We start from the raw sequence: 136,968 nt of genomic DNA, 5'->3' as shown, positions 1-136,968 counted from the left end.
CATGGCAACGCAGGATCCTTAACCCACTGAGCGAGGCCAGGGTTCGAACCGGAAACATCGTGGTTCCTAGTCAGATTCATTTCCACTGCGCCACAAAGGGAACTCCTAAAAAAAAAGTCTTATAAAATAATTGTTTGTTTGTTTGTTTTTTAGGGCCCTACCTGTGGCATAGGGAAGTTCCCAGGCTAGGAGGTGAACTGGAGCTACAGCTGCCAGCCTATGCCACAAGCCATAGCAAGGTGGGATCCATAGCAACACCAGATCCTTTAACCCACTGAGCGAGTCCAGGGATTGAACCTGCATTCTCATGGATACGAGTCAGGTTCGTTACTACTGAGCCACAACGGGAACTCCCTATAGAAGAATATTAAATGGTAGAGGAAAAATGTCTGTTAAATATTAAATTAAAATGGAGGTTAAAAATAACTGAATTTTATCAATTTTTGGATACATACTGTTTTTCACATTTTAAACATATCTGAAATAGGGTCCATCAAAAACCAGTTTTGAAGTTCCCACTGTGGCTCAGTGGGTTAAAAACCCAACATAGTGTCCGTGAGGATATGGATTCAATCCCTGGCCTCATTCACTGGGTTAAAGATCTTGCACTGCTGCAGGCTGCAGTGTAGGTTGCAGATGCAGCTCGGATCTGGCATTGCTGTGGCTGTGGTAGAGCTCTGATTCGACCTCTAGCCTGGAAACTTCCATATGCCACAGGTGCTGCTGTGAAAAGGACAAAAATTTTTTATGTGTGCAACAGAAGACATTTTAGGGCAGTTTCTTCTATGGCACAAAAACGTTCAGCAGCATCTCTTGGAGCAATGGGATGCAGGTTTGGTCCCCAGCCTGGCACAGTGGGTTAAGGATCTGGCATTGCTGCAGCTGTGGTATAGGTCGAATTTGACCTCTGGCCTGGGAACTTCCATAAGCCATGGGAGCGGCCAAAAAAAAAAAAAAAGAAGAAGAAAAAAAGACATTTTAAGCAAATGAGAAGGCAAGCCCCTGAGTGGGAGAAAACTTTTGCAACACATATATCCAAAATGGAGACTCGAAATGCATGTTTAACTCCTACAAATCACAAATTGGCAGACAATCCAATGGAAAACATAAGCAATAAACTTAAAACAGGCACTTTACAAAAGAGAATATTCAAATGGACAATAAGTATATGAAAAGGAACGTAATCTCATTAGTCTCTAGGGAAATGCAATTTATTAGTTTAACACACTGACCAACTGCACCACAGAGACCACGGGAAATGCAATTTCAAACCACCACGAGAACCATGATACACCCACAAGAATGACTAAAACTGAAAAGGATGACAATGCCAACTGTTAGCAAAGATGTAGAGAAACTGAAGCTCTCCTACATTGCTGGAAAAATATAAATTAGACACTTGGGAAACTGGCAGTGTCTGTTAAAGCTGAATGCTTAAGCATTCAGACTATGACTGGTAACTCTCTCCTAAGTGTCATCCAGCAGAATTCATACCTTTTTCATGTGCAGCAGGAGACAAGTGCTAATACGTCACAGAAGCATCACTAATGACAGCCCCAAACTGGAAACAACCAAGATGCCATCAATAGTAGAATGGATACATAAATTCTGGCAGATTAGTAGACTTTTATATAGCAATGGAATTACTAAATTACAACTACAGGTGAAGAAATGGATGAATTTCACAAACACAATGTTGAGACATGTTATGATAAACAGCAGAACATACTGTATGATTCCATTTACAGGAAAAACAAAAATAGGCAAAACTAGACTGTTTTAGTGGAAGTTAGGATAGCAGTTACTTTGGGGGAAGTTGGGAAAGATGGTGCCTTGGAGGTAGTTGGAAGAGGGTTTGGGGGTCTTGGTGATATTATGTTTCCTGATCTGTGTAGTGTTTGGGTTAATATTCATAAGTTGTACACAAATGATTTGTATACTTTCTGTATATGCACTGTAAAAAGAAGCAAAAAAGAAAGAATTTAATTTCTTTCTTCCTTTTTCCCCCCTGATTTTCTTTTTTCTTTCTTTCTTTTTTTGCTTTTTTTAGGGCTGCACCTGAGCTCATGCCAGATCCTTAATCCACTGATAGAGGCCAGGGATTGAAACTGGATCCTCATGGATACTATTCAGATTAGCTTCCACTGCACCACAACAGGAACTCCTGGGAGGAATATTTTAATAACTTTTTCAGATATTAGGCCTATTCTCTTTTTTTCCCATTACCATTCAATTTTTTAAATTAAATTTAATTTTTATTTTCTATCGGAGTATAGTTGATCTACAGTGTTGTGTTAGTTTCAGGCTACATCAAGGTAATTCAGTTATATAAATGCACATATCCATTCTTATTCGTAGGTTATGAATTATTTATTTATATTCTTATAGGTTATTACAAAACATTGAGTATAGTTTCCTGGGCTTGTTGGTTATCTATTTTATATACAGTAGTGTTTATGTTAAACCCAAACTCCAAATTCCTAATTTATCCCCACCCTTAACCCCTCACCTTCCCCCTTTGGTCACCCTAAGTTTGTTTTCTATGTCTGTGAGTCTGTTTCTGCTCTGTAAATACATTCATTTGTGTCTTTTTTTTTTTTTGGCTTTTTGGCTTTTCAGGGCCGCACCCAGGGCATATGGAGGTTCCCAGGCTAGGGGTCTAATCAGAGCTGTTGCTGCCGGCCTACAGCCACGACGGGAACTCCTCATTTGTGTCATTTTTAAAGATTCCATGTATAAGTGACACCATATATCTGAAAGACTGCTAAAATTTTTAAAGATTGACAGTACCAAAAGCATAGAGTGAATTAGAAGAAAACGGTTTTTTATTAGTACAATTGAATTAAAGCTGTTTACAGCTCTTCTTTCCCACAGGAGTTAAGCATGAATTTCATGAATTTAAAAAGCATAAGAGATGAGAAAAACAAGCACAGGCAGCACACAGGGTTAGATGAGCCAGTAGGAGTCTGTGGAATTTGAGATTCCACTGCAGCAGGAAGGGAACCAGACTTGAAGGGCTCTTTTTTTTTTTTTTTTTTTAATTAAGACATTTGCTTTGTTTTGAACAAGAAAGTGGCAAGTGGGGAGTTCCCATTGTGGCACGGCAGAAACGAATCTGACTAGTATCTGTGAGGGTGCGTGTTCAATCCCTGGCCTCATGCTATGAGCTGTGGTGTAGGCTGGCAGCTGCAGCTCTGATTCAGCCCCTACCCTGGGAACTTCCATATGCCTCGGGTGCGGCCCTAAAAAGCAAAAAATTAATTAATTAATTAATTAATTTTAAAAAATAAATAAATTTTAAAACAATGGCAAGTGACATAAGCAACTGAGAGTGTGTCCCTAATAGGAGAGAGAGCTCTTCCTCCTCCCCCTCCTCATTCCAAAGTATAATTTTGGGGAGAAAAAAGTGTCCTAAATCTAATTAGTTGTGTTACCTACTGTTGCACCTCTAGTTTGTTTTCCTGCACTAAGCAATTCTGCAGGACTGAATGTCCTACAGTTTAACTCCATTCTAACTCGGTTGGCATGGAGATTGCATTAAATCCCACAGGTTAAGGGCTCAGTCCCACGGGACTGATGCTGGTTGCAAATCTGGGACAATTGCACCTCCTCACCAGCTAAAGATTGGGGATTTACATGATTTACATGAGCCCTTCCTCAGGTCCCCTAATATGTGAGAACAGCTCACAAAACTCAGAAAATATTGATTTACAATTTATTATGAAGAAGATATAAAGACCACAGATGAACAGCCAGATGAAGAGGTATATAGTGAGGGAGTTCCCATTGTGGCTCAGCAGAAACAAATCCGACTAGGAACCATGAGGTTACAAGTTCGATCCCTGACCTTGCTTAGTGGGTTAAGGATCCAGCGTTGCCGTGAGCTGTGGTGTAGGTCAAAGATGCAGCTCAGATCTGGCATTGCTGTGGCTGTGGCATAGGCCGGCAGCTATAACTCTGATTTGACCCCTAGCCGGGAACCTCCATATGCCGCAGGAGCGGCCCTAAAAAAGACAAAAAGATAAAAAGAAAATAAAGAGGTATATAGTTAGGACAGGAGCTTCTGTCCCTGTGGTACTGGGATGGTAGAAAAGGATTACCTAGGGGTAACAGAAGGCCATTCCTGTCACTCAGGAAATTCCAAGGATGTTAGGAGCTCTGTGCCAGGAACTGGGGACAAAGACCAAATATATTCCTATCACACAATTTACTTATAAGGCAGGCAACCTGGCTTAAAGTCTAAAAATCATGTCCAGGAGTTCCTGTCATTTCGAGGAGGAAATGAACCCGACTAGGATCCATGAGGATGTGAGTTCGATCCCTGGCCTCGGTCAGAGGGTTAAGGATCTGGCATTGCTGTGAGCTGTGGTGTAGGTTGCAGATGAGGCTTGGATCTGATGTTGATGTGGCTGTGGCGCAGACTGGCAGCTGTAGCTCCAATTCAACACCTAACCTGGGAACCTCCATATGCTGTGGGTACAGCCCTGAGAAGAAAAAAAAAAAAATCATGTCCAGATAAAACATCTAAGCTGTTATGTGTTGGGAGATAAAACTTTTATTCTGGTTAAAACAGAACATGTGTCTGAACCACTGATCTTGACTGACTAGAGCAAAGGACTATGATTCATCCACATTTCCACAGTTCTTTCCATGTAGAAATCAGTTTTATAGCTCCTTTCATTAAAAAATATTCTGATCAGGAGTTCCTGCTGTGGCTCATTGGGTTAATAACACTACATAATGTCTGTGAGGATGCAGGTTCGACCCCTGGCCTCACTCAGTATGTTAAGGATCCAGCTCTCTAGCTGGCAGCTGCAGCTCTGATTCAACCCTTAGCCTGAGAACTTCCATATACTATAGGAGCAGTCTTAAAATAATAAAAAAAATAAAAATAAAGAAGAATCCGACTGCAATGGCTCTGTTGGCTGCAGAGGCACAGGTTCGATCCCCAGCCCAGCAGTGGCGCAGGTCACAACTGTGGCTCAGGAACTTCCATATGGTGCAAGTTAGGCCATTTAAAAAAAAAAATTCTAATTACATAATCTTACAGAAGAGACAATCTAGCTTCAAGTCTACAATGCAAAAGCAAAGTGAAAATGATGTTTCTGCTCAGTTATCATATTTAGGATATTTACAAGGAGTGTGTTAGGTCCCAGGGAGGACCGTGCTCTTGGTGTCAAAAGTTTCAGGTACTGTCCTTGACGTGGAAATGGTCAGCTAGCCAGTTGTAGACTGTCCAAGCCAGTTATCCCACAAACGTCCACAGAGCTATCATGTAGTTCTTTTTTTTTTTTGGCCATGCCTGAGGTTTGTGCAAGTTCCCGATCCAGGAATCGAACCTGTGCCAAACCAGAGAGCCGGGCCACTGCAGTGACAATGCCGGATCCTTAACCCACTGGGCCACCACGGAACTCCACCTAGTTCTTTTCATTCAATGTGAAAGTGATAAACTCCTGCAGGAAGAGTTGCCCCATTTCCTTTCTCCATGAAAATCTGAATCCACAAGTCCTCTATCTCTTTCATCAGCATATCCAGTGCCATCCATGATGTGGCAAACTTTACCTCCTGGTACCAATGCTCACTGCAAAACATCTTAAACTTTTCTTCATAATTTGGTAATTTATCTTTGCATATGTTTGTTATGTCCATCCAGGAGTACTTTCTCCTTACAAATCTTTTCTAATTCTAGATCATCTGTCAGCTTCCAGTAAAGGACTCCAGCCCAGTGCAGCTGCTCCATGCAGACTGGGAAGCTGGGCACCAGGCCACAGGGCCACCTCAGGTCATCCTGGGACTCATCCATGTACCAGGTCTGCACCATGGTCTGGGCCTTGACTGGGGGTGGAGAGGCGGGGGTACATCTGGCCGTGGTGGGCATCAAAAGCACCAGGGGCTCCCTGACCTGTATGGGCTGAGCCGCACTGAGAGGCCCTGGTGGCCTTTCGGTGGGAGGCATCCCAGCATGGGCCACTGCCAAACCTCGGGTTCGGGTTCCCAGTCTCTAAAACTGACCCAGGGTATACATTTACTGTAACAAAATGCACAAGTGATACTTTCTCAAAGGTTAATTGCAATGTGGAATCTGAAACAACACCAATGTGCCTTTCCTACTCTGTTACATTCAACCCTTTACAATCGAATCCATTCTTCAATAGATCTTTTACCCACATGTAACTTTTTCAGTATCAGGCATTGGCCATTTGGAAAATACCGACTCATTGAGTTACACAGATCTTTCAAAAGTTGACACATTTCGTTATACCATATGAAAAAAAAATCACGTTTGGTAATACCATTCATCTCATTAGAAATGTCATCAAGAATTGGGAAACTCTCAAGTTCACAGTATACACAAGATTTCAAAAATTTTAGTTTTCCCTTGAAATCTAGTTTTTTTATCTATTTATTTTTATTTTTTATTTTTTTGCTTTTGAGGGCCACACCCGCAACATATAGATGTGCCCAAGCTAGGAGTCGAATCAGAACTACGGCCTCTGGTCTACACCACATCCACAGCAACACCAGATCCGAGCCGAGTCTGGGACCTACACCACGGCTCACAGCAACACGGGATTCTTAACCCACTGAGTGAGGCCAGGGATTGAACCCACAACCTCATGATTCCTAGTTGGATTCGTTTCCCCTGCACCACGATGGGAACTCCTGAAAGCTTGATTTTTTTTTTTAATTATTCATTTATTTTTTGGCCAAACCTGAAACATGTGGAAGTTCCTGGGCCAGGGGGTGAATGTGCGCTGTAATTGCCACCCGCGCCACAGCTGGGGCAACACCAGATCCTTAAACCACAGAGCCACAAGGGAACTTCCGAAAGCTCAAATTTTAAAAATCTTTGGTGAAAAGTACGGCCAATCATTTCCTTGAAGTGGCTGGCTCATTTCATTCATTTTTGAGAAAAAGTCTGCCAAATATCTGAGTCTGAGTGACTTCTCTATCTGTTATTCTTACCAGTTAAAATGATGTTCTACGAGGAAAGCAGATGCTTCAGCTCACAACTCAGAAAAAGCCTTCCGGTTTTTTCTAAGTGCTTTTGCAGGTGACAATCCTCTTATGTGGGTCGGCAGCACAAGTGCTTTGTATGTACTTCTGTCTTTATTCTATAGGATATCACAAAGAGGCATATCCAAGAATTAAGTTTTCATCAAATTACTAATTTTTACTGCTTTATTAAGGAGATCTTATTCACAGATTTTTTTCTTTTTTTTTTTTTTAGGGTCACAGGTGTAGCATATGGAAGTTCCAAGGCCAGGGGTTGAATCCGAGAGCTAAAGATGCTGGCCTACACCACAGCCACAGCAATGCCAGATTTGAGCCTGGTCTGCAACCTACAATACAGCTCAAGGCAACAATGGATCCTTAACCCACTGAACAAGGCCAGGGATTGAAGGGCATCCACGTAGATACTAGTTAGTTTTCTTTCAGCTGAGCCCTCGTGGGAACTCCTTTAAATTTTTCTTTCTTCTTTTTTTTTTAGATAGTGTGTGGTGGTGAGCAATAAAAGCACTACTAGAATCATTTGGTGCCTCTGCCATGATTTAGGGGAAGATGCCGGCAGATTTCCTCAGGATTGCTTTTGCACCAATTGGGCAAATGGTAAAACAGCTGAGACAGGCAAGTGACTTCTTAGCATGATCATGAAAATAATTTAGATCTCGTGGTTCCCCCTTCCCTTCTCCAGGGTCCACACATCACACTTTGTGAACCACCTAACTTTATATTCATTAAGCTCTTATCTTTCGTCCTCCTGTGTCCCCAGGAACAGCCCAGCAGCCTCCCTCTTCCGGGCAGAGGGGCGTGGCTGGCGCGGGCACCGAAGCCTACCCTTGGGGCCTCACCCCTCTTTCCCTTACCTCACTTCCTCTTTCCCTCTCCCAGCCCCTTTAACCCTTCGCTTTCCCCACAGATGGAAGCAATACCAGGGGAAAAGCCTCAATGTCAAGGACGCCCCCGGAGTGAACTGTGGTAAGACACAGGACACTGCACAGCCCCTAAACTACTGTGACAATTTGTTAAAACAAAAACCTGTCCATCTGTCTATATATATCTACCTTGATCTTTCTCTGGTTACAAAAGTAATAGATGCTTATTACATATTATTACATAAATAGTGAAATCCCACAGAATGGTACAAGTAGAAATTGAGTGTCCCCCTCCCATATACCCTTTGGTTTCTGTGCCTTTAATTTTCCATACATATGTATGTATGTTAAGATAGGGTACTTCTGGAGTTCCCTTTGTGGTTCAGCGATTACGAACCCAACTAGTATCCATGAGGATGAGGGCCTCACTCAGTGTGTTAAGGATCCCATGATGCCAGCAGTTGCAGCTCCAATTAAACCCCTAACCTGGGAACTTCCATATGCTGCAGGTGCAGCCCTAAAACAAAAGCAACAACGACAACAACAAAAATAGGGTATTTCTCTACAACTTTCCATTTTCACTTAATATATCACAATACCTTGTTCTCTATCAGCAAATAGTTACCTCGTTCTTAATACAACTGATAACAGACATATAGGTTTTTCCTAATTTTTCGCTGTTATAAACAGGGCTGCAGTGAACACCTTGCACTGCAAATTGTGTCTGCACAATTTGCTAAATATTTCTGTGGTGCCAGTCTCTCAAAGTGGAATTGCTGGATGAAAGGGTATGCGCACTTTGTAATAGGATGGATACTACCAAACTGCCCTCTAAAGATTAATAACCAACACTCCACCCAGCCATATCCACTGTTTTTCTTTTTGGTTTTGTTTGTTTGTTTGCTTGCCTTTAAGGGCTGCACTTGCAGCATATGGAAGTTCCCAGCCAAGAGGTCGAATAGGAGCTACAGCTGCCAGCCACAGACACAGCTGCAGCCACAGCAACGTGGGATCTGAGCCACGTCTGCGACCTACACTGCAGCTCATGGCAACGCCAGATCCTTTATCTACTATCGAGGCCAGGGATCCAACCTTCATCCTCATGGATACTAGTAGGATTTGTTTCCACTGCACCACAACTTGAACTCCCATGTCCACTGTATTTTGAAATGATCTTTGCATCATTTGCATCTCTATCTTCTGGACACCCCCACTGGATTTAGGTCCTCTCAGGAATAGAGTATGGCTTTCTGTCCATGGTCGGGTCACAGCGGCCATGTCAGAAACTCAGTAAATTGGTGCGGAGTGGATTCGAATGAACGGATAATAGTACCACCACCCCTGGGTTTCTTCTATGTGTGCCACGCTCCATTCTAAGCATTTTATTTGCATGAATTTATTTAAAGCCTAATAATGCTAGGAGTAAGTATTATTATTATCCTCACTTGCAGTTGAAGATACTGAGGCTCAGAGAAGTGACTTGCCCTAGCAATGAGACAATCATAACAAAGATCTTCCACAAACCGGGAGAAAATTTTATGCTCTGGGAATCTTGCCAACATGGTAATGTTGCCTCTGGTTCTTTTATTTATTTTTTATATTTTATTATTTTTTTAGGGTCACATCTGCAGCATATGGACGTTCTCAAACTAGGGGTCAAATTGGAGCTACAGCAGCCAGCCTATACCACAGCCACAACAACGTGGGATCCGAGCTGCGTCTGCGACCTACACCACAGCTCATGGTGACATTGGATCCCTGACACTAAGCGAGGCCAGGGATCGAACCCACATCCTCATGGATACCAGTGGGATTCGTTTCTGATGAGCCAAAGCGGGAACCCCAATTCTGGTTCTTCTAATGCCCTTTCAGTCATTCCCCCTTCCTCCAACTTCGGCTCTCTAGTTAAATCAGGAATTTTGATGATTATCTTTGGCATCCGGAGAGAAAATTTCACATTAAATATTGTTTTAAAATCTTTCAAATTTGGGACTTCCCATTGCAGTTAAAGACAACAAACAAACTTTCAAATTTGGAGTTCCTGCTGTGGCACAGTGGTTAATGATCTGGCATTGCCAGTTCAATGCACTGTCACCCACTCAGTGGGGTGAGGATCCAGCACTGCCACAGCTGTAGTGTAGGTCACAGATATGGCTCAGATTCCGTCTTGGCCGGGAAAGTTCCAAGAGTGGCTGGAAAAAAAAAAAATCTTTCAAATTTGATGGAGTTCCCTCCTAGTGCAGTGGGTTAAGGATATGGCCTTGTCCCTGCAGCAGCGTGGGGTTGCTGCTGTGGCTCAGGTTTGATCTCTGGCCCAGGTGCAGCAAAAGAAAAAACAATCTTTCAGATTTGTTTCTGGACCTTGTCTGTTATTGCTTGCAGATTTATTTTACAAAGTTAAAATCAGAGTAGTATTTTATATTTTTTCATTAGGAAGGGGGTCTGTTTACCTTTCGTGATGATTCAAGCGTAAATGAATACTGTGTCCTCCCCTTTACCCGCGCACCCAGTTCAGGCCCAGAAGGTGGGTTTGTACTTGGCCATCACAGATGAGTGGGGTCTGGCTCTAGGGAGTGGGGAGAATCCACTTGATGGAAGAAGGGATGTTGCAACTGCTCAGAGGGGAGGACTAGTCAGGGTTCTTGCAGAGGGAACAGTAGGAGAGGTTGGGGAGGTGGGGAGGTCAAGGCCATAAGATGTTATGAGCTATTCTGATTTTATCATATAAGGCAGTGGAGGTGTGGCGTGACTGCTCGGGGCTGTGCTTCAGGGTGTGGGTGCTGGAAGTGGTGGGGAAGGCTGACAAGGGAAGGCAGCACAGACTCTTGGCTGGGAAATTAGTGTAGAGATGACCATAAATAGCTCTGCCAGCAACACCTCCCCCACCACCCTCCCATTTTTCTGATTTCTAATAATGGCATCACCATTCTCCCAACCCCAGGGATGGAAGTCTGAGTCACTCGGACTCCTTCCCCATCCAGCCAGCCTGCAATTCCCGTAGATGTAACCTCTACCTCATCTCTGCCGTCTCTCTCCTCCTTGACGGTCCTGCCAGGACCCTGGGTCAGGCCTGTCTCTGGTTCGGGAACCTTGGCCTGGCTTCCCAGCCCTGATCCCTCACTTCCTGACACCACCTCACTGCTGTGCCGGGTGTTACCAGGTGTTACTCCCTGCCTGCAAATGTAGCAGGAAACTAACGCCCTGACTGTCCACCTGGGTACAGTACAAGGCCTCCTCTGCCTGGCCAGTCTCCTCCCACATCGTAAAGATCTGTAAGAGCACACGCGATGGATGTTCCTGCCCTAAGCTCACCAGGTCTCCCCCATCAGAGGTGATTTTTCTCTTTGCCAGATGCCTAATATGTCATCTAAACTCCCCTTGGGGCATTTTCCTCTTGTGTTTGGTTTGTGGTGATTTGTGGCTCCTGGAGGACAGAGACGGAGTGATAGGTATTTTCCTAATTTCTCCACAGGGAACTTGCACTTGACCTAGACCCAAGAATTGAGGTTTGATTAAAAATGTGCAAGGGGAGTTCCCGTCGTGGCGCAGTGGTTAACGAATCCGACTAGGAACCATGAGGTTGCGGGTTCGGTCCCTGCCCTTGCTCAGTGGGTTAATGATCCGGCGTTGCCGTGAGCTGTGGTGTAGGTTGCAGACGCGGCTCGGATCCTGCGTTGCTGTGGCTCTGGCGTAGGCCGGTGGCTACAGCTCTGATTCAACCCCTAGCCTGGGAACCTCCATATAACGCGGGAGCGGCCCAAGAAATACCACCACCACCACCACCAACAACAACAACAACAAAAAATGTGCAAGGGTGGGGAGTTCCCATCGTGGCTCAGTGGTTAACGAATCCAACTAGGAACCATGAGGTTGCGGGTTCGATCCCTGGCCTTGCTTGTGGGTTAAGGATCCAGCGTTGCTGTGAGCTGTGGTGCAGGTTGCAGACGCGGCTCGGATCCCGAGTTACTGTGGCTGTGGTGTAGGACAGCGGCTACAGCTCTGATTCAACCCCTAGCCTGGGAACCTCCATATGCCGCAGGAGCGGCCCTAGAAAAGACAAAAAAATAAAAAATAAACAAAATAAAAATATGCAAGGGTAGGAGTTGCCAGTTCTGCTGACCCCAAACTGGACAATCTAAGCACCTTTCCTTTTTTTTTTCCAATTTTTTAATCTCTATGATATTGATTTCCTCTTTGATCTTTATGATTTCCTTCCTTTTGCCGACTTTAGCTTGTTTGTTCTTTTTTTTTTTTTTTAAATATGGAACGCTTCATAAATTTGCCTGTCATCCTTGCACAGAGGCCATGCTAATCTACTCTGTATCGTTCCAATTTTAGTATATGTGCTGCCGAAGGGAGCACAGCTTGTTTGTTCTTCTATTTGTAGTTCTTTAGGTGGTAAGTTAGAATGTTGATTTGAAGTTTTTCTTCCTTTTTTGAAGAAGGCCTATATTGCTATGAACTTCCCTCTTAAGAAATGCTTTTGCATCCCATAGATTTTTTTCATGGCTGTGTTTTTATTGTTTTTTGTCTCAAGGTATTTGTGTGTGTGTGTGTGTGTGTGTGTGTGTGTGTGTGTCTTTTTCTAGGGCTGCACCTGTGGCATATGGAGGTTCCCAAGCTAGGGGGTCAATTCAGATCTGTAGCTGCTGATCTATACCACAGTCACAGCAACTCAGGATCCAAGCTGTGTCTGCAGCCTACACCACAGCTAACGGCAACACCAGATCCTTAACCCACTGGGATCCAACCTGCGTCTTGATGGATACTAGTCGGATTTGTTAACCGCTGAGCCACAATGGGAACTCCCACCTTTCCTTTAAACATCATCTTTCTCTGAACTGACTTTCAGGGCCGTAGTTACCACCATGAAGAATTCTAAACAGGAGCTCCCTTCATGGTTCATTGGTTAACAAACCTGACTAGAATCCATGAGGATGTAGGTTCGATCCCTGGCCTTGCTCAGTGGGTTGAAGATCCAGCACTACTGTGAGCTGTGGTTAGGTCACAGATGAGGCTTGGATCTGGCATTGCTGTGGCTATGCTGTAGGCCAGCAGCTGTAGCTCAGACTCGACCCCAAGTGTGAGAAACTTCATATGTTGCAAGTGCAGCCCTAAAAAGACAAAAGACAAAAGACAACAACAACAAACAAAAATTCCAAACAGGGAGTTCGCTTTGTGCTCAGTGGAAATGAATCCAACCAGTATCCATGAGGATGCGGTTTTGATCCCTGGCCTCACTCTGTTGGTTAAGGATCCTGCATTGCTGTGGCTGTGGTGTAGGTCAGCAGCTGCAGTTCCGATTCAGCACCCAGCCTGGGAACTTTCATATGCTGCGGGTGCAGCCCTAAAAGGAAAAAGAATTCCAAACAAGTGCACTGGTTTCTCTTCTCTTGAAAAGAGCGATGGACTGTGCATCAGGTATATGGGTATGAGAGTTCTGCTGCTTCTCAACTGTGTGACTCTGAGCAAGTGTCTTAACCTGTCTGAGCTAATGGAGCTCACACCAACTGCCTCACCAAAAATATAGTGTATGGGGAAGGCTAGCAAGGAGCTGGAGCCCTGGGAGGCAGTCAGTGAGAGCAGTTTTATCTGAAGATTTTGCCTTGCCCGTCCTGGTCTCCTGCTGTGCTTGCAAAGGACACATGCGCTCCCACTCTGATCTCTCTGCAGGTAAGGGCCAGATTCTGGAACACACTGAGGCTTTAGGATTGCCTCTCGCCAGGCTTCTGACACCCTGGTTCACCTTAGAGAGGAACAGATGAGCCCCTGGGGTGGAGAGCAATTTCTCTCCTTCTTTTTTTTTTTTCCTTTTTACGGCTGCACCTGCAGCTTATACATGTTCCTAGGCCAGGGGTTGAGTTAGAGCTGCAGCCGCAGGCCTACTTCACAGCCACAGCAACACTGGATCTGAACTGCATCTGCAAACTACGCCTCAGCTTGCGGCAACTCCAGATCCTTAACCTGCTGAGCGAGGCCAGGGGCAGAACCCACATCTTCTCAGAGACTACGTTGCATCCTTAACCTGCTAAGTGAGCCACAATGGGAAGTCTGACAGCAACTTCTTTACGACTGTTTCAGAAGTGGCAGTATAGGGAGTATGTATAGGACATACATAACAGAATCTGATTGTTTGCGCTAGAAGGATCCTCAGAGGTTATTCTCCCAGTTTACAGGTGTAGACACTGAGGCCCTGGTACCTGATAATACCAGGATGGCATGAAAGCCAAATACCAGAGGCTTCCATGGTCTCCACTTGTGTTTTGAGCAAGAGAAATGGGAACAGAATGAAAGGGATAATGGGTTATTCTAGGACACACTGGCTCAAGGTCAGGCCTTTGACTGAGGCCTCAGACTTTGGAGGGCTCCAAAACAGCCGTCTCTTGGACCTAGTCTACCAGATCTCCGGGCCAAAGCAGTAGCTCTGCCTGGTTGAGACAGAGAGAAGGAAGCTTTGAAGTCAGTAACTCAAGGTCACTTGTCTGGCCTGGCTCCATCTGGCAATGTTGACTCTGAGGCAGTGAAGAGGAGAGCTAGGAACACAGGACAGAAAGAGGTGGCTAGTATTTGAGTGAGCTGGTGTGGCTGGCAAAGTGTGTGTGTGTTGGGGGCAGGGGCTAGGGTCAGAGTTTTACTAAATAAAACCCAGCCCAGCTGGTATGTCTCATTTCAAGAAAATGGGTGAAGAGAGAAAGACTTTGGTTGTTTATGGCAAAACCAATCAGTACTGTCTTTTGCATGAAAGCAGACAAAAATGGAACTGTTTGCTTTAGTTTATTCAGCCCAGGCTGCCAGAGTACTGTCTGATAAGCATCAGTGGTTGTCCTTGAGCACCGGGTGTGACCCAAGCCTTTACCATTATTTCACCCAAGCCTCTTGGCAGCCCTGTTACTGTTAAAGCTCCCGTTTTGGAGGGGAGGAAACAGGCTCTGGCTATGCTGAATGACTTCGAGGACTACCAGCTTGACATTTTGGGGAGAAGTAGTAGTTTTTCAACTCTTGACTAGGGTCAGTTTACATAACACATGGAAGGGACAGGAGAATCTGAGACCGAATCTGAGGAGACCCGAGGTGCCCAAGGCCTTAGTTTAGGAACGCGGAACGCACCCTGCTTAATGCGCCTTGGAGTTTCAGCCCAGCCCACGCGAAGGATGCAGGAGCTTGCTCGATTTGCCTTTTTGGGTTTAAGCTGATGTGTCAGCAAGTGACACCCTGGTTTAAATAGGGCATCCTGGAGAGAAGTGTTTTCCTCCCTAACGGCTTCCCTAATCCTCCAGCTCCCACTGCCGCTCGAAGGTCCCGGCGGGTTTTACACCCGTCTCTTTCCAGTCGAGCTGAGCTAGCTTCCCGCGTCGCTCAGGGAAGCGCGGGCTAGGCGCGGGGGCGGGGTCCGGGCTGAGGCAGGGCCGGAGGAGGAGTTCTGCCCGGCATGGCCCCGCCTCTTCCCGAAGAGGTCCAATAGGGTGGTGGGCCCCGGAAGCCCCGCCCCGGCCCGGCCCGGCCCGGCCCGCGCGACCCGCGCCTGGCAGGCCTCGGCAGCCCGCCACCAGCCAGCCGGGAGCAGCGGCCGGCGCTCGGATCTCGCTCGCCCCGGTTCGTCCGCCCGCGCGCGCCTGCCAGCCAGCCAGCCTGCCCGCCCGCCCGCCCGCCTGTCTGCTTGGGATGGCTGGTTACCTGCGAGTCGTACGCTCGCTCTGCCGAGCCTCCGGCTCCGGGCCGGCCTGGGCGCCGGCAACCTTGACAGCCCCCAACTTGCAAGAGCAGCCGCGGCGCCACTGTGAGTGCCACGAGGAGGGTCCGGGCGGGGTGCGCGCCCGGCACCGCGACGTGGCGGCCTTCCGGGCGGGGACCAGCGAGCGCCACCTGGGACGCTCGCGGGCCGGGTACGGCAGGACAGGGCACAAAAGAGCCGGCGGACGGAGATGTGCTTCCCTGCCCCTCCTTCCAGGCCGTGCCAGGCGCAGGGGTGGGGACTTGAACGAAGGGGGCAACTGGTGGCCCGGGCGATACCAGCCCTGCTATCCCGCGCCCCTAAAAATTCCTGTAGGAGGTGCTGGGGGGTGTCGGGGCTCGGAGGGTATCCTGCCGGTTCTGCGCCCCTGGAGGGAGACAAAGCAACCGAGTGGGGGCCGGAGCGCCCGGCCCGCTTCCCCCGCGAGAGGGAGGGTCGCGCGCGGTCCCTGCTCAGACAAAGGAGGGGAGAGAAGGGGCATCCACTTCCCTTCCTTCTCAGCCAGGCACTTAGTAATCCCTCCTCGATGTCAGGCCCTCGTCTGCTATTTTTGGAGCCTTTTACGTGACAGCTGGAGGAGTGTCCTTTTAATTTTCCCCTTTTGTTTGGACGCCCCCCCCTTCTCCTTCAACGCACTTGAAGCTCCATCCTGGGGCCTCTCCTTGGCTTGACCTGCCTCTTCTCGCTAGCCAGCTCCTGCGGCGCCTGTGCTGCTGCGGAGCCCTGGCGGCCGAGCCAAAATGTCACCTTCCCAATCTTTCGTCACAGCTTCTGTGGTACTCTTAGTCCTCTGCTTGGAGAGAAGACGGCAGGCTTAGTGAGCAGGTCATAATAGGCAGGACTTAGCCTGAACTTCCATTACCAAGGCAGGGCTACGCGGTTTGGCAGGTGGGCATCGATCTGCGCCCTGGCTCTCCATCGCTGGCTACAAAAGACCAGGAACAATGTGGATCCTTTAGGTCTAATGACCGTTGTCATGGAAACCCCTATCCTGTCCTGGCCAGCAACCCCTTGGAGTGATGAAGAGGGAATGGTGTGCAGGCAGTTTGGTCTTACTGCTAGAAGTAGGTAATCTTTAACCTAGTGTGGGAGCAGCTGACAGGAGCTGGGAGGGGAGGGGAGGGGGGAGAGAAGAGCTCAGGCCCTGGCACCCCTGCTTCCCCTTTCAAGGAGAAAGGGGGCATTTCTGCTTTTATACTTATGGGACTTGTCTCTAAGGGGTCAGCCTGGCAAGTCCAAGGTTCCAAGTGTCCCCAGGCCTCAAACAAAATTTCCCATATGGCAGCACCTTCAGCAAAATATGGTGGAAATTAGCTACATTTTCCCAATTCTCCTTTTTTCTGCATGGATGGTGAAAAAAGAAACCAAAACCTCCATACGAATAAGAAAACAAAGCCCCTTTGGGGGCCTGAATTTTAGTACCAGATAAAAGAGCAGTCAGTTGCAGGTTCTAGAAGCCTCCCACCCCTAAGTGGGATTGGTTACTAATGAACTGCTTGGTTTTTGAGTTGGACGTGCAACTGTGCAATTGTGACCTCTGCTAGCTTGTTACTTGGCAACAGTGCTAGAGACAGAATACTTGGCATTTCCCTTGAAGACAAGGAAAGAATACACTTTGGCTAAAATACTCTTATGTTTTTGCTACTGGGTCATTCCCACCATGTTTTGAAACTCCTAGGCCTCCAGCAACTGCTGATGGTGGTTCTGATAAGTCAGTCTGGGGAGGTGTGGTGGGCTTGTCCCAGCTGCTCAGTGGAAGAATTACTTACCTATCTTTCCTTTGCTCAACTCCTAGCCTGGAAACTTCTTAATTTTCTCATCCTGTCCCTTAACTTTTTAGATCTTGGTGACTTGTCTGCACTCTTAGATTCCAGAGGAAATTATTTAATTGTTCAGAATTTTGCAGACCCACCGGTAGAGTTCTTGTGTATTCCCCACTGAGCCTTATTTTAGCCACATCAGATAAGACCACAGCTATCCCATCAGAGAGCTGTGTTGGGTGGTCGTGTTTAGGCCCAGTGATAGATTTTGAGGAAGAGTCTGGAAAAGCCTGGGGCCTGCCTGCCCCTCAGATCCTCTGTGTGAGGTTAAGGCCTCTTTCATGATTCCAGGATGAGGTGCAGAAAATTGCTCTCTGATTATGGGAAGCCAGCCTCTGTTGCCTGCCCTGGGGTTTACACTTCTGTAAACTCTTGTCTAAAAGGTTGGCAGATTATAAATATTAACACATGATAAATTGTGAGCTCTTCCAGGACAGAGAGGAAGATGCCACCCATGGACATTGGTGATGGTCTGGTACATTTTTTTTTTTTGTCTTTTTGTCTTTTCTAGGGCCACACCCGAGGCATATGGAGGTTCCCAGGCTAGGGGTCTAATTGGAGCTGTAGCCACTGGCCTACACCAGAGCCACAGCAACACGGGATCCGAGCCGTGTCTGAGACCTGCACCACAGCTCACAGCAACGCCAGATCCTTAACCCACTGAGCAAGGCCAGGGATCGAACCTGCAACCTCATGGTTCCTAGTCAGATTTGTTAACCACTGAGCCACCACAGAACTCCATCTGGTGCAATTTGATGGTGAGAACTCACTGCCCTCTGTGTGGAAATGCATCCCAGGATGGGGGAGGGGAGGGAGCATTTTTCCTCCAGAGGGAAGGTTAGGGCAGGGCAGCCCTTACCACAGACTGAAGCAACTGAAACTTGACATTCATTTATGGACTTCAAATATTAGGGACACTCAGAGGACACAAATATTTTGCTTCTATTATGTACTAGGTACATTCCAAGTTCTGAACTAGAGCTGGGAATAAAAGCCAAAGATTTATGCCCTTATGGAGCTTAAAGTATAATGTAGGATCCTGCTGAATAGCATAGAGAACTATAGTCACTTGTGATGAAACACGATGGAGGATAATCTGAAAAAAAGAATGTGTATATAGATATACACATGTAGGACTGGGTCACTTTGCTATACAGCAGAAATTGACAGAACATCGTAAATCAATTATAATAAAAAAATTAAAAAAAATCTAATGTAGAGATGGATGGTGAACAAGGTAGAAGTTGGCCATGTGACATGGTGACAAGAGCTGAGGAGAACCAAGTAAGCAAGCAAGATGTGGGTGACACTGGGTCGGGCGGCTAGAAAAGATCTCACTGAATGAAGTATTGCGGGAGTGAAGGACACAGGCCACTTAGTGTTCAGAAGAAGAAGGAACTGCAAGTGCCCAGGTCACAGTGGAAGAGGGCCCCTTGCTTGTGGCGGAAGCAGAAGATAAGGGGTGCATGAGGCTGGCCCAGTGCACCATGGCGAGTGATGAGAAATGAGGTCAGGAAGTGGAGGCCATGGTGGGCTTGCAGGCCATTTTTGAGGATTTTGATCTGGACTCTGAGTGAAAGAGGAGGCTTTGTAGGGTTTTGACAGGAGTGCTGATTTACATTGTAGCAGGAGCATTCTGGCTTCACGCACCTGGTAGCAAGCCATAGTCAGAATCTGGCAAGAGAGAATGGTGGCTTGGACTTGGGTAGTGGTACTGGAGTAGCTGGATCCTGGATGGTTTTTTTTTTTTTTTGTATTTTTGCTTTTTAGGGCCATACTTGCAGCATAGGGCAGTGTGGACGTTCCTAGGCTAGGGGTCAAGTTGGAGCTGCAGCTGCTGGCCTACACCACAGCCACAGCACTGTGGGATCCAGGCTGTGTCTGCAGCCCACGCTGCAGCTCATGGAAGTGCCAGATCCTTAACCCACTGAGGCCAGAGATGGAACCTGAGTCCTCACGGATGCTAGTTGAGTTCATTATCACTGAGCCACAACGGGGACTCCCCTGGATGCATCTTGAAGGAAGAGCCAATGGGATCTTTTGATGGTTTGGATGTAGGTGTGAGAGAAAAGGAGTGAAGGCTGGCACCAAAAAAACCCACAAACAAAACAAAACAAAAAACTAGAGTCTCCAGAATTGCTGCCTTGCCTTCACCCAACATGAGCTCCCAGGAGTTGGGGGCTTCCCCCACGTTCTGCTGGGCTGTGCTGGCCTGGCAGCCTCTGCTGAGAGCAGCCTGGGTAGAAATGTGGTGAACGCAATTAACTCCAGTGGCTGGCCTGGGAGGGACCTCTAGACTGGAAGCTACATCTACTCCCTTGAGTGGCAAGTAGATCCTGAAACCTGAAATGGCTTTTGAAATCCTTACTTAGTGCTCCTGCTGGGGGTTGGCCTAATGGGCCTCTTGTGACTGGTGTAATTCCATCCCACTCTCTGGCTAAGGGGATAGTGTTTGTGCAGCATGTCACCTGGAGCTTTCATGGTAGCTGTCCCACAGAAGCCTTCAGGGAGGCCCAGCCACTGTTCCTTGGATTTCAGGTCGCCTGTCACCACTTATCTCCCAGACAGGGGCAGGTGATGGGAGTGTCTTCATGGTACTGGCTGAACAGCAGACAAGGTCGCACACTCCAGTGCCTTGGGACTCTCTGGAGGGCATCTGGAGGGCATATTGCAGCCTGGAATGGAGGCCACTGTCCTTGCTATGAGCAAGCTGTGGCTCAGTGTGGCCAAAGTGACCGGTTCTTCAAGAGGGGCTGGGATTTTTTTTTTTTAGGAGCCACAACCGTGGCATGTGGAGGTTCCCAGGCTGGGGGTCAAATTGGAGCTGCAGCTGCCAGTCTACACCACAGCCACAGCCACACGGGATCCAAGCTGCATTTGTGACCTACACCACAGCTCACAGCAATGCTGGATTCTTAACTCACTGAGCAAGGCCAGGGATCAAACCCAGGTCCTTATGGTTACTAGTGGGTTCATTACCTCTGAGCCACAATGGGAACTCTGGGGCTGGATTTTTATGTAAAACTTTGTTTGTTTGTTTTTTGGACTGATTTAAATTAAAACATCAAAAAAAATTTTTTAGGAGTTCCCTCAGTGGCTCAGTGGGTTAGAGGATTCGACATTGTCACTGCCATGGCCCTGGTTGCTGCTGTGACATGAGTTCCATCCCTGGCCTGGAAACTTCAGAATGTCACAATGTGACCAAAAGAAATTTTTTTTTAATTTCTTATTTTTGATCGTGGTAAAAAATGCATAACAAAATTTCCCTCTTACCCGTTTTTATGTGTGCAGTTCAGCAGCTGTTAATTAATCACATTGTTGTTCAACAATCTCAGCAACTTTTTCAGGGTGTGAAACTGAAACTCTGTACCCTTTAAGCACCTCCCCCTCCCCCCAGCCCCTGGCAACCACAAATCTACTTTCTGTTTCTATAATTTTGACTACTGCAGGTGCTTACTTCACAGAAGTAGAAGCATACAGTATTTGTCCTTTTATGACTGGCTTCTTTCACTTAGCATGACATCCTCAAGGTTCATCTGTGTTGTGGCATGTGTCAGCATTGCCTTCCTTTTTTTTGTTTTGTTTTGTTTTTGTTTTTGCCTTTTCTAGGGCTACTCCCGAGGCATATGGAGATTCCCAGGCTAGGGGTCTAATCAGAGCTGAAGCCACTGGCCTACGCCAGAGCCACAGCAACGCGGGATCCAAGCCATGTCTGCAACCTACACCACAGCTCACAGCAATGCCAGATCCTTAACCCACTGAGCAAGGCCAGGGATCGAACCTGCAACCTCATGGTTTCTAGTCAGATTCTTTAACCACTATGCCACGTCGGGAACTCCTCATTGCCTTCCTTTTTAAGGCTGAATAACATTCCACTGTCTGTATATACCACATTTGAAAAATATTCAAGTTAAAACTTACCTCTGGGGAGTTCCTATCGTGGCACAGTGGAAACGAATCCAACTAGGAACCATGAGGTTTCGGGTTCGATCTCTGGCCTTGCTCAGTGGGTTAAGGATCTGGTGTTGCTGTGAGCTGTGGTGTAGGCCGGCAGCTTTAGCTCTGATTAGACTCCTAGCCTGGGAACCTCCATATACCACGGATGCGGCCCTCAAAAGACAAAAGACAAAAAAAAAAAACAAACTTACTTTCTGAGTAACGTTTAATAGTTGTAGAAAGCTTAGGCAAAATAGTTACTAAATCCTTACATATTCAATACCAGTTCTAATATGAGTTACTTTTCAAAAATGTTAATCACAGCTGGATTTAAGAGCATTTGGGAGAGGGTTCCCTGGTGGATCAGCAGGTTAAGGATCTAACATTGTCACTGCTGGGGCTCCGGTTACTGCTGTAGTTTGGGTTCAATCCCTGACTCTGAAACTTCTGCATGCCTCAGGTGTGCTTCCCCCTACCCTCAAAAAAAAAGCATTTGGGAAATATGGTGATGTTGTTTATATGCACATACCACATCCTAAGTCTACTGTAATCCAAAGGGAATTTGCCTTTGTGGAATTTGAAACAAAAGAACAAGTGGCCAAAGCTATTGGGTCTAAATCCATCACTAAAACATAGAAGCACTTCCCTTTTTAGTTTCAAAGCAAGTACATCTGTGTTTAGGTTGTGGGGAGCCTATTTTGGGAAAAACTTGGAATCATGAACATTAACTGTTGGGAAGAAAATTTTCCTTGCCCTTCCTGGATTCATTTCCAACAGTCGTATTCTCTTGGAGGTTCAGGTCACGTTTTGTTTCTCTCTGCATCTGTTGATGGACATTTGGGTTGCTTCCACCTCTTGGCTGCTATGAATAATTCTTTTATGAGCGGGAATGTACTATTATCTCTTGGAGACTCTGCTTTTTATTTGGGGGAACTTCCACAGCATTTGGAAGTTCCTGGGCCAGAGATCAAACCCATGGTGCAGTAGCAACCCAAGCCACTGCAGTGACAATGCTGGATCCTTAACCCTTAGGATTAAGGCTGAGCCATAAGGGAACTCCTTGAGATCCTGCTTTTAATTATTTTGGACATAGATCGAGAAGCAGGATTGCTGGATTATATGGTAATCCTATTTTTAACTTTTCGAGAAACTGCCATACTGTTTTCCATAGTGACGCCACCATTTTATATTCTCAGCAGCAAATTGCAGTTCTCATTTCTTTACATCTTTGCCAACACTTGTTACTTTATGGGTTTTTTTCCTTTTTTCCTTTTTTTTTTTTTTCCTTTTTAGGCCACACCCGGGGCATATGGAAGTTCCTAGGCTAGGAGTCGAATCAGAGCTGCAGCTAATGGTCTACGCCACAGCCACAGCAATGTGGGATCCAAGCCGCATCTAGGACCTACACCTTGGCTCACGACAACACCAGATCTTTAACCCACGAGCAAGGCCAGGGATCGAACCCACATCCTCATGGATACTAGTCAGATTCATTTCTGCTGCGCCACAACGGGGACTCCCTGCACTCCTCTTTGATAGTAGTGTTCCTCGCCCTCCCTGAAACCTGTAGGTTTTTCTTCCATACTCAGTCTTTGAGGACAGGCACTGCTGTGTTTAGGTGTTTTAGGAAGGAGTGCTTAGCACCTGGTTGTAAATAAGTGGGCCCTGTGGTTTTTGAGAGTTTGACACCTGTGTGCACAGCTGGAAGGGCTGCCTGCTGTGGTCTTGACATTGGTCTCCCATGGAGGAGGTGTGTCCACAGCCATAGGATGCTGTGCCTGAAGCTCAGAGCTTGAGGGGAGCCCAGGCTGAGGCTGAAACCTTTAGGACCAGCCCCAGATGAATCTCTCCTTAGGGATCCTGATTTTTTAATGACGCCCCATACAAGAGAAAAAAATTTGATTAGCTCCCATCAGGTTAACTCTTTGAAGATGCTGCTAAAAACTAAGCTACCTCTGGTGCAGCCCAGTAGACTTTCTCCAGGTCTTAAAGCCCTTTCCAATCAAGCTTTCCATGAGAAGAGCTGAAGGAATTTAGTAGCTTGGGTCTAAAGTAACCCTTGCATCTTGGGAAGAGTGCTGGAGCAATGCCAACTCTGTCCACCTTGTTCCCTGGGGAATTAAATATTTTGAGTCTGTGTTTGCTTTTTGCTTCCCCAAGGGCGTCCAGAGGCTGCACTTGAGCCAAGGCCCTCGGATCTGCCCTGACACCGACACAAGCCATGCTCCTTGGGCTTCATTTTTCTTCCTTTTCAGATTAGGAAAAAAATCTGTTTGCACATCTTTAGAAAGTGAGTCATTTTGCTGCACATAATCACCTTTTTCTTAGTGGGTCAGGATGTCGAGAGTCATGGCTGTGGTGTGTTTCGTGGAACAGTGATGTGTTTGAGGTCTGTTAGGCTTTGGTTACTTTTTTTTTTTTTTTTTAATGGCCACATTCACGGCGTATGGAAGTTCCTGGGCCTGGGATTGAATCAGAGCTGTGGCAATGCCAGATCCTTTAACCCACCACACCAGGCTGGGGATCAAAACCCGACCTCTGCAGTGACCTACATCCCTGCAGTCAGATTCTTTTTTTTTTTTTTCAGTCTTTTTACCTTTTCTGGGGCTGCTCCCGAGCTGTAGCTGCCAGCCTACGCCAGAGCCACAGCAACACGGGATCCGGGCCGCGTCTGCAACCTACACCACAGCTCACGGCAATGCCGGATCCTTAACCCACTGAGCAAGGCCAGGGATCGAACCTCATGGTTCCTAGTCGAATTCGTTAACCACTGCACCACAACGGGAACTCCCTGCAGTCAGATTCTTAACCCACCAGGCCGCATCGTAACCTCCCAGCTTTGGTCACTTTTGTTTTCAATGAGCCTAGGGAGCCATGCTTTGTCTTTTCCTAGGTCTCCTTTTCATAAGCATCTATCCCTTGCTGTCAGCCTAGCAGATGACACCTGGTGTTTTCAAGTGAAAATCCTTGTCCCCTCTTCTGATTTGCTGTCTAATCCTTCGTGAGATTGAAGACCCATAACTTCATCTGTAAGGACTGTGTGTAACCTAAGAGTGAGTGGATGGGCCCTAAGTCAGGGCTGAGGAGGCCCCCTTTGGGGACAGGGCCCTTTTTTCAGCGGTTCTGTTCCCATCTGAGGTTCAGCTGTGGGTGAGACTTCCTGATGCCTGAACCCGAGTTGAAGGTTTTACGGGGATCTTGCCTGCTCTCTCTGTAATTGCTGCTTCTTGCCAGGCTGTGGTGGCCTCAGCTGCTGCAGGTTTAGGTTCAACAAGCCTTACTCACAGCAGCCTGCACTGATGGATTGGATGGGCCATTTTCTTGAGTGTTCTTTGGAGTTCACTTCCCAGACCGTTGGTTTTTCTCATGAGTCAGACTTTCCTTGAAGAGCCTATGCGGCTCCAGTCTCCTCTTCCACCACCTCCCTGGGCCTGGATCAGCCGCTAGTGCTGTCCTTTGACGCATCTTTGGCAGACTAAGCCAGAGTGGACCAGGGCTTCTGGGTTCTATTCCCAGGTGCCCATGGAGGAAGGCATGAATCTTCCTGGTTCTGCTGTATTCAAGCTGTGTGAGTTTTTTTTTTCTCTCTTTTTTTTTTCTTTTGTCTTTTTGCCTTTTCTAGGGCTGCACCCGTGGCATATGGAGGTTCCCAGGCTAGGGGTCTAATCGGAGCTGTAGCCACCGGCCTACACCAGAGCCACAGCAATGTGGGATCCGAGCCTCGTCTGCGACCTACACCACAGCTCATGGCAACACTGGATCCTTAACCCACTGAGCAAGGCCAGGAATTGAACCCACTACCTCATGGTTCCTAGTTGGATTCGTTAACAACTGAGCCACTACAGGAACTCCTTTTTTTTCCTTTTATAAAGGGCCTCACCTGCAGCATATGGAGGTTCCCAGATTAGGGGTTGAATTGCAGCTGTAGCTGCTGGCCTACACCACAGCCACAACAACTGGGGATCCAAGTCTCATCTGCCACCTACACCACAGCTCATGGCAATGCGGGATTCTTAACTCACTGAACGAGGCCAGGGATTGAACCCACATCCTCATGGATACTAGTTGGGTTCATTTCCGCTGAGCCACAATGGGAACTCCTGAGCTGTGTGAGCTTTGGCAGTGACCTGATAACCTCTCTGAGCCTCTGTTAGAGATAATGGCACTCCCTTGCTGAGAGGTTTGGAGGATTAACTGTGAGGGTGTGATGTACCTTCAGGCACACGGGGGGTGCTCCATACAGTTTTCCTCCTCCTTGCAAGTTAGTCAGGCTCCCTGGTTGCAAGCAACAGAGTCAGCGATGGGCTACCTTTGAGAGGAAGTTGTTGCAAGGACATGGGAGAGCTTGCAAAATGGCAGGGACTGGACTAGAGGGGATTCGGGGCTGCCGCAGGGAACTGGGTGTCAGCAGCCTGTAGGCACCCTCTCCTGGATGCGCTGCTTGAGAAGGCGGCCCCAGCTGGCATTCATTCTATATTGGTCTCCCCTTCCATCTGTACCAGGGGAGAAAATCTGACTGGCCAGGCTGGCATCTGGCCAGTCCTAGCTGGCCATCCTCAGTGGGGGCTCCTGGTTCCCCCCGAGCGTTCTTGGAGCTGCTCCTGCAGGAGGGGGCGTGAATGCTGGCCGCTGGGCCCTGGCTGACCACTCCTCCCTCCACGGTGAAGGGTGGGGCTGGCTGGGGAGGAGAAGGGTTCCCCCACCAACCTCCCCAGAGGTGTGATGTGCTCATGTGTGCCTGGTTCTAGATGCTGACCAGAGGATCAAGGTGGCGAAGCCGGTGGTGGAGATGGACGGTGATGAGATGACCCGAATCATCTGGCAGTTCATCAAGGAGAAGGTAGTTCCCTTCTGAAATGGGCGGCCTTTCACGTGGCCAGCCAGGCTCAGAGTTCAATCCCAGCCCAGGTTTCTTGGGCCCCACTTCAGGTCACCCTGGTGGGCAGGAGTTGTCCTGTTTCTCTCCTTCTGTCTTCCCTTCTGTCATGTCTAGATCACTCATGGCTTCTAGGGCATCGGGCAGGGGACTGCCCTAAGCTGTCTTTGTCTTCTGCCAGTGCCAGAGCTTTCATGTTTTAATTATTTATTGGAGCAGAGAAAGGTTTTTTTGCAGGGCCAGCAGGAAGATGAATAGCTCGTTCCCTGCTTCCCCAAATTCTGAACTCCTCAATGGTTTCAGGGAGGTTTTGTTGTTGTTGTTGTTGTTGTTTTTTTTTTAATTTTTCCCACGCCCATGGCACGTGGAAGTTCCTGGGCCAGGGATCAAACCCTTGCCATAGCAGTGATAATGCCAGGTCCTTAACCTGCTAAGCCACCAGGCAACTCCATCGGGGAATTTTTTGTTTGTTTGTTTGTTTAAGGGCCACAAATATAACATAGGAATTTCCAAGGCTAGGGGTTGAATTGGAACTGCAGCTGCTTTAATTGCTGCCCTACATATTCTTGATTGCTCGAGCTTTGTTTCTGCTTTCCCAAATTAGTAACTGTTTGAAAATGCCATTTGCTATTCAGGAAAGTCTAGGAGGCTGAAGCCTTTATCCTGCAAATAAGAAACTGGGACCAGGAAGGTATTTGTACCTGGGAGGGTCCCCCTGGGTCCTGCTCGGTTTCAGCTAGAAGGAGCAAAATGTCCCTTTATACTTCAGAGCTGACTAATTCAATCATTTTACTAGCAAAAGTTCAGACCATATATCAGCTCATTTCTTCGATTTAAACCATTTACCAAAAGCCCAGCCACCTGTGTTTCCCTGGGCCCAGACCCTCAAGGTTCTGACTAGGAAATGCCCTCGTGACCTGTTAGACACCAAATCTTAAGTGAAAACCAGCAAAACCAGAATAAAATTTTTAGGATCATTGCATAAACAATGCGATCTGAATCTCAGGTGAACTCACTGGAACACCTGAGGAACATTAAGAAGCCAGTGGGATCAGTGGACCCAAGCTGGTCCCATGCACCAGTTCTGAGTAGACTCCAGGGGTACTCTGGTGGGTGTCTTTGATATTCTGCCAGCTAAGCCCTGCATGTTGATGAACAATTAATCAGTTGAGGGAGTTCCCTTCATGGCTCAGAGGTTAACAGCCCAACTAGGATCCATGAGGAAGGATGCCGGTTCGCTCAGTGGGTTAAGGATCTGGCGTTGCTGTGAGCTCTGGTGTAGGTTGCAGGGTCAGCTCAGATCCTGCGTTGCTGTGGTGTAGGCCGGCAGTTGTAGCTCCGATTAGTTCCCTAACCTGGGAACTTCCATATGCTGCAGGTAGGGCCCTAAAAAAAAAAAAAAAAAAAAAAAAAAAAATCAATGGAGAGAGTTCCCTGGTGGCCCTCCAGCAGGTTAAGAATCTGGTGTTGTCACTGTTATGGCTGTGGTTACCGCTTTGCATCCCTGGCCCAGGAACTTTTGCATGCTGCAGGCATAGCCAGAAAAAAAAAATCAGTTGCTCTAAGAAAGAAATGGAAATTTTTATTTGAGCCAGATTTAAGGATTATAACCTGGAAGAGCATGTCACAAAGCTTTGAGAACTGTTTCTGCCTGCATGTTTTATAAAATGTGTGCACAGAATTCCCATTGTGGCTCAGCGGGAACAAACCCGACTAGTGTCCGGTTCAATTCCTGGCTCAGTGGGTTAAGGATCTGGCATTGCTGTGAGTTGTAGTGTAGGTTGCAGACGCAGCTCGGATCCCATGTTGCTGTGACTGTGGTCTAGGTCAGCAACTGTAGACCCCTAGCCTGATTGGACCCCTAGCCTGGGAACTTCCATATGCCACACATGCGACCCTTAAACAAAAGCAAAAAAGAAAAATGTGTGCAGATTCCAAGCCGATTCTGCATGTCGTCTTGATCTCCTACATTCTGATGTGCTTCCTTGAGGGAGTGAAAGGAGGACAGGGCTGGCGTGCGGGGTGAGGACACAGCCTGCAGCTGAGCACACCACCAGCTTTCCCGAATAGTGCAGGGGTGTCACTGGGAGTCGTAGCTTGGTGTGTGTTGGAGGACATGTCTGAGCCACCATGGCTGATGGTTCCCAGGGTGGCTGCTTGGCTTCGCCAATCCACTGTGGTCTGGGTCTGCTCGGGAGGACACACTGTCACACGCAAAGTCCCCCGCGTCAGGTGTACGTCTGCATGATGGAGGTGGAGTCTTGCCATTTCTGAATGGGAGAAAGGAGGGAACCCGCTGTATCAAGAACTCTAGATGGCCTTGGACTTGGGGTTCAGCTGAATTGATGGGGGCTCGTGGTCCATGCTAGGGGTTGAGCCCTCTGAGAGCCTGTAGCCAGGTCTGCTGGCTTCTCTCCAGAGCCCCGACCTCCTGCCAGCTTTGGCCAGCCCTCTGCTGGCCTTTCCTCTTCCCCCTCCTGATGGGTGACCTCTGCCACGCCCCCACATGCCCCTGAGTCAGAGTCATCTAGGCTGATGCTATGCCCCTGCCATCTGTCTCTAGCTCATCCTGCCCCACGTGGATGTCCAGCTCAAGTATTTTGACCTGGGGCTCCCAAACCGGGACCAGACCAACGATCAGGTCACCATCGACTCCGCCTTGGCCACCCAGAAGTACAGCGTGGCTGTCAAGTGTGCCACCATCACCCCCGATGAGGCCCGTGTGGAAGGTGCGAGTGTGTGGGTGGCTGGGGCAGTGGGGGCTATGACGTGAATTCTGCCTGTGAATGCCCAGCAAACAGCAGAGCCTCGGAGCTTCCTATGGAGGAGGCTAGGGGGCGGTGGAGGGGCTGGCCTAGGTCCCCCAGTTAGGGTGTGGCCAAGCTGGGACCAGAGTCTCTGTCTCCTGCTCCCAGGCTGGTGGTGTTCCTGCCGATCTGTGTGGCTCTGGCCAGTGTGGGTGTCACCAGTCACATTGAGGAGGAGAAGGAGGAAGCCGATGCTGACCTGTCACAATAAGGACAGCCTGCCCCTCTGGCCTGCTGGATTGTTCTGCTGGCAGGTTTATAGAGACTCTGGGGCCACCTTTGTCCAGGGCCTTGTTGTGTGTCAGGCCCTATCCTGCAGGGCCTCACAATGTCTCTTGCCACTGTCTTGGCACTGAAGGTCTGCCCACTGTTCCTGTGGCCATGGCGGGGGAGGGGGGGCGCCTCTCAGAGAGGTACCCCCCCACTAGGCCTGGACTGGCTGCTGATCTGGTCTCATTCTGGGGCCTGCTCTTCAGGGTTTCATGGAATGACACCAGTGTGTGGGTAAAGGGTCTGGATTTGGAAAATTTAAGAAAGGGTGATTTAGAAAGTGCAGAGTCTCCCCACTTCCTGCAGTATGAGGGGCTGAAAGAAGCCTTCAAGACACATCTCCAGGGAGTTCCCGTTGTGGCGCAGCAGAAACGAATCCGGCTAGTAACCATGAGCATGTGGGTTTGATCCCTGGCCTTGCTCAGTGGGTTAAGGATCTGGCATTGCTGTGAGCTGTGGTGGAGGTTGCAGATGTGGCATGGATCCCATGTTGCTGTGGCTGTGGTGTAGGCCGGCAACTGTAGCTCTGATTCAACTTCTAGCTTGGGAACCTACACATGCCAAGGGTATGGCCCTAAAAAGCAAAAGAAAAAAAAAAAAGAGAGAGAGAGACACTTCTCCAAACTCTCCAGGCCTCCTTCTGTCATGCAGGTTTTCCTGACTTTAGGGGTAGAATCATTTTAGTTCTAAACTCTTCCAGCTGGTTTTCTTTAATTTCTCCAGAACCCTGGGATATGTATATATATATTCCCACCTATGGACAAGGAAGTAGAGGGTCACAGTCTTAATAATTTGGGTGAACCCGGTGGTTAGTGACAGTACTGGGGCCAGAACCAGAGTGTCTGAAGTAAGACAGGGTTCATCGGATGGAGCTGTGTCAGTATTAATAACTGCTGAGCGTTTACGTGCCAGTCACTGTTCTAGGCATTTTATCCATACATTCATTTAGTTCTCACAGCAACCCAAAAGGCCAGGTGTTTGAACAACAGCTTCATTTTGGGGGGGCTACACCCATGGCATGCATAAATTCCCAGGCCAGGGATGGAACCCATGCCACAGCACTGACCCGAGCCACTGCAGTGACAATGCCAGACCCTTAACTCTCTGAGCCACAAGAGAACTCCCAGCAACAATTTCATTTTACAGCTCAAGTTCAGCCTCTTGCCTAAGGCTCACAGTCAAGAGGTGGCAGAACTGGCACCTTGAAGCCAAGAGATCTGATTCCGGAAGCCACACGTATATTCTAGACCCTGTGTTTCCCCCTTAATGATTGTGAGGACCCCATCTGGCTGTGTTCTTGCTTGGGGTTCACATGCTGCTGGAAGGGGGCTGCAGTGGGGCTGCTTCATCTCTGTCCTCCTAGAGTTCAAACTGAAGAAGATGTGGAAGAGTCCCAATGGAACCATCCGGAATATCCTCGGGGGGACTGTTTTCCGGGAGCCCATCATCTGCAAGAACATCCCACGCCTTGTGCCTGGCTGGACCAAGCCCATCACCATTGGCAGGCACGCCCACGGCGACCAGGTGGGCCACGGTGGCCATGGGGCTCCAAGGGCCTGGGCCCCCGTCTGGAGCCCTTGGACTGAGCCGCCCTCCTGTCTCTGCAGTACAAGGCCACAGACTTTGTGGTTGACCGGGCGGGCACGTTCAAGATTGTCTTCACCCCGAAGGACGGCAGCAGTGCCAAGCAGTGGGAAGTGTACAACTTCCCCGCAGGCGGCGTGGGCATGGGCATGTACAACACGGATGAGGTGAGCAGCGGCTCCCGCGCGCCCTCCCTGTGCCTGTCTCTCTGTGTGCTCCTCTCTGGGCTGGTGGTGCTGGCTCTTCCTGCTTGGGTGGCCTGAAGAAGGTCTGCGGCCTGAGAGCAAATGCATCTTAGATCTGTTCAGAGGCCCCTGGGCATGGTCCCATTCCTGCTAGGCCAGTTGCACCTGCTCCCCCATGTCCCTGTTCCCGTTCTCAGGTGCACCTTTTTTGGGTCTTTAAGGCCGCACAAGTGCCATAAGGAAGTTCCCAGGGTAGGGGTTGAATCGGAGCTGCAGCTGCCGGCCTACACCACAGCCACAGCAGCATGGGATCCAAGCTGCCTCTGCAAACTATACCTCAGCTCATGGCAACGCCAGATCCTTAACCCACTGAGCAAGGCCAGGAATCAAACCTGTGTCCTCATGCATATTAGTTGGGTTTGTTACCTCTGAGTCATAATGGGGAACTCCTCGAGTGCACCTTTGGGGGCGTGTTCCTTGTCAGAACTCTTGGCTCACAGCAAACTGGGTAAGCACTTCTTCCCCTCCCAGCCTCCAGCTCTGGGCCTGTCTTTCCTCTGTGGTTGGCCTCATTCTCATTCTCATTCTCATGAAGAAACGGCCACCCGTGGCTCCAGGCTTATCCCGGCCGGCCCGTCTGGCTACCCTATCAGAAAAGAGCCTTTTTTGGAGTTTCTGTTGTGGAGTTCCCGTTGTGGAGCAGTGGAAACGAATCTGCCTAGCATCCAATAGGACTCAGGTTTGATCCCTGGCCTCACTCAGTGGGTCAGGGATCTGGCGTTGCGGTGAGCTGTGGTGTAGGTCATAGACACAGCTCAGATCCTGAGTTGCTTAGCTGTGGTGTAGGCTGGAAGCTGTAGCTCCAATTCACCCCCTAGCCTGGGGAACTTCCATATGCTGCAGGCGCAGCCCTAAAAAGCAAAAAAAGAAAAAAAAGCCTTTTTGCTCCTGGTTCCAGCAAAGGTATAGGCCTGGGTCACATGGGCATCTCTGAGCCAATCACGGGCCCCAGGGAGGAAGGGCTCTGATTGGATAATTGCCGGATGCACCATCAACTCTGGAGACAGGATGGTGGGCAGACAGCATCAGTCCTGCCCCAGCCATACGGTCTAAGCACTGGAGAGGGTGGTAGCTTTCCAAAGCAAAGCTGGGGGGCTGCTTCCTCCCAGGCTGGGGCAGCAGAAACAGCAGATGCTCACTTCAGAGGGGGCAAGTTAAGCCTGGCTGCCTGGGAGGGCTATGTGGAGGGATGATGTGCTGTTCTCGGGGCCTGGGACTGCCCTGGGGGACCACGCCAGGCACTGCTCTCTCCCTGCAGTCCATCTCAGGGTTCGCACACAGCTGCTTCCAGTACGCCATCCAGAAGAAGTGGCCGCTCTACATGAGCACCAAGAATACCATTCTGAAAGCCTACGACGGGCGCTTCAAAGACATCTTCCAGGAGATCTTTGAGAAGTAACGTCCTCTCCCTTTCCTACTTCCCAGGGCCCTTGGCTATACCCCCAGCTCTTACCCACCCAGGGAGGTGGCTGTCCCAGGGCCTCTGTCTCAGCTTGGAGGCTCAGGGAGGGATCCCCAACCTGTCAGCCTCCTGCCTTCTCCCCACAACAGGCCCTTTTGCTCCCAGGCACTATAAGACCGATTTCGACAAGTATAAGATCTGGTATGAGCACCGGCTCATTGATGACATGGTGGCTCAGGTCCTCAAGTCTTCGGGTGGCTTCGTGTGGGCCTGCAAGAACTACGATGGAGACGTGCAGTCGGACATCCTGGCCCAGGGTATGCTGGCAGCACCTGCTCCCCACGGGGGTGGACCGTTGGTCTTCCCTCCGTGGGGGGATTTTCAGAACCTTTTGGGAGAAAGCATCTCTAGTGTAGCAGCAGGACTGGGGCCGGCCTGGTCATTGCAGGGTCCCCTGTGGACAGCAGGGACCAGGGGCTCCCTGTTGTCTGAATGAGGAAGGATGATAAGTTAGGTTTGGACTGGGGTATTAGTAAGGCTGCCCTTCCAGACTAAGGAAGACCGAGAAATTCAGGTCCTGAAGGTGTGTCAGCCCCGAGGCTGTTCCCGTCTATGAAGAGGCCAAGTGACTCTGTTTGATTCCAGGTTTGGACTAGGTTTGGCTCCAGTAGAAAAAGGGGATTGAGCACAACCTGATGCTCTTTCAATTACAGAGAATTTGTTTTGCACCATAAATCTTTTGGATGTAGGAGAATATTAAAGATGATGGCCAACCTTTCCCAGGGCCTCGAGCATCCTGAGAGATGAGTTGGGTTGTAGCAGAAAGTCTGCTTGAAGCTCCTGGGGAAGGACCAAAAGGAATAGTCCAGTTGTGTTGGGAACCAGCGCAGGTGAGATGGTGGCAGGAGGCCACATGTGAAGTGCAGCGAGTGGAGGAGAAGCCAGGTTCTGGGAGGTGGGGCAAGGCTGGCTCCTGGTAAGGCGAAAGTGAGGCCCACCCCAGGTTGTAATAAAAAGGCAGGGGGTCTCAGTGCTTTGTAAAAACCTTTGGCTTTATTTTGAAAAGTTTGGTGTGATCCTCTCACTAGAATAATTCCCATCTAGAATGGAAGGATGAAAATCCCTAGCAGGAGTTTCCATTGTGGCTCAGTGGGTTACAAACTTGACTACGATCCATGAGGATGCCGGTTCAATCCCTGGCCTCGCTCAGAGGGTTAAGGATCTGGTGTTGCTGTGAGCTGTGGCATAGGTCGCAGGCGAGGCTCTGATCCTGCATTGCTGTGGCCTTGGCGTAGGCTGGCAGCTGTAGCTCTGATTTGACCCCTAGCCTGGGAACTTCCCTATGCCGTGGGTGTGGCCCTAAAAAGCAAAAGCAAAAAAAAAAAAAGAAAAAAAATCCCTAGCAGCCAAGAGAAAGGATGAGAGGTACCCTTAAGCGTATGAGGGTTGCTGAATATCAGGTCCCAGCTGAAAATGGAGAAGAGATTCCTACCTCCTCTGCCCCAACAGCAAAAATCCCCCCCTTTTTTTGGCCCTGCCTGTGGCATGCAGAAGTTCCCAGGTCAGGGATCAAACCTGAGCCACAGCAGTGACAACACTGGATTCTTAACCACTAGGCCACCAGGGAACTCTGGCAATAAATTCTTAGACAAATGATTTTTCCTCTAGGAGTTCCTGTTGTGACAGTGTAGAAACAAACCCATGAGGATGTGGGTTTGATCCCTGGCCTCGACCAGTGGGTTAAGGATCTGGCATTGCCATGAGCTGTGGTGGAGGTCACAGACGTGGCTCGGATCCATTGTGGCTGTGGCTGTGGCGTAGGCTGGTGACTACGGCTGCAGCTCTGATGCAGATGGATGCTAACAGGCTGAGGCTGAGCACCTGAGGTCCCCCCTGCCCTGTGCTGGGCTCTGGAGACCTGGGACAAGGGGAAACAAGCCTGAAAGATCCTCCTTCCTCTGAGTTAGAGCTGGAGGTGGGTGGAGACATAAGCTGAGAAGCAGCTGCAACAGCAGGCGGGTAGGAGGGTTCAACCCAGTGGCCTGAGGAGAGACGCTGGCACTGAGAAGGCGCTGTGCCTATTTCCAGGCTTTGGCTCCCTTGGCCTGATGACGTCTGTGCTGGTCTGCCCGGATGGCAAGACCATCGAAGCTGAGGCTGCTCATGGGACAGTCACTCGCCACTATAGGGAGCACCAGAAGGTGAGTGTGAGGACCGTGGCCTTGTGCCCGGCTACCCTGGGGGCCGGAGCCCACTGGGCCTAGGGCTGGGAGCATGGGTCTGGCCCTGTCAGTCCAGAGGTGGGCAACCGACTGGGTCCAGGTGGCTTTTGTTTTCTTTTTTGTCTTTTTAGGGCCACATCCAAGGCAAATGGAAGTTCCCAGCCTAGGGTTTGAATCACAGCCGCCAACCTATGCCACAGCCACTGCAATAGCAACACCAGATCCGAGCTGCATCTGTGACCTATGCCTGTCTTGTAGCAACACTGTCCTTAACTCACTGAGTGAGGCCAGGGATCGAACTTACATACTCAGGGATACTAGTCAGGTTCTTAACTTGCTGAGCTACAGTGGGAACTCCAGATGGCCCTTCTGTTGGCTGGTTGGCTCTTGATCCCTTTGTGACCCTTGCCCCCAGGGCCGGCCTACCAGCACCAACCCCATCGCCAGCATCTTTGCCTGGACGCGTGGCCTGGAGCACCGGGGGAAGTTGGACGGAAACCAAGACCTGATCAGGTGAGTGCAGAGGGAGGGCCTGACCGGGCTGTGGGCCCTGGCTTTGCAGAGCGGGGGGCTCTCTCACTCCGCCTCTTCCCCTGCAGGTTTGCCCAGACTCTGGAGAAGGTGTGCGTTGAGACAGTAGAGAGCGGAGCCATGACCAAGGACCTGGCGGGCTGTATCCATGGCCTCAGCAAGTGGGTGGCATGGGGTCCTGGGCAGGGCTGGCCTTCTAGGACCTCGGGGTTGGATGGAAAGAAGTCCAGGGCCCCTGTTAGAGGCCTCCTCCTGAGTCCACCTGGCTACCCGGGGCAGGACAGGTCCATGGCCCTGAGGGATGGCTTGGGCCACCTTCCCTGCACTGGGCACAGCGAGTGGGTCCATGGCCCTGAGGCTAGCCGCCCAGAACCTTGCATCCCCTGCCACACCCATCTCCCGGCTTCTCCCAGGAAAGCTTGTACCTAGTTGCTCGTTCACCTGGAAAAGCAAAGACAGGCTGTTTGCTGTTGCCCTTTGACACTGGCTGTGGGTGGCCTCTGGCCTGTCACCTGGGCATTGCCCAGGAGGGCTGCTTGCTGTCTGGACGGCCATGCTCAGGCTCTGCCCTCACAAGTGCTGCTTTCTCTGCAGTGTGAAGCTGAACGAGCACTTCCTGAACACCTCGGACTTCCTGGACACCATCAAAAGCAACCTGGACAGAGCTCTGGGCCGGCAGTAGCGGGGCGGGAGCACTGTGGGCTGCCCTGGTGGCCGGGCCGGAGCCCAGCGGGTGGCCACAGGTGCCCGCCTCCCTCCAGCGCCACTTGGCGAGGGTGAGCCTCTCAGCCCCTCTTAGGAGGCCTCTCCAGGGGCTATTTTTTTATAAGCAAGATGTTTTTAAAGTATCTGTGTGTTTCCCCTCATGGTGACATGAGGCAGGAACAGAGTGTTTTACCTCAGCCAGTGCGTGGTTCTGCGTACTGTAATTTATATTGTCCTCGGAACACATGGTGCCATGTTTAGCTACTAAAAAGCTCTTCACAAAGCGGTCTGCTGTGTCTGTCCAGGTAGGAAAGGAGGCAGAGGCCCTCAGAGGACTGGTGGATTCCATGAGGGGGGCAGGCGGGGGTGCCTCTGTGCAGTTGGGGGGGCCACGCAGCCGGAGGGGGGACTGGCTAGCAGGCCTGTGGGTTCCCTGGAATGTCCTGGTTTCTAGCCTCTTCTCCCCCCCCTTTTTTTTTTCCTCTTCTCCCTTTTGAGACTTCTGTCACTTCCCGATAGATTCCAGGTATATTTTTATTTATTTTTTTCTTTGTTGCGTTCACCCTTCTGAACATCGCTGGACTGCTTTATTTGCCCATTTCTTGGCTCTCAAAACAGGCCCCGCACAGTAGCTAGCCCCCGTTCCTTACGGCCGCCTTGGGGCTCAGGCCTGGGAGTGTGTGGGGTCCCAGTGCGGTCCAGGCCAGAGGCTTGCAAACTTGGGTTTCTCTTCACCATTCTTTAGCAAAACTAGAAAAGGAGTTGCCATCGTGGCTCAGTGGTTAACGAATCCGACTAGTATCCATGAGGTTTTGGGTTCAATCCCTGGCCTTGTTCAGTGGTTAAGGATCCGGTGTTGCCGTGAGCTGTGGTGTAGGTCGCAGACATGGCTTGGATCTGGCATGGCTGTGGTGTAGGCCGGCAGCCATGGCTCAGATTCGACCCCTAGCCTGGGAAACTCCATATGCTGCAGGTGCAGCCCTGAAAAGAAAAACACACACACAAAAAAACCCTAGAAAAACTTCATTAAGTTTCTGTAAAGCTAAACAGATCCATTTTAAGGGCTATCTTCCATGCAAGGGTTATATTCTACTTTGGAAGCATCTTGACTTGAACCCCAAGGCCATTTCCCAAATTTGGGTGGGCTCTCATGGCTCCTGAAACCCCAGAGTTGGGATCTTGGTAGCTTTGAGATGGTGTCTGGCTGCCTACCTCCACTGGCAGCTGTCTTCTGCTCTGAGACCACTGTTGCTCAGGAATTGCTCAGCTCCCAGGGTCGTAGGGAGAAAAGCTGGCCTGCTGGCTCTGCTGGGCCCCGCTGCCGATGGGAAGCTCAAGGTTTCCCATTCCTCCTTCCTCATCAGTAGCAAAGGGCTGGTAGCTCCTTGGAAGGCACAGCCCCTGAAGCCCAGCCGGGCATAGTGAGCTGGCTTCTGTCCGGTTGGTAGGGAAGCGGCTTTTCTCTGCAAGTGGTAGAAGCTCTGGGGCCCTGGCCTGCGTCTGTTTCTCTTGGGCTCAGAGCTCCACAGGTGGCCCTTCTAGTGCAGAGGAGGGACCCTGGAGAGCGAAGCCTTGTAGGGAGTTCCTTTTGGGGCTGGGGTGAGGGCCAGTTCCCCAAGAACTACAGAAAGAAGCACTCGCAGTCACCTCACTAAAGAATATTCATTTATTTATAATTATTGCTAAGTAAACTCTTTTAAACGGGAACATAGAACACAGTAGGGCTTTGCACAAGTGGAATTTCTAAACAGTTGGTTTGTATACACCTCAAAATAAGTTAGAATGGAATTTCATCCAGGAGTTTCCAAGTCACCCGAGAGGCCGCATGCCTCTTCTGAAAAGGCTGGGGTGGGGGGTGGCGGGGTGAGGACGGGACCCTCGCCGAGACCACCCCCAGCTCGCGTGGTGAGTTGTGCTGCTTCATCCTCTCAGCCTGGCCCAGGGCCGGGGCACGTTCAAGTATCAAACCTCGCGGAGGGCTGGTGCTGATGGCGGGGCTCGGGGAAGAGGGGAGCCCCACCCTGGGGCCAGACCTTCTCCTGTGGGTGTCCAAGACCAAGGCCACTGCGCTGGCAGGAAGAGGAGAGGGAGGAGGAGGTACGGGGTTCTTTTTGGTACCAGGGGAGAAAGACGTCGTGGGAAGAGGTAGTTTGCGGGGATGATGCTTCTGCTCAGCAGGAGAAAATATCTTCTACAGTGACGGGGTCACTGCCACCTGAGGGTCATCGTGCGGGCACCTGGGAGGCTGGAGCCTTGGGGTCTGAGGGCCACCCTTGGAGCGAGGCTCCTGTGGCCCCCCACCCCTCCCCCGCCCTCTCATTTGCTGCTTAGCATGCACTCCAGCAGAGAAGAATGGGGCACCTGGCTGCCTGATCCCAAGGCTGCCTCGTCCTCCTCTCGGTCCTGATCTCGGGCCACCCTGAGGCCTGGCCTGGGCCTTCTCTAAGGATACAGCCCTGGGAACAGTGGCATTTCAAACCGGCAACCCCCTCTCCCTCCAGTTCCTGGTCTCTGGGGGCCTCACCTCCTGTTCCTTTCAGAATGGCTGCAGGGAGTGAGTGGGGGGTCCTAGCTGTCCTGAATGTGCTTCCTCGCTGCCCTGGGCTGCAGTCCTCTGTTGTGGGGGCAGGAGCTGGCTCAGGGACAGAGAGGGTGAGACTGAGCCCTGGCCACTGCTCTGGGTGGTGCAGAGCAAGTCATGGGCAGGGGTCTGCAGGGTTCTGCCTCCTCCTGTCTCTCACCCTGGCCTCCCTAGCTTCCTGCCAGCGGCTATACCCTCAGGGCCACACCCTCAGAGCCTGAGCTGAGTCCCTCCAGGCCAGGCCCAGGCCGCTCTTGGTCGGGGAGGCACAAAGCACACACAGCACACAAGAAAGCTTCCACTAAGGAAAAGAAAATGAATCAGAAAAGGTAACAAGTGACACAGAGCTGGAAAGAAAAAAAAATAATAAATTACTTTCGAAATACCCCCTTTGCTCAAAAAAGAAATTTTTTTTTTCCCCTCTATGGTCTTCATTTTCCTTTTCAAATATGTTGCTCTTCCTGGGACCCCGCTGACTCTTGGCTGTGTCCCCATCCTCAAAATGGATACTTCTTAGACGTTAAATAAGAGAAAAATTCCAGCCCCCCCCCACCTCACGTGGCCTCCTTGAGGATGGCCCCTCTTGGTCCCCAGTGACCCCATCACTGTGCTTGCCATCTCGCTCAAGGGGCCTCCATCTGTCTTTGTTAGTGTGTGCCTGATGCGAGGCAAGTTGCAGCTTTGTTGGGGACCCTGCTGCGGTGTCCCCTGTTTGAGACAGAACTGGGTAACAGTTTGTTGAAATCCACTTTAGGGACACCCATTTCCAAACTGTGCTGGAAGGAGGGGGCCTCCTGGGGGTTGGCTGGAGAGATCGGGGCTGGGGGAGGGCGGGGAGGGGGCGCCACATGCAGGCCTGGCTGGAGGAGGGCGAGGGAGGCACCAGGAGGTAGGAGGCAGAGGGCCCTGCCTGGCTGTCATGGACAGGGTGGGGAAGGGGCTCCAGCCGGGGGGCTGGTGGGGATGGGGAGGTGGGGGCCGTGCTGACCAGCACAAGAGCTCAGACGTCCCTAGAGGCAGGGGGTAGTCCAAGGGAGAAACAAGGCATGGCTTAAGAGATCTCTTCCTCCAGGGACAGGCCCCCTGGGGAGCCATCAGGATGGCCCTGTCTACACTGGATGCCCCAGCTCTGCTGGGCCTGGAGAGACCTGAGAACCTGTGCCCTGTGACCTTGTCCCCAAATGGCCCCATCCACGTTGCTCCCACCTGCCCATCGCAGCAGGCCAGGGAGACCCTGACCTGGGCCCCCGGGTAGCCTTCCCTCCCTAGAACGAACGCCTCGGGTGGGCCTGGTTCACAGCTGAGGCCAGTAGTACAGTCTCCATTTGGTCTACAAGTCCCTAGTGGTGCAGACGACTGAGTGGGAGGGGAGGGCTCAAGACGGCGGGGCAGTAGCTTGTTTCTGGGCTGCAGGAGGTGTGGCCTGCAGCACATGGGTCTCCCCCGAGGCCCCTCACCCTCCTCGCCCTGTGCCGGGAGGCCCGGCTTATGCTATAGCACGTTGTAGTAGGCCATCTCTTTCATGGCCTGTTCGGTGAGGACGCTGGCCTCGGCACTGCCGTCCACACTGGCGTAGGCATAAGCGTTCTCCTCGAAGTCCTCCATCTCCTGCTGGCCGTCAAGCTCAGAGGGGTCGCTGCCTGTCAGCTCCATCATGGGGTCTGCAAGAGAGGGCACACAGTTAGGCCTGGATGCTGCCTTGGGGTGAGAGCCAGTCATTTCAGCAGAACTAAAGAAACCTGTCATGGCGTGGTGGTAACAGACCAGATAAGGATCCATGAGAACACAGGTTCAATCCCTGGCCTCACTCAGCTGGTTAAGGATCCAGCGTTGCCTTGAGCTGTGGTATACGTTGCAGACATGGCTCAGATCTGTTGTTGCCGTGGCTGTGGTGTAGGTCTGCAGCTGCAGCTCTGCTGCGACTCCTAGCTTGGGAACTTCCATATGCTTGCTGCAGGTGTGGCCCTAAAAAGCCAAAAAAAAAAAAAAAAAAAAGGAAAAGAAAGGATTTCCCAATCTTGCTTCCAGAAGGCTCTCAGCAGCCTCCTCTGCCCCCTTGCTCTGAGGCAATTCTGTGGCTTCTTAGATGGGTCACTGCACCTGAACCTTAAAGCTGTGTGTGTGCTGCGCGGGTGCAGGCCTGGACTTGAACTATTCTTTGGGTCCTGCTTCTCTTGAGCTTCCTGAGTCACTCAGCCCTTCTTCTTTCCCATCAGTCCCCTTTGCCACACGAAAGCCTCCCGTGGTGTATCAGGTCTGCAACACCACCTGTTCGGCAACTATTGTATTTTACACACTTCACACCTATCATCTCCTGAATGTGCAAATCAACTGCATTTAGGAGATCAAAAGCAAGTTCAGAGAGGCTGAGCAACTTGGCCGAAGGGCACCCAGCAAGTGCTACTGTTTTGATCCACTGTGCTGCTTGGTCTCAAATGGCTGCAGGGAGCTGTTGCTCCTCAGACCCAGCTCTACTCAGTGCTATCCTCAGGTTTTGTTCTCCAAGGCCAAACAAACACCCAAGGTAGGTTAACATTATAAAGCTCCTCCTGTTGGAACAAAAGGCAGATAGAAAACTCCACAGAGGAGGCCTGGGCGGGGCTGCCTTCCAATGAGTTATGGAGGGAGGGCAGCCCAGGGGATGATCTGGGGACCCTGGGAGGCTGGCTGGCAGGGACTGGCTGAGCCCCACGTGAACTCTGTCCCTGTCTGTCTAGGAGATGCGATAGACTTGGGGGAGGAATGGTCCCCGCCCTGCTAGGGCAGGGTTTTCCATCATTCACATCTTGGGCATAATTCTTTGTTGCCGGGGACTGTTCTGTGCATTATAGGATATTTTGCACCATCCCTGGCTTCAACCAGTTAGACACCAGAAGCATCACTCCAGCTGTGACAACCAAATGTCACTAGACATGGCCTAGTGTCCCTTAAGGGGCACACTTGCCCCCATTTGAGAGCTACTAGTCTGAGGGGAATCCTACTCCTCGCCAATGAGTGGCTCAGGATTAGGCACGGGACCCAATTCTGGCCAATGAGTCATGAGGAAAGGCCTGCTAGGAGTTCTTAGAATGTTCTCAATGGTTTCACAGGGCAAAGGGGAGCAGGCTCTTAAACTTCCCTAAGGCTATGAACAAGGAAGCACATGGCCCTGAAGGCCACTGGCAGCTATCTTGTGATCATGAGGAAAATCACAGCTAATGCTGCGGATGCAGAGGGGTAGCTTCACCCTGGTGTCTTGGTCGAGGGGCTGAATCAGCCAACTTTGAAGACAGCCTGGACTGCAGGACATTTCTTAATTTATTTCCTTATTGTTTAAGCCAGTTGGAATGGGCTCTTACCTGTGCCCATAGTATCTGACACACTCTAAGTCCTCCTGACTTTATAAAACAGGGCCAGCTGTACCAAATCTTACAGACCCTAGGCTGTTTCTTCCTCAAATCCTAGTGCCACACCTTCATATTGTAGAGCTGATTAAAACCAAGCCAAATAAAGGCCCTGGGAATGTTTCTACTCTGGATCTGTTACCCTCCCAACCTCCCCTTCTTTTTATTAATTCTATTGGGCCTGCCCGGCTGGCCCCAGGGAATAATCTGTACTGTTTTTCAGGACATTGATCTACGGTCCCAAAATATAGTCCTAGAGTTTATTGGTGCTTCCATCTAGACTGTATGCCACCTTCTTCCTGTACAAGTGTCAGGCCTGAGCTTCTCAGACCAAGGTTATATGTGAGTGGTGGGCGGACCTGGGCCCCAGCCATTGCTAAGCCAATCCCTACTATACTTTCTGTCATTTGGGACAATCAAGAACAAAGCAACACTGGGAGTTCCCATCATGGCGCAGCGGAAACGAATCTGACTAGGAACCATGAGGTGGTAGGTTCGATCCCTGGCCTCGCTCAGTGGGTTGAGGATCCGGTGTTGCTGTGAGCTGTGGCGTAGGTTGCAGACACGGCTCAGGTCTGGTATAGCTGTGGCTGTGGTGTAGGCTAGCAGCTGAAGCTCTGATTTGACCCCTAGCCTGGGAACCTCCATATGCTACAGGTGTGGCCCTAAGAAGAAAAAAAAAAGAACAAAGCAACACTATGCATCCCTGGCCGCATATCACCTCAGATGGAAAGAGCCTGCGCTGTAACCACCCCCCGGGAGCAGAGTGTGCAGGGACAGCTATTTCCAAAAGGACCAGTCCTGCTCTGGACCCTCCTGGTGGGTTAGTTACTTGGCAGGTTCGCTGCAATATCGGTTCTCAAACTCTACTGTGCATAGAATTACCTAAGGTCCTTAAAAAAAAAAAAAAAAAATCCAGATCCTGGGCCACATGTCAGATCATTTATACTTGAATCTCTGTGGCTGAGACTCAGGCAGCCTTTAAAAGTTCTCCAGGTCGGAAGTTCCTCTGGTGGCTCAGCAGTAATGAGCCCGACTAGGATGCATGAGGACATGGGTTTGACCCCTGGCCTGGCTCAGTGGGTTAAGGATGCAGCATTGCTGTGAGCTGTGCTGTAGTTCGCAGACACAACTCGGGTCTGGTGTTGCTGTGGCTGTAGCGTAGGCCGGCCGCTGTAGCTCTGATTTGACCCCTAGCCTGGGAACCTCCATATGCTGTGGGTGGGGCCCTAAAAAGCAAAAAAAAAAAAAAAAAAAAATCCAGGTGATTCCAATATACAACCAAGTTTGAGGACAGCTCTCTAGTCTAGATCAAAGGTTCCCAAAGTGAGGCTCCTGACCAGCAGCTTCAGTAAGACCTAGGAACTTTTTGGAAAAGCAAATTATCCAACTCCACCCCAGACTTAACAGAATCAGAAGCTCTGGGGATGGGGGCCAGCAATTCGTTCTAACAAGCTTCTAGTGGTTCTCATGCTCCTTTGCTCAAATGTGAAAACCATCACTTTATCCAATGCCTGTTAAACTTTCTGATGCAAACAAATCACCTGCGAATCTTTTTGCAAAGCAGATCCTGATTCTGCAAGCCTGGGGTGGGGCCGAGTCTGTATGGCTAGCAAATCATCCCAGGTGATGCCAATCCTTCTGGTCCTAGAATCACGTCTTGAATAGGGAGGAGCTACAGAGCACCTAAACATAGCTAGCAGGATTTCATCCTTACTCACAAAAATGGAGAACTGGTGACACCTGTTTCTGCCAGAAAATCCAGGCCAGGAGTTCCAATTGTGGCTCGGTGGGTAAATAACCTGACTAGTATCCATGAAGATGTGAGTTAGATCCCTAGCCTCGCTCAGTGGGTTAAGGATCTGGCGTTGCTGTGGCTGTGGTGTAGGCAGGCAGCTGCAGCTCCAATTCACCTCCCCGCACCCTGGGAATTTCTATATGCCATGGGTGTGGCCCTAAAAGACCAAAAAAAAAAAAAAAAAAAGGGAAAAAGAAAAGAGAACCTGGGCCATTCACTGGTCAGCTGTTCCAAAACTAAATCAGGGTTATTGCTGCCACCCCCAGCATCTGAGTAATCTCACGTGACAAGTCAACTCATCCCAGGATTGTTGAGGCATGCTCCCAACTAGTTTGTCTCAGGAGCACCAGAAAGTCAAATAGCTCCAGACTATACAAGGAGCCTTCCTGAAGTGCTGCCAGCTTCTCCTTCTTGGAGAAACTCTCAAGTGCCTCCTCCCCAGGAGGCCAGAGAGACTAAAGTTCTTCCACTACTGACCAGTGTGAGGGGAGAGGCTATTACTAACGCGTAAGGATGTTATAACTAACAGCCAATGGAACCTCTACCACCTGCAGAGGTGAAGACCCTTCTTCTAAGGGGGCTACATTCTCTCTGGCAGGCACTATAAAGAGCAACTGATTGTCCTGCTCTTTTTGCCTTGGCTACTGGGAAGCTTAGCACTCTGCCCTGCAGGACCGCAGGACTTCCCATGGTGTGCTTGGAATTGTGACCTCACCTGGCTCTCGCTTATTTTTCCAGTTGCCATTTTCCCTCTTGTTACTTTCTTTTCCATCCATTTTTTTTCTTTTTAGGGCTACACCCACGGCATATGGAAATTCCCAGGTTAGGGGTCCAATCAGAGCTGCATCCTTAACCCCCTGAGTGAGGCCAGGGATCGAACCCACGTCGTCATGGATACTAGTCAGGTTCTTAACCTGCTGAGCTGCAGTGGGAATTCCCCACCCATTCATTTGAAATGGCATCTCTCATGATCTCAGGTGAGTTACCTAGCTTCTCTATCCTTCAGTGTCTGCATCTCTAAAAGGGCAATGATAACAGAGACAACCCACTGTGAGGGTCATGAGTTAATAAAGCCTTGGCACACAGCACTCAACAAATATTATTTTTATTATTATTGTTTGTGAGCCCACGTATGTCCTTTGAAGAATACATAAATATCCCATCATTATCATCATGATGGCCCACTAGGGTGCCCCCTCTCCAGACCTGAGCCCACCCCAATGAGGTCTCGGGCCTGGCCAGCCTCCCCACTCCCCTCAGAGGACAGGAGGCTCCTGAGTGTGGCATGACAGTGCCACTCCTGTTCCGCCCACTGCGTGTGGCCCACCCACCTTGGCTGTCCAGGCCGATGTCCATGACGCCATGCTTGACCTTCATGTGCCGGCTCAGGTTGCCCTTGAGGTTAAACTTGCTAGAGCAGTACGGGCACTTGAAGGGCTTGCTGCCCGCGTGCAGGTGCATGTGGCCCAGCAGGTTGTACATTCGGTTGAAGGACTTCCCGCACACCTGGAACACACCAACCCGGCCCGTCAGCCCAGGAGCCCTCCCACCTCCATAGCTGGGCCCGGAATCCCAGCCGTGGGGGACAGCGCTTGCTTTGTCCTTTTCTATGTCACCCCCAGAGGGCGAGCACTGAGCCACTCCTCTCTGGTCAGTGTTCCTGTGGTCTGCCCCAAGCTCTCTGAGCTGGAGGGGTCAGATCTCCAGGCACATTAAGCCCCAGGGCTTAAGTGAGTCATGGCTGCATCATGACCTTCACCCCATCCCCGACTCTCAAGAAGAAACTTCGGCAGCTTGTAGGATCTGGACCCCCCACCCCCTGCCCACTCCAAATGCCAGAACCCAGGCAGTTTCACACAGCCAGGGCTCCTTTGCCCACACTGGGTCCCAGAGGCTGCTGTCACGCTGGGCCCAGGCCACCCGTGAGGAAGTTCCGCCTTGGGGCCCGGAGGCCTGGTACCTTGCACTTGAATGGCTTCACGGGCGAGTGTACAATCATGTGGGTCTTGAGGGTCTGCTTCTGCACGAAGGTCTTGAAGCAGATGTGGCACTGGTAGGGCCGAACGCTGGTGTGGATCAGCATGTGCCGCTTCATGTTGGCCTGCAGGGTGAACTCCCGGCCACACACCTCGCACTTGAACTCCTTCACGCCCTGTGGGGGCGGGAGTGACGGTCAGGGCCACACACACACAGGCTCTGAATGTGTGTGGGGGGGAACCAGATCGTCAGACTTCTGGGAAATGACTTCCTGGGGATGTTCCAGACAGGCGCCAATTGTCTGAAACTCCTGGGAGAACACTGGGGCAGAAGCACTTACTCTGAGAAGCCTCCCAGGGATGGGCAGATGGACTGGCTTGTTCTGTTCCCTATACGTGCTGTTCCCTGCCCAGCAGGGCAGGTGGACCTGTAGGTCTGTACCAGCACACAGAGGCAATGTGTTCATTTGTTCATTCAGCAACCATTTACCAGGCACCTGCTTCAAGCCAGCACCCCACCAGGCACCAGGGGCCTGTGGCCAAGACGACCTAGCTTAGCCTGGTGGCCTGGACAGCTTCCTCGGATCAGGATGCATACGTAGGAGTTTCTTCTGTGGCGCAATGGGATTGGCCGTGTCTCTGCAGCCAGGACATAGGTCTGATCCCCAGCCTGGCATAGCGGGCTAGAAGATCCGGAGTTGCAGTAAGTGGGGTGGGTCGAAGCTGTGGCTCAGATCTGATCCCTGGCCCAAGAACTCCATATGCCACAGGGGAGCCAAAAAAGAAAAAAAAAAGCTTGGTGTTCCCATCGTGGCTCAGTGGTTAACAAGGATGTGGGTTAGATTCCGGCCTCGCTTAGTGGGTTAAGGATCCGGCATTGCCGTGAGCTGTGGTGTAGGTTGCAGATGCGGCTTGGATCTGGTGTTGCTGTGGCTGTGGTGTAGGCTGGCAGCTGTAGCTCTGATTCGACCCCTAGTTTGGGAATCTCCATATGGGGCAGGTGCCGCCCTAAAAAGCTCCCCCACCCACCAAAAAAAAGAAAGAAAGAAAAAAAAAAAAGCTTGTCTACGTTTTTCACCTCAGTGCTGCCTCTCAGTGGTCTTTCTGGTTCACAGACTTCTTTGAGAATATGATGAAAGGTACAGACACCCCAGGAAGAATGACACTCAGATCTTTGTAGAATTTAGCCCACCCACAACCCCCAAGAGTGTATTCCAAGCTTCCCTGGTGATAAGAACCATGGGTAGTTCTTGTTCAACTACAGCTTCTCCGGCCCCTCCAAGCTGGGTCTGCAGCCTACGCGCAGCTCATGGCAACACTGGATCCTTAATCCACTGAGCGAGGCCAGGGATGGAACTGGCATCCTCATGGATACTAGGTGGGTTCACTACTGCTGAGCCACGACAGGAACTCCTCCTCAGGTGACCCTTATCACTGACTGTCCCTGGGACACTCAGCCCCAGGAGACCAAGATCCCAAGGGAAAACCCTCTGGCTTGGATGGTCAACATGCTTTTCCACGGTCTGGAGGTGATCCCCCAGAGCAGGACAGGGGGCTGTGTGCACAGGAGCCCCAGTGTATTGTCTGGGGAGGAAAGTGAGTGCAAAAGTTGGGCGGAGCTCCCTGGTGGCTTAGCAGGTTAAAGATCTGGCATTATCACTGCTGTGGTATAGGTTCAATCTCTGGCCGGGGAATTTTCACATGCTGTGGGCATGGCCAAAAAAACCCCAACTGGGCGCTGATCTCTTTGCTAGAATCCCAGTCATTAAGGAGAACCCTAGTGGGGCAAACACATTTCTGTGGTCACAGCTGCTGTCCCAACTGCTTGTTTCATCCAAAGTTAATGGTTCCCATGTCTATTTCTCCTCACCAACAGGGGCTGTGTCTCTATCCTGCATACTTGCGCGACATGGGGACGATGATGTGTATGACCACCAGGGGGCCCTGCCCTTTAGGGTTAGGTAGAGGTGCTTGAGGTGGCATTACGCAAATTTAGGCCGATGATAGGAATGTTTTCAATCTTACTAGCCTGTGATTTTTGCTTTCCCCTTTTCTTCACAGTATTATTTATTTATTTTTTTAACACTTCGTGGACTTGTGGGGATTTTTAAAGCTCCTAGTAGAGGAGAAAGATAGCAAATATATAGCACAAGAACTTAGCATCCTCTATTCACACGCTCTGCCGGCATAAATAGTCAATTATCTGGTTTTATTTATTTTTCTAATTTTTTGGCCACACCCCTGGCATGCAGAAATTCCCAGGCCAGAGATCAAACGCACACCATGGCAGTGACAATGCTGAGTCCTTAACCTACTGAGCCACCAGGGAACTCCAATCCTCTGGGTTACAGCTGAGCCTAGACTCAACTTCAGAATCCTTCTTAACATTACACTCTAGGCAACTGAATGGAGAAGCACCTGCAATGAAGCCTAAAAATCATCTCTGCTCCAGCAGACCAGGTTCCCAGGGCTGGGGAAGGCTGGATTTTCGGCTTTGCGCCCCCACTCACTGTAATGTCCCCTGAGAGAGACAGGACACAAGTTGGACCTGGGGCTCTCCTAAGGCTGCTGTTATGGAACAAGGAAGCTCTGCACATTCAGCTTCAAAGTGGGAAGTTGACTGGCTTTGGGGTGGGAACCACAAGCAAGCCAGCTGCCAGAGTGGGGCGGTGGGACCCCAGAGGCCTCATCCCCTGTCCGGATGTAACGGCTTCTGAAAGGAGGGGACGTCGGCCCAAAGGCAGGGTGGCTACGCGGCCTGAAAGGAGGTGAGGAAGGCAGGGAGAACTGGTCAAGGTTACGCCTTGGGACATAGTGGATGAGAACAGTGCCTTCTGTCTCCACAAGCCACTTTGCCTCATTTTGTCATATTCTAGAACCGATGTGCTTTCCCATAACACATATTTTTCCTTACAGTCCCTTTTTTTTTCTCTTTAGGGCCACACCCATGACATATGGAGGTTCCCAGACTAGGAGTCAAGTTGGAGCTGTACCCTACACCATAGCCACAGTCACTCGGGATCTGAGCTGCATCTGTGACCCACACCACAGCTCATGGCAACACTGGATCCCTAACCCACTGAGTGAGGCCAGGGACTGGACCCGCAACCTCATAGTTCCTAGTCGGATTCATTTCCACTGCACCACAACGGGAACTCCCTACATTCCCCCCCCCCCCTTTTTTGGTCTTTTTGTCTTTTAGGGCTGCACCGGCAGCATATGGAGGTTCCCAGGCTAGGGGTCAAATCAGAGCTGTAGTTGCCAGCCTACACCACAGCCACAGCAACACTGGATCCTTAATCCACTGAGTGAGGCCGGGGATTGAACCTGCGTCCTCATGGATGCTAGTTGGGTTCGTTAGCCACTGACCCACGACAGGAACTCCTACATGCCCTTCTTAAAATGAAATATGTTTAGCTTTTCCCTAAGAGGCAGTCACACAGGTTTTGATAGACTTGTGTAATTATGAGGAGCAAAGGAAGCCTCCTGTACTTCTGACCATCTCATCTTCCAGGCCTCTGTCTGGCCTTGCCCCTCCCAGCCAGGAAAGAGACAATTAGTGATTCTCTAACAGGGCTTCTTGAGTCCTGCAGGGATTCCTCAAATATAAAATAAGGTTTACTATTTAAAAAACTAATTTCAGAGTTCCCTGGTGGCTCAGGAGGTTAAGGATCCAGTGTTGTCACTGTTGTGGCACAAATTCTATCCCTGGCCCGGGATATTCGGCATGCCAAGTGTGGGGCTGAGAAACCAAAACAACAAATTTCTTTTTTCCCTTCCTTTTTTTTTAGGGCTGTACCTGCAGCATATGTAAGTTCCCAGGCTAGGGGGGCCAATCAGAGCTACAGCTGCTGGCCTACACCACAGCCACAGCTACATGGGATCCGAGCCACGTCAGTGACCTACACCACACAAGCTGGATCCTTCACCCACTGAGTGAGGCCAGGGATCGAACTGGCGTCCTCATGGATACTACTCATGTTCTTAATTTGCTGAGCCACAATGGGAACTCCCAAAATAACTAATTTCACTCCATCTTTTTTCTACTACTCCTCAAAATAAAGATAATTATAAAAAAAAAGTGTTGGAGTTCCCGTCATGGCTCAGTGGAAAGGAATCCATAGGAACCATGAGGTTGTGGGTTTGATCCCTGGCCTTGCTCAGTGGGTTAAGGATCCAGCACTGCCGTGAGCTGTGGTGTAGGTCACAGATGCGGCTCGGATCTGGCATTGCTGTGGCTGTGGTGTAGGCCGGTGGCTACAGCTCCAGTTAGACCCCTAGCCTGGGAACCTTCATATGCTGCAGGTGCAGCCCTCAAAAGACAAAAAGACAAAAAATAAATAAATAAATAAAATAACAATCCAGCAAGTGTTCAGCACTTTGGGACATGCTGGATGAAAGCGTGGCAGGAGCAGAGGGCAGAGCCTCAGGCCTGGGGCCAAGCCCCTGGGGAAGGGGGGCGGGCAGGAGGCCTTACCTTGTGGGTGAGTGAGTGCTGCTTGAGGTGGTGGATCTGGCTGAACTCCATGCCGCACTCGGTGCACACGAAGGGCCGCACGTTCTGGTGCTTGAGCATGTGGTTCTGCAGCTGGCTGCGGTAGTGGAAGGACTTGTCGCACTCGAGGCACTGGTAGAGGGTGGGGCCCTGGTGGGAGGCCAGGTGGCGCTTGAGCTGGGTCAGGGTGGAGAAGTCCAGGCCGCACTCGACGCACACATGGCAGCGGCCGCTCTCATGCTTCACCTCGTGGGCCTTGAGCTCGCTGGGGTAAGCAAAGCCGCGGCCACAGAAATGGCAGCTGTAGGGCTTGACCTCCGAGTGCAGCAGCATGTGACGCTTGAGGTGACTGGTCTGTGTGAAGGCCTTCTGGCACACCTGGCACTTGTGTGGCCGGGTGCCCTGGTGCGTCAGCAGGTGTGTCTGCAAATGGCTGGGCTGCTTGAAGAGCTTGCTGCAATGCGGGCACGAGTGCGGCTTGATGCCGTTGTGGCCCAGGATGTGCGTCACCAGGTTGTACTTGGATGTGTAGGACTTCTCGCACATGCGGCACTGCCAGCGCTTCTGGCGGTCTCCCGCCTCCACCAGGTACGAGTCATCAATCTGCACGTTGATGTCCAGCCGGTCCAGTTGGGCCTTCTTGTGACGCTCCACTGTCGAGCCCGCCGCATCAGCCTCGAACTCGCCTGCCTCTTGCCACACGAAGCCCTGTTCTGGCTTCACGGGCTCCGGGGACTCCATGGTGGGAGCCTCAGGGTCGCTCAGGGGTGCCAGGTGCGGCGGTTCGAAACCGCACTCCGCCGGCAAGGCCTCTGGCCCAGGTAGCGCCATGCTCGGCTCGGGGAAGCTGTCCCGGGCCGGGTCAGGGAAGTGGGGGTCGTAGGGGGCTACGTCCAGCTCCGGCCGCGGGGTTCGAGGCAGGTGCCGAAGCGTCCGGGGCTTGCGGCTGAAGACGCTGAGGTCAATCATCTTGACGGCGCTGCTCTGCACCAGGGCCTCGCAGCCGTCACTGGCCACCTCGGCAGGAGCCTCTGCCGGGCCTGCATCCTTGTCGTCACCGGGCACTGACACTTCGTAGACCTCCTGCTCCTCCTCCTCCACTTTCTCAAACTTGACCTTGGGCACCAGCCGCACAGGCGGCCGTGTCTTCCGCCGGGTGTGCTTCTCGAAGGCCGCCTCCACCTCCAGCACCTCCTCCTCCGCCGGCTCCTCCAGGGCCCGCCCGTTGCAGGCCAGCTGGTAGACATCGGGGCCTGGGGGCCGGGGCTCCCCCATGGCCACCCCGGACAGCTCCGGCCCCAGGTCCGGGTAGAAGGCTTCGGCGCTTATGGTGGCTCCAAAGAGCTCATTTTCTGAGACGAGGCCCAGCACGGCGGCCTGAGCCAAGGACAGCACCACCACAGCATCCGTCTGTGTCCCTGAGTCCATGAAGCCCTCCATCCCGTGGCGGCTGGCTAGGAGGGCATCGCTGCAAGAGGAGAAGGGATCGTTAGCACTGCCGGCTCAGTGTTGCAGAGACAACAGACAGACACACTCAGCAAGGGCTCAGCCAATTTTGGGGTGTGTCTGTCCCTGACATCTTTCTATCTCTGCCTTGAGAACTGGACACTTGTAATTATGGGGAGCAATGACACCCTTTGTGTATCTGACCATCTCCTTCATCTCCCTGTGGGATCATGGCTAAGCCCTGCCTCCATGCATGCCTCAGTCTTCCCACCCTTGAAACAGAGAGGTTGGCTTTCTTCAGTGGTTCTCAAACTATGTTCTAAATGTCGTCCAGTAGTTCCTCAAAAACTGGATCCAACATTGCAAAAAAATTAAGATTCTGCTATTCTAAAAACTGATTTTTTTTTTTTTTAAGGCTGCACCTGCGGCATATGTAAGTTCCCAGGTGCTTAGGGGTTGAATCGGAACTGCAGCTGCCGGCCTACACCACAGCCACAGCAGCACCAGATCTGAGCCACATCTGCGACCTACACTGCAGCTTGTCGGAGCCTTAACCCCGAGCGAGGACAGGGATCAAACCTGTGTCCTCATGGATACTAGTTGGGTTTGTTACAGCTGAACCACAATAGGAACTCCTAAAAGCTGATTTTTACAAAACCCATCTACTGAAATGGAATACATATACTTTGTCCCAACACATCCAGTAGGCCCACTCGCTTTACAGCCAAGGTGTAATTAATTTTGCACAGACTTTGAGACTGTACAGTGAGGTAGGTGTTAAACAATAGCCACCATTTGTAATGGCTTGGCCATGTGAAGGAAGCATTTGGGTTTTTTCACTGGGCCAAAACAAGGCAACACACAAAAATAAATTAGGTACCGAGGCTGATCTCAGGGAGCAGGTACTGCCATCAGCCCTTATGCTAAATGACTGTGTCTATCACAACAGGTCATTGTTCTTGATTAGTTAAATGTGAGACATTTAAGTATCTAAACTTATTGATAGCATAGCTTGTGTCTGATTTGTACACTGGAATCCCATGTAAGATCTGATTTGGAAGACTGGTTCTGTGACAGTGAGCAAGTTTGAGAAAACCGGCTCCCAGGTTCATGGTCAAGCACTCAGATTCAACAGGTGTTTCTGAAGGGTCCAAACCTCGGGGACAGTGGCTTCCAGCCTTCCTAGGGGCTCCAGCGGCGCCACAGCCCTCTATGCCCTCCAACCTTTGCACACGGGAACCGCTCCCCGCCCCCCGCCCCGCCCCTGGCTCCTCCCACCAGCCCCCCAGGCTTCCCAGCCCTCCCCACAGGCCCGGATGTGGGAGGGCCTCAGATACTCATCAGATTGTACCCCGCCCCCAGCTCCATAAGGAAGGGGGACTGGGTGGCTCCTGCCTGCCGGCCCGCCTCGCCCGCTCTCCTCCCAGGCCAGGGTCAGGTGCACGGCCGCCGCTGGCGGCGGCAGCAGCGGCGGCGGCACTTCCTCAGGAAATGCGCTCCGGCCGGGGCCTGGTGTCTCCCTCCCCCCACAGGCCAGAGGAGCTTCCCCTTCCTGAAGCAGCTAAAAATAAAATACCCCAGAGAGACATTTAGCCTCCTTGAAACAGACACTAAAGATGAAGCGTAAAGCGGGGCTCTCATGGAAGAGGGCTGATAGAACAAAACCTCTGCGTCCACCTTGAACAGACTGGGGGGCCTGATTCAGAGCCCACCTCCCACCCTCCGTGGGAAAGAGCACTCAACTGGGAGTCAGGCAGCGTGGCCTCAGGTCCCAGCTCTGTCATGTGCAAGTGACTAAGCAAAGTTCCCTCAAAGTCACTTTTGCATCTCAGTTTCCCCATCAACACATGGAGATGCAAACACCTACCCATGGAAGGGTAGTGAGTGCCGAGGCCGCAACACAGATGAAGGGGGTTAGTTAATTACAAAGCCCTCGCCAAATGTAAAGAATCACTTTTATCCACCTAGATCTCTGGATCTTTTCTTTGTCTTTTTAGGGCTGCACCTGAAGCACATGCAAGTTCCCAGGCTAGGGGCTGAATCAGAGCTACAGCTGCAGACCTGCAACACCAGATCCTTAACCCACTGAAGAGGGCTCATGGATACAACTTGGGTTCGTTACTGTTACTCTTCTGATGAAAACTACAGAGCTGAGATTTCTCTATTCTGGGGCCCTAAGTTCAGCAAAGGTTTGGGTGATTCTGCAACAGCCTCTAGGCACTGTGAACTCATTCAAATATTTGCTAAGTCCCTGCTATGGGTTGGGCCCTGCGCTTAAAGGGAAAGGTGGACGAGGAGGATCCCTGCCCCCAGGGTGTCCAGAACAGACTGCTGTGCCCCTAGCAGCCTCTTGTGTCTGCTGTGGGTTTGAGAAAATGAGCAGCTCAGCGCTTTTTCTAGACTTCCCCAAAGGCAGGGCTAGGGGAGCAGAGGCATGGACCCTCCACAGCAGAGCCTCTGGTCAGGACTGGGCCCTGGATTCCAAGTTCAAATCTGGACTGTGTCCTCTTCTAGCTCAGGCACATCTGTCACATCCTGAGCCTCAGTTTCCTCATCTCTGCGGAGGAAGTGGTGCCTGACTGCCGGGGTAGTGAGATGAGATGAAGAAAAGATGAAGACATCGGTGGCAGGGTTAGTTCCCTACCCCCTGGGCTTTGCTCCTGGCCCCACCCCTCTTCTGGCACCTGCAGGGAACAGGAGCAAAGAGACACTTAACATGGCTTTGTTGGCAAATGAGCAGGCAAACAAACAAACACACAAAGCTGGAGCCAGAGCACAGGCTGGGTTTGGTCCCCTCAGGGAGGGTAAGTGTATAACTTACAGAAGGAACCTTCTGAGAGTGAAAAGGGCCACTGCTAGGGCTCACACCAGGACCCCAGGTGCAGGCTGAAGCTGCCCTTGGCCACCAGCATCATCCTCCGTCCTCCCGTGGGAGCTGCGGGAGGTTTCACTTTGGGGCTGCACCTGGTGTAAAAGGGGACCTGCCCACAGCTCTTGTTCCTGAAGAGTTCGTGCCCAAGTAGGGGGACACAGAGGTGCCAATAACCGACCACAGACTCAGTGGCTCACCAGGTCCCAGGAGAGCCTTTTAATCCTAAACAACTCCATGGGGGTGGCATGGGGTGGAGGTAGCAGGCAGCGCACCCCACAGCCCAGAAATCCAGGTCATGCTCCAGAGTGCCCTGGCAGTGAGCGCTGAGCTGGGTCAGCACCGGCTCCCCCAGCTTCACCTGCAGCTCCGAGCTTTCGTCTGTGCGACCTAGCCCAGCCTCCTCAGGGGCCAGTTTGCTGACCTGCCCCCCAACCCCTGCCCAGGTTCCCAGGAGTCAGAAGGAGGACAGGGGAGGGCCCTGGGCAAACTGCAATGTGAAGTCCCCTACCTGTTTCTATCTGGGTGGTCCAAGGCTCCAGCAACGCTGAGGACCAGGGTCCCCCTCGGGAGCAGCCAGAGCACCTCTCTGAGTCTCCACTTAGAAAGCACGTCTTCCTAGAAGCCTCCATCAAGCCGTCTTATCTGCCCAACTGGCCAGTCAGGCCCCTGCGCTCTTTTCCTGGATGGACACTTGCCTGATCAGACACACATGACCCTGTAAATATACGTTTAAGAGGCTCATGGGGCTGAGTGTTCCAGGCAGGCTCTGTGTGTGTGTGACATGTAGGAGGGGCTATGTTTGTTGAGACAGAGGCTTGGCAAAAGGCAGAGGAAATCGAATTCAACTGTGCTTCACCTGCATGCTCATCTGCCCATCACACAGGCATGGGCAGGGCTGGAGGCGCCGCAACCCTGCTGCTGGTGTCTCCCCTCTTCTTGGGCCATCTTTTTGGTTCCCCACCCCCTTCTTCTCATAGGCCTTCTTTGGTGCCCCCTCCCTCTCACAGGCCACAACCCCCATGTTTTACATCCTGGCATGGGCTGTATCCCACCTGGGTGCCCAGGCCCCTCAGAGCACCTCCTTTCTCAGGGCAAGGCCTGTCTCCCTCCGCTTGCGCCTGTGGCTCGGAACAAAAGCTCTCTACAATGTCCGGGAGCAAGAGGAGCTCGGGCCGCCCGGCTCTGCACAACCTGGGCTGGGAGATGAGGGGTCACTGGAGCCGCTTGGCCTCCTACCAGACACCCTTGGTCCCGAGGGTGGAGAGAAAGGAAACAGCCAAGGTAGGGAAATGGAGCAAAGAGAACTGCTGCCGGATTGCAGTTTAAAGACTTGCACTGGGAGTGGGGGGAAGGGAGGACACAGCAGAGAGAGAGAGAGAAGGAGGGAGAGAGGGAGAGAGAAGGAGGGAGAGAGGGAAAGACAGAGAGGGAGAGAGGGAGAGAGGAGAGAGGGGGAGAGAGGGAGAGAGGAGAGAGGAGAGAGGGGGAGAAAGGGGAGAGAGGGGGAGACAGAGAGAGAGAGAGAGGGAGAGGGGCTGTGGAGGCCAAGAAACAAAGCAGAGGAGGGGGAGGGGAAGAAGTAGGTGGAGAGAGGGGAGGGGACTGTAAGGGTGACACCAGAAGCCCAGGGCTGCCCTATTTCCCAGGGCTCAGCATCATCCCCTCCCAGGCCTGAGGGCCAGGACAGCCCCTGGGGAAGGACCCAAGTCTTATCCCCTGAGGCCCGGCAGGAGGCCATCCCAACCTGGACAGGGACGCAGATGCTCCAGAACGCTCATTGTCACTTCATCTCGGGCTGAACTACAGTTCCTGCAAACCTGGACATAGGCTTGTCAAATGAATTAAAGAGTGATGTGCTGTGTGACCCTGGACAAGTCACCTGACCCCTCAGGGTCTCGGTTTCCTCATCTGCAAAATGGCCACCAAAGGCTTTTTGGAACCTGAGGGCAGATTAATCCCTGGCTTACCTGCTGGTCATCTGGGGTGCTGTCCCCAAGACGTGGCAGCACCTGCTCTCATCCACACTGCTTTCAAAGCTCCTTTCCCTTCCTTTCATGCACCCCTGCTCTGAGAGCAGGCAGGGGAGGGCCAGGGAGTTCAGGGTGGCCCTTGTCCCTGGAGCATAGACAGTGGCACTTGAGGCCTGCTCTGGCTTGGGTCTGGCAGGATAGGAGCCATTTGGAAGGAAGAACCAATAGGACCTGGTGGCCATGTGCTGATTCTTGGCCTCACTGCCACCACCAGGACATCTCAAAAACCAACTGAAGACACAAGAAGCTCTGAAGCCTCTGCCAGCCCTGCTGAGGGATGCCAGCCACCCTGTGGTTACCCTGGCAACGATTTTTGAGGGCCCCCTCCCTGACATAGGCCCTGTAGTGCCCTGGGCTTCTGGCGGGGGACAGGTTTGCCCCTGGGCTTTGTTTTATTATTATTATTATTATTATTATTATTATTATTATTATTATTGCTTTTTAAAGCTGCACCCACAGCACATGGAAGTTCCCAGGGTAGGGGTCGAATCAGAGCTACATCTGCCAGCCTTCACCACAGCCACAGCAAGGCCAGACCTGAGCCACATCTGCGACCTACACCATAGCTCACGGCAACGCCGGATCCTGACCCAGTGAGCGAGGCCAGGGATTGAACCCACATCCTCATGGATTTGAATCACCAGGTGACCGACTCTGAGTCACTGACTCAACACACCTGCTGCGTGCGGGGTACCATTCTTGGTCACTGGGGATACACCTGGGAGCATAATAAGTTCTCACCCTCAGGGATCTGCTCTGAGCAAGCTCAGTGTAAAAACTGAAGCACCACGACCTTTAAGAGGCAGGAACCCCAGCACGAGGCTGGGGTGGGGACAGGACCCAGCAAAGCTGCAGAAAATGGGCTCATTCCTTGATCTGGCTTGCAAACCCTGTGACACGTGACTCCAGCTTTTCTTCCAGCCCTTGTCACCAGCTGTGCTATGGGGGTGCATGTGTGTGTCTCTCGGGGCCCTTGGCCCCTGCGAACCCCAGGCCCTGGGTCCCTAGAAGCTGGATTGCAAAGTGGGGTGGGACAGGTAGCTGGGCATGGGGAGGGGAAAAGCAAGCCCCAGGTAGTGCAGAGGGCTGTTAAAAAACAGCTGGACACTCTTGGGAATTCAACTTAGAGCAAAGCCGCCCTCTCTGTTTCCCTTGTTGTCCTCCCCATGGTGGCATGAAAGGTGAACGCTGCTCATATCCCACGAAAGGAAGAGGAAGCGAAAGCAAAAGCTGGAGCCTTGTGCAAACCTCAGGGCTCCTTGCTACAGTCTCACTTCTGTCCAGCCCCAGGGCCTCCCTCGACTCAGCAGCTCCGGGCCCAGCGCTGACTGGGCAGTGGGGGTGCGGGTGGGGGGCCCAGGGGGAAGTGTGTGAGCCTCCTCCTCACAGGAGTCTCTCTCTGCCTCAGCTTCCCCTTTTCTCTGCGGGCAGATTTGTGAAGCCCTGTCTCTGGAGGTCAGAGCGGCTGGGCCACCAACCCGCAAACCACAGGAGGGCCTGCTGCTCACCATGCACGGCTACTTCCTTTTACAGACAAGGCAACTGGGGGCTCAGGGAGGAAAAGGACCGGTCCAAGGCCACACAGTGAGATGCTGATGAAGCAGGTCTTGGGCCCAGAAGCCCACTGTCAGCCACATGCCCTAGCTGGCTGCCTTAAGGCTGTCCCTAGCCAAGCTCTACATGGCTCTCCTTTAAGCCTTCCCAATCCTCTGCACCACACACACACACACACTCACACACACACACACACACACACACACACACACACACTCACATACATAGCTATTTCCTACCTCAGGGCCTTTACACAGGCTGACTCCCCTTCCAGGCTCTGCCCTTCCCTTGCACTTGTTTGTTTGTTTATTTTGCTTTTTAGGGCCATGTGGAGGTTCCCAGACGAGGGGTCGAATCGGAGCTACAGCTGCCAGCCTACACCACAGCCACAGCAATGTCGGATCCTTAACCCACTGAGCAAGGCCAGGGAGTGAACCGGCATCCTCATGGATACCTGTTGGGTTTGTTACCACTGAGCCTCAACAGGAACTCCTCCCTTCATCCTTTAGGAGTCAGTGCAGGCACTACCTCCTGGGAGTTATTCCTTAGCCTGCGGCAGGGCAAGGCCCTCTTCTACAGCCTGAGCACCTCAAGTTAATGTCACGTGTCCCCCTGGCTAGGCTGCGGTGCCCAGTGGGTTGGTCAAACACTACTCTAGATGTGGCTGTGAGCCACCGTGGACGGGATTAGCATCTACAATCAGTTGCTTTAAGTACAGCAGATTACCTTCCTTAATGTGGGCAGGTCTTATCTAATCAGTTGAAGCTCCCAAAGAAAACGGAAGTTTCCCAGAGAAGAAATTCTGCCTCCAGACTATATCACAGAAATGCTGCCTGGGTCTCCAGGCTGCCAGCCTGCCCTGCAGATTTTGGACTTGTCAGCCTCCACAGTCGCATGAGCCAATTCCTTAAAATAAATCTCTTCTCTGTATATATATCCCTGCTGTTTCTGTTTCTCTAGAGAATGCTGATAGCATCACATGGCTTCATAATCGTTATCTGTGTATGGGCCAGCGTCCCCCACCAGACGTCCACCCCAGGGGACGTGGCCCGCAGGGGAGCAGAGAGGGTGCAGCAGGGGAGTGTCTGGAGAGAAGGTGCCGGGGCACGGAGAGGGGACAGGAGGAAGCCTAGCCACTGAGGGTCCTGGAATGAATGAATGAATGAATGAATGAATGAATAGGTCGGGAAATCCTCACCTCCTGGCCAGGAGAGTTCTACAAACACCGTGCTCTCCCCGCCCCTGACCCATCTCACCTGAGGCAGTCCTGCCTCCTCCTTGGGATGGCCTCCATACCGCACAGAGAAGGCCCAGGAGCCCTGAGCGCCTCCACCCAACATCCTCACAGGCAGCGTGGTTGCTCTCACAGCCCTATTCTGAAAGCCCGTCTCCTCCTGGTCTCCCAGACCCAGGACACCCAGACCCATCCTGGGAGCCAACGTCTCTGCTTTCAGAAGCTGAGGTGGTTCTGACTGCCGCTGAGTGGCCGTGTGGTGAGACCTCCTCCTCCAGGGTGGTTACAGGGACCCCGACACCCTAGGAAAGGGGAGATGGAGTCCCCACGGGAAGAGGTACAATCTTGGGCTCACTGCATTCATGTGAGCTCTCGATTCAAACTCTCCCAGGACAGAGGGCCCTGGCTCCACAGGGTCCAAGTGGCGTTGTTTGATTAGAGCACCAGTGCAGGTGCCTCCCCCCAGGCCAGTTAGATCGTAATTTCTGCGTCTGGGGCCTGGAGAGCATATTTCCCCAAGGCTCCCCGATTCATTCTAATTCTTGAAACTACTCAGTAAGAGCTGATGAGCACTTTTATATGACCTGGCCTTTATTTGGGCGGGGGCGGGGGGGGGGAGCATGCCCATGGCATGTGGAAGTTCCTGGGCAAGGGATCGAACCTGCGCCCCAGCATCAACCTGGGCCACTGCAGAGACAGCACCAGATCCTTAACCCACTGCCCCACCAGGGAACTGCAAATATGTTTTTTTAAGAATTATTATTATTATTATTATTATTATTATTTGGCTGCTCCTGAGCCATGTGTAAGTTCCCAGGGATCAAGCCCATGCCATGGCAGTGACAACACTGGATCCTTAACCTGCTGCTTAACCCACAAGGGAACTCCAATCTAGCCTTCAGGGTGAATGAAGAAGACCCTCCCCTGAAGTTGTGACACCCACACCTGGGGGTGCCCCTTCCCCCAACCCCACTCCCCTGCAGGCTCCCACCCCCAGCCCTGGGTCCTCAGGCAGCACCCCCTGCTACCGCAGGTGGCTCATACAGGAGCTGAGACCAAGAGCCAGACCAACAGTCTGCTCCTCCTCATGCCCTAAAGAGACTCAGGCCAAGCAGGGTCCTCTCCTGGAGACCAGGCTGTGTGTGCATCAAGCCTCACATGCTCAACCAGAGACCACGCAAAGGAAGGCATACCACGAGGTGGCATCACCACAAGTCAGATGAGCAGGCAGAGACCCCAAACAAACCAGAGCCAGCCCTCCGAGGAGGAGGGAGTTAAGTGCTTCCAGAGAAGCAAAGCTGTGGGCTCCCAGGGTGCCCTGGTCCCTAGATGGTGCCACCCCTGTTGCTGGCCTGGGGAACCCTTGCTGACCCCTTTGTCATGAGGAAAGCCGAGTGGGTCCCTGATCCCTGTGGAAACAAGCCGGCCCAAATGAACGGGATGTCCATCCCACAAACCACTGGGGGCAAGTGCTGAGCTGCCCGCAGAGCTGCACACAAAGCACATGGCAGCTTCCCCTTGATGTGCATACAGGAGGGATGTGGTGCCTCTGATCTGAAGTCATCAGGTCCCCAGCAGCCGTGGGCTCTGCATCCTCCTACCTGATGTCTCACTAGCCACAAAGGAGGAAGGCTTTCTCTCACAGCAGGACAGTGGCCTCACTGAAAGCCCTTTACCCAGGCTGCTTTGGATGTGTACCCTCAAGGCTAGTCTTAGTTTTTTTGTTTGTTTGTTTGTTTGTTTTGTCTTTTTGCCTTTTCTAGGGCCGCTCCAGCAGCATATGGAGGTTCCCAGGCTAGGGGAAATAATCGGAGATGCAGCCGCCGGCCTACGCCAGCGCCACAGCAACTCAGGATCTGAGCCCCGTCTGCAACCTACATCAAGCTGACGGCAACGCCGGATCCTTAACTCACTGAGCAAGGCCAGGGATCGAACCCGCAACCTCATGGTTCCTAGTCAGATTCGTGAACCACTGAGCCATGACAGGAACTCCAAGGCTAGTCTTAGAATCTTCATCAGCAGGGCTGGAAGGAACTTTGAGGACCCTCCTGTCCAATGCAATCATTTTACAGATGTGGAAACTGAGGCCCCAAAGCTCCCTCCCCCTGACAGGGATCAAACTGAGAGTTCTTGATTCCTGATGCATTTCCATCCATCCATGTTGAACATGGCAGCCACCCTACACACTCAGGTTCCCCCATCATGCCACTGGCCTGACATCAGGTCCAGACATCTCACCAAATACCTAGAAGAACTTGCTTGATCGGCCCTTGGAAGAACATGGCAACTTCCTAACACTCTGCTTCTCTCCTTACACATCACCCTCCAGCCATGTGGCGTTTCCTCATTCTCTTTAACAGACCTTCCTACATGAGGTCTTTTCACATGCTGTTCCTTGGGCCTAGAATGCTCTTCCTTGTCCCTCATCCCTTGGGGTTCAAACTCAGGCATCACTTCCTCAGGAACCTACTCTGACTCCCCTGTCCCCAACCAGGTCCGGTCCCCCAAGTTCTAAGCAGTTATAAAGTGTAATTCTTTTCCTTCTTGGACCTTATCACAATTTTTGATGCCAGGTTTAAACAAGGCGTAATTACTTGTTCAAATATCTGGTATTCAGTGTGCTCCCCAACACATTCCCAGCAGAGTGCACATACAGAAGGAACTGTGGCCCTTGTGAGAATATCCATGTTCAAGTGCAAAGGAAAAAGAGGCCTCTTGCCAAGCGCTAGGTGGAAACCCCAGTCTGTATTTCCTTTCCCAGAGTTTCAGGACTGGTTCCTGTTCCCAGGGGAAGGGAGAGTAGGCCTCATGTTGCTGGAAGGCCCTGTGCCTTTCCTCTAATTCCAGAAGCAAAAAGCACATCAATCCTCCAAATAAGCACGCTGCTGGCCCCAGAGATCGCTAGCTTAATGTAACGAGGAAAACCAAACAAAACTCAGGCTCACAAGTTCATGGACAAAGATAAGAACCACAAATGAAGGAACAGGAGCATTTACAGCACTGAACTTTGTCAGGCCCTGTGATGAGCACATGCAATTTCTGGGCTTCCAGGCAGCCCTGTGGGGTAGGGGGTACTCTTTCCATTTTACAGCTGTGGAAACAGAGGCTTAACGAGAGGAGGCAGGTAGGGCTGAGCAGACCCCAGGCAGGTCAGCCCAGGGAGGCTGGGGCCCAGCGCGCTCTACCCTGCTGCCTCTAGGTGGATACCAGCTTGCTGGCTCAGGTCTCATTCCCCACCCGAACTCAGTTTCTTCACGCTCAGGGCTGATCCAGGCCTGGGAGCCTCTCCGGCTTCCCTTCCTCCCCACTAAGCCTTGTCTCAGGCCCTTCCCGCACCCAGCCCTCAGCCTTCTCCATCCTGTCTTCCTCTCCCTCCTTCCGTTTCCGTGGCAACCGCATCCTCCACTCTGCCACTCAGTCCTGCGTTCCCATCTCTTTCTTTCCTCTTTCATCTCTCCCCTCATCGTGGGGTACAGTCCGCATCCCCTCCTGTCCTTTGCTTCTGGTCTCTCGTCTCTTTTACTCGCCTTTTATCTCCTTCAGTGTTCTCTTGTCATCTCAGGGCGACATTTATTTATCTCTTGCTTAAAAAAAAAAAAAAAAAAAGGGAAGGAGAAAAAAAGAAACCCCATTCATCAGCCCCAGTTTCCTTCTCTTGTGTCCTGAGGGCCAGATGCAAACAGGTCCCAGGACAGACCCCCTGCCGTGCCACCACACAGGCCCTGCTATGGACCTTGCCTGTCACAAGGAAGAAGGGAACACAGGTGGGAGATGTTCAGGGGTGGGGGCTCTCTTTGGGGTGGTACCCTAGGCAACTAGGCCCTGCTTCTCCGAGGCCAGGCTAGGCAAGGTGCCAGAGGCCCCCCCTCAAGAGAGAATAAGCTGGACCTAGAGCCTGGGCTAAGCTGGGCCCAAGCACACCTCTGCAATGCTGGCCCAGCAGGAATTCATGGCAGTTCAGGGCAAGTGGGCACATCCACTGTCCCCAGGCCCCACCTCGCCTGTGTGAAGGTGTGAAGGAGACACAGGGCCTGGCACCAAGCTAGGGTGCGAGCTCAAGGTACCCAGCTCCCCTTGTTCCAAACAGGATGTTGCGATCCATCCATTCTTCAAAATTCACTCTCTGCTGTGATCCTAAACTGCCTCTGAGAAAAGGCAGCGCTGACATGGAGGCTCTCCTCGCCATCCATGTCCATCTCCACAGTTTAAGGCAGGAGGAGGGGTTGTCAGTTTTTTCCAATTCCTTTCTAGCCATTGTTAACTGAACTTATAGTTCTGACCAAGCACATGATCCAGGCCAAACCAGGGAGATGACACTTTAATCTTCACTTTACAGATAAGCAAAGTGAGGCTTTGAAAAGCTACTACTTGTTCAAGTCACAGCTGGTAGGAGGTCAAGGTGGGATACGAATGGGTTACTTATTATTATTATTTTTGTCTTTTTAGGGCCGCACCCATGGCATATGGAGGTTACCTGGCTAGAGGTCTAATCGGAGCTGTAGCCGCCAGCCTACACCACAGTGCAAGGCAATGCTGGGTCCTTAATCCACTGAACAGGGCCAGGGATGGAACCCGAGTCCTCATGGATACCAGCTGGGTTTGTTATCGCTGAGCCACAATGAGAACTCTGATATGAGCAAGTTATAATCATGCTCTTCCCCCTTTTCTCTCCTCTTTCCTGTGCTCCTGGGAGGGGATTCACGCCGACCCCTGGCCCAGCCGATCCAGCCCCTCCCTGCTCTGTGTCTCTGTTTAATCTCGAGTGATCAGAAGTGACAAGAGAAACAGATTTACCACAGGAAACAAAGCCGGCCCATCATGGCTGGGCCAACCCCCTTGCCCTCTGTGTCTCAAACTGACAGAACACACGGGCTGGTGGGAAATGGTCTCAAGTCCCCTGGGAAACCAAAGCCACGTGCAGAAAAAGAAGGGGGCCTTGGTCCTCCGGGAGCCCCACAGGCAGTGTGAGCACCTGCTGGAGGGGTGATGTGCTGAGAGCCAGGGAGAAAGGTTTGGTAGCTGCCAAGCTCTGGGACCCAAAGGCCCCGGAGGAGTAGTTCCTGCCCTGCCCTGTCAGGGGTGGCTGGCAACACCCAGCCCCAGGATGCAGCAAGGCCCAGGAGCCAGGCCTGCCGAGGTACCACAGAGGTGCCAGCAACACAACAGCTCTGCTTCTCCACTAGAAGGCTGGCTTAGCACCTTAGGAACCCCATGAGCAGGGCCTGAGGAAAGAGACGGGAAGTGGCAGAGGAGGAGAGGGAACGGGAAGGACAGACCCTGGCTCTGTGATGAACAAAGAGGACCAGGTCTATGTCTGGCATCTCTGCTGGGCGGCCTTGGGCTAGTTCTTCAACCTCCCCAGGACCTGGCTTCCTTAAGATGGATACTGAGAGTTCCTGTTGTGGTGCAGCAGGTTAAGAATCCAACTAGTATCCATGAGGATGTGGGTTTGATCCCTGGCCTTGCTCAGTGGGTTAGAATCCCACATTGCTGTGGCAGAATCCCACATTGCCATGACTGTGTAGGTCGCAGACACTGCTCAGATCTCAAGTTGCTGTGGCTGTGGTGCAGGCCGGCAGCTATAGCTCAATCTCTAGCCTGGGAACTTCCAATGCTGTAGGTGTGGCCCTAAAAAAAAAAAAAAAAAAGACGGATACAGTGATATCTACCACATATCAAGCTGTTCCTTCAGGCTAGGCTTGTACCTAATGCGTACATAAAACATGACATCTTGATAACAAGCCCACTTTATGGAGGAGGAAACCACAGTACAGAGGAGTGGAATGACCTACCCGAGGTCACCAGATACTTCAGAGGAACAAGCGGAGTGTGGATTTCATTCTTGGGTCTAATTTAAATGCTTCTGCTTTTTATTCTTTCTTTTCTTTTTTACATATGCACCCGTGGCATATGTAAGTTCCCAGAGCTAGGGGTCGCATCGGCTGGCACTGCAGCTACTGGTCTGTACCGCAGCCACAATACCAGATCTTTAACCCACTGAGTGAGGCCAGGGATAGAACCTGCATCCTCATGGATACTAGTCAGGTTCTTTATTTTTATTTATTTATTTTTTTGGTCTTTTCTAGGGCTGCACCCTTGGCACATGAAGGTTCCCAGGCTAGGGGTCAAATCAGAGCTGTAGCCACCAGCCTACACCATAGCCACAGCAATGTGGGATCCGAGCTGAGTATGTGACCTACACCACAGCTCATGGCAACACCGGATCCTTAACCCACTGAGCAAGGCCAGGGATCGAACCTGCAACCTCATAGTTCCTAGTTGGATTGTTAACCACTGAGCCATGATGGAAAATCCACTAGTCAGGTTCTTAACTCACTGAACCACAACAGGAACTCCTAGATACCTCTGCCTTTTTCTTTTTTAAGGGCCATGCCCATGCCATGTCGAGGTTCCCAGGCTAGGGGTCTAATCGGAACTACAGCTGCTGGCCTACGCCAGAGCCACAGCAACACGAGATCTGATCCTCGTCTTCGACCTACACCACAGCTCAAGGCAACCACTGGATCCTTAATCCACTGAGCGAGGCCAGGGATGGAACCTGCAAACTCATGGTTCCAAGTCGGATTCGTTAACCACTGAACCACAATGGGAACTCCCTGCCTCTGCTTTTTAAGGTAAAGGAAACAGGGAAATACAGGCATCCACGGGTCATGGATTCCAGGTCCCTGGTAGACACCAAATGAGGAGTCTGGTGGAGCCCCAAATCCATGGATGCTCAAGTCCCTTATATACAAGGCAGCCCAGCTGTAACGTGTTTGATAGCAAGGCTGGTACAGAGTAAGGGCTCAAATACAAATCGCTATTATTCTCATCGCGGGTATCATCCACTCCCTGGGCCAGGCTGGTGCTGGCTGTTGGTGAGACACAAAGATCCCCACTCTCACGGACCCCACAATTTGGTTAGAGAGACAAGCTTAAGAACCATAAAACAGAGAGGAAATAAGCACAAAACGTGTAGGGAACCTCAAAAGGGCAGAGCAACTTTTTATTTTCCTGTAAGGGGTCGGGAACATTCCTGCAGGTGAACAGGCACCTTGGGAGTTAACAGGGACTCAGGGCATGGCCCGTGGGCTCTGGCCCTATTCCTTACACTCTAGTTCGGGTGAGCCTCAGTCCCCTGACGGGGACCTAGGATAAAGGCCCCCACTTCCCCGAGCTGTTAGGAGGTGTAACGGGCTGTTAGCCTGAGGGGTATGATCTGTGGCGCCAGGTACACAAAGGTCAGGTGGAGGGCTGGGAAGGCCTGGAGATGTGAGAACCTGGTTAGGAAGCCCCCTCGCCCATCAGATGCAGTGAGAGATGAAGAAGGGAAGGTAAAAGGGCAGACAAGGGCAGGCAGGGAGTGTGGTCTGGCCGCGGAGCCCTCTCCTGTCGCCCAGCAGCCAGTGTGATTCATCTCCGGCCGCCATCCCAGCAGCATCCCTGGCAGCGACTGCCTCCCAAAGACGCCGTTACTGTAATCAACATTTATTTTGCAGTCACCCACACACCCAAGTTAAGTCCGGATTTATGCCAGGAGAAGAGTAAAGAATATGCCTCTCTCATTCACGCAAGGCCTCCCTCCGTGTATCTCCCGAGGGGAGGGACAGCTGGGGAAACATTTAGGCCGATCGCGTACACATGCAGACATCAGACGCACACAGACAACCACGCAGGCTATGATCAGCGGCCAGCAGGAGCCCCGAGCAAGCCCATTCTTTCCTTGGTCACCTAACGAAGCATGCACTCGCACAGAGCATCATTGGGAAGGACCCACAGTCTTGGGTACCACCCCGAAGACCGGCTAGGCAGATGCACACGGGGGAGGGGGCTGCTCAGGGTGCAGATATGTGAAAAGAGACTCAGGGGAGACTCCAGCAGAGAAGGCAGGAGGAAGAGGCTAGGAGTCGCAGCCAGGCCCTGCTGGGTCTGTGCACTGCCAGGCGCTCACCGGGAGGGGTCCTCTCCTCTGCAGGAGGAGGCTGGCGGGCAGAGATAGGGAAACTCTGGGGAGACCTGGCTGGAGGGCCATGGAGCCTGGATATCAGAGGAGAAGGTGGCAGCACGGCCAGCTCAGTCCCAAGTGGGAACTGCTTTCCTCTTTGATCTGGATCATAAAGGGTGTCACTGAGGACCTTTAGTGGGCCTCTCCTGCAGAGCGGGGAGCCCTGGGCCATGTGTCCCCAGACGCTAGAGTTCAAGTGCAGGTGGCCTGTGACCCAAAGGCCAAAAAGATTTTATCGGAAGTGACTATTATAAAACAAGCAGTTGTCCGGCCTTCACTCGAGGTGTCTGCGGTGGACCTGAGGGTGTCCTCACCACTCTCCCTGCTGTGGGGACAGTGTGTGGGGTTGAGGCTCCTCAGGGAGGGCTGTGGAGTGCAGAGTGGGTCCTCTCAGCTGAAGGCAGCAGAAGGGTCTCAAGGGAGCCAGGCGACTGACTTCCTGGCTGGAAGGCCTTGGGCAAGTTGCTTCATCTCCCGGGGCCTGTTTCCTCAGCTGTAAAATGGGAATGACACCTGCCTTTCCTCCAGGACAGCAGCGATAATGTGAGCAAAAGGACTTGGCATGGTTGCAGGTGCTGGATAAATGCTATTTTTTTTTTGCTTTTACCAGTGTAATATATGTAAACATGCAACGCGAAATATTTGGTATTTTCCTATTATCACTAAAAATATCTGTCATAAATTCCACAAAGGAGTGGTAAGTGCACAAACATCTGGAAAAAGCAGCTGCTGTTCAGAGTGAGGAAACATGTAACTAAGTCAGGTGCAAGGGGAGAAATGCTGGAATTGAACCCAGTCGCGAAGGATGTTTCCAGCTTAGGTTTTTGGCCCACACAGGAGCCCCGGGGCTGTCTGCAAGGCTATGAGGGTCTCTTGGGCCCCAGGACCCAGAGCAGAGCTCTGGAGAGGTGGGAAGGTCTCTTCTGGTGAACGTGCAGCACCCCCCAGCACAGATACTACATGTTCTTGTTTTCTGAAATTTCACAACTCCTCAGGGTAGCTCATAAGACCGAATTTCTGAAAGAAATACAGAAAGCAACTGTCCTCACCAGAGGAGAGTGTCTCCTTCTGGGATCCCTGGGCACGACCTCAGTCTCACCCTCAGCAAACACAGCCCCGCCGGGTCACCGGGTGAAGGCAGATTGCGAGAATAAGACTCCCTGCACTTGCCTCCATTCCTTGAAACAAAAATGCCCAGGAAGCTCCTGGTAAAGACCATACATACTCACACGTGCGAGGGCCAGGCGCCAAAGCTCACCCTCCTCCCTTTGCTGTGGCAACGCCTGGCCAGCATCCTGGCTCTGGCTCAGGACCACTCCAGGCCACCTGCGAGAGGCTCAGTGGATTCCCTCCTCTGAATACCCTCAGCCTTGAGAGCCAGAGCGATGGGACATGCTCTCCTGGGGCTCAGAACCACAGGCTGGGCAGGGCAATGGGCGCACCTGCTCGCATGGCCAGAGCCCTCTGTGGTTTACAAAGCCCTCTCCAGGCATGATGCCATTGGGGCGTCCCTGCCCGGCCTGGCAGGCATCCGTGTGGACAGCACCTGTGTTGGCAGTGCTCTTACTCCCGTTCGACAAGCAGCAAAATCCTGATGTCAGCGGACCGGCTGGCTGTCCTGAGAGCTGCTGCCTGTGCCAGCTCTAAGTGCATTATCTAATTTAACACTGACCACAGTCTGTGTGGTTGGTACTAGGACCACCCCACCCCTATTCTACAAACAAGGGAAACAGGCATGGAAAGGTTAAAACCACCTTGAGAGCAGTGGTCCTTGGGACCACTTCCAGAGATGAGGGCAGCATTTAGAAACCTTTATGGCAATTTGACATTGCCAGCTTACCCAGGAAGGGCTGCAAGGACTAGAAATAGTAATAAACAATATATATATATATGCATGACTGGGTCATTGTGCTGAACGGCAGACATTGACAGAACACTGTAAATCAACTATCACAGAAAAAATAAAAAATCTTTAAAAAAGAGAAAGAGGAGTTCCCATTGCGGCCCAGCAGAAACAAATCTGACTAGCATCCACGAGGACGCAGGCTCAATCCCTGGCCCCACTCAACGGGTTAAGGATCCAGCATTGCTGTGAGCTGTGGTGTAGGTTGCAGAGGCGGCCCAGACCCCGTGTTGCTATGGCTGTGGTGTAGGCTGGCAACTACAGCTCCGATTCAGTCCTTAGCCTGGGAACTTCCATATGCTTCAGGTGCGGCCCTAAAAAGACAAAAAATAAAAAAATAAATTAAAAAAGAGAAAGAAATAATAATAAATAGGTTGAAAGCCCAGACTCTGGAATCTGTAGGCCTGGGTTTGAATCCCACCTCTGCTGCCTCCCAAGGTTGTGTCTATTTCTCCTGTCTAAGGTGGGGGTAGTGCTGACAGCACCTGCCTTCCCACGTGAAGATATGCAAAGTGCTTACTGCTGAACCTGGCAGCCTGTTTGCTACTATTATTAGCATTTGGTAACTTGCCTGGGACCACAAAGCAACTTACTAGAAGAGCCAGCTCCTTGATGGGGGGATTGACCACCAGGTCCTCCGTCACCCTGGAAACAGATGTGCCCAGGAAAACGCCTCTGTCTCCCAAGACTGGTCACAAATGCAGAACCACCCCTCCTCCCCCCGACACACACACACACCCAACCCTGCCAGGAACGAGCTACCTTCAAAGGACAGGCTCCCCTTTCATCTCCAGGCCAGGCGCTACTGGTGCCTTAATGTGGTGTCAAGAGATGGTCTTGCCCAAACTGGAAAAACCTGATGGGCAGCCAGGCCTGCTCTGGCAGGCGTGGGTTTGGCAGCAGGTGTCTTAAAGAGGCTGGCAGGGGCCAGGCGGGCGTTGGTAGCCTTCCCAGCCTGGCCCCAGGACCTCCAGGCTGGTCTACGCTGCACAGGATGGTGTCTGCTCGTCGGGTATCTCCATCCCTTCCCTGCTGTCAAATGTCTCCAGAGGCCGTATCTGCGAGTTCCATCCAGACCCAGAGGGAGGACACAACCCCTTCCAGCCTCACTTACCCAAAGAAACCTCTTCCCTGTGCTTCATCTCTCACCCCCCAGGCCAGTCACCAAACCCATGCCTCTCTTCAGCCCTGCAACGTTCCCTGGATGTCAGGCCTTCACTCAATCAACACTGGCCTAAAACGCCAAGGATTGGATCACTCGGCTCCTTGGAGCCATCTAACCCGCTGCCAGCTTCCTGTCAGCTCCAGTTTTCAGGCCTCCTCTCCAGGACTCCAGGGTGGGCTGGGGCAACATCAGGCAACTGCAATGTGATGCTGCATGTGACCCGGGCCTTCCTCCTTGTGCTCGGCCCTCGCCCAGGTTCCCACAGTCTCCTCAGGCCCTCCCTGGGTCAGGCAGGCCAGGCACCCAGGCCACAGGGGAGGGAGGCCTGGGGGGTCCACATCCACCTCTGGTCCTCACCCAGGGCCTCCCTGGGGCCAGGCAGAAAGGGGGAACATCCATGCCCAGGGCCATGTCTGCGTCCTGCTGGCTGTAGCACCAGGCCTGCAGCTAACCATTCAGGCTTTCTGGGCGAGAACTGCCTGACCTGCAATCCCTTCTTTTTCTTGGCGGGGGCGGGGGGGGAGGGGGGGTGTGGAAGTTCCCAGGCTAGGGGTCAAGTCGGAGCTGCAGCTGCCAGCCTACACCACAGCCACAACCACGCCAGATCCAAGTGGTGTGTGTGACCTACACCACAGCTCACAGCGACGCTGGATCCTCAACCCACTGAGAGAGGCCAGGGATCAAACCTGCGTCCTCATGGATGCTAGTCGGATTCATCTCTGCTGCCACAGGGGGGACCTCCCTGAAACCCCTTCTAAACACCCTTCCCTCTCGAAGTGGAAACCAGAGGAAGTTGGAGCCCCGGCGGGGGGGGGGGGGTGTGTGTGTCTTTTTTTTATACATTTAGAGTGCGGGGAAAAATGAAAAAACATCCACATTTTTCTTTCCTCAAATAAACCGACTACTCTAACTCATCCCGTCCCTTGAAAACAGAAGCGCTATTCAAAAAGAAAACGGCAAAAAAGGAATTTTTTGAAAAAGGAGGCAAAAAGAAAAAAAAAGGAGCTGAATAGAAGAAGAAGAAAAGGCGCGAAAGAGGAGGAGAAGAGAGCGTCCCGAGGGCGCCGAGGATGAAAGGCGGGAGGCGAAGGGAAGGGGAGCAGGGGTACAAAGGCAAGAGGGAGACAGGAGCTTTGAAGAGAGAATGTTCCAGCGTGAGGACAGCATGCGGGGAGAAGGGGGCGCTTGAAAAGGAGCAGCCCACGCGGTGACCCCCATTCACAGAAGGTGCCAATCACGGGGACAATGCAGACCCTTCCTCCTTCCTCCTTCTCTTCTTTCTGGGGAGGGAGGGAGAGGCTGGGAACCGCAAGTTAATTCCTAAAAGTACAAAAACATAAATGCAGTTCCCCTGGAGAAGCATCTGAGGGCTCCTTTAAAGGTGTCCCCCGAAGCTCACTCCACCCCCAGAAGGGCTCCCCCCCGGCGAGTGGGGGGCACAGGCTGGATTCCATTCGGTGCCGGGGGAGCCAGGGCCGCGACCGAGGCCACGCCGATGCCTCGGGTGAGGCCGGGCCTCCTCAGGCAGCTCGGCCTTCTCGGTTCTCCTTCTCTGGCCTCAGAGTCGAGGGCCGGGGTAGGAGGGCTAAGGAGGAGGATCTGACCGAGGCAGCTGCTCTGGCTGGAGGCCAGCCTGGGCCATGGCTGCTCTGTCCCCAGAGGCAAGGCACGCTCAGGAGGAAAGTGAACGAGCAAGTGATGACATTTTGAATCAAGCCTGGACCGGTGTCTTCTCCTGGGAGGGCTTCAAGGAAGCCTGCTGCCTTCTCAGGCCAGGCCCTCACTCTGGGAGGGTAAGAGGGTGGCAGGTTTGTCCTTTCCACTGGCTGCCAACTGTCAGATCAGTGCCCTTACAAGGGAGGGGCCTCTTCGGGCACTGGGGTCTCATCACTGATCAGCGATCCCTGAGCTGGCCGAGACTGAAGGCTAAAAGACATGGAGGTGCCCCAAACAAGACCAGATCCCGCTTCTGAAACAGGCCTGGATTTCCACTCTCCTGCCCTCCTCCTGCGGGCAGACATCCGTGACGACGGGGTGTCTACCATGTGCGGGGTCCCTGCTGAGCTCCAGGGCAAGCAGCACCCAGGAGGGTCCTGGCTGTCAGTCCAGGGACCCACCACCTCTCCCAGGGTCCCTCTGAGGTCACAGGGAACATCCCTGGCTCCCCTCTGTCTTCCCTTCTCTTGCTCTTCCTGTCTTTCAACATCCAATGAGTCGTGACAGAACCTGAAATGGGGTCACCTTTATGCAGAGGTTTCCTTTTCCTTCTGATCAACCGAACGCTGGATAATGAGAAACGCCTGGGAGCAGAGAGGCTGCGTGGAGGAAGACTGATTGGTTTATTGATTGATTGATTGAGCCTCAACCTCACTCTCTATTGAGCAATCAGTCTATGCGGAGCTCGGTGCTCGGTGGCATGGGCTGGGATTATAACGGTGATGAGGACCAATCCGAGGCCTTGAGATGCTAGAGGCCAATCTAGCGGGGAGGGGGTTGAGGGTGAGGGTGGGGGCAGGGGTAGGGTGCAGCACAGACCCGGGAATAAAAGCACTGCCTTTGCTGGCTTTACCTAGGAAAGGCTGTTGTGAAGTTGGAACAGGCTCAGCAGGGCCTCCAGACCCAAGCAAGGAAGCCAAGAGAAGGGGCACGTGGAAAATGGAAGGGAGCACAGGGCCCGAAAAGTCACTGAGCCACTCCTGCATTTCAAGCCAACAAATGCAAATTCCAACAAATATTTATTGAGCACTTTCGAGGTGGCCACCAGCTCCTGTGTAATCCTAGGGAGACAGTGAACTGGCCCCAGCCCAGTAACTCCTGGTGTGGGGGAGAAACAGGCAAGAAGACAGGTGATAGCCTTAGAGCTGCTGTGAGGGTGGTGGGAGGGCGAGAACAGGGGCTGGAGGGCCCAGAGGAGGTGCAGCTTTGGAGAGGTGGAGGAGAGTGGGTTAAGGGAGGCCTTATCAGAGGAGGTAGCGTTGAATATGAACTGAATTTTCATTTGTTTGAAGAAGTCTTTAAAGAATTTCACTGTGAGACCCCAGTGTCTAGAAAAAAGAAAGGAATTGATTAATGACCTAATTGATAAAACATCTGCTAGATCTTTCGGTGTATTGAGAATAATCAGATATAGAGAAAACCAAGTAGGGGAGAACAATATTTTTTTTTGTCTTGTCTTTTTTTTAGGGCCGCACCTGTGACATATGGAGGTTCCCAGTCTAGGGGTCTAATCAGAGCTGTAGCCACTGGCCTACATCACAGCCACAGCAATGCAGGATCCAAGCCGGGTCTGCAACCTACACCACAGCTCACGGCAATGCCGGATCCTTAACCCACTGAGTGAGGCCAGGGATCGAACCTCATAGTTCCTAGTTGGATTCGTTTCCACTGTGCCACGATGGGAACTCCAAGAGCAACAATTAACTTTTTAAAGAAGCGATAGCTCAGTGCTAGACTCAGTGGTGAAGAGTATTTATATGGCGAATTTACCCCCAAATCGTGATAGAATATTAGCAGGAAAGGCAATAATATGGAGGCATGAGGTAGTGTGCAAAACTGATAAATTGAGAAGCAGTAGGATAAACTTTTTTCTAGAATGTGGAATAACAGAAAGGAGGAACTAAAGGAACTGAAAAGGATGGAGGACTGGAGTTGGGACAGTGGGTGGGAGGCCCATGGCTTTATCCCTATAAGCCCATCAGTATTATTTTGACATAAACAAAGACGGGTATTGATTCCTTCAATAAAAAAACAAAATTAAAAGCAAGCAAACAGGCCAAAAAGGCTGGGCAAAGGAGTAACTGTTAACAGAAAGGGCCCCATGCTGTGTTTAAGAGAATAGAAATTTCTTCGAGGGAGTTCCCGATGTGGCTCCTTGGGCTGGGAAGCCAGCTAGTATCCATGAGGACTTCCGGCCTTGCTCAGTGGGTTAAGGATCCAGCAATGCCATGAGCTGTGGTGTAGGTCACAAATGAGGCTCGGATCCCTCATGACTGTAGCTGTGACATAGGCCGGCAGCTGCAGCTCTGATTCTACCCCTAGCCTGGGAACTTCCATGCTTCCATATGCTGCAAGTGTGGTCCTAAAAAAAAAGAAGAAATTTCTTGGAGAAAGAACAGAAATCAGTGGCTCACAGTTAGAGGAGGGACAGGACAGAAGGGAAAACCTTGGGGAAAAGTCCTGCAGGATACTGGCATGTGGCTTTAACAAGATCCAAAGAACTAGGGATCCAGATATCAGGGTGCTGCTACTCAGCGCTCCCTTGAAGGGACCCAGACCCTCAGGAACACCGGTATTAAAAGAGCCACCTTGGGCGAAGCCAGCACCATCTACACACAGGTAGGGTGCTGGTCTGAGCACTCCTGCCTGAGCCCCTGCACCCCACCCCAGCCCAGGCTTGCGCTCAGCATTGTGGCCACACACACACACACACACACACACACACACACGTGCTCACTGTTCTTACCAGCCCCTCCTGCCATGTATGTTACAATCTTTCCTAGACCTTTTAAATGTGAAACATGTAACAGCAGCATCCCACCTGTCTCTTCTCTGGCAACCTCAAATTCCCCCAATAGAGAAAGTTGGTGAATTTCTGTGTTCCCAAAGCACAGAAAGCCTGCAAATAAATGTGAAGTAGGTGCCTCCAAGAGGGGCCTCTGGGGTCAGGGTCACTCCTCCTTCCATGGGACAGAGCCCCTCATTCAGAGCCTCTGCACTCAGTCCTAAGCAGCTTGTTGATCTGGCTTCTCTGACCACAACAGATGCAAAGCAGAAGGAGGAGGAGAGCAGTGGAAGCAGGCTGCGGCAAAAGGCTGTGAGAGCTGACAGCATGGGGCAGGGTGAAAAATGACCACACGGCAGCCCCGGGACCACTCAGGGTGGCGCAAGCCATCGTAACACCTCAGAACGCAGTTCAGTCGCTAGGTCTTAACCATGAACTGGAGTCATCAAGATAGGTGAGATCCGATTTCGAATATATTCAATAGTCTTAGTCTAGCGTTGGGTCCAGGGCTGAGGTTTGGTGACACCACCTTGTAACTTACCTCGTCCTGGGGCAAACACAGCCAAGGCATCAACTCTGCCCAACCTCCCCACTGCCACTGCAGCGGCAGGTCAGGAGGGCTGGGCTCTGGTCCAGTTCTGCCTAATGCTGTGCACCTGGACACGAATGCCACCTCTCAGAATCCCATCCACGAAATGAACAGAATGCTTTGCCGATCAGGTCAGGCTTTTGCCGTGATTCAAGTGCACTGATCTCTATAATCAGCCGAGACAGTCTATAACTATGATGTAACGTTCCCAAAGCCACCTCTTTTTCTGGGTGGCTGGACAGGACATCCCATGACTCACACAGGGATAGGGTACAAAGGAGTTACCCTCCACTGTACCTCCTGCCTTAGAACGTTCTCAGACACAAGGAAGCGATTGTCAGGTGAGCTTCAAAACTATGCAGACTCATACTTGAGTACACTTAACCAGACAAAGCCAGGATCCATTCTACAAGGCCTGCCTGAACTCTTCAAAGCCAATGTCACCCACACACACATAATACGGGGGTGCTGCTGTAGATTAAGAGCAGCTAAGGAAATAAAACAACCAAATGCGGAGCTCCCATCAAGGCTCAGTGGAAATGAATCCGACTAGGATCCATGAGCAAGCGGGTTTCATCCCTGGCTTTGCTCAATGGGTTAAGGATCTGGCTTTGCCGTGAGCTTCGGTGTAGGTCGCAGACGTGACTTGGATCCCGTCTGGCTGAGGCTGTGGCCGTGGCCGGCAGCTGTAGCTCTGATTCAACCCCTAGCCTGGGAACTTTCATATGCCTTGCCTGCAGCCCTAAAAAACATGAAACAACCAAATGCAACTCATGAGCCTTCTTGGATCAGGAAAGAACCGAAAAAGACATTTTTGGAGGACACCTGGGAAAATCTGAATAGAACTGTATATTAGATGATGTTATTGACTAGTGGTAATTTTTAAGGTATGATGATGGTATTACAGGGGAAAGTCCTTGCTCCTAAAAGATGCTTGCTGAAGTATTCAGGGTGAACCATCATGCTGCCTATAACTCACTTTCAAATGGTTCAGCAAAACTACTTGAAAGAAAATGAGAGAAACATGGCAAAATAATAATAATCATGACTCTAGCTTTTCTCTTAGGCTTGACAGTTTCAAAATAAAAAGTGATAAGGAAACAGACCATGCGGCGAGTTGTGACTCTTCTCTGCATTTGTGGGGCCAGTCTTGGGTTTGTCACCCAACTGCCCGATGCAGAAAGCGATGTGCCTGTGATGGAGGGATGGGGCCACTTCGGTGCCTCCCAGTCTGCACGGTTCACGCAGGGAATGTACTGGCCCTGGGGTACCCAGCCCCGCCCAGCCCAGCTGCCTGAAGGCCGAGGGGAAATCGATACCTGGGCACAGCTTAGTGGCTCCAGCACTTAGCTCAGCCTGTTGGCAGGCAAGCCAGAGGGTCAAGGAGGGTAGACAACATCACTTCCTGATTTGCTTCTCTGCTTCCTCATCAAGTCTTCCTCCGGAGGAACTCCTCCCCTCTGCTTCAAGCCCATCTCCTTACAGGTCTGGAAACACAGTGTGCAGATTTTTTTTTCCTTTTTCTTTTTTTTTTTTTTTTGGTCTTTTCTTAGGGCCACACCCATGGCATATGGAGGTTCCCAGGCTAGGGGTTGAATCGGAGCTGCAGCTGCCAGCCTACACCACAGCCATAGCAACATGGGATCTGAGCCGTGTCTGCAACTTACGCCACAGCTCATGGCAATGCCAGATCCTTAAGCCACTGATCGGGGCCAGGGACTGAATCCGAGTCCTCATAGATACTAGTCTGGTTGGTTAGTGTTGAGCCACAAAGGGAACTCCACATTCAAGATTTTAATACCTGATGCCTAGGCCCATCACACTCCGATCCAAATTCTTTGAGGGCAGAAGCCCTGCCTTCCTCCTCTGCCAGCACAGATTTCCCGTCTGAAGGTCAGAGAAAAGGATGCAGGGTGTGGGGTTGAGGAGAACCAGGGATGTGCTGTCATCAGTCAGAACCACAATGCACCTGTTGGGGATCGTGCTGTTTTGGGGGGTTTTTTGGCCGTACCTATGACATGGGACAGGGATCAAACTTGAGCCACAGCAGTGACAATAGCATCTCCTTAACTGCTAGGCCATCAGGGAACTCCAAGAGATCATGCTGACTGTAACATCCTAGTTGGCCCTCACCTGGCCAGGTGGTAGTGAAGGTCTGAAGCCCCAGGCCCTGCTAACCAGGGATGGTACTCACTGGTGATGAGGCCTGTTCCCCTTAGTGCTCCCTTAGTTCATCCGGGCCGGGGGCTCAGAGCTGAGTGAGCACGGCAGCCTTCGGGTCAACAGAGAAAAGTCCCAGTGCATTCCCGCCCTGCACGAGACTAGCAGTTGGCTCTGCCACCTTCCAAAAGTGTTCAGAAGGGATTCCCAGGCTTGTGGCTCTGGGGCAGCAGATGCAAACAGCCGGATGGGCCTAGCCCCAGAGACTTGTGGTAATTTTATTTTTATTAGCTTTTTAAAAAAACGTTAATTGTTTATTTTTTAGGGCTGCACTTGAGGCATATGGAAGTTCCCAGGCTAGGGGTCTAATTGGATCTTCATCTGCTGGCCTACACCACAGTCACAACCATGTCAGGTCCAAGCTGCATCTGGAACCTACACCATAGCTCACGGCATTGCCAGATTCTTAACCCATTGGGTGAGGTCAGGGATCGAAGCCACATCTTCATGGATACTAGCTGGATTCTCAAACTGCTGAGCCACAACAGGAATTTGTAATTTTTAAAAGCCCCTCGGATGATGCAAATGTGACCAGGGCGGAGTCCATGTCCCAGGGCTCCGGGTCCTTAGAGCTGAGCCGGACTTTTATTTGGGTCCTGCTGCCCCTCCGCCCACCTTCAGAACCCTGCTTCTGAATCACCTCTCACACCTCTTACCTTCTTCAACACACTGTGTCTCAAGAGTCTCTCTAGAACCCTAGGCTGTCTGCCTCTCAGGCGGTAAAAGGCCTCAACAGCTACACACGGATCTGGTGCCTTTCTCAGGCATCAGGAGACCAAGGGAGGCTTTTAGGGGAGGAAGTGTGATCTGATGGCTGTTCTGAAACTCCTTCTGTTTACTGTGTGGGGAAGGGGAGGGAGCACCAGGCCGGGGCCCCACTGGGCTTGTCTGCTTAACCCCTTCAGCACTCCACCCCCCAGCTCCAGGCCTGCATGGAAGTTCCCTGCTGCTTTGGGGGCCAGGCCCATCCCCTGGGCTCATGGGTATCACCAGGGAGAAAGGAGCAGGCTTTCTTTCCACCATGGCCAGTAGGGCTGGCAGCTGAACACGGGGTGGAGGCAGGGAGTGAGGAAGGCTAACAATGAGGATTCACCCCAGGTTCCCGGTGGGTAGAGACCATCTGGACAGAACCAGAGCCCACCAAAGGGGCATCCCTCATCCCTTGGTGGAGAAAGGTGCTTACTGGGGCCACTGCAGAGAGAGGCTATGGCAACCCAAGAAGCACCCTCCCTCGTGCTCATCAAACAGGCGGGAAAAATCAAAGGGCACCAGATGAATGGGTGGAAAATGTTATACAGCAAACACGGGAAAGGTTTTCCCAGATAAAAGCAATGGAGAGAGGAAGGAGGTAACAGAGGTGGAGGGAGGGGTGGGAGGCCAGGATGCGGGGGGAGGGAAGAAGGAGGGATGGGGGGTGTCTCCGAGCTTCCTGAGGTTACGGAGAACCGGGGCACCAGGGCAGGGAGGAACAGAAAGGAGAAGCTGAGGCGGGAGTCACTCTAACCCTTGAGAAAAGTGGCCCATGGGACAGAGCGGGGATGGTGGGTCTCAGCACTCACAGCTGGTGTGGAAGTGAAGTCCCTCCTGTCCCGATGCGAAGCCCAGTGTTGCCACCCTCGAAGCCTTCCCTTATAAGTTCACAAGGCTGGGCAATGCTAGCCTGGGTGGTGGCGGGGGGCTGCCCCTTGGGGCCCCAGGCATCAAGCTCCCACCTGTGGTCATCCAGCAATTCCGACTCATTCTTTCTTTCTTTCTTTCTTTCTTTCTTTCTTTCTTTCTTTCTTTCTTTCTTTCTTTCTTGCTGTCTTTCGTTAATTCCGTCCTTGCATTCATTCATTCCGAACTTCGATTAAGGCCGGAATATTTAGTTCCTTACTTTTTCCTTCTTTCCTTCCTTTCTGTTTTGTCATTTTAGGGCTGCATTCTTGGCATATGGAAGTTCCCACGCTAGGGGTTGAATAGGAGTTGCAGCTGCCGGCTTACACCACAACCACAGCAACATGAGATCTGAGCTGCGTCTGCGACCTACACCACAGCTCATGGCAACACCAGATCCTTAACCCACTGAGAGAGGCCAGGAATCAAACCCGCGTCCTCATGGATATTAGTTGGGTTCTTAACCTGCTGAGCCACAACAGGGACTCCCCTACACATCTGCAAACAGAGGCCCGAATTTCCATTTTGCTCCAGGCCCCACGTGGATTTCAAAGCTGGTCCTGGCTGACCTTTCCAGAGGATGTGTTGCTAGAAAGGCAGGAGCAGGAAGGTAGGGAACCTGCTCTGACTGCTGCTCCCTGTTTGCTAACCAAATATGCGCCCCAGCGCTGTTGACTCAGCCACCAGGCAACTGTAAGGACAGAGCTTCCCACGCCAGCTGAACAGCCTGATGAAACGTGCGAGGGGCTATGCCTGTGTGTGTGGATCATTCAAGAAGCTGTGAGTGGCCGCCACACATCAGGCACAAGGTGGTCCTGACCTCGTCCCCCAGCACAGAAAGCAGGGCCCTGCTGAGGCCCTAGAGCCAGCCTGACAAAACCTACCCAGTCCTGGGAGACCTGACGTCCACCGTCGGCTCTTGCCGGCCAGGGAGGCATCAGGACCCACTTCCCCAAGGATCCCGATCCTCCACTGAGAGCGGAGATGCCACCTGGGGTGTTTGGGACCAAGACCATGCCTCCTGTTGTAGCTCCTACATTATTCACAAGGCCCCTGTGGGGTCACCAAGTCTCCAAGTAAAACGCTGAGACAGACCCAGCCCAACACCATGGCCATGGGCCTGTGCCAAGCCCAGGCCTCTCCCTTAGCACTGCTCCCCTTCTCTTCTGGCCCTTCACTCAAGGACCAAGGTGCAGTAGGGCCCTTCGAAATCCCAACACTATACTGGCCTCTCCCACTGCCAGCTCTCCCCTCTGTGGCCCAAAGGCAGAGGCATTGCAGACTCCCCTCCCACCAGCAAGAAGATCTTGGGGTCTGCTGCCCCAGCCTCCGGTCCTTCCTGAGGCCCCCAACAGGGTCATTTCCAAGGGCTTGCAGTTCAGATAATCAAAACCTCTTAGGCTCAACCTAGGGGCTAATTTGGAAGAGGCCTGAGCCCCACAGGTGCCAGGTGTGCAAAGGAAACACACTTGCAGGCAAAACCAGAGGCAGCTGGATGCCTGCCCATAGCCGGGACAAAGCCAAGCTCAGCAGGCCTGAAGGGTGTCCGGGCCAAGGGCAGCACGAGGGCAGGCAGGCCTCTCAGGAGAGGGCCAGGAGAGTGAGCCGGGGAGGCAGGGGGCCAGGCTGGGAACTGAATTAATCAGCAGGAAACTGATGGTTGTTTCCTGACACCACCACCACCACCACCACCACCACCAAGAGCACATAAAACACACACCACACACACACACACACACACACACAGAGGAATTCGGAGACAGGGAGGGCAGCTGGTGACTTCCTGAAGACCCACAATGCAACCATTTTTTCAAATAACGTAGGCAAAACCACACAAAGCACCCTCCCTCTCCTGAGTGTAGATGGTGTGTGGAGCCCCTTATGCGTGTTACTGCATCTCAGTCTCGCACAAAAACCTTTCCAGAAGGGACTCTGATTCCTTGTTTTCTAAACTCTGAGGTGCAAAGTAAAGCAAGAGGACCGAGGTCGCAACCAGCGGTGCCTGTGTTTCCAAGGCCAGACCCTCCCTGTAAGACCCTGAAGGATGTCTCCTAAGCTACCGCACTCCACCTGGACAAACAAATCTCTCCCACAGGCTCCATGACTGGGGTTTCGACAAAGGAATCCTCTGGCACAAGAAGGATCAAAACAGAGGCCAGCAGGTAGGGCAGGGGACCCCCTCCTGCATGAACTGGCCTGCGGGGATGTGGAAGGAGGGGGGCGAGCATTCTTCAACCTCTCCCCCAACTCCTACTTCTGCAACTTAAGAGCACACTTTGGGGTTCCCTGGTGGCCTAGACGTTAAGGATCTCATGTTGTTGCTGCTGTGGTGCAGGTTCAATCCCTGGCCCAGGAACTTCCATGAGCAGCAGGAGAGGCCAAAAAACAAAAACAAAACAAAGCAGGAGTTCCTGTGATGGCGCAGTGGTAACAAACGTGACTAGTATCCATGAGGACGCAGGTTCGATCCCTGGCCTCACTCAGTGGGTTAAGGATCTGGCGTTGCTGTGAGCTGTGGTGTAGGATACAGACATGGCTCGGATCTCGAACTGCTGTGTCTGCAATTGGAGCAGCAGTGTTTTGTGGGTTTTTTTTTTGTCTTTTTGCCTTTTCTAGGGCTGCTCCCGCGGCACATGGAGGGTCCCAGGCTAGGGGTCCAAGTGGAGCCTATGCCAGAGCCACAGCAACGTGCGGGATGTGAGCCATGCCTGCAACCCACACCATAGCTCATGGCAACGCTGGATCCTCAACCCACTGAGCAAGGCCAGGGATTGAACCCGCAACCTCATGGCTCCCAGTCAGATTCGTTAACCACTGTGCCATGACGGAACTCTTGCAATTGGAACAATAGTTTTGATTCGACCCCTAGCCTGGCAACTAGCAGCCAGGACTGCGGCCCTAAAGAGACAATAAAAATAAAATAAAATAAAAACCCTCAGTGCTTCTCAAACTTTCTGCATTGGCGGGATCAATTTTATTGGAATTCCTGGAAGAACAAACACTAACGGAACCTCCTGGTCCCACAACCTGCCACATGAGGTCAAGTGATGCCCGCTCCTGGTCCACACCCCGTTCAAGATGCAAATGTCAATCATCCGCTTGATGTCGTCACGGCAACATTAAACTATAAAAGTTTCTAAGCTTCATTGTCAGTTTCTCCTGGCTGGGTAACACAGTGCAGACCAGCATCAGTCCATGGCCTGTCTTTTTGGGTGGCACTGGCCTAAGAATGTACAATAGTGTTTAAAATTTAAGAATTTTCAATTCAGATGTATACCTTTCCTCTTAGGTGAAAATTCTACTCGTAGGTAAGAGAGCTTCAAGTTTGCCCTTTCTTAATATTTCAAACATGAGTTCTTAATCGCCACTTTTTTGAGGCCTTTGATTTTTCCCCAGTCATCTCGCCTGCTTCTCCTCTCTCTTAAAAACAGAAAATAATACATTTAAGTTTCTTAAGTATTCTTGGAATTTACATTCAATTACACGTGACCTGCTGAGGTCCGTGGAGTGAGGGGTGAAGAGAATGTTCAGTCAATGAGAAATTCACAAGTGCTCCATACAGAGAACAAAATTTGCAATCCCTAACCACGTTCGTAGCTCTGCTGGGTTCCTCCAGATGCAAACGGGGTTTAGTTTACACCAACCCAAGCATTTGTAGGTTTAATCTCAGAAGAGAAAGGCCACTGCAAATCACGCCTGGCCATAATAAGACTGGCACCTAGGAACCACCTGAAGTTATGTTAAGATGCAGATCCTTGGGTCCTGCTTAGGGGCTAGACATGGGGAACTGCATTTTAACAAGCTCTCCAGCAGGGATTAACAAATGGTGTGGTCACGGAAGAAGCCCTTCTGCCTAAGAAGCAGGAGTGATGCTTTGAAAAACTTATGGTCTCCAAAGGAGACAGTATGGGGGGTGGGGGGAATGTGCTGGGGTTGTGGGATGGAAATCCTATAAAATTGGATTGTGATGATCATTGTACAACTACAAATGTAATAAATTCATTGAGAAAAAAAAAAAAAAAAAAAGAAGAAGGGGTGATGGAGTGTGACCAGGGGCTCAAAAGATTTGCTCTTAGGAAAGACCTACAAGCTGAAACAAAACCAAAACAAAACTAGGGTTGATTCCACTGGGGCAAGGGCTATGTAAAGCCCTAGCATAGAGAGACCTGTGGAATAAATCCAGTTTGTTTGTTTGTTCGTTGAAGGTAGTCTCACATTCTCCACTTAGGTGGGCCTAGCACACAGCACACACTCAACTAGTGTCAGCTGTTGTTCATAGACCAGGAAATTAAAGCCAAGAAGGTTTGTGATTGGTTGAAAGGCAAGTTCTTGGCCAAACCAAGACTTGCCCTGGAACTCATGCCTTTCTTTTGTGCCTCGGTTTCCTAATCCGTAAAATGGAGATAATACTTGCTAATTCTCATGGTTGCTATGAAAATGAAATGAAGGGAGTGCCTGTTGTGGCTCAGTGGAAATGAATCTGATGAGAATCCATGAGGAGGCGGGTTCAATCCCTGGCCCACTCAGTGGGTGGGGATCTGATGTTGCCCTGAGCTGTGGTGTAGGTCACAGACGTGGCTTGGATCTGGTGTTTCTGTGGCTGTGGGCTCTGATTTGACCCCTAGCCTGGGAACTTCCACATGCTACAGGTTTGGCCCTAAAAACAACAACAACAACAAAAGAGAAAGAAAGAAAGAAAGAAAGAAAGAAAGAAAGAAAGAAAGAAAGAAAGAAAGAAAGAGAAAGAAAATGTAATCAGGGAATGGCTTGTAAGTGCAATGAGCCTGGCCTCTAGTAAGCACTTCATAAATAACTGTTCATATAATCATATAATCACTATCAATTTTGGAAGTCCAAGAATGACATAAAATCTGTGTCCATGTGAGCTGGAGTTTCTTTATTCCAGATGGCTCTTATGAGCACTAGATGCCCTGGTGATGCTAAGTGGCCAGAATGGTCCCTGCACTCTGGTGAAGACTCCCTTTGGACCAGGAGAGCTCACCACCCTGCAAATGTCCCACCCCATGACTCACACCTGGCTTGTGCTCGCTCTTGGGGAGACCAGCTGGCTGGCAGAAGTTCTCTGCAAACATGCTGCTGGGCTGAGCCCCTCTGGGAGGTTTCCCAGTGGGCACTCATCCAGAACACTTATTATGTCCACAGTATGCCAGGCACAGGGCTGGGTACCGGAAAATAAAAGAATGGCAATAAACAGAGCAGAGCTTTCCCCTGCCATGAATTTCTGAAATGAAAAAGTGGGTATAAATTATTTTTGATTAAAAATTCCTATCATAAAATTAACAAAAACCACCCATTGCAAAGAGTTTGAAAAAGATGGGAAAAAAATTAATATTCCTTCTCATCCTAACTCAACCACTTTTTGCATATTTCCTCCCAGTCCTCTTCAAGCATGTGGGTTTCACATGGTTTTGAACATGATGCATACAATCTGGTGTCCTGCTTCTCTTCCCTGGACGACAGACAAGTTCCCATGTTGCACGCTCATAATCAACAATCCACGTTCACAAATGCAGACCATTCACCAGAGTCCACAGATCACGAACTGCGGGTTCGTTCTTACAGTGAAGGACATTCAGGTGCCTCCAGTTTGCCCACACTGCCCACAAAACGCCTTCACGCCTTCACGCAGAGAGGAGACAGAGGGAAGAGACAAATGTGCAATTTGATGGTGTCAGATGGACCTGGGTTGAATGCCACTGCATGAACTTGGGTCAGTTACTTAACCTCTCTGAACTTCAACTTCCTCCCCAAATGGGCATTAACACCTCCAACACACAGCTGTGGAGAGCTGTAACAGAAACCACTAGTAAAAACCCAGCCAGGGGTCTGACACTCGATGAATGTATGCCTTCTTTTCTCTTACATATCACAAGGGCGTGACAATGACTCCTGCCTGCCTTGTCAAGGACTAGGGCAAGCTGTAGACACCCTCAGAGGACGGTGTGGCAGCTTCCCAAACCCTCCACACAGACTGCTCAATTATGGGAGATTTAGCATTTGCCTGCTCAGGTATTCAGGGGAGAAATGATATGTGCTCTGTAGCTTACTTAAAAGTGGTTCATGAAAAAAAAACATGCATGTACAGATGAAGCAAACGTGGAAATGTTCATATCTGTTCTATCCTTGGGCGTAGGAGTGTTTACTGTACTATTTTTCTGACTTTTCAATATATTTGAAATTTTTTTCTTTTTTTCTTTTTTTTGGCTCTTTAGGGCCACATCTGCGGCATATGGAGGTTCCCAGGCTAGGGGTCTAATCGGAGCTGTAGCCACTGGCCTACACTGCAGCCACAGCCATACCAGATCTGAGCCACATCTGCGACCTATACCACAGCCCACAGCAATGCCGGATCCTTAACCCACTGAGCAAGGGCAGGGATCGAACCTGCAACCTCATGGTTCCTCGGATTCATTAACCATTGAGCCACGACAGGAACTCCCTGAAATTTCTCTCTCTCTTTTTTTTCTTTTTTTTTTTTTGCTTTTTAGGGCCACATCACGGCATATGGAGGTTCCCAGGCCAGGGGTTGAATCGGAGCTACAGCTGTTGGCCTATGCCACACCAGATTCAAGCCTTGTCTTCGACCTACACCACAGCTCACGGCAACGCCAGATCTTTAACCCACTGATTGAAGCCAGGGATGGAACCCGCAACCTCATGGTTACTAGTAGGATTTGCTTCCCCTTCGCCACAACGGGAACTCCTATATTTGAAATTTTTCATATGAAAACCTTGAGAAAAAGGTAAAAAATGGTGTCATACTTTAGAATTTGTGTTGCATTGATTTGTCCCACAAATATTAATTCGACACTGTATCTGTCACATAGCAAGGTGACCTTCCCTGACCTCGTGGAGCATACCATCGGGCATTTCTTTAGGTTGGATATTTATGTGCTTAATCACATAGTTTATTTACTTTGTCTTCAAGTTGAAATCTTGAGTTTTAAAACCAGTATGTTGAGGAGTTCCTGTCATGGCTCAGTGGTTAACAAATCTGACTAGGAACCATGAGGTTGCGGGTTTGATCCCTGGCCTTGCTCAGTGGGTTGATCCTGTGTTGCCGTGAGCTGTGGTGTAAGCCACAGACGCGGCTCGGATCCTGGGTTGCTGTGGCTCTGGTGTAGGCCGGCGGCTACAGCTCCAATTCGACCCCTAGCCTGGGAACCTCCATAGGCCGAGGGTACAACCCTAGAAAAGACAAAAAAGACAAAAAAGGCCCCCCAAAAACCAGTATGTTTAGGAGTTTTCCTGTTGGCTCAGCCAGATAAAGGAACCAGGGTTGTCACTGCTGCAGTTTGGGTCGCTCCTATGGTGCATGTTCGATTTCTGGCCTGGGAATTTCTACATGCTGTGGGTGCAGCCAAAAAAAAATTGTGTATAGGTTCTTGATAGAATTAAATGATTAACCCTTTAAAAGTGTGTTATGAGTTGATCTTTTCCCTGAAGCTCTCAGTTATTTTGTAGACTTTACACAGCAGTTACAATTTTTAAAATGTAGTAAATCTGTTTTTTGTTTTTTAAGGCCGCATCTGAGTTATATGGAGGTTCACAGGGTAGCGGTTGAATCAGAGCTACAGCTCCCGGCCTACACCACAGCCACAACAAGGCCAGATCCGAGCCACATCTGCTGACCTATGCCACAGCTTGTGGCAATGCTGGATCCTTAATCCACTGAGGGAGGCCAGAAATCAAACCTGCATGCGCATGGACACTATGCCAGGTTCTTAACCTGCTGAGTCACAATGGAAACTCACAAATTTGTTGAAACTTTTTATGACTTTTTTATTTTTAAACTTTAGAAATCAACCCCCAGCCCAGGATTTGGGATAAACTATACATACTGTTATGTACTGTTATGTATAATACTGCTCTATATTTCTGGTTCAGGATTATGTTGACTAGCATTTTATTATTTATTTTTGGCCACCCTGTGTCATATGGAGCTCCTGGGTCAGGGATCAGAGCCAAGCTGAGTTGCAAACTAAGCCGCAGTTACAGCAATGCTGGATCCTTAACCCACTGTGCTGGGCTGGGGATCGAACCTGCGTCCAGCACTCCCAAGTGGCTGCCAATCCCAATGTGCCACAGTGGAAGCTCCTCTATGAGCTTTCTTTTTTGTCTCCCACTAGGGCCACATCTGCGGCATATGAAGTTTCCCAGGCTGGGGCGGGGGCCAAATCCCAGCCTATGCCACAGCCACAGCAACTTGGGATCCAAGCCTCATCTGCGACCTACACCACAGCTCACAGCAATGGTGGATCCTTCACCCACTGAGCGAAGCCAGTGGACATTCTCATGGATACTAGGTGGGTTGGTAACCCACTGAGCTACAATGAGTACTTCTGAGATAGAAATCCTTAATCCAACTAAGAACGCCCCCTTCTATTCCTTTTTTGGTGTATTGATTATTTAGAAATGGTTGTTCGATTTTAATCAATTGTCCCCCTGCATATATAGAAATCAATCTGATTTTACTTCTTTAACCCATTAGCATGATGCAGTTACTATATTAAGCTTTCCTAGTATCGACAATTCTCCCCCTTTTACTCCACACTGGGTTATGGCGGATGACTTGTTTAGTATATTCCTTAATGTGGTCTCTTTGCCATGTTTAACATCGGGCTTCTTTTGTTTTGTGGAATGAACTGAAGAGTCCCCATCTTTTGCTAAGCCATGGGATAGCTTAACACTATCAGTGTTATCAAATTTGAAACAATTACCTAGCAAAAACATTTGGGACTGGGGGTCTTCTTTGGGTAGAGGGGGCAGGGTTATGATAACGATTGCAAATTTTTTCTCAAATACCAACATACACATTTTCAGAACAGCACTCATTTCATTGACATTTCTAAAGTAAAGCCTATTGGGCATATATTTTTGTTTTTTAAAACCTCTCTATCTGTTGTGATGTACCTTTTCTCATTCCTATTCTTTTTTTCTTTTCTTTCTTCTATTTTCCAAATAGATTTGCCAAAGGTTAGTCCATTTTGCCCTTTGTTTAAAAACAGAACCAGCTTGTGGATATACTCGCTAATTTCACTGTGTTCCTATTTTATAATTCATTTATTTCTGCCTTTATCTTTACTATTTTTTTCTTCCCACTTTCCTTAGGGGCTGTTTGTTATTCTTTTCTGCTCCTAAGATCTCAGGCTGAATGCTTGGTTTATTCCCTTTCTCCCTTTTTTTAATGATAAAAACATTTAAGGCTATGAGAACAGTGCCAGCTGTCGCCCGTAGGTCTGGTTAGGTGGCACTCTGATTTTCAATGCTTTCTAAATACTTGTCACCATGTTCTTTAATTCTTCCTTGACCCAGCAGCAAGCTAGGAGAGTGTTTTAAATTTCTTCAAGTGGTTAGGTTTCAGTTCTGCTCTGTTTCGATCTATACTCTTTTGGCGAGGTTTACTACGTGGTGATCAAAGGACTCTGACTGGCACGATGTCTGTTTTGGGTAGACCGTGAGTTCTTACAGTTGGTTACTGGTGGCTGACAGAAATATTTGCAGAGCATATGCTCGCTTGCAAAGCCCAAGTGCTTTTAAAAAGTTTTTGCTTGCCATGATGTTTTGTCAAATGAAAAAGGATATGAAGTTCAGTGTGCTTGTAACCAGTTAATCTCTCTCTCCTTCCCCTCCCCCACCCCGCCCCCCTTTGGAGGCACCCACAGCAGCAAATTTCCCAGGCCAGAGACTGAACCTGTGCCATAACAGTGACCCAAGTCACAGCAATGACAACACCAGATCCTTAACCTGCTAATAAGCCACCAGGGAACTCCTGTAACCAGTTTAAAATGCAATATATTTATTACCTATGTGTATGGAAAAAGCCTGTGAAGAAATACATAAAAGTACTAAACAGTGTTGGTAGTTTCTTTTTCTTTTCTTTTTTTTTTTTTTTGTCTTTTTGCCATTTCTTGGGCCGCTTCCGCAGCATATGGAGGTTCCCAGGCTAGGGGTCCAATTGGAGCTGTAGCCACCGGCCTACGCCAGAGCCACAGCAATGCGGGATCCGAGCCGCATCTTCGACCCACACAGCTCACGGCAACGTCAGATCCTTAACCCACCGAGCAAGGCCAGGGATGGAACCCGCAACCTCATGGTTCTTAGTCGGATTTGTTAATCACTGAGCCACGACGGGAACTCCTAGTAATTTCTAATTGGTGAGATCATGGCCAATTTTATAACCTTTACAATTTTCTATATTTTCAATTTTTCTACGTAGGTGTAAGATTTACTTTTTTTTTTTTTTTTTTTAGGGGCTACACCCACGGCATATGGAAGTTTAGGGCTAGGAGTTGAATCGGAGCTGCAGCTGCCAGCCTACACCACAGCCACGCCAGATCCAAGCCATGTCTGCGACCTACACCACAGCTTGAGGCAACGCCAGATCCTTAACCCACTGAGTGAGGCCAGGGATCAAGTACCCCTCCTTGTGGATAGCAGTCGGGTTTGTTACTGCTGAGCCATGATGGGAACTCCAAGATTTACCATTTTAATAGTAGGATTTCTCTAAACGTTTGATAACAGAAACTCTGTTCTGAGCTTTATCTTTGGAAAGTTCACCCGGTTAGAGAGTTAAGACATCATCAGGCAGAACTTAAGGAATAACTGGATTTGGACCCCAAACAGTGTCAACACCTGAGGATGGTGGCTCTTCGAAGAAGCCAGTCCCCTGGCTGTGGATGGCCCCCTGCAGGAAGAGATTCACTCCCAGGGGGCACTGAGGATTACTATTTCCATGCTCCTCACTCTCAAAGACTGTCCCCCATCACTGTCAAGGGGGAGTTTTAATTCAAAGGGAAAAACAGTGATATATGACTACTGTAACTGGCGTGTGCAAGCTTTTATTTCCTTTCTACCTCAACATCTCTGAGGCCCACTCAAAAAACTACATTTTCAACCCAAGGTCAACTGCTGAGCCCATGTGGATTCAGAGGCGCTCTGGCCCCTGGAAATGGATGAAGTGGCTGTTCGCCCAACTCCTGCAACGTCCCATAAGCTGCCTACTCAGCAGCCGGGACTGAAAACTCCAGAGAGGTCTAGAAGTCTGTTCCGTGACTGAGGAGAAAACAGGGACAGAAGCTCTAGGAGAGGCGGGAGGGAATGAGAAAGTATGAGAAAGAGAGAAGAGGTGGTTCCAGGCGGCTCCTGGGGAGACGCATCGTTTCTGAAGCATTTCCCAAGCACGTGAGCAGCGAAGGCAGCACATAGCCACAGTGGCCCTGAAGTTATCATCATTACCAGCAGCCTCTCACACTGGGGTCTTTGTGCTGTTTCTCTGCCCTCCATCCTCGCTCACCCAAGACCTCTGCTGGAAGACATGGCAGAGAAGAGGCAGGAAGGGGACACGTGGGCCTTCAGATGTCTCAACGGGCTCCCATGGAGCCCCAGCCCAGCCTGGTGGGGGGTCTGCAGACACTCTTAGAAAGTCAGCAAAGGGCCTTCTGACCCATAGGTAGTATATGAAAATGGCCAAGATGGCAGAGGAAGTGCACAAATGGGCAAAGCGATGCTGGCATGTGCCAGCTCCTGAGAGGAGTGGCTTGTCCTGGGAGTGCCTCTTGTCTCTTTCTTGATAAACCTTGCCTCCTGCCCCCACCCCCATGGCTTCCTCTGCCCAGGCAGAGTTCTGCCTCCCACCCTGTTTGTTTTAAGCAGTGACCTTCAAGTGTGTCTATGTTACAACCTGAGGCCACTTACAGGCACCAACTTCCTACCCTCTGCTTCATGCAGTGTCTACACACTGGACTGAACTGCCCAAATCAGAATGCAGCCCGGAGCTTGCAGCCATTACCCTTTAGAAGAAGGCTCCTCAGGGTGTCAGCCCCCAGAACTAGCTGAGGGAGAACAGGAGTGAGCAAGTGTTTTAGCTCTAATTTTTACTTAGAAATTAACAGGCTCTCCAGTGGCTCAGCTGACCCATGCGTGCATCTCCTGCTTTACTTTTCTGGTGTGTCTTGGGATTTAGGTGGCGGAGTGCTTCAGGGGCTGGAGTGTCAACTTTGGATTCAGTCACACCCGGGTTCAAATCCTAGCACCATCCCTTACCGGTGCATGGCATTGGGAAAGTGGCCGCCTTCATGAACCTCAGTTTCTCTGCCTATAGATGGGTTGCAAATGCTGTTTCTGGCCAAGTCACTGAATTCAGAGTCTAGCCCAGTACCTGGCCCTGAGCAGGTGCTCAACAAACCCTGCTTCTCCTTCCCCTTCCCTTGCTGGGGACTGGGGAGACCCCGTCTGAAGAACTCATGCACTCCCACGTTTCAAAAGACCTCCCCGCATTCTCAGGTCAATAACTATGAATACATGTCAAGAATACACTCCGGGGAGTTCCCGTCGTGGCTCAGAGGTTAACGAATCCAACTAGGATCCATGAGGATCCCTGGCCTTGCTCAGTGGGTTAAGGGTCCGGTGTTGCCATGATCTGTGGTGTAGGTTGCAGACGCAGCTCTGATCCCGCGTTGCTGTGGCTGTGGTATAGGCTGGCAGCTGTAGCTCTGACTGGACCCCTAGGCCCCCCCTGCCGGGAACTTCCATATGCTGCAGGTGAAGCCCTAAAAAGAAAAAGAAAAAACAAAAACAAAAACAAAAAAAAAGAATACACTCTGGTGGAAAATTTTTACTTTAGGGTTATTTCTTGTGAGTTTCAAGAAACAGAACCAAACACAGAAAACGTGTTTTGTAAACTATCTGTAAACAGCTGGCGCAGAGCTAAAATTTTTGGTGAAATGAGAAGGAATTCAAGCAAAAGCCCTAAACTGATTTTTCTGAGGAGTGTCACAACCCTCACATCGGCACTTCCGAGGGGATTCCAGACATGGAATAACAACAAAGCCCCACGTCCCCTGGCTTATGTCAGAGTGTCTGTCCTGTTCCTTCTTTGCTCAGACCCAATGGGCGCTCCCCAGGCCTCTGGCTGGAGTCCAAGCCTTTGAACACATTCCCGGATCAGCCCCTCCAGCTCCGTTCTCCACCATCCCCTCCTCTACACCCCACCTCTCATCCACACTGCACCACCAATGAGGCTTCATTTTCTTTCTTTCTCACTCTTTCTTTTTCTTTTTCTGCTTTTTAGGGCTTGCACCCACGGCATATGGAAGTTCCCATGCCAGGGGTTGAATTGGAGCTACAGCTGCTGGCCTACACCACAGCCACAGCCACACTGGATCCGAGCCTTGTCTTGGACCTACACCACAGCTCCCGGCAAGGCCAGATCCTTACCCCACTGAGCAAGGCCAGGGATTGAACCCGCATCCTAGTTCTGATACTAGTCGGGTTCATTACTGCTGAGCCACGATGAGAACTCCCACCACTGACTCTTTGAATGCACCTGTTCTTTCTGCCTTTGCATATTCTAGTCCCCCAATGGAATGCCCCTGCTTCCCTCATCTGCTGAGACTAAGCGAAACACCACTTCCACCAGGCAGTCCTCCCTGCACATCTCCTCATTCTCCCCAAATCCAATGAGCGAACTTCCTGTGCTTTTGTCTGCATATCCCATATCCCTTCTGGCTGAGGGCCTGCTAGGGACAAAGACTATGCCGGTCCCCTTTATATCACAGAGTTTCGCGGGTGAATGTCTGCTGTGAATGAAGGAATGCAGAGATGACAGAGGGAGGTTTGTAAGACAGAAGAGAACCCAGGATGGTGTGGGGCTCTCCCCTCTTCTCAGTCCTGTGGTCCCCAGGTGACAACGATGAGCACATGTTACACAGCACAGGGCGTACCGATGAAAAGTAGGCTCATGAACTCATTCACAGGCCATGAAACCAAGGCTTGGCTGGGGAGTCTGTGGCTCATCAGGGCTAGAAGGTGACGAGCCAGGATGGAAAGCCATGGTTCCTCTGATCCCAAGTGTGTGGCTTCAAGTAAAGTCTTCCCCTTGCCTCTGAGGCCACTTCCATGGGGAGTGACATTTTATTTTATTATTTTTCTGTCTTTTTAGGGCCATACCTGCAGCATATGGAAGTTCCCAGGCGAGGAGTCAAATAGGAGCTGCAGTTGCCAGCCTACACCACAGCGACAGCAATGCAGGATCCAAGCTGCATTTGAGACCTACACCACAGCTCATGGCAACACCGAATCCTGAACCCACTGAACAGGGCCAGGGATCGAACCTGCATCAATCGTGGGTACTAGTCAGGTTCATTACCACTGAGCCAAAACAGGAGCTCTGGGAGTGACATCAGACCCACTCCTGCCTGTGGGGAGAAGAGCAGCTCTGTCTCTGTGTTTAATGTACTTTCTATCCTGCAGAGCCAAGGCCAGGAAGGTGCCAGGTCAGAAGTAGCAGCACACGGGACCCACTGTGTCTCAGGCCACCCAGAGCCAAGACACTCACCCTCAGATCCAACTCTCCCACTTCTTGTGCCTTTGGTGGGTCCAACAGCATTAAAAGTGGACCCCGGTTCCCTCCAATCCTTAACTGGCTAAGAAGCCAGGTGACAAGTTTCACTGGAATCTAAGGTTGCAGAACGAGGTCTGTGACACTGTGTCTCAGATGGGGGAGGGGGCAGAGACTGCAGGATGGGAAGAAAGGCAGGACGGGGCAGATAAGAGATCTCATCCAACAGACAGATAACGGGGCTAAAATGACAAAGGAGCTAGAAGCCTTACCAACACGTTGAGAGAAAGAAAGAGCATGTTAAATTTTAAACAAAGCCTACCCCAGGGGAATCTCCAGCCGCCCTCTCCCAACTTGTGCCTCCTGTTTCCAGCACACAGGTCGTCAAGTTGATAGGAACCGAAACGTCCCTCATCCCTAGAGGCTGGGTTTTGTGGTGGTGTTTTCTGTAACCCAATGGGCAGCAGCTGGCACGCTGGGTCTTAGGAAAGGGGGGGCCTTGGGCCTTCCCAAGCCCCTGTGGCCTTCCTGCCCGGCCTGAGAAAGGAGGGCAGGCTGGAACCGGCTTTGACTGGGACTGCGCTGCCTGGACAGGGGAGGGATGAGGCTCTGGGAACCAGAGCAGAGCGGGTGCCCGGAAAGAGCAGGAAGTGCCAGGTCCAGATGGCGGGCTCCAGCCTAGGTATCACTAGGAGCCAAGAGGAAGATGGAACTAAGAAGAAGGGACAGTCCTCAGAGGCCTCACCAGTTACCATAAAGAATGTGCTTTATGGTGTGGAGGAGGAAGAGAACAGAAAAGGAGGAAGAGTGAGCCAGGGGCTGGAACAGGAAGGCCCGATTTAGCCCCAGCAAACGTTCCTTCCTCGGTAATTCCATCAAACTCCCTCCTGCCTGGCCCACCTCCCCCTAAAGGGGGTGACTGAGGAGTGGGGCTGCAAAGGCTGAAGGTCTGAGCAGAGGCACTGACTTCCCTGGGCAGGACCCAGGGGGCAGGGTCTGAGGCCTACACAGGAAATCCTCTGTGCCACCCCCACAAAGACCAACCCAGCAGAGGAGGACCAGCCTCGGTCTAAGGACTTAGGGCAGGATGTTTGTTTTATGAGCATCCTCTTGGAAGAAAGATCAGCCTAAGCTCGCTGACAGAGTCTGGAATCCTCAAAGCCAGTGCTGCCCCAGGCACCCTAAGCATGGCCCCCTTGAGGCTGCCCTGGGGACCCACAGGCAGAGGAAACAAGACAAGTCTACAGCCCCTGTCCACTGCAAACAAAGGGGAAAGGATGGGGGGGTTCTCTTCCCAGGTCAGCTGTGCCTCCGGTCTCTCAGGCCTTTCCCAGGCCAGTCACTCTTTTTTTTGTCTTTTGAAGGCTGCACCTGAGGCATATGGAAGTTCCCAGGCTAGGGGTCAAATCGGAGCTACAGCTGCCAACCTACACCACAGCCACAGCAACGCCAGATCCGAGCTGCATTTGTGAACTATGCCACAGCTCACAGCAACGCTGAGTGAGGCCAGGGATCAAACTTGTGTCCTCATGGATGCTAGTCAGATTCGTTTCCGCTGAGCCACGAAGGGAACTGCCCAGGCCAATCACTCTGAACAAACATGTGTCAAACAGCTGAAAAGTGGTGTCTTTAAAACACACAATCAAGTTTTAAAAGAACAAGACTAGGTGTTCCTATTGTGACTCAGTGGAACCGAATCCGACTAGGAACCATGAGGTTTTGGGTTCGATCCCTGGCCTCACTCAGTGGGTTAAGGATCCAGTGTTGCTATGAGCTGTGGTGTAGGTCACAGACATGGCTCAAATCTGGCATTGCTGTGGCTGTGGTGTAGGCCAGTGGCTACAGTTCCGATTAGACCCCTAGCCTGGGAACGTCCATATGCTGTGAGTGCAGCCCTAAAAGGACAAAACACCAAAAGAAAAATAAATAAATAAATAAAAACCTACTAAAAGAATAAGACTAATATTCACCTAAAAGGAACCAAAAATTCTATACAACATTTCTGGAGGCCAATTTAATCATCTAAATCCAGAGCCTTCAGACTTTGGTGGCTCAATGGGTCAGCGATCCAGTGTTGTCACTATTGTGGCTCAGGTTTAATCCCTGGCTTGGGAACTTCTGTGTGCTATGGGCATGGCCAAAAAAAAAAAAGAAGAATGTGTCCTTGGCCAGGTGATTCCCTACTAGAAATGCATCCTAAGGATAAAATCAAGAAGTACCCAAGGAGAAGCTCCTGTCATGGCTCAGTGGTTAACGAAACCGACTAGCATCCATGAGGACTCAGGTTCGATCCCTGGCTTCGCGCAGTGGGTTAAGGATCCGGTGTTGCCATGAGCTGTGGCGTAGGTCGCCGACGAGGCTTGGATCCTGAGCTGCTGTGGCTGTGGCTGTAGTGTAGGCTGGCAGCTGTATCTCTGATTTAACCTAGGAACCTCCATATGCCGTGGGTGTGGGCTTCACACGACAAAAAATAATAATAATAATAAAATAATAATAATAACAACCCCCAAAACCAAGGATGTTCAGCAGCATTCTTTATAAGAGAGAAAAGGAGGAAATGACCTCAATGTAGGAAACTGCTTAAATATGGCATGGTCCATCAGCTCAAAGGAATACTATACAACCCTTTAAAGTAACTGGGAGGAAAACATTTAACACAATGGAAATTTTAATAACACTGTCAAATAAAAACAAAAGGAAAAAAAATAGAAAAAACTAACAAGATGGCACATACAGTATGCTCTCTTTTTTTAATTAAAAAATATACATTGGAAGGGTATAGCACATACTGAAATACTGAATAATTAGAGGTGGTTTTTATTTTCTTCTTTTTGCTTGTTTCTATTTCTTAAATCTTTTGCAAGAATCATAAATCTCTTTGTAACAGGAAAAAAAAATCAATAAAAGCTATTTTCTAAAAAACAAAAGGAAGAGATCTAAGATCCAAGAGACTGCGTTCCTTAGACATTCAGATCTGAGCTGGATTTGAACAAAACTAGTCAGACACTTAAAACCACCTAAGAATATTTTCAAGGACTAAGAGGTGGTTTCCACTGAAGAAGAATTAAAATCCTCCAGAAGGGCTGTGGAGGGCAGGGAGAGCAAGTCAAGAGCAGGGAGCCCTGTCCTCAGAACAGTCAGGACCCAGCTTTTCTGACCTTAGAGTCCCTGTCATGGGGGTGGGGGGGAGCGGGCAGAGGGGGGTTGGTGTGAAAAAAAAAGCGTTACTCCTGTCCTTGATCAAAGGAAGGATTATAGCTATCCCTTTAGTGGATTCCAAGAGGGGATTTTTTTTTTTTTTTTGTCTTTTTAGGGCCACACCCACGGCACATGGAGGTTCCCAGGCTAGGGGTGCAATTAGAGCTGCAACCTCTGGCCTACGCCACAGCCACAGCCACGCAAGATCCAAGCCTCGTCTTCGACCTACACCACAGATCACAGCAATGCTGGATCCTTAACCCACTGAACCAGGCTATGGATTGAACCTGTGTCCTCATGGATAGTAGTCAGATTCATTTCCGCTGAATCACGACGAGAACTCCCAAAGGGGGTAATTTCTAAAAGGTCAGCTCCTGGTCATAAGGAATGAATTTTTACAACCAACATATAAAAGCTCCCAAATAGGGATCTGGAAGAGCAATTCTGATAAACTTTGTAATTGAAGCAAAAGAACTTAAGTGACGTTACACAAAAGTTTGTCCAGATAATCAGTTAGAACACGAGAAGAAAACCAGAGTGGAAAGCTGGGGAGGGCCTTAAAAGGGTGCACAGTGTACCATCTATAGAAGCTGGCCTTTGCGTAAGACAACCTAGAGCCTAAAGAAGGAAAAATCCCACAGGGCATGGATTTAATTATTCAAGCATCAGGATAAACCTGAGGAGCAATGGGAGCTGTCTAAACTTCCCCAGGCCTCTTTCTGATCAAAAGCTTTAAAAATCTATCTCAAAGATCAAAATTTATCCATTTGGGGAACATTTATGGGTCGGGGGCCTCCTACCTACTCATGCACTCAGCAAAGAGCCAGGTGCACACTTGATATGGGTACAACTCCGTGATGTTTAAGACACTTCCACAGGCCTAACAGATGAAAAAAGGACAGCATGGATCCTTGTAAAGATGTCAAGTAACACAGTGACAGGACTGGACATGCCCGTTCAGGCCCATGGACCTGAACCGGACTCCTTAGCCCCGAAAGATCCCCCTGCCTCCTTCTTAAGAAGTGACTCCAATTTAGAAAACAAATATACCACACACTAGGACAGGTGGTGCTCAATGATTCTGTCTCTTAAAAGACATCAAATTGGTCCCCCTGTTGACGCCGTATCCTCTAAATTACAGCCTCGTGTTATATCTCGCCAACACCTTTAGCTTTGTTCTCCATACAGAATTTCTCTTCAGCGAAGAGGAAGCAGTCAGTACCTTACTTTGAAAATAGCGCAGGTGTTTTTATGAGACAAAAACCAAAACCAAAACCCAAAAACCCAAAAACCACCTCTCCCTTCCTTTAATTAATGAGATGCCATCCAATTGCACCTGTGGATAGGAAATAGGGAAAAGGTGTTCTTCCAGAATCTTCCAAGTACCAAGAACTTTCAGCCTTGAAAACTTCCCCTCATAAGACAAAGTGAAGGCACCAGCTTAAGGCACCAGGAAGTGCTCCCTCAGCACCTGGCAGCAGCTGGTACCTACCTGAGGCCAGTTTATACAGACAGTAATAAAAGCTCCCTTGAAATCATGTTCAGGTTCAGACACTCTGATAAAAGCTGGGAACTTCAAAGGTAGGACTGCAAAGCCCATCCCTAATCCTCATTTGTGTCTGATGTGGAGGGCTGGGTTTGGGGCTAGCTCCACCACCTGAGCTCTGCCCAGGAAGACTTGTGAGCCAGCAAGCCAGCTGGAGGAGGCAGGGTGGCACTCGACACACACCCCCTTGGCAGGGTGGGTGGGCCCAGGCTATGGTGCATGGCCATTGGTCCTTGACCTATGAGCTATCAGCTAAAAATAAAGGGAGAAAACACTGATCTGCAGACAAGAGCCCAGTGATCCTGGAGTGAGAATTGGATTCAATGCTAGGTTCCAAGGCTCTCCCCATGAACTTGGGCAAATCATTCACAGACTTCTGCACTTCAGTTTCTTGGTTTATAAAAATGGTAACTTTGCTAGGGGCTGCTGAGGGGAGTAACTAAAATAGCCTATGGAAAAATGCAAGCGCTAAGGCGAGATCCTTCTTCTCTCCCTTCCTTGTACCCTAACCTTCTTCTTTGAAAAAAATTTTGAAAAAATGCTCAACATCACTAATTATTAGAGAAATACAAATCACAACTCCAGTGAGGTACCACCTCACATCAGTCAGAAAGGCCATCATTAATAAGACTACAAATAACAAACGCTGGAGAGGGTGTGGAGAAAAGGGAACCCTCCTACACTGTTGGTGAGAATGTAAATTGGTACAATCACTATGGAAAACAGTATGGAGGTTCCTCAGAAAACTAAATATAGAAATACCATATGATCCAGCAATCCCACTTCTGGGTAAATATCTGGACAAAACTTTGAAAAAGATACACACATCCCTATGTTCACTGCAGCACTATTCACAACAGCCAAGACATAGAAACAACCTAAATGTTCAGTGAGAGAGGAATGGATTAAGAGGATATGGTACATATACACAATGGAATACTACTCAGCCATAAAAAAGACAAACTAATGCCATTTGCAGCAACGTGGATGGAACTAGAGATTCTCAGACTAAGTGAAGTAAGTCAGAAAGAAAAAGACAAATATCATATGTATCACTTACTTGTGAATCAAAACTATGGAACAGATGAATCTATCTAAAAAAAAAAAGAAAGAAAAAAAAAAAACAGAAACAGACCATGGCCAAGGAGAACAGACGTGGAGTTCCCAAGGGGTAAAGGGGAGGGAGTGGGATGGACGGGCATTTGGGGGGTTTTTTTTGGATGCAAACTGTTACATCTCGAATGCATGGGCAATGATATCCTACTATACAATATAGGGCACTGTGTGTCACTTTGCAGAAAAACAGAACTTGAAGAAACACTGTATATCAATGATACTTTAATAATAATAACAAAAGAAAAAATTTTTAAATTAGGTAGTATATGCACAAAGTGCAAAATTCAAAATGTAGAAAAAGGAACACAGTGAAAAGTCAGCATCTGCTGGGGGAAAAACACTCTTTCCAGTCTACTAGGAATCCTTGCAAAATGCTGCTTAGCCAGGCATTGTCTCTTACTTTCTTACTTAAGAAAATATCTCAGCAACCACATCCACACACAGGGAGCTTTCACATTCTTTTTCACAGAGTTGCAAGGCATGATTGTAAGATAATTTATTTACCAGTTCTATAATGATGGACATTAAGGCTGTTTCCCTTTTTATTTGTTTTTGCTTTTATTAGCAATGATATAATGAACTTCCTTTAAAAATACATCATTTCACCTGTATGCTCCTATCTATGAGAAGAATTCCCAGAAGTGGAGTTGCCTGTGCACTTTTAATAAATACTGGCAAGACCCTCTCCATACAGGCTGTACCAACTTAACACTCTTACAACAATTATGAGAATATCTGTCCCCAGTGTCACTTCTCCATAGCAGAGTTAACATTTCTCTTATGACAACTGGGCTGAACACCTTATATGGCTAAGAACCGTCTGTATCTCCTTTTCCTGGTTGTACCCACAGCATGTGGAAGTTCCCAGGCCAGGGATTGAACCCATGCCACAGTAGCAACCCAAGCTGCTACAGTGACAATGCTGGATCCTAAATCTGCTGTGTCAGGGGAGAACTCCTGTATTTCCTTTTTGGTGAATGATCCACGTTCATAGCTCATTTTAAAAATTGGTGTGATAGCCTTTTTCTTATTGGTTTCCTCTTTAGATTAAGGAAATCAGCTCTATCTCTGATATATGTTACAAAACTATTTTCCCAGTTTTAAGAAGCAGGAGACTCTTTTGACTGTTTATGAATGATTATTTTGCCACCAAGAAATTTTTCACTTGTGTAGGGTCAAATATGTTCATCTTTTCTTCTATGACTTCTGGGTTTTAAGTCAAACTTAGAAAGTATTTTCCCTGAATTCCCTTTTTTTTTCTTTTTTCTCTTTAGACCCACACCTGCTGCGTATGGACGTTCCCAGGCTAGGGGTCGAACTGAAGCTAGAGCTGCCAGCCTACATCAGAGCCACAGCAGTGTGGGATCCAAGCAGCACCTGCCACCTCACCACAGCTCACACCACCACCGGATCCCCGACCCACTGAGCGAGACCAGGGATCGATCCCGCATCCTCATGGACACTAGTCAGATTCTTAACCCACTGAGCCACAATGGGAACTCCTGTGAATTCACTTTTTATATTCAATCTGTCTGAAAATGATTTTGTTATAGGTGTTTTTTGTTTGTTTGTTTGTTTGTTTGGGGGGGCTGCACCTGCACCTCATGGAAGTTTCTGGGCTGGACTGAAACCATGCTTCTGTTTTGACCTGCACCACAGCTGTAGCAATGCTAGATCCTTGACCTGCTGCACCACAAGGGAACTTCTAAGTGTTCTTTTTTTGGGGGGTGGGGGTGAAGGGGAAAATTGCTTTGCCAGGTAAAGGAGAACACAGAGAAGTCATGCCTTCAAAAACTGCGTATCCCCCAAGTGTTCATTTTTTTAGATAGCCATCAAGTTGTCTCAAGTCACAAATTTTACTATTTTTTTAAGTTATTTTTTTGGCCGTGCCTGCAGCATGCAGAAGTTTCCAGGCTGGGGACCGAACTAGCACCACAGCAGCAACTGAGTCCCTGCAGTGACAATGCTGGATCCTTAACCTACTAAGCCATGCAGTAACTCCTCAAGTTACGAATTTTTGAAATGTTACCCTGCTAAAATGTCACCTTTCATATTAATTTACCTTCGAGTCCCTTCTCTTTCTCCTCTTCCAAATCATGCCCTGTTATATTAGAGTCGTGCACCTTCTTTCCATGGTCCTTCCATCCCTTCATTCCATTTGTGAGCCAAGAGCTGACCCATGTTATCATGACAGACAGTCACACAAGTTAAGTCGAATCTCGGTATCTTAGAACAAGTAAGGCTCTCAGAAGCATCCCTTCACTTTACAGCACTTTAAATCTACCACTTAAAGCTAAAGTGGTAAAATGGACTTATCCAAAATCATGGGGTAGGTTAGTGCTTGTGATTTTTTTAAATTACTATTCAAGAAGAATAGACATATTGATTTTGCCATGAATTCTGTCCAATCAATAGATATTTATTAAGCAACTACTCTTCCCAACAGTAAGCCAGGCATGGGGGCTCCAGAAATAAATGACACAGCTCTGAGCTTTTAAGAAGTTCAGAATCCAGTGTGGGGTCTCAACACAAACACCCACAGACTAAAGGTAAGGTGACGGTAGCCAATGAATGTAGAAGCATCGGTTAATTCCGCAAGGGATGGCATGGAGAAGGCTCAGAAGATACATAGTTTTTAATTGGACGTGACATGACTAAGACTCTGCCAAATTTGGAGAGGAGGCATTTGGTAAAAAGGGAACAATGGGACAAAGTGGGGTGTCTGGTGGTACACAGACAAGAGGAAGGAATTTAGCTTAGTGTTAGCTGTGGGTGGACTTGCAAATGAAAACGTTCCTCTGAGAATCTGTGGTCATTGGCAGGCCCTCATGTGGGCTTGGGCTCTGGTCCTCAAAACTGCAAGGTAAGAATAATAAACGACCCGTCTGTAGAGCCTTAAGGTGTTGCACAGAAGGCAACACATATTCTCCCTGGAAGAATGTACTCTCATTCCATACATCAAAGAATTCTCACCTAACAAACGTAAGCTTGCAATAAAAAAGAAAAAAAGAAAAAAAAAATCAAGAAAACACATAAAGAAACAAGCTCTCTTGACTGGGAGTGAACCGAAGCATCAAATGATAGAACTATACCTGCAAATACTACAGATACTAGGCTCACTGGATACAAAAGAATAAGTATGTTTAATATGATTAAATACAATGAGGATTTAAAAACCCACGTAAAGGAGTTCCCATCATGGCTCAGTGGTTAATGAATCCAACTAGGAACCATGGGGTTTTGAGTTCAATCCCTGGCCTCACTCAGTGGGTTAAGGATCTGGTGTTACCATTAGCTGTGGTATAGGTTGCTGTGGCTGTGGTGTAGGCCAGAAGCTGTAGCTCTGATTTGACCTCTAGCCTGGTAACCTCCATATGTCACAGGTGTGACCCTAAAAAGCAAAAAAACAAACCCAGGAAACACTACAAAACGCCCAAAATATTGATAATAAAAAAAGATGTTAAGAGATGTAAAGGACAGAGAGAATAAGAGCTAAGATACATCTAACTGGCAGTCCCAAGGAGACACCAGAGGATGGAGAGATTATAGCCAAAGAGATAAAGGATGAAAATTTTCTAGAAGTAATAAAAGTCATTAATCTCTGGCTTCAGGAAGTCTAATGAATCTTTAGCTAAATAAAATAAAATCCACTCCTAAATACATTAAACTGCAAAACACACATACATGGAGACATGGGAACACAAATACACACCACCATCACCACCATCACAACAATAACAAAACCACCAGAAAGAAGAAATCATCTAAGAAGACCAATAACTGGGCTACTAACTTCTCAATATCAATAAAGAAAGTCAAAAGACAGTGGAATACACCTTGAAATACTAAGAGAAAATAACTGTCAAGCTAATGTTTTATACCCAGTAAAACAATCTCTTGACAAGAAATATGAAATAAAATTTTAGCCGTACAGGAACTGAAAATTTACGATTAAAACACCTCCACCACATGATGTTCTGATTCTAGAAAGTCTGAGATGCAAGGAGAAACATGAGGAAACAAAATGGTAAATATGTGGAAAATCAACATTTAACCAACCATACAGAACACTGAAAATCATGCCTAATTTTTGGTATTAAAAAGTGAAACAGGAGTTCCCATCGTGGCGCAGTGGTTAACGAATTCGACTAGGAACCATGAGGTTGCTGGTTTTATCCCTGGCCTTGCTCAGTGGGTTAAGGATCCAGCGTTGCCATGAACTGTGGTGTAGGTTGCAGGCTTGGATCCCGAGTTGCTGTGGCTCTGGCGTAGGCCAGTGGCTACAGCTCCTATTAGACCCCTAGCCTGGGAACCTCCATATGCCACAGATGTGGCCCTAGAAAAGATAAAAAGAAAAAAAAAAGTGAAACAAAGAGTTCCCGTCATGGCACAGGGGAAACGAATCCGACTAGGAACCATGAGGTTGTGGGTTTGATACCTGGCCTCGCTCAGTGGGTTAAGGATCCAGCATTGCTATGGCTGTGGTGTAGGCCGGCAGCTGTAGCTCCAATTAGACCCCTAGCCTGGGAAACTCCACAGGGCATGGGTGCAGCCCTAAAAAGCCAAAAAAAAAAAAAAAAAATTGAAACAAGATAGAGCTATTGTATGACAAATGAATGTGAGCAGGGACAACGGCAACTTTATATCAGGCATCCCAAGATCCCTGCATTGCTCAAAAAAAGATATGGTATTAAAAAGTGGTATTAAAAAGTGAAACAGGAGTTCCCATCGTGACGCAGTGGTTAACGAATTCGACTAGGAACCATGACTTTAAACTTATGCAGTCTGCATGCATCAAAAGAACAGAAATAGAGTATATAAGTTCCAAAGCAGTAAAGAGAAAAAAAAGAGTGGAACAAAAAGAGAGAGAGAGAGAGAAAAGAAAGAATCAGAAAAAGAAACAGAAAACACAAATTAAGATGGTAGGAAGATTACCCTATATACCCAAAAACTATAACTAATGTAATCCCAGCTCAAGGCTGTTCACAGGAGACAGGAGGACAGGGATACAGGCTAAGAGTTCTTGCTATGCAGGGTGAAACCACAGACCTGGATGGGAAGCAAGCAGTGCAGAACTGAGGCACCAGGGCATAGCCAGGAGCGGAAGGAGTGGCAGAAAAAGCAGGGTTAGAGCTGGGAGGAAGACACAGTGCAGCGAGCCAGAACCCCCAAGGGGGAAGTCTCAGGACAGCCCTACTACAGAGAAGCCAAGTAGAGAGAGGCCACCAGGTGCGATCAGGAGGTGGCAGGAGATGTCCAGGAGAGCAGGTCAGAGTTGGAGAGGGGCAGCAGGGATAGAAAGGGTGACTTCTTCTTTGTGGAGGCCTAGGGTAAGGAGAAGGGAAATGGGAGGGGAGCCGGGGAGAGGCCAGCCAAGGAGAGGGACACAGGTGTGTGTAGGCAGGGAGGTGGGGCACAGGGAGGCAGCCTGGGCAGGACATGGGCATGAGGCCTAGGTGAGTAGGCAGAGGTTTCCCAGCTTGGGGAAGGGGTGGCCAGGGTTGTTTTAAGGAGGGCTGTGCCGTAGGGGGACTGGAAGAATTCAGAATTTCAAAGGTGAGCTGTTTTCAGGTAATGGCAGGTCCACAGTAGACCTGTGGTCTGTGGCTAATGAATGGATAGGAGGTGAGGCTGCGGGGCCTGGGGACCCCAGGATGCAGTTCACCAACCAGTACCACCAGCCTCCAAAGTGCTCCCTAACTTTCCTTAGGGGTCAGCTCAGGCATGGTCCCTGTGAATATCTTCTGACATGGCACACGAAACAGTCACTAAAGTTTGTACAATTTTTTAACCAAACACAAGCAGGACAACCTTCCCATCCAGAAGTCCATCCCCTTCACAGCTGCCTCACTGGGAATGGAATGGGGTCGGGGATGGCTTTCAAGCACCACCCAGAAGACAAACCATCATAACCAAGAGTCATCAGAGAAGTTAGAGTTTCCGTCTAAATTTAAAAGGGTGGAGTCTTGGCTATTATAAATAGTTATGAACACTGGGGTGCATGTATCCTTTTAAATTAGAGGTTTCATTTCTTTCAGATACATGCCTGAAACCAACACAACATTGCAAAATCGACTGTATTTCAACAACAAAACAACCGAATAAAAGAAGAGTATTACCCTGGAATTTCATCCAGTTTCCCCTAACGGTAACATCTTCCACAACTATGGTACAATATCACAACCAGGAAACTGACATCACAGAACATTGCAACACCGTCCACAGAACTTGGTCACATGTTACTGTCTTTACATGCACACGTGTGTTTGTTTGTGTGCACCTAGTTCTCTATAATTTTATTACATATGTACAGGCCACTGTGTTTTAAGCAAAAGAACATCTAAAATACACTTAACTGAAAGAAATTTATCTTAAGGAAGTGTATATTTTTGCAATTTCTTTTTTTTTGGTCTTTTTTCTTTTCAGGTCCGCACCCACGGCATATGGAGGTTCCCAGGCTAGGGGTCTAATCGGAGCTGTAGCTGCCAGCCTTCGCCATAGCCCACAGCAACACCAGACTGGAGCCACTTCTGTGACCTATACCACAGCTCATGGCAACACTGGATCCTTAACCCACTGATCGAGGCCAGGGATTGAACCCGCAACCTCATGATTCCTAGTCGGACTTGTTAACCACTGAACCATGATGAGAATCCCTATTTCTGCAATTTCCCTAAGAGGGAATGCCATTTGTTTTACGCTGATTTTAGCTTTAATGCTATTGAAATGATCAACTCAACAAGCATTTGATACTGTGCTGAATTTCAGGCAATCAATTGTTTTCCTAAAGCTCCATGCCTAACAGTTCTGTCCATAATGATCTGTCTTGTCCAATGAAACTCAAATGATGTGTAAGTAAAATCCACAGATTTGGAAACTCATTTCACTAATTGAGAGTAATTCAGGTGCATATTTATGATCTAGAAGTGGGTTTTAGGGAGGAAAAACAAGAACAGTGAAACTCATTACTGTTTAGAAAGTTAAACCTTTCCCAAAGTAGAAAAGAGATTCACATTTCAGGTTAACAGAATGCTTAAGCTTAAAAATAAAATAAAATAAAAATAAAATAAAATAGTGGACATTCCTACTTTCCATTGATCATCCTCACCTGATTTTTTTTTTTTTTTTTTTTTGCCATTTCTTGAGCCGCTCCCATGGCACATGGAGGTTCCCAGGCTAGGGGCTGAATCGGAGCTGTAGACGCCAGCCTACACCAGAGCCACAGCAAGGCCGGATCGTTAACCCACTGAGCAAGGCCAGGGGTCGAACCTGCAACCTCATGGTTCCTAGTCGGATTCGTTAACCACTGTGCCACAACGGGAACTCCATCCTCACCTGATTTTGATTTCCTATTTATATTACATGTGGCAGGGGTGGCGAGTAGGGAAGGCAGTTGGGTGACAACGTGATCCCTTATTCTCAGCTTTCATTGGCACAGAAAATCCTTGCTACCCCAACAATTCTCTCAGTACTCCCCAAACATACACACAGTACAGCATATGTATTTAATATGAGAAAGTTCTTTATGATGATGGTTGTATTTTTTTTTTTTTGGTTTTTTTTTTTAAGGGCCCCACCCATGACATATGGAAGTTCCCAGGGTAGGGGTCAAATTGGAGCTGCAGCTGCTGGCCTACATCACAGCTCACGACAACTTGGGATCCTTAACCCACAGAGTGAGGCCAGGGATCGAACCCGAGTCCTCATGGATGCTAGTCTCAGTGGGACTGAGCCACGATGGGAACTTTAATGATGGTTGTAGAAGACAAAACCAAAACCACCCTATAGATCAACCCACTTCTAATAGCCCTTTTACTCCATTTACAAATATATAGATTATAAAGATAATACCTACCGAGAAATACTCAAATGGCACAGAAATGTGTAAGAGAGAAGACAAAAGGCCCCTCTGTACTGGGGTAAGGCACTGGGGATGGGGAAGGGTCAGACTGTGAGCTATACACATTCATTAGAAGGTAATTAAAGCCACTCGCTTTACCTTTTGAAGCTGCTGATGGGACATACATTTGGCCCTGCTTTGGCCTCTAGCACCCTTTAATCTCCCTTTTCAGAACCCAACCCAGATTCTGCAAGCAACCCCTCTAAGTTGACTGTGTCCAAGCACTTTCTATTTGATTCTAGAGATTTTTAATATCCCTTGCAATAGTACTGCAGCAGTCTTATTTTCTAATTCTTCATTACTACTATTATTATTTTGCAAACACTCATGAATTGGGCCCAAGAGGTTCTCATGGGCTGGTCTTGGGAAAACTTTTTCAGTTTTATGCATGAAAAATTGGGAGATCCATGGCGTTCCCGTCGTGGCGCAGTGGTTAACTTGAATTCGACTAGGAACCATGAGGTTGCAGGTTCGATCCCTGCCCTTGCTCAGTGGGTTGACGATCCGGCGTTGCCATGAGCTGTGGTGTAGGTCGCAGACGCGGCTCGGATCCTGCGTTGCTGTGGTTCTGGCGTAGGCCAGTGGCTATAGCTCCGATTAGACCCCTAGCCTGGGAATCTCCATATGCCGAGAAAGCGGCTCTAGAGAAGGCAAAAGACCAAAAAAAAAAAAAAAAATTGGGAGATCCTTACTTGTAACATGGAGCCCTCTGTAACCTCAATTTCTGTTTTCCCAAAAAGAACTCTCCCGGGAGTTCCCGTCGTGGCGCAGTGGTTAACGAATACGACTAGGAACCATGAGGTTGCAGGTTCGGTCCCTGCCCTTGCTCAGTGGGTTAAGGATCCGGTGTTGCCATGAGCTGTGGTGTAGGTTGCAGACGCGGCTCGGATCCTGCGTTGCTGTGGCTCTGGCATAGGCCGGTGGCTACAGCTCCGATTAGACCCCTAGCCTGGGAACCTCCATATGCCGAGGGAGCGGCCCAAAGAAATAGCAAAAAAAAAAAAAAAAAAAAAGACCAAAAAGAATTCTCCCCTAGTCCCACCTGCTTTGGTACTAAGGTAGGGTTTTTTTTGTCTTTAGGGCCTCACCTGAGGCATATGGAAGTTCCCAGGCTAGGGGTCAAATTGGGGACTGCAGCTGCTGGCCTACACCATAGCAACGCAGGATCCAAGCCACATCTGTGATCTATACCACAGCTCATGGCAACGCCGGATCCTTAACCCACTGAGCGAGGCCAGGGATTGAACCTGCGTCCTCATGGATGCTAGTCAGATTCGTTTCCACTGAGCCACGATGGGAACTGCCTAAGGTAGGTTTTGCAAGCAGGAACTCTGGGGCCTGCCTGCCTGGGTGCCAATCCTGGTTCTGACATTTACTAGGCAGAAGACTGCCTTGAAAAGTCCTCAACCTAAATGAGCTAACATACCGAAAGGGCTTAGAAAAGAGCCCTGGCACATAGCAAGTGCTGCATGATAAAAGGGCCTTTTGCCCCTAGTCCTGGGAGGCCACAGATCCCTTTGAGGTGGTGAGAGCTGCAGGTCCTCTCCCTAAAAAAGCGCCCACAAAGGTAAACCCTCTGCACAAGTGCAGGTGTAACTGAAGCCCACACACAGCTAGAACCAGGGTCAAGGAGCCCTGGTTCCAGCCCTCTGACCTCTCTACAGTGACATGAGGATCTCAGGGGCAAAACCCCATGGCAATCCTTGATGTATTATGTTCAGGTGCACAGAACTGCTGGGCAGGTTCCTCCCACCTTTGGTTTAGGTTCCACTCTTGGCAAAAACATTACACCTTTCTTCCTCAAGTTCCCTTTGACCCTTGCCAATTTTTCCCCTCGCTTCGAGTTAAATCATGCCTGGGTCACCTTAAGATAATCTCTCTGTAGGCCACAAAGCTCCATGTTATCTTTACGAATGAGTTTCAATCTTTCCCCAAGGATGGTCTGGCCCCTCTTTTGTGCTTACTGAGTTAGACTAGGCATGAACGAGCAGTGCCTGCTGGCCTCCATCAGAGGCACCACAGAGGAGGATGCCGGGTAATCTCAGGTCCTTCCCCTCAATAAGCCTGGAGACAGCATGCCACCAGCGAAAGCCAGAGATCTGAGTGGCCAGAAGGAACTTGTGGGGTGATCTCATTCCCTCGTTACTACTCCAAGTCACTCCAAGTTGGGTGACTTGCCCGAGGTCACCCAACTCATTCGCAGCAAATTTGCGAACCTCCCAGTTTGGGACTTTGATGCCATCAGCATTTCTCAGCCGATACCATGCACGTGAATCTCGTTAAGATGCAGATTCAGCAGGTCTGAGGTGGGTCTAGATTTTGTATTTCTTCTCCTTTTTCTTTCTTTTTGTTTTGTTTTGTTTTTTTTTTAGGACTGCACCCACGGCATACGGAAGTTGCCAGGCTGGGCGTTGAACTGCAGCTGCAGTGCCGGCCTACGCCACAGCCACAGCAACCAGATGGGAGCCGTGTCTACAACCTACACCACAGCTCATGGCAACACCAGATCCTTAACCCACTGAGCGAGGTCAGGGATCGAACACGTATCCTCATGGATACTAGTTGGGTTTGTTTCCACTGTGCCACGATGGGAACGCCAGAGATTCTGCATTTCTAACAAGCTCTCAGGCGATGCTGATGCATGCATGAGCCACATATAGAACATCAGGGTCAAGGGACTGTCCCACCTGGTCAAAGCCTCTTCACGTACCCTTTGCATGGCTGTTTAAATGCCCTTTCTTCAGGAAAGCCTTTCTTACCCCCATCCTCCCTGATTATCAGCTCCCATAGTCTCTGTACTTTTTCCTTTGAAGCATTCATAACAACTGTAATTAAAGAGTATTTGTGTAAGTATTAGTTTAATGTCTGTCTCCCGGGGAGACTGTAAGCTCCATGAGGACGGGACCAGCAGAACATTGATAAAAGGGCAGCTGATGTGGGCTGGAGCAGCCTGGACCATCATCCTTGGAATACGAAGGGAAGGCTGACACTTGTGAGACACAATTTCTGGAGGCCTCATGGCCAAAGGCAACTCTTTTGGCTTTAAGATTCCCACAGGTTCAAATACATACCGACTAAAATTAAAGTTGAAAAGCAACTTTTTTTTTTTTGCTCTTTTTGCCATTTCTTGGGCTGCTCCCGCAGCATATGGAGGTTCCCAGGCTAGGGGTCGAATCGGAGCTGTAGCCACTGGCCTACACCAGAGCCACAGCAACTCCAGATCCAAGGCGTGTCTGCAACCTACACCACAGCTCACGGCAACGCCAGATCCTTAACCCACTAAGCAAGGCCAGGGATCGAACCCACAACCTCATGGTTCCTAGTCGTATTCGTTAACCACTGAGCCACGACAGGAACTCCGAAAAGCAACCTTTAAAAAAAAAGTCTCCTAAATCTTTATCAGGTGCAAAACAGCCCCAAATAGGTACCAGCCACTCTGCTTAGGGAATGGTTAGGTCCCCCAAACAAGTATTCCCTTACAGTCTTTGGCCACACAACGGCCTTGGCAAAGGAAGCAGAGGGCCTGTTCCCTGCCTGAGCAGCTGCAGACCAACAATTTCTTTCTCAATTTTTCTGCTGCCATCCTTTCTAGGAACCCTGAAGCTCTGGATGTCTATCTCCTTGGTGTGAGCAGGATGTCTCAATACATCACCATTCTAGGGAGGCCAAGTTTGAAGTTGGTTGGCCTGGATTTGGATACCAGCTCCAAGCCCTTGGATGGGTTACTAACTCCTCTGTCCTCCAGTTTCCCAACCTGCCAAATGGGAATAACAACGCAGCAGCTAGCACCTGTGAGGATGAAGCCAGGTGACACACATAAAGCACCTGCTCACACAAGCCTGGTCCAAATATATGATTGCTATTGTCGTCCCCATATCCAGTCCAATTCAAGATCTCTCTATTGTTTTGCACAAGTCTCCACCCCATCCAGATTTACTCTGCCCAGCCCCTCCTGCCTTACCTGTCTGGAGCCTGTTCTAAGCAATGACTCACTGCAAAACTCTGCAGCTCCCATCAATCACCTCCCTGTCTCTGCCGCTGAGTGTCATTCACGGGTTCCTTCTGCGAGAGAAATCTTTCTCATGTCCAGTACATTCGTTCAACAAGTATTTACTGAGGCCCCCACTAAGTGCCAGGCCCTGTTCTAGGCATGGGAGCTTAGCGATAAACGAAAACAGACCTGTTTTCAGGAACTATGAAGAGATCTAACCCATCAAGAGAGTTCAGTTCGAGCCTCTGGCCCTTCCTTAGGTCCCCGTTCTTCTCCCAGACCAGGCCTAAATCAACCACGCACAAGTACGAAGCGGGAAGAAGGCAATCTAGATCAAAGAATGAGCCGGGCGACTTGGGCCCACCCCAACGGCCAAACTGCTGCCCCGCTGAACTGGTAGACTTTGCCAGAAACACCCAGTTTCCCCAAGTAGTCACACCGGCCACCCATCCTCCAGAAGTGTACATGTAACACACCTGGAAAACAAGTAACACACCTGGAAAAGAAGGCCTTCTTTTGCTTATCTCATGAAGGCAGGAGAAGCCCGTGTTTTCATATTTCATTCTCTACATGGAAGGTTCCCTAGCAGGAAATACAGGCAGCAGCCTTATCTTCAGAGCACTGGAAATGGACCCCGAAAGCCCGTGTTTGAGTGCTGCCTCTGCGGTTTACCGTGTAATCTCAAGCACGGAGTTTTTCTCACGCCTCAGTTTCTTTTAGACAACCTCCAAGGTCCTCTTTCGGCTTTCTGGTTGAAGGGCTGGGATCAACCACCATTAACATGACACTCAGCAGAGTCAAAAATTCCTTAATTCAACAAAATGAACCCCTGCCCTGGGATCTGGGGGTGAGGATGAGGCCTGATGAGGAGCTGTGGGCAGCATCCTGATATGCACTGACTCCTTTATTTATTTACCTCCTGTCCAACATCAAACTTGAGCTTTCCAAGTACAGCTCTGATCAAAATATCCCTGGGCCGCAAGGCAAACCTAAAATAGAAGGCATGTAAAGGCTCCGGTGGGCCCACTGGTCTCCCTTCCTCCAACTCCAAAACCATGCCAGACCTTGTCTCTAGACAGCAGGCCTAAAATAAGTCTCCCCGGTAGAAAGTTCGGGTTGGAATGGAAGTGGCCCAAGTACAGAAGCAATGGCCCACTGGCCACACGCCTCAAGACAAGCACTCACCCAACAATCAGCTCTGAGAAAAGCGAACCTCTGCTCCCACTTCAACTCACCACATCTCCCTCCATGGGCACACAGACAACCAGGAGAGCCTGGAGGAAAGAAAAATGTGACCAGAATGGCCAGCTCCCCCTACCCAAAAGAAAGCAGCCCTACCCCCACTGCCCTTATGCAAGAAAGCTGGGTCCTGCAGGTTAGTGGAGCACTAGCGTGGCTAGAACTATAGGTGACCAATTAGAGGTCTTGTTGCCAGACTGGCAGGTGCTTGGCACAGGGTGACACATGGTTTGAGGGCCAGCTGACAAAACCATCACCAAAGCTGTAGCTTTCTAGCAAAAATAACATTCACTTTAAAACAACCAAGAAAGGGACAGCCATACTAAGTCTCAAAAAATCAAAACCAGACAGGCCCACGGCTTGGACCACAGACACTAAGAATCCGTTTTCTAAAAAATAATGACAATTAGAGGTGGTTTTCCACCCCTTCGCGACCTGGCCCAGCTGGTCCTTTGAAGACTCCCTGGTGAGGGCAAAACCCGGACTAAATAAGGCTCCAGATCCTCTAGTTTGCAGAAATGAACTTTGACTGTTTTTACTTACACGTGTACAAAGGCAGGACTGAAAGAGCCACTTCAAAATTGGCTAGGTGACCCCCAAAGTTCAAAGTCCTTCTAGGTACACCTGTGGGGGAATTTTGTGAATTTCCCAGGCGCCCACTGGAACTAGCTATGTCTGTCCCTTCCAAGTCTACACCGGCTGGGAGTTTCCACTTTGCACAGAAATAAAGGCGCTCTGGGTGCCCTTAGCAGTTAGGGTGCGGGCCCACAGCTTAAGGGTGGGTGGGCCCCGAGGATGGTCCTTCATTGGACCGCTCCGACGGGGAAGGACCAGCATCTCATAGTGACCCTGTGAAAATGCGCCCAGCCTCCGGCTACGCCTTGCCCGAACCATCGCAGAGCTCAGCGATACATTAACGATCATTTCAGGTTAGTTAAAATCCACGCAAGCACCGCCCTGGCCTCTGAAATCTTCCCAAACTACAGCTCAGACTGGAAGGAAGCAGTTGCAGCAACCATAAAAGTCATCTTAAAAGGCAAGTTTGGGGGGGTGGGGGGGAAAGGGGATACGCACTAGTTAGCAAGTCGGCGGTTGGGGGGCGGTGGCACGAGGGACCGATCTGTGGGCTCTGCAGGCCGGCAGGGGCGGTCCCGTCGATTCCCGAGTCCCGTGCCCACCTGGCAGCCTCGGGGCCCCTAATGTGACGCCGGCGATCACACCCCACAGCTCTGTCCAATTAGGAAAATGACCGCGAGGAGACGGAGAGAGTGGGCGACGAGGAAGGGGAACTGAGACTAAGGAGGCAAAGCAAAGGCCGGTGGGGACCCCGCCGGCCGGCGAACGCCTTCAACAGGTCCCCGGTCCGGAGCGCGCAGCCCCCAGCGTGCAGCTGGCCCAGGGGCGTCCCCGACACCCCGGCGGCGCGCCCAACCCTCCCCCACCCGGCCAGCGGGGACGCGCAGCAACCCCACCCGCCGGGAGAATAAAGTTTGCGGGCAGCCGGCGGGGCGGGGCGGCGCGGCAAAGGGGTGAAACTTTGAGTCCCGGGCCGGCGGGCGGCGGGGGGGCGAGGCGCCGGGCGCTGGGACACCCACGTGCGGGCCCGCCAGCCGCGGCCGCCTCCGGGCCTCGCGCCCCGCCGCCGCCGCGCTTTCCTTTCATTTCAGCTTCTCTCTCTCCCTCTCTCTCTCTCTCCTTCGCGCGCTCTCCTCGCTCTCGCCCTCTTTCGCTCGGCCCCCCTCCCCCTCTCCTCCCCCCCCCCCACCCCGGACGCCATCTCTCCCTCTTTCCCCCGCTCTCCCTCTCTCCCTCCAGCTTTCCGGCATGAGGGAACGTGGAAGTGAAAGGAAAGACGACATGTTTGCAGCGCGGCGCGGGCCTGCGCGCGGCGTCCCCGGGGAGAGGCGGGGGGCGGGGCGGCCGCGGCCGCACGACCCACCCCCGCGCCCCCCGGGTCCCCCGCCCGCGCGCGGCCCCCGGGGGCTGCGGAGCCCGTGGCCGGGGCCGCGCGGGACACTCACCCTGGGTCCGGGCGCGGCTTCTGCGCTGGGGCCCGAGACGGGCCGGGGCCGGGGGCTCCTTGGCTGCCCACCGCCCGGGCTGCTGCTGCGCGCCCGCCGCCTCCACGCGCGCCCGCCGCCGGCTCCTGCCGCCCTCCCTCCGGCTTCTCTTTCTCTCTCTCTCCCCCCTCTCTCTCCCTCTCCTCTCTCTCTCTCCCTCTCTCTCCCGCTCGCTCGCTCTCCCTCCCTGGAAGAAGGGAATGAGGCAGGGCTGACGTGAAGGGATGCAAAACAGCTCCTCCTAACCCGGCTGGCGGAGGAAGAGAGACAGAAAAGCAGCCCTTTTATCTCTCTTTTGTGTTCTCACTTCCTTCCACCCCCCACCCCCTCCTGTCAGCCCAAGTTTTCTTTTCTCTTTCTACCGCAGAGAGGATTTTTCTTCCTTTCTTTCTCTTTCTTTCGGTTCAACTCTCCCACTCAAATTGAAAGACTGGAGGGTTTTCTCTTTCCTTTTTTTTTTCTTCCCTCTTTTCTTCCTTCTTCCTCCTTTCTTATTTCTCTAAAAGGGTTTTGTTTGCTGTGGGAGTTTCGTTTGAAAATCAAGTCACGCCTTTTTTCCTCCTTTTCTTTCTCTCTCTCTCTCTTTTTTTTTTCTCCTCTCAGCAGAAAAGGGGAACAAAGATTAACTGAAGCGGGGGAGCCGGGGAGCGTCAGAACCTCGCATGGAAATGGGGGGCCCTGGCCGGCACAAAAGAGCCGGGGGACCCCCCCCACCCCCACCCCGTGGGAAGCCTGGTGGGGGTGGGCGAACTGGGTGCTAGGTGCCGGCTCCAACCGAAGTGCGGGCGGGGGCCGCCGTGCCCGCCCCTCCCTAGCCAGAGGTGGAAGGCTGGGTGTGTTCTTTACTTATATATTTTTAAAGTAGGCAGATGGGCTTGGAACAAACATCCCCGCAGAGCAGTGAACTGTAAAAAGCCTTTAAACAGCTGTTTGCAGAGCCCTGGACGTCCAGACTCGAGGGAGCGGTGCGGGCTGCGAGCGCTAGGGCCCGGGTGGGGCCGGGGCTCGGAGGAGCCGCTGGGATCGGCCCCTCGTGGGCTCTCCAATACCAGGGCCTGGGCCTCGGCCCCCAGGCGCACTGCTGGGGGGCGCCGAGGCGTGGCCGTTGGCAGCGCTGGGGTCGGGCCCCCTGTGCCTCCTTGCAGGGCCGCGGGGCTTGGCACAGCCTGGCCTCCCTCCTGGCTCCTGGGCTGGCCGGACCCTCGGCTTCCAACCTCCTGGAAGCCTGCCACTCCCAGCCGCTTCTTCACTCCAAGTCCTCGGACAGGGCTCGGCAGAGCCGCCAAGAAGGGCCAATTCTTCTTGGGGAGCCTGGGCGTGTTCCCAAGACCTGCTCTGCCTTCTGCTTCTGCAGAGAAATGGGGAGAAGACAGGGGAAAAGTTCCCAGAGCAAAGTTGGCCACATATCTCATTTTCCCAAGTAAGAATTGAGCACCTGCTGGATGCCTGGCCCTTGGACTGAGGCTGTGGCCAGGGCTTGGGGAGAAACGTGAGTCTTTGCGGGCCCCAAGAGTTTCCGCAGGAAACAATGCCAGAGAAGGCTGTAGCTCAGGACCAGGTCATCGAAAGGAAGGAAAAGCCTGGATCCTCTCCCCTCCCTTCTCTCTTCCTTCCCCTTCTCTTCCTTCCTCCCGGCTGCGTCTCCTTGGCTCCACCCCTTCTCATCAATTCCTCCCACACTTCCCTGCTCTCCCTGGCTTTTCACTGGAGGGTCCCTTCTCCCAGCGAAGAGCAGATGCTGAGCCCCATTGTCTCTCCCCCAGTGACTGCAGCCTCCCAGGGACAGGACCTGCCGCGCTTCACCCCTCCCCCCAGCCCGCCGGCCTCGGCCTTTAGAGACTGGAGCCCCAAGGCCACTGCCCCTCACCCTACCCTAAACCAGCTCCTGGTGTTGTGAGCGATGACTCCAGTCACTCAGAATATGATTTGTTTCTGACCGGGAGTGAGAAAACAGTAGCCTGGGACTTTGCTTTAGCAAGAAGGACACCACGGTTTTTGTGTCAGTGCACTGAGTACACAGAGCATCCCCTACTGTGCCCTCTTGATGGGGGTACACAAGAAGCCACATTTCTGTCTTATAGCCTGCTTCATGCACCTAAGCTGTATCCTCCAAATAAAGCAAAACAGTTGGGATCGTCAAGCATTCATGTGACAAATACTGAGGACCTACTCTGCTTGCTTGTGTGCTGAGCCCTGAAGACCTAACCATCACACATATGGTCTTGACCTAGGCTTTGCAAACTGGCAGGGGAAGAAAAAGGAAGACAGGCCACCATAATGCCAAATGTTATATGTCAGGATGAGTCAAGAAAGCACTTAAAAGGGTACTGGGACTAGGGTGGTCAGGGATGGCTTCCTGGAGGAGGTTACATCTCGATGCCTTTGCCAGGCAAATGCAGGGGAAGGCACAGCCTGTCCAAAGGCCCCAGGGCAAGAGAACACATTTTTACAGATTCTTGGAACTACCGCAAGTGTTTGCTGCAATGGAGAGTACAAGTGGGGGAGTGGGGACACTTCAGGTCAGTGTCAAGGCACAAGTAGGGGAGGGGAGTGTGTCAGGGTATAATTGGGGGAGGGAGCTGGGTATCAATGAGATGTTCAAGTTTTAGCCTCTCCCACTTGCTAGACGTCATGAACCTGGGTGATAAGCAGCTGCAGGATGACTTAAACTCGGTGTCCTTTCTTGTAAAATGGGGATAAGACCTGTGGTCAACATAAGGCCAGAGACAGTGTCTTATGTTGAAGGGCCCAGGTTTACTTGACGCATATCCCTGGGCAAGTTGACTTCTCTAAATATAAGTTTTCTCATCTGTGAAGTGGAAATGAAAACATTTAACCTCACAGGGTTTCTTTCAGGCTTAAATGAGCCTGTACCTAGCTCAGTGTCTGGGACACAAGCCTCAATATGTGGTAGCTTTTATTCATTGCTATAAATCAGGGAGTGACAGGGAAGTGTTCTTACAACATAGAAATGAGATTTATGTTCTGGGTTGAAACTAGAGTGACTCACCATGCCCCAAACATGATGAGCTGGCCGTGCAGGAAGCATTCCTTCAGAAGTGCCCTGGGTCCCCAGGGGTGGCTGGGATTGGGGAACTCCTACATCTGATGAAGATGGCAAGGGTATCATCTCAGGAACAGGACCCGACTGGGAAGACTGTGACTAGGAAGGTCTGGCTTCATCAGTGAAGGTGTAGCCTGCCTGAGAACAAATAGAAATCAGTAGAGAGGGAGCCTCGTAAAATCCTGGAGGGCCCCTAGGAGCAGGCCCTTGGTTGTATTTGCTCCCAATGGAGAGAAGAAGACAAGGAGGTACATGCTGGGGAGGAGAGAGGGAGAAAGAGACTTTTGACCCCTCCAGAGCCCAAATTAAATCTCTCAAAACCTCTCAGTCCTTTCCTTCGTTTCCTCATTCTTCAAGCAATCTGCAGATGGACTGTACACCAGCAAATTGCTCCCCAAGTCCAGGGAGATGCCGGGGCTCCAGTCCTGCATTGTAAAGCTTTTACACTTGTTTCTTTATGACACAAGTTCGTTGTGAGAGAATTTGATAATTCTAGGGAAAACTGGAAAAGAACCCCTGCAGAGGAATTTCCGTTGTGGTAAAGCGGAATCAAATCCGACTAGTATCCATGAGGATGGGGGTTCCATCCCTGGCCTCACTCAGTGGGTTAAGGACCCAGAATTGTTGTGAGCTGTGGTGTAGGTCAAAGATGCAGCTCCAATTGGACCCCTAGCCTGGGAACTTCCATATGCCACTGGCGTGACACCCCTCCAAAAAAAAGAACCCTGTAGAGATATTATATTTTGGTATATATCTCTGGACACTTTATGTCTACATGTAAATGCACATGGTAATAAAGCTATGCAAGGTAGGAGTTCCCATTGTGGCTCAGCAGGTTAAAGACCCAACATTGTCTCTGTGAGGATGCGGGTTCGATCCCTGGCCTGTTCAGCGGGTTAAGGATCTGGTGCTGCCACAAGCCATAGCATAGGTTGCAGATGTGGCCCAGATCTGGTGTTGCAGTGGCTGTAGTGTAGGCACTGGCAACCACTTTTACCCAGTAATGTGTCACAGATGTGTTTCCCTGTCTGAAAACATCCACATCATCATTCTTAACGAATCAAGAATGATGTGGTGTGCCTTTCTCTTGTTTAAACAAATTGCTGGATTTGTGGGATGTTTTCGGGTTTTTCACTTTAATGGACCTACTAGGAAAAACATATTGTACAGTCACCTTTGTGCCAGGTAAATGTCATATTCTGATTATCATTTTACAGCTGAGAAGACTGAGGCACAGAAAAGCATAAAACTTTCCCAAGGTAACAGCTATGGAGTCACTGAGCCAGACTTTGTAGCCAGGGCATCCAGCTGGGAGATCCTTTCAGCACCTCTGTTTTCTCTTTTTCTTTAGAGTGACTGTTCCCTCCTCATACCTCCCCATGATCTTTTTCTCTCCCAGATTACCTCCTTGTAAGAACCTGTTAACCACTGAGCCACAAAGGGAACTCCCGGACGCTACTACCTTTTAGTCAAACTCCCTGACCTCCTCAAACTTGGGAAGGGGAAGCCTCCATATTCACACCAAAGAGAAAGAAATCAGCTGTTGTGCTGCAAAAGCAGTAAACGGAGCCCCTTCCACAACTGCTCCCTGCCCCTCCCCCAACTGGAATGGGAAGGAAGATTTGTTAGTGTAAGGTTTTTGGTTTGAGGGGGGTGTTTTGTTTTGTTTTTCCTTTGTAGGGCCGCAGGTGTGGCATATGGAAGTGACCAGGCTACGGGTAGAAGCAGAGCTACAGCTGCCAGCCTACCCCACAGCCACAGCAACGCCAGATTCCAGCCACATCTGTGACCTACACCACAGCTCACAGCAGCACTGGATCATCGACCCACTGAGAGAGGCCTGGGGTCGAACCCGAAACCTCATGGATACTAGACAGATTCATTTCTGCTGCGCCAACGGAAACTCCTAATAATATGGGTTTTATTAATCCTGATGATTTCCCTGTGGGAGGATGCATTCATGTCACAGACCTTGCAGAATGTTCATATCCATCTCTGAAAATCTGAGGAATCTTGTAAGCCGGTGAAGGGATGAAACACAGCTCTTTAGTGTTTCAATTGACATGTTCACCAGAGTAACTGCTGGGCAATTGGCAGGTGATTATTAAAATCTCTTTCATTGCCAGAACCAAACAAGAAAAAATATATATCTGTGGTGGGAGTTCCCATCATGGCACAGCAGAAACGAATCCGACTAGGAACTGTGAGGTTTTGAGTTTGATCCCTCACCTCACTCAGTGGGTTAGGGATCTGGCATTGCTGTGGCTGTGGTGTAGGCCGGCAGCTGTAGCTCTGATTTGACCCCTAGCCTGGGAGCCTCCATATGCCACAGGTGCAGCCCTAAAAAGTGATAGATAGATAGATAGATAGACAGACAGACAGACAGACAGATATCAGTGGCTTTGCAATATTCAGTATTTGATTTTGAATGTCCAACATCCCCACTGAAATCCAGCCAATGGAAAGTGCAGGACCCCAGGGCAGAACTGAAAGCTGTACAGAGCAGAGGTGGACCTAGGGCTCCTGAACACATGGGCTTGTGGGAAATGGCAGGGGAACCCAAAACTGGAGAGTCCTAAGAACTAAGTCAATGAACAGAATCCCACAGAAGATGTATTGGGCAACACCTCAAAATCCTCAGAAGTATATTAACATTTTGGGAATACTTAGGGTTTGCAGGGAAAACCCAAAGAAAGCAAAAGCCCTGCCTGAACACACGTACATGACATTTGTGCATTGTTTTTCAAGGAATAATGACAGAGTCCACTACCTCTGATCTCCCTTGTAACCAGCGGTACATATTTGCATGGCTTTAACCCATCATGATTTGGACCAATAAATTAACTGGCCTTATTTGCATAAATATAAGAATAAAAATAGGGAGTTCCTATTGTGGCTCAGCAGGTTAAGAACCTAACACAGTCTCCATGAGGATTCAGGCTCGATCCCTGGCCTCGCTCAGCAGGTTAAGGATCTCTTGTTGCCGTGAGCTGTGGTGTAGCTTGCAGATACGGCTCGCATGTGGCATTGCTGTGGGCTGTGGCATGGGCTGTCTGCTGCATCTCTGGTTCAACCCTTAGCCTGGGAACTTCCATATGCAGTGGGTGTGACCCTAAAAAGAGAAAAAAAAAAAGCTAAAAGAAACATGGGCCACCCACCATAAACAGGAAACTGTTAGCTTCACTAAACAGTTAAAAACAAATACGTAAAAGCCACGATTATGACATGTATTGCTACAAGAGTGCTAATTGGTCAAAGCCGGGAAAATAATTTGATACTGTTAAGTCAAAAGAAATCTGAAAGCTTATTGTTTTCTTTCTTTCTCCCTTCCTTCCTTCCTTCCTTCCTTCCTTCCTCCCTCCCTCCCATCCATCCATCCTTCTTTCTTTCTTTCTTTCTTTTTCTTTCTTTCTTTCTTTCTTTTTCTTTCTTTCTTTCTTTCTTTCTCTTTTCTTGCATTTCTTTCTTTTTTTGCTTATTAGGGCCACACCCACAGCATGTGGAGGTTCCCAGGCTAAGGGTTGAATCAGAGTTGCAGCAGACAGCCTATGCCACAGCGACAGCAATGCCACATGCGAGCCATATCTGCAAGCTACACCACAGCTCACTGCAATGCCAGATCCTTAACCCACCAAGCGAGGACAGGGATCGAACCTGAATCCTCATGGATCCTAGTTGGGTTTGTAAACTGCTGAGCCACAATGGGAACCCCCGAAAGCTTATTCTTTTGATTGGTAACTTAGTTCTAGAAATCTATTTGGGGCAGTACTTAGTAATTAGTGTCCACACCAATGTAGTGTGAGCAAAGGTGTGCGTTAAGGATGTTTATCAAAGTGCTATTTGTGTTGGCAAGAATTACAACCAAAAAAAAAAAAAAAAAAGAAGAAAAAAGAAAAGGACAGAAGGAGAAAGGGAAATAATTTCAAAATAACCCCAAGTATTCAACAGTGTGGAAATGTTTAAAGAAGTTATGGCATGCATGTTTGAAGTAATATTCTATAACCATTAAAAACCATGTTTTTGAAGAATATTTAATGACCTGGAAAATGTGATATAGTGAGCAAGATACGAAATTGCATATGCAATTATATTTTTGCCAAATTTTGTATATACAGATATATTCATCCCAAAAAACACACACATAGGAGTTCCCTTGTGTGTCACTGAGTGGCACTGGGGTCATTGCTGTGGCACAGTTTCAATCCCTGGTCCAGGAACTTCCACATGCCATGGGTGCAACCAAAAACAACCCCCCTCCCCCCAAAAAAGAAAACATACAAAATACTTGGAAGGAAATACAAAGGAGTTAAAAAGTTATTTGTTTTTGTTGGACTTACAGGTGATTTTTATTTTCTTCCTTGTCTCAGTACATTTGCGATGTCTGTAATAATTATATTATTTTTAAACAATAACCTATATATTTAGAGGCTTCTCATTCCCTCCACTGTCGATGGTGAAAAGACCCAGGCCAGACCTTCAAGGCGCTTCCAGTCTGCAGGAGAAACAGCCAAGCAAACAGGAAGTTACACTGCAGAATGCAGTTATTTCTCCTCCCCTGGAAATGTCTGAAGACCTAGAAAGAAAGAGGAACCAGCATCTTGGTTGCTGCTGATTTGGGCTCTGGGTTGAATAGACTATCTATTGTGAAAGTGTATTGTGCAAAAAGAGAATGGGGCTTTTTGTGAAGGGAGATAGAGAGGGTTTGGGGTGGGAACTGGGAGGATGGGGGAGGAGGAAGCAGGCCTGGAAGCAGTGCTTGGACTATGGAAAGAGCTGCCCTGAAGGTCCCCCCAAGTTGTCCTCCCCAGCCTGTGCCTGGGTTGCAGTGTCCAGGGCCAGAGGCGTGCCTAGCTCTGCATTCATAACAGGGAGTCAGTAAATGTTTAGTCAGTGTTTGTTGTCCATAAGAGCAGATGAATGATTGAGCATGTAATGTCAGGGATCACTCTGGTGAATTTCCTTTAAGGCATTAATTAAACATGTTGTCTGAAGAAGAAAGACTCCATTGTGAAACCAGTATGATGAGCCAGACGGGAGGGGAATTTAAAGCCTTTTCCACCCAGACAGCAAGGTGTGTGTGTATGTGTGTGTGCATGCACACACACATGTGTTGACATGTCTGCTTTGGCATCAGGAGGGACCTGGGTTCAAGTTTGAATGTGGCATTGACATAGTCTCTTGGCTATGGTGACTTGGAAGCCGTGTGACCTTGGCCAGACTCAGTTTCTGAATATGAAAGTAGAAAATGGGCTTAGGGAGACCTATGTCTGGGGAGATCAAATAAGATAAGGCAGGTAGGATAATGCTGTGTAGACAGCAAAGCACTGTGCAAACATAATGGCCTATTAATGTCACTATTATTACCTGTAAACCCTCGAGGCATCACCAGCTTAGCCTGGTGTGGAGGATGGGAGGGTGCCAGGGGAGATGAGTTTGCTTTGTTGACTCTATACACAGGAACTCTCTTTTGCTCCTTTTTTTTTTTTTGTATTTTTGCCTTTTCTAGGGCCACTCCCACTGCATATGGAGATTCCCAGGCTAGGGGTCTAATCAGAGCTGTAGCCTCCAGCCTACACCAGAGCTCACAGCAACGCCAGATCCTTAACCCACTGAGCAAGGCCAGGGACCCAACCCACAATCTCATGGTTCCTAGTCGGATTCGTTAACTGCTGCGCCACGAAGGGAACTCCTCTTTTGCTCCTTTATTTTGGTCCTTTTGCCTTTATTCTTGACGTCATCAACAAACATAGATTGAGAACCCACAGTGTGCCGGCCACTCTTAAAGATCTTCTGGATAACCAAAGGTGACAGAGGTAAGACTAGCAATGACACCCAGAGGAGCAGAAGAGGGCTGCCTAGCTCTTCTATTTGGGAAAGCTTAGAAGAGGTGATGTTTACACTGAGTTTGGAAAGTAAAGTGGGAACCTACTTAGCAAGTCAAGGGGAACAGGGCTGTGAACAGGGAACAGACTTTAGGAAGTTATTAGCCTCCCCAGGGCCTCTTTCCTGCTCTGAAGAATCCTGCCTCACCTGCTGAATGAGACAATACTTGTAAAGTGCCTAGCACAGTGCCTGGCCTTTATTGGATTCTGAAAAAGAGCCAGTTCTTTGTCCCCTCTGTGTCAAAATCACTTCCTCTTTGAAGCGTGCTTCCTGTTCACATTTTGTTCTTTTCCCCAGTTCCTGAAGATATACTGACTTTTGGCTTGGGCTGTAACTTACTCAGCCTATTTTCCAGGATCCAAAACAATGTGAAAAAATGGCTCACAATTTCTTCCGCAGAGAAAAAAATCCCAATAAATTGGAAATACAGATGACATATGGATTACATACTTTGTTCACAATATGCTAAAACTAGAAATTAATGTTAGAAATTGACTATTTAGAAATTCCCGTGGTGGCTCAGTGGAAACGAATCTCACTGGTATCTGTGAGGCTGCAGGTCCCATCCCTGGCCTCACTCAGTGGGTTAAGGATCCGGCATTTCCACGAGCTGTGGTGTAGCTTGCAGACATGCCTCGGATCTGACGTTGCTGTGGCTTTGGTGAAGGCAGGTGGCTACAGCTCCGATTCAGCCCCTAATCTGGGAACCTCCCTATGCTGTGGGTGTGGGCCTAAAAAAGAAAAAAAAAAAAAAAAGATTGTTTGAAATTCTCCAAAATAGCTTTTGAATAAAGGAGGTAATCAGGAATTAAGTCTTAATTTAGGAAAAGAAAAAAAAAAAAACCCACAAATAAGAATGACATCTAGGAGTTCCCATCGTGGCTTAGCAGTTAGCAAACCTAACTAACATCCATGAGGACCTAGGTTCGATCCCTAGCCTTGCTCAGTGGGTTAAGGATCTAGCGTTGCTGTGAGCTGTAGTGTAGGTCACAGACTCTGCTCAGATCCCGTGTTGCTGTGGCTGTGATGTAGGCTGGTGGCTACAACTCTGACTGAAACTCCATATGCCCCGGGTGCAGCCCTAAAAGACAAAAAGACAAAAAAAAAAAAAAGAACCACATCTAGGAAAACTAACAGTATGTATGCAAAGCTTTACTCAAAATTTTATTTAGTTTTTTAAAAATGATTTTTTTTGTCTGTTTTTTTTTAGGGCCACACCCTGGCCATATGGAGTTTTCAGGCTAGGGGTTGAATTGGAGCTGCAGCTAGCCTGTGCCACAGCCAGCAACACCAGATTCAAGCTGCGTCTTCAACCTACACCACAGCGCACAGCAAGGCCAGATCCTTAACCCACTGAGTGACACCAGGGATCAAACCTCCATCCTCATGGATACTAGTCAGATTTGTTACTGAGCCATCACAGGAATGCCTAAGCCTATACAAATTGAAACAAACAAAATATTCTTTAAACAATTTAGAAATAATCAAAACCAAAATCCTAAATAAGGGTGAGGAAGGGAGAGATCAGGAAAAAAGCAGGAAAAAAAAATTAGAAAATAGAAAAATAGTCGAATTAATACATATGTCCTTGAGCTGGTTCTTTTTTTTTTTTTTTTGGTTTTTAGGGTCACACTCGTGGCATATGGAGGTTCCCAGGCTAGGGGGCTAATTGGAGCTACAGCTGCCAGCCTATGCCACAGCAACAGCAACACCGGATCCTTAACCCACTGAGCAAGGCCAGGGATTGAACTCACAACCTCATGGTTCCTAGTCAGATTCGTTTACGCTAAGCCATGACAGGAATTCTGAGTTGGTTCTTTTTGTAAAAAGAAGATCTAAAGAATACAATGGACAAAGGTAATGAAGTTAAAAAAGCAGAAACAAAAAGGTGGAAATGGTGGAAATGACAACAAAAATAGACTTAATTTTTTTTTGGGGGGGGTGGGTTTAGGGCTTCACTCAATGGCATATGGAGGTTCCCAGGCTAGGGGTTGAATCGGAGCTGCAGTTGCCAGCCTACGCCACAGCCACAGCCACATGGGACCTGAGCCTCGTCTTTGACCTACACGACAGCTCATAGCAATGCCAGATCCTTAATCCACTGAGCGAGGCCAGGGGTCGAACCCGCTTCCTCACGGATGCTAGTCAGGTTTGTTTCTGCTGAGCCACGACAGGAACTCCCCCAAAAGAGACTTAAAAATATAAAAGGGGATTATGTGAAATTTCTGACAAATTTGAAAACTTCAGAGATAATTTGCTGGAAACAAATACGGAAGTTTCTCTAAATGGCAGAATCAAAAGTAGAAAATCTAAACCACCTCCTTCAGTTTCTGCTTAAAAGGAGCCTGGACAGAGCACTCGCTTCCCCTGACCAGCTTTCAGAAGCTCCACTTTTTTTTTCTCAGCAGCACTTCGCACCATCTGATGTGACATATGCCTAATTGCTTACTGGTTTCCCTTCTTCTTTCCCCATCAGAATACCAGCTTCCTGAGAAGAGAGAACTTTGTTTTGTTTTTGTAATTAAACTTTTTCTTTCGAGATAATTGTGTTTTTTTAATTAAGTGTTTTATTTTGAGATAATTGTAAGAAAGTGTTTTGCTCGCTGCTTTATTCCTACTGCACAGAACTGAGCCTGGTGCATAGCAGGCACTTGGAATAAATACTAGTTTAATCAATAAATGAATTAAGGAGGAATTTAAGACAGATAACAAGAATGTTGTTCCCCAAAGTTCTGAGTCTAGATGGTTTTACTGGGGAAAGGAGTGTGTCTCCTAATGTTTTGAGGCTTGGGTAACCCCATGTTATATAAATTAATCCAGAATATAGCATTTTTGGAGTTCCATTGTGGCTCAGTGGTAATGAACCTGACTAGTTCCGTAAGAACATGGGTTTGATCCCTGGCCTCACTCAGTGGTTTAAGGATCTGGCGTTGCCCTGAGCTGTGGTGTAGGTCACAGATATGGCTCGGATCCTGTGTTCCTGTGGCTGTGGCATAGGCTGGCAGCTGTAGCTCCAATTTGACTCCTAGCCTGGGAACTTTCATATGTCGTGGGTGTGGCCCTAAAAAGCCAAAAAAAGGAAAAAAAAAAGGGATGGCTCAGAATGAGACAATGATGTACATATTGGAGTTTCAGTTGTGGCTCAGAAGAAACGAACCTGACTAGTATCCATGAGGACGTGGGTTTAATCCATGGCCCTGCCCAGTGGGTTAAGGATCCATGCTGTTGTGAGTTGTGGTGTAGTTTACAGACGCACCTCAGATCTGGCATTCCTATGGCTGTGGTGTAGGCCCCAGGGGCAGCTCTGATTTGACCCCTGGCCTGAAAACTTCCATATGATGCACGTATGGCTGTAAAAAGAAAAAAAAAAATTATTTTGGCCTAACTACCTGGCAATTTTGATTAAAAAATTGTGTCCTTCCCTCACAGAATACAACAAATAAATCGTATCTGGACTGAGTAATCCCAATAATAATAAAGATCAAACATAAAAACCTTGTAAGGAAAAGAAAATAGATATTTCCAAACACCTGGAGAAGAAATGACTTCCTAACCTTAGAACCAATGGAAGAAATCAAGGAAAAAGAAAACATTTTTGTTATGTAAGTAGGTCAAACTAAGAAAACAAAAATTATCTCCAAGATCTATTGTTAAGTGAAGAAGGCAAGTTGTGGTTAGTATAATATTCACAATAAAGGAGAAAAATGTACACAAAAGAAATATGAATATACATTCATATTTTATGAATATATTAGGTGTGTAAATACCTAGAAAGCAGTCAGGAGGGATATACATAAACTGATAAGAGTTGGAGTGGGTTAAGGGAACATTCGCTTTATTCGAACTGTATGAATTTTATTTTATTTTATTTTTATTTTTTTGCTTTTTAGGGCCGCACCTGTGGCATATGGAGGTTCCCAGGCTAGGGGTCAAATCAGAGCTGCAGCTGCCAGCCTACACCACAGCCACAGAAACTCGGAATCCGTGCCGTGTCTGTGTCCTACACCACAGCTCATGGCAACGCCGGATCCTTAACCCACTGAGTGAGGCCAGGGATCGAACACGCAGCCTCATGGATACCAGTTGGATTCATTTCCGCTGTGCCATGACAGGAACTCCTGAACTGTATGAATTTTAATTTCATACAACAAGAATATACTCATGTATCAAGTGTGCAATTTTAAAAGAAAAAGTGGCGACCCCCCCAAAAAAAAAACTGCATTAAACATTTTTAAAGCCTTTTAAAATATATATATAAAAAATATATATAAAGAGCTTGTGTAAGTGACTTTTATAAACTATATAATCCCAATAGATAAATGGTTAAAAGATACCATGTGGCCGGTCACCAAAGAGAAAACACCAGAGACCAGCCTAGAAGATGATGTTCGCACGCACAATCACTTAAATAAATCCATAGTGAAAGCTGGCCCTGAGCAGTAGGCATTCTCTTCTGGGCCCCAGGACCAGCTTAGTCTTGGGAAACTGACCCCTGGGGACTGGGACTTTCAACTTGGGGGAACTGGCTGCAGAGGGGGGCACAGGGGGGCAGTGGCAGAAGGGGGCCCTGCTCAGATCCTCCTAACAGAGGCTTTGCTAGTGTTGGCTTCCCAGGCTTCTTGCTTTGCCTCCCTGCCTTTTCTGCAGTGGGGGAGGGAGGAAGAGAGGGTCGGAGAGCTGGCGGATGGCCCCGCCTCCAGATAAAATGAGGGGTTTTTGTTTGTTTTTTGTTTTGTTTGCTTTTTGGGGCTGCACCCTCAGCATATGGAAGTTCCCAGGCTAGGGGTCGAATTGGAGCCACAGCCATAGCTATGAGGGATCTGAGCCTCGTCTGTGACCTACACTACAGCTCAGGGCAAGGCCGGATCCCTTACCCACTGAGCCAGGCCAGGGATTGAACCCGCAGCCTCATGGATACTGTGGGACTTCTCTTTTGCTGTCTAGACCCCCAGCATTTGTTGAGCTGCACGAATCTACACTTGGGTGTGTGCCTGCAGATGGCTCGCCTCTCACTTTCTGAATCTGGACCACCTGGGTTGAAATCCCAGCCCTACCTGCTACCTACTTGATGTTGGGAAAATAATCAAACTAATTTTTTACTTTTCTTTTTTTTCTTTTTTTTTCCATATGTGCTTTCTTTTTTCCTTTTTTTATTTTTAATTTATTTTATTTTATTTATTTATTTAAATTTTTTTTTGTCTTTTTGCCTTTTCTAGGGCCGCTCCCACGGCATATGGGGGTTCCCAGGCTAAGGGTCAAATCGGAGCTGTAGCCACCAGCCTACGCCACAGCCACAGCAATGCGGGATCCGAGCTGCATCTGTGACCTACACCACAGCTCACGGCAACGCCAGATCGTCAACCACGGAGCAAGGCCAGGGAGCGAACCCACAACCTCATGGTTCCTAGTTGGATTCATTAACCACTGCGCCACGACGGGAACTCCCTACTTTTCTAAATTGAGGACAAGAACAGAGCCCCCATGCAAGGGCTCTGAAGAGGGTTTAAGGAGAGAGTGAAGCACTCAGTGTGGAGTCAGGCACATACAGGCCTAGCGCACCATAGCCGGTGCCTCATTCTCTAAAGGCCTGGATCTCACCAGCACCACATCCTTCATGGATTTGAACCTGTGTGCCTCTGGCTGCTGGCCATCTTTACTTGCATGCTCTCTTTACCTGTCATGTCCAAAACAGACAAGTCTCCAAGCCAAACCTGTCCCCACCCTGGGCTCCTGTCAACGGCATCCAAGCCAAACCTGTCCCCACCCTGGGCTCCTGTCAATGGCATCCAGGGCCAACCAGAAACCTGGCACTCTCTCTCTTTCACCTCCAGTGCCCATCAATGCCCAGGGTGTATTGATTCCACCACGGAAATACTTCTGAGGTAGTCATCGCCCTATTCCCACAGGCCCCATCCAGCTGCCAGTATCTACCTCCCTGTAACAGTCTTCTTTTTTTTTTTGCTATTTCTTTGGGCCGCTCCCGCGGCATATGGAGGTTCCCAGGCTAGGGGTTGAATCGGAGCTATAGCCGCCGGCCTACGCCAGAGCCACAGCAACGCAGGATCTGAGCCGCGTCTGCGACCTACACCACAGCTCACGGCAACGCCGGATCCTTAACCCACTGAGCAAGGGCAGGGACCGAACCCGCAACCTCATGGTTCTTAGTCGGATTCCTTAACCACTGCGCCACGACGGGAACTCCCCCTGTAACAGTCTTCTAACTACTCGTTCTGCATCCACTCTGGACCCCTCTGATGTATTCTTATGCAAATATCCTTTTTAATGGCTTCCCGTTGGCCTCAAGATAAATCGTAATAGGAGTTCCCATCGTGGCTCAGATTCACGGAAATGAATCTGACTAGCATCCATGAGGACCCAGGTTGGATTCCTGGCCTCGATCAGTAGGTTAAGGATCTGGCATTGTCGTGAGCTGCTGTGTAGGTTGCAGATGCAGCTCGGATCCCGCATTGCTGTGGCTGTGGTGTAGGCCATCAGCTATAGCTCTGATTCGATCCCTAGCCTGGGAATCTCCATATGCCCCTAAAAAGACCAAAAAAAAAAATGATAAATCAAAATAAATAGCAAAAGTTATTGATCAACCATAGTCCTCCATCAGTATTTGTGGGGATTGGTTCCAGGACCCCTTCAGATACCAAAATTCAGGCATGCTCAAGTCTTATATAAAATGACACAGTTTTTGCCATTAACCTAAGCACATCCTCCTATGTACCTTTATTTTTATTTTTTTAGGGCTGCACTATGGCATATGGAAGTTCCCAGTGTAGGGGTCAAATTGGAGCTGTAGCTGCTGGCCTGCAACACAGCAACAGCAATGCCAGATCCAAGCTGTGTCTGAGACCTATTCCACAGCTCATGGCAACACCGGATCCTTAACCAGTTGAGCAAGACCAGGGATTGAACATGCATCCTCATGGATATTAGTTGGGTTCATTAACCACTGAGCCATGATGGGAACTCCTATTTTAATTTTTTTATAGCCACACCCATGGCATATGGAAGTTTCATGTACAGGGATTGAATCGGAGCCACAGCTGTGTCCTAAGCCACAAATGTGGCAAGGCTGGATCCTTTAAGCCACTGTGCTGGGCTGGGGATTGAACCTGCACCACTGCAGCAACCCACTATGCCATAGTAGGAATTCCAGACTTGTGTTTTAGACAACCAGGTTCTATGGCCCAGTTTCCAATGAGGGCGAGAAGCACAGGGAAAAGGAGAGAAAAGTATAGATATAAAATCCACTGGCTTCAGGGAAACAGGAGCAGCACATGTGCCTGTCAGAGAACTGACTTCGCAGAACAAGAAGCGTTCACCATACAGGGATCTTACAGGGGAAATGCTGAGTGCAGAAGAAAGATGGGTTTGGATGCATCCCAAGGATTTCCCTGATGGCCTAGCAGGTTAAGGATCCCGTGTTGTGGCTGCAGCATCTTGGGTTGCTACTATGATGTGGGTTTGATCCCTGGCCCAGGAACTTCCACATGCTGCAGGCACACTGGAGGCGGGGGTGGGTGGGGAAAGAACGCATCTCCAGTCTGTGATAAATAGGGGAAGCCTGGCAGCTTTCTACTTTCTTCCCTACCCTCCGCAGGCCTCTCAGCCAATGCCACTTCTTCCCCAGGTGCAGTGGAACCATCTCCTGCCTCTCCTCTCCCTCCTTGGTTTCCATCTGTGGCTCCACAATGACCTGAATCATGGTAGAGTTGCAGACCCATATCTTCCTTATACACCTGTAAAAAGAAGATGTACAAATGTTCTCCTTGACACACCTCCATCAAGAAAAAAGAAAACCAGGAGTTCCCATTGTGGCACAGTGGAAACAAATCTGACTGGTATCCATGAGGATGCAGGTTCAATTCCTGGCCTTGCTTAGTGGGGCAGTGATCCGGCATTTCCCCAAGCTGTGGTATAGGTCACAGACAGGGATCCTGCATTGCTGTGGCTATGCTGGGCCAGAAGGTGCATCTCCGGTTGGACACCTAGCCTAGGAACTTCCATATGCCTCTGGTGCAGCCCTAAAAAGCAAAAAAGAGAAAGAAAGAAAGAAAGAAAGAAAGAAAGAAAGAGAGAGAGAGAGAGAGAGAGAGAGAAGGAAGGAAGGAAGGAAGGAAGGAAGGAAGGAAGGAAGGAAGGAAGGAAAGAAAGAAAGAAGGAAAGAAAGAAAGAAAGAAAATCATAATATGTGAAGGGAAATTCAGCATAACAGAAAGCCTTGCTGTCAACCTCCTGAGCCCTTGGAAATACTCAGAAGCCCCCTTCGGATCCCCACTGGAGCCTCCATCTGCTAGCTTATTCTCATTAATTAAACTCACTTTTTCTCAAGCATCAGCACTCGTAAAAAATGAAGACTAGTTTCCAGATCCAAAATATTTTTTTATTTATCACCCACGGTTGTAAGTTTTGCTTTCTATTTTTCATTGCAAATATCCAAGCATTTCCACTATGTTACAGATAAAATGAAATTTTTTAGACTAGACTGGGAATTTTACAATTAAAAGTGTCCTGGAATTCCTGCTGTAGCACAGTGGGTTAAGAATCCAACTTCAGGAGTTCCCGTCACGGCGTCACGGTGCAGTGGAATCGAATCTGACTAGGAACCATGAGGTTGTGGGTTAGATCCCTGGCCTTGCTCAGTGGGTTAAGCATCTGTCGTTGCCGTGAGTTGTGGTGTAGGTTGCAGACACAGCTCAGATCTGGCATTGCTGTGGCTGTGGTGTAGGCCGGTGGCAACAGCTCCAACTAGACCCCTAGCCTGGGAACCTCCATATGCCATGGGGTATGGCCCTAAAGTACAGAAAAGACCGAAAAAAAAGAAAAAAAGAAAAAAAAATCCAACTTCAGAAGTTCCCATTGTGGTTCAGCGGCAACCAACCCGACTAGCATCCATGAGGACGCAGGTTCCATCCCTGGCCTTGCTCAGTGGATTAAGGATCCAGCATTGCTGTGAGCTTCGTTTTAGTTCGAAGACGTGGCTTGGATCCTGTGTTGCTGTGGCTGTGGTGTAGACCAGCAGCTGCAGCTCCAATTCCACCCCTAGCCTGGGAACTTCCATATGTCCCACGGATGGCCCTAAAAAGACAAAAAAACAAAAATAAAAAATAAATAGAATTGGACCGCAGTGGTTGCTCAAAGGCGTTGGTTTGATCCCTGGCCCCTCGCAGTGGCTTAAAGATCTGGTGTTGCCGCAGCTGCGGCTTAGATTCAATCCCTGGCCCAGGAACTTCTATGCCATGGGTGTGGCCATAAAATTAAGAGGGGAAAAGAAAGTTCCCTCTCCTCTCTATCACATGGGTGAAAATGTAATGAGTTCAAAACTGTCTTACAGATGAACTTTTGGAGCATAACCTGTCTGGAAGTTCTTAAGCACATCTCTGTAACCACGTAGTTGTGCTTGTGAATTTGTTCACCCCAAGTGGACTTTTGCCTTTCTTTCTTCTCTTCCTTCCTTCTTTCCTTCCTTCCAATGCATCCTAATAAGGCTTTGCACGCAACTCTAAGTCCATGCTATTGGTGGGTGTTGACCCCACCCCCAAGAGCCCAGCCAATGAACGCATCACATTTCCCTGTGTCGGTGCTGAGTCGTCAGGCCCACTAGAAGCAATGAAACTCAATTCATTTTTGGATTCACTGGATTACCTTTCCCTTAGAGGATGTAAATTTTGTGGTGACAGGAAAGAAAAGCCAACATGGAGGAGAGCAGAGGTGAGAAGCCGGACTTGGATTCAGTCATCCTTTTATCCTCTGATCAAGCTGCACCTGAAGCTGCATCAACCCTGGGGTTTTAGCTCTGTGGGTCAATAAGTACACTTTACTTAAATCAGTTTGGGTTGGGCTTTCTGTTACTTGGTAACCCAAAGAGCTCTGTCTCTCACATCCATCAATTTCTGCATTAGTGAGCCCACGGCAGACTCATGGATCCTGCACTGTTGATTCAAATACCCCACTCTTCTTGCGTTCTCTCTCTTTGGAGGATAAGCACAGCACACACGTCTTGGTGAAAGGAAAGAAACTGTTTCTAAACAGTGTGAGCTCCAGTCTTTTCTGTACCTCCAAATAGGCAAGTCACATATGTTCCTAGGCCTCCGGCAGACACTCTAGCCGATATCTGGCATCTGTCCTGAAACCCAGAGCGGTTCTCCTGAAGGGAAAGGCAGCCAGCCTCCAGCAGAAACAAGGTGACAGGGAATGCAGGGAGCTCAGAGATGGCCAAACTGATCAGACTGACCTCTCTTGGCCCATCTTTGGAGGCAGAGGGAATTCCTGCCATATTTGGAAGAACAGTAAACTTGGTAGGTAATGCAGGCAAGGGCTCAGGCAAATTTGCTTTTACTACACACAAGCTGTGTGCCAATAGTAAGTTACTGAGCCCTCTGCGCCTCAGTTATCGCATCTGTAAAATGGGATAAACTTTGGGGGACAAACTTTGGGGGACTGAATGACATAATGGATAAAGCACAATGCCTGGAGTAAACATCCAACATATGGGAAAAAATAATTGTTATCATTAGATATCACCAATCCTGGTCTGACCTATTCGCATGCTAAGTTGTTCTGGAAACTGGAAGAATTCTCAAGGCAGAGATGGTAAAAGCTGGCTACAGTTCGATTACCCCTCAGTAGGAACTATGGGGGGAACATGGACTTTAGTTTAAGGTAGATTAGGCTCAAGTCTAGCTAGCTCACTTACAAGTCATGTGACCTTGAACAAGCCTTGAGGGACCTTTCTGAGCCTCTTCTGCCTCCTCTGTCAAATGGGCAAATGGAAACCTACTTCCGAGACTTGCAGTGAGGATGCCCTGAGCATCTGGTTGGCACATTGTTCAAAGCTCACTAAGCGGTGGGTGCACCCCAGGTGTGTCCATGGGCAGGCTATGCAAGTGACAGTCCTTAATTATGTCAGCGGAGGAATGAGGCTGCTCTTATCTTTATTTAAGAAGCATTCATTATTCTCTAGACAAGGGATGTAATTAATGGTGAGAGGAGGGAAAGAGAAGAAAAAAAAAAGAAGGAGAAAACAGCATGTGCTGGGGAGGAAGAGCTTTGTGGAAAGAAGTTTTCTTGAGATCTTCATGCAGACTGCGGCTGCCTGTGAGCTGATGGCATGAGTGCTGGCCCAGGTTTCAGAAGAGCTGGGTTCTAGCCAGTGCCTCTCCTTCTGGTTGCTTTAGTCCCAGCTGAGGCACCTTCCTTAGCTGTGTGACCATGAGCTTCTCCGAGCTTCATGTCCTCTCTAAAAAATGGGACTTTGAACACTGGTCTCTTTCACAGGCTGCATGTGGGTATGAAATATGGAACGTGGAAACTCTTTAAACACTCCAGAATCTGGGGCATTCCTGTCGTGGTGCAGTGGAAATGAATCCGACTAGGAACCATGAGGTTGCGAGTTCGATCCCTGGCCTCGCTCGGTGGGTTAATGATCTGGAGTTGCTGTGGCTGTGGAGCAGGCTGGCAGCTGTAGCTCTGATTGGACCCTTAGCCTGGGAACCTTCATATGCCACGGGTGTGGCCCTAAAAAGGACAAAAAGACAAAAAACAAAACTCTTATTGTCCCAGGTGAACTTAATGTTTCAGGATTAGGTTCCTGCCATTTTCCGGTGTATATTACATATTCATAACACACTTTTCTTTCTTTCTCCCTTTCTTCCTTTTTCTCTTTCTTTCTTTCAGTCTTTCTGTCTGTTATTCTTTCTATCCGTCTGTCTGTCTCTTTCTTTGTCTGTCTTTTTTCGAGCCACACCTATGGAAGTTTCTTCAGGGCAAGGGGTTGAATCAGAGCTGCAGCTGCCAGTTTACACCACAGCCATTCCATATCTGAGCGGCAGCTGCAACCTACACCATAGCTTATGGCAACCTTAACCCACTGAGGGAGGCCAGGGATCGAACCATATCCTTATGGATACTAGTCAGGTTCTTAACCCGCTGAGCCACAGTATAAACTCCTTTTTTTTTTCTTCTTCTTTTTTGGCTATGCTCACGGCATGTCAAAGTTCCCAGGCCAGGGATCGAACCTGAGCCACAGCAACCCAAACCATTGCCATGACAATGCCAGATCCTTAACCTGCTGTGTCATAGGAGAATTCCACAACAGGAAGTCCTTAATACACTTTTCTATGTCTGTTTCATGCCCTGGAGGATGGACATGATGGGGATGTGGGTGGGGCAGCAACAAGGAATTTGGCACAGGCTGGGCTCCTGGATGAAGGAGGTGGTTGGGGTGGGGATGGTAAATGTGGCAGGGGCCAAGGGGGTGGGAAGGAGGCAGGCTAATCCATTTAGGTGTCAGATAGACCTGAATCTGAACCCTGGACTCCCCCGGCTGGGAGACTTTGGATAGATCACCTATGAACTTACAAGCTTTTCTTTTTTATCTTTTTTGGCTACACCCATGGCATATGGATGTTCCCAGGCCAGGGATCAAATCCATACCACGGGGTCAACCTATGTATGTCACAGCTGCTGCAATGTTGGACCTTTAACCCATTGTACCAGGCCAGGGATCGAAACTGTGCCTCTGCAGTGACCTGAGCCACTGCAGTTGTATCCTTAACCTACGGCGTCACAGCAGGAACTCCATGGAACCAGTTTTCTTTTATTCATAGAGATGAATGTTAGGGTGACAGTTAAAAGAGAAATATGTTTAAAGCACTTCTTAGTATGGTCCCCAATTTGTTTTCAGTCTTCATATTTTATTTTATTTTTTGTTTTTTTTGCGTTTTAGGGCCATACCTGTGGCATATAGAGGTTCCTAGGCTAGGGGTCTAATTGGAGCTACAACTGCTGGCCTACGCCTCAGCCACAGAAACTCGGGATCTGAGCTGAGTCTGCAAACTACACCACAGCTCAGGGCAACGCCAGATCCTTAACCCACTGAGCGAGGCCAGGAATCGAAACCATGTCCTCATGGATGCTTGTATGAGAGATACAAGCAGGCAGGCAAGGGGCCCTGTCCCAAGTACTAAGTGGGAAGGCAGGTTTATTTAGAGAGATATACATTCCATAGGCAGAATGCAGTCTGTCCCAGAAAGTGAGAGCTGCCCCCAAATAGGAGTGGTTAGTTGTTATGGTAGGAGGGTTATTCCATCTGTCTGGGAGAAGAGGTGGGGGTTTCCAGGAACTGGGTCGTTGCCCACTTTATGATGGTTGTTGTTGTTCATTTTATTTGTTTGTTTGTTTGTT

The 136,968-nt window shown here is 49.8% G+C and overlaps 2 protein-coding genes and 1 non-coding gene across 9 annotated transcripts; 1 reads left to right on the top strand and 2 right to left on the bottom strand.

The window, feature by feature from the left end:
* Positions 1-12,132: 12,132 nt before the first annotated feature.
* Positions 12,133-12,239, bottom strand: LOC125137080 (U6 spliceosomal RNA). The gene has a single exon (XR_007137385.1). It is a non-coding gene; the product is annotated as a U6 spliceosomal RNA (small nuclear RNA).
* Positions 12,240-15,394: 3,155 nt separating this feature from the next.
* Positions 15,395-36,290, top strand: IDH2 (isocitrate dehydrogenase (NADP(+)) 2). Its single transcript, XM_047795367.1, has 11 exons — positions 15,395-15,654; positions 26,114-26,205; positions 28,805-28,970; positions 30,682-30,842; positions 30,926-31,069; positions 32,406-32,542; positions 32,715-32,866; positions 34,638-34,750; positions 35,187-35,284; positions 35,371-35,463; positions 35,897-36,290. The coding sequence occupies exons 1-11, from the start codon at positions 15,540-15,542 to the stop codon at positions 35,982-35,984; spliced, it is 1,359 nt and encodes a 452-aa protein (XP_047651323.1). The 5' UTR covers positions 15,395-15,539; the 3' UTR covers positions 35,985-36,290.
* Positions 36,291-37,659: 1,369 nt separating this feature from the next.
* Positions 37,660-115,322, bottom strand: ZNF710 (zinc finger protein 710). Of its 7 annotated transcripts, none has more exons than XM_047797633.1 (5): positions 56,526-56,937; positions 50,223-51,708; positions 45,730-45,921; positions 45,101-45,275; positions 37,660-40,249 (listed from the first exon to the last, which is right to left on the bottom strand). In XM_047797633.1, exons 1-5 carry the CDS (start codon positions 56,921-56,923, stop codon positions 40,080-40,082), a joined length of 2,421 nt encoding a protein of 806 aa, XP_047653589.1. In that variant the 5' UTR covers positions 56,924-56,937; the 3' UTR covers positions 37,660-40,079. The 7 variants fall into 7 exon arrangements, with proteins under 7 accessions (XP_047653589.1, XP_047653590.1, XP_047653592.1 ...); XM_047797634.1 differs by lacking the exons at positions 37,660-40,249; positions 56,526-56,937 and adding exons at positions 112,764-112,802; positions 113,842-114,199 and having other exon boundaries at positions 44,844-45,275; XM_047797636.1 differs by lacking the exons at positions 37,660-40,249; positions 56,526-56,937 and adding an exon at positions 114,789-115,322 and having other exon boundaries at positions 44,844-45,275.
* Positions 115,323-136,968: the final 21,646 nt, after the last annotated feature.

Source organism: Phacochoerus africanus, chromosome 9, assembly GCF_016906955.1.
Source record: "Phacochoerus africanus isolate WHEZ1 chromosome 9, ROS_Pafr_v1, whole genome shotgun sequence".
Classification (NCBI taxonomy): Eukaryota; Metazoa; Chordata; class Mammalia; order Artiodactyla; family Suidae; genus Phacochoerus; species Phacochoerus africanus.
The sequence above is the reverse complement of the archived record's forward strand: the minus strand, read 5'-3'. Positions and strand labels throughout refer to the sequence as shown.

Excerpts from the sequence above, each read along its gene's own strand:
- IDH2 (XM_047795367.1), top strand. The coding sequence starts at position 15,540 with ATGGCTGGTTACCTGCGAGTCGTACGCTCGCTCTGCCGAGCCTCCGGC. Across the intron at positions 28,971-30,681 it reads CGATGAGGCCCGTGTGGAAG|AGTTCAAACTGAAGAAGATG; the intron begins GTGCGAGTGTGT and ends CTGTCCTCCTAG. Across the intron at positions 35,285-35,370 it reads GGAAACCAAGACCTGATCAG|GTTTGCCCAGACTCTGGAGA; the intron begins GTGAGTGCAGAG and ends CTTCCCCTGCAG.
- ZNF710 (XM_047797632.1), bottom strand. The coding sequence starts at position 56,923 with ATGTCAGGGAGGGGGCCCTCAAAAATCGTTGCCAGGGTAACCACAGGG. Across the intron at positions 51,709-56,525 it reads GCACCCCAGATGACCAGCAG|CGATGCCCTCCTAGCCAGCC; the intron begins GTAAGCCAGGGA and ends CTCCTCTTGCAG. Across the intron at positions 45,276-45,729 it reads TGAAGCCATTCAAGTGCAAG|GTGTGCGGGAAGTCCTTCAA; the intron begins GTACCAGGCCTC and ends GGTGTGTTCCAG.